The sequence below is a fragment of the Petromyzon marinus genome, chromosome 62, assembly GCF_048934315.1.
Source record: "Petromyzon marinus isolate PM22_M1 ecotype Great Lakes invasive population chromosome 62, UKy_Petmar_22M1.pri1.0, whole genome shotgun sequence".
NCBI lineage: Eukaryota > Metazoa > Chordata > Hyperoartia > Petromyzontiformes > Petromyzontidae > Petromyzon > Petromyzon marinus.
The window spans coordinates 1,150,259-1,276,681 of NC_133728.1; the positions used below are offsets into that span (position 1 = coordinate 1,150,259).

General features: G+C 50.4%; 4 protein-coding genes and 1 long non-coding RNA gene across 8 annotated transcripts; 3 read left to right on the forward strand and 2 right to left on the reverse strand.

Annotated features, from left to right (window-relative positions):
- The first annotated feature begins 6,878 nt into the window (after positions 1 to 6,878).
- On the forward strand, positions 6,879 to 7,425 carry LOC142906284 (uncharacterized). Its single transcript, XR_012930115.1, has 2 exons — positions 6,879 to 6,965; positions 7,101 to 7,425. It is a non-coding gene; the product is annotated as an uncharacterized LOC142906284 (long non-coding RNA).
- Positions 7,426 to 21,697: 14,272 nt separating this feature from the next.
- Positions 21,698 to 25,360, forward strand: LOC103091716 (Blood plasma apolipoprotein LAL1). Of its 2 annotated transcripts, none has more exons than XM_076053793.1 (4): positions 21,698 to 21,808; positions 22,968 to 23,063; positions 23,977 to 24,130; positions 24,430 to 25,360. In XM_076053793.1, exons 2-4 carry the CDS (start codon positions 23,006 to 23,008, stop codon positions 24,533 to 24,535), a joined length of 318 nt encoding a protein of 105 aa, XP_075909908.1. In that variant the 5' UTR covers positions 21,698 to 21,808; positions 22,968 to 23,005; the 3' UTR covers positions 24,536 to 25,360. The 2 variants fall into 2 exon arrangements, with proteins under 2 accessions (XP_075909908.1, XP_032833146.1); XM_032977255.2 differs by having other exon boundaries at positions 21,731 to 21,808; positions 22,971 to 23,063.
- Positions 25,361 to 26,799: 1,439 nt separating this feature from the next.
- Positions 26,800 to 72,643, reverse strand: LOC142906282 (mitochondrial import receptor subunit TOM40B-like). Of its 3 annotated transcripts, none has more exons than XM_076053791.1 (9): positions 71,452 to 72,643; positions 66,713 to 66,780; positions 64,608 to 64,695; positions 60,077 to 60,178; positions 57,052 to 57,157; positions 55,949 to 56,071; positions 55,273 to 55,349; positions 53,191 to 53,293; positions 26,800 to 52,684 (listed from the first exon to the last, which is right to left on the reverse strand). In XM_076053791.1, exons 1-9 carry the CDS (start codon positions 71,570 to 71,572, stop codon positions 52,669 to 52,671), a joined length of 804 nt encoding a protein of 267 aa, XP_075909906.1. In that variant the 5' UTR covers positions 71,573 to 72,643; the 3' UTR covers positions 26,800 to 52,668. The 3 variants fall into 3 exon arrangements, with proteins under 3 accessions (XP_075909906.1, XP_075909904.1, XP_075909905.1); XM_076053789.1 differs by having other exon boundaries at positions 64,603 to 64,695; XM_076053790.1 differs by lacking the exon at positions 26,800 to 52,684 and adding an exon at positions 52,910 to 53,147 and having other exon boundaries at positions 64,603 to 64,695.
- A 133-nt stretch (positions 72,644 to 72,776) lies between these two features.
- UFC1 (ubiquitin-fold modifier conjugating enzyme 1) lies at positions 72,777 to 83,709 on the reverse strand. The gene is made up of 6 exons (XM_076053792.1): positions 83,532 to 83,709; positions 79,511 to 79,578; positions 78,979 to 79,042; positions 77,476 to 77,552; positions 76,529 to 76,619; positions 72,777 to 74,351 (listed from the first exon to the last, which is right to left on the reverse strand). The coding sequence occupies exons 1-6, from the start codon at positions 83,652 to 83,654 to the stop codon at positions 74,265 to 74,267; spliced, it is 510 nt and encodes a 169-aa protein (XP_075909907.1). The 5' UTR covers positions 83,655 to 83,709; the 3' UTR covers positions 72,777 to 74,264.
- A 148-nt stretch (positions 83,710 to 83,857) lies between these two features.
- On the forward strand, positions 83,858 to 118,902 carry LOC142906280 (uncharacterized). The gene is made up of 2 exons (XM_076053779.1): positions 83,858 to 84,412; positions 84,972 to 118,902. Exons 1-2 carry the CDS (start codon positions 84,205 to 84,207, stop codon positions 86,447 to 86,449), a joined length of 1,686 nt encoding a protein of 561 aa, XP_075909894.1. The 5' UTR covers positions 83,858 to 84,204; the 3' UTR covers positions 86,450 to 118,902.
- The last annotated feature ends 7,521 nt before the right edge of the window (positions 118,903 to 126,423 follow it).

Sequence of the window (126,423 nt, forward strand, 5' to 3'; positions counted from 1 at the left end):
AGCAGGTACCACCACAGTCAGCATGCAATGCTGTCGTGATAACAGGTACCACCACAGTCAGCATGCAATGCTGTCGTGATAACAGGTACCACCACAATATGCACTGCTGTTATCAAAGCAGGTACCACCACAGCAGTATGGAATGCTGTAGTAAAAGCAGGTACCACCACAATATGTACTGCTGTAATCATAGCAGGTACCACCACAGTCAGTATGCACTGCTGTAATAGCAGGTACCACCACAGTCGGTTTGCACTGCTGTAGTGAAAGCAGGTACCACCACAGCAGTATGCATTGCTGTAATCATAGCAGGTACCACAATTCATATGCACTGCTGTAGTGATAGCAGGTACCACCACAGTGAGTATGCACTGGTCTAGGGAATGCATGTCCCAGCAAAAGTAGGTATGCACTGCTGTAGTCATAGCAGGATACCACCACAGTCAGCATGCAATGCGGTAGTCATAGCAGGATAACACCACAGTCAGCATGCAATGCGGTAGTCATAGCAGGATACCACCACAGTCAGCATGCAATGCGGTAGTCATAGCAGGATACCACCACAGTCAGCATGCAATGCGGTAGTCATAGCAGGATACCACCACAGTCAGCATGCAATGCGGTAGTCATAGCAGGATACCACCACAGTCAGCATGCATTGCTGCAGTCATAGCAGGTACCACCACAGTCAGCATGCAATGCTGTTGTGATAACAGGTACCACCACAACATGCACTGCTGTTATCAAAGCAGGTACCACCACAGCAGTATGCAATGCTGTAGTGAAAGCAGTTACCACCACAATATGTACTGCTGTAATCATAGCAGGTACCACCGCAGTCAGTATGCACTGCTGTAGTGATAGCAGGTACCACCACAGTGAGTATGCACTGCTGTAGTGATAGCAGGTACCACCACAGTGAGTATGCACTGGTCTAGGGAAAGCATGTCCCAGCAAAAGTAGGTATGCACTGCTGTAGTCATAGCAGGATACCACCACAGTCAGCATGCAATGCGGTAGTCATAGCAGAATACCACCACAGTCAGCATGCAATGCTGTAGTGAAAGCAGGATACCACCACAGTCAGTATGCATTGCTGCAGTCATAGCAGGTACCACCACAATATGCACTGCTGTTATCAAAGCTGGTACCACCACAGCAGTATGGAATGCTGTAATGAAAGCAGGTACCACCACTATGTACTGCTGTAATCATAGCAGGTACCACCACAGTCAGTATGCACTGCTGTAATAGCAGGTACCACCACAGTCAGTATGCACAGCTCTAGTCATAGGATACCACCACAGTCAGTATGCACTGCTGTAATCATAGCAGGTACCACCACAATTAGTATGCACTGCTGTAGTGATAGCAGGTACCACCACAGTGAGTATGCACTTATCTAGGGAAAGCATGTCCCAGTAAAAGTAGGTATGCACTGCTGTAGTCATAGCAGGATACCACCACAGTCTGCATGCAATGCGGTAGTCATAGCAGAATACCACCACAGTCAGCATGCAATGCTGTAGTCATAGCAGGAACTATCACAGTCAGCATACACTGCTGTAGTCATAGCAGGATACCACCACAGTCAGCATGCACTGCTGTAGTCATAGCAGAATACCACCACAGTCAGCATGCAATGCTGTAGTCATAGCAGGAACTATCACAGTCAGCATGCAATGCTGCAGTCATAGCAGGATACCACCACAGTCAGCATGCAATGCTGTCGTGATAACAGGTACGACCACACCATGCACTGCTGTTATCAAAGCAGGTACCACCACAGCAGTATACAATGCTGTAGTAAAAGCAGGTACCACCACAATATGTACTGCTGTAATCATAGCAGGTACCACCAGTCCGTATGCACTGCTGTAATAGCAGGTTACACCACAGTGAGTATGCACTGCTGTAGTGATAGCAGGTACCACCACAGTGAGTATGCACTGGTCTAGGGAAAGCATGTCCCAGCAAAAGTAGGTATGCACTGCTGTAGTCATAGCAGGATACCACCACAGTCAGCATGCAATGCGGTAGTCATAGCAGAATACCACCACAGTCAGCATGCAATGCTGTAGTGAAAGCAGGATACCACCACAGTCAGTATGCATTGCTGTCGTGATAACAGGTACCACCACAGTCAGCATGCAATGCTGTCGTGATAACAGGTACCACCACAATATGCACTGCTGTTATCAAAGCAGGTACCACCACAGCAGTATGGAATGCTGTAGTAAAAGCAGGTACCACCACAATATGTACTGCTGTAATCATAGCAGGTACCACCACAGTCAGTATGCACTGCTGTAATAGCAGGTACCACCACAGTCGGTTTGCACTGCTGTAGTGAAAGCAGGTACCACCACAGCAGTATGCATTGCTGTAATCATAGCAGGTACCACAATTCATATGCACTGCTGTAGTGATAGCAGGTACCACCACAGTGAGTATGCACTGGTCTAGGGAATGCATGTCCCAGCAAAAGTAGGTATGCACTGCTGTAGTCATAGCAGGATACCACCACAGTCAGCATGCAATGCGGTAGTCATAGCAGGATAACACCACAGTCAGCATGCAATGCGGTAGTCATAGCAGGATACCACCACAGTCAGCATGCAATGCGGTAGTCATAGCAGGATACCACCACAGTCAGCATGCAATGCGGTAGTCATAGCAGGATACCACCACAGTCAGCATGCAATGCGGTAGTCATAGCAGGATACCACCACAGTCAGCATGCATTGCTGCAGTCATAGCAGGTACCACCACAGTCAGCATGCAATGCTGTTGTGATAACAGGTACCACCACAACATGCACTGCTGTTATCAAAGCAGGTACCACCACAGCAGTATGCAATGCTGTAGTGAAAGCAGTTACCACCACAATATGTACTGCTGTAATCATAGCAGGTACCACCGCAGTCAGTATGTACTGCTGTAGTGATAGCAGGTACCACCACAGTGAGTATGCACTGCTGTAGTGATAGCAGGTACCACCACAGTGAGTATGCACTGGTCTAGGGAAAGCATGTCCCAGCAAAAGTAGGTATGCACTGCTGTAGTCATAGCAGGATACCACCACAGTCAGCATGCAATGCGGTAGTCATAGCAGAATACCACCACAGTCAGCATGCAATGCTGTAGTGAAAGCAGGATACCACCACAGTCAGTATGCATTGCTGCAGTCATAGCAGGTACCACCACAATATGCACTGCTGTTATCAAAGCTGGTACCACCACAGCAGTATGGAATGCTGTAATGAAAGCAGGTACCACCACTATGTACTGCTGTAATCATAGCAGGTACCACCACAGTCAGTATGCACTGCTGTAATAGCAGGTACCACCACAGTCAGTATGCACAGCTCTAGTCATAGGATACCACCACAGTCAGTATGCACTGCTGTAATCATAGCAGGTACCACCACAATTAGTATGCACTGCTGTAGTGATAGCAGGTACCACCACAGTGAGTATGCACTTATCTAGGGAAAGCATGTCCCAGTAAAAGTAGGTATGCACTGCTGTAGTCATAGCAGGATACCACCACAGTCTGCATGCAATGCGGTAGTCATAGCAGAATACCACCACAGTCAGCATGCAATGCTGTAGTCATAGCAGGAACTATCACAGTCAGCATACACTGCTGTAGTCATAGCAGGATACCACCACAGTCAGCATGCACTGCTGTAGTCATAGCAGAATACCACCACAGTCAGCATGCAATGCTGTAGTCATAGCAGGAACTATCACAGTCAGCATGCAATGCTGCAGTCATAGCAGGATACCACCACAGTCAGCATGCAATGCTGTCGTGATAACAGGTACGACCACACCATGCACTGCTGTTATCAAAGCAGGTACCACCACAGCAGTATACAATGCTGTAGTAAAAGCAGGTACCACCACAATATGTACTGCTGTAATCATAGCAGGTACCACCAGTCAGTATGCACTGCTGTAATAGCAGGTTACACCACAGCAGTATGCAATCCTGTAGTGAAAGCAGGTACCACCACAATATGTACTGCTGTAATCATAGCAGGTACCACCACAGTCAGTATGCATTGCTGTAATAGCAGGTACCACTACAGTCGGTTTGCACTGCTGTAGTGAAAGCAGGTACCACCACAGCAGTATGCACTGCTGTAATCATAGCAGGTACCACAGTTCATATGCACTGCTGTAGTGATAGCAGGTACCACCACAGTGAGTATGCACTGGTCTAGGGAAAGAATGTCCCAGCAAAAGTAGGTATGCACTGCTGTAGTCATAGCAGGATACCACCACAGTCAGCATGCAATGCGGTATTCATTGCAGAATACCACCACAGTCAGCATGCAATGCTGTAGTGAAAGCAGGATACTACCACAGTCAGCATGCAATGCTGTAGTCATAGCAGGATACCACCACAGTCAGCATGCAATGCTATAGTGAAAGCAGGATACCACCACAGTCAGCATGCAATGCTGTAGTGAAAGCAGGATACCACCACAGTCAGCATGCACTGCTGTAGTCATAGCAGGATACCACCACAGTCAGCATGCAATGCTGCAGTCATAGCAGGTACCACCAGAGTCAGCATGCAATGCTGTCGTGATAACAGGTATAACCACACCATGCACTGCTGTTATCAAAGCAGGTACCACCACAGCAGTATGCAATGCGGTAGTAAAAGCAGGTAGCACCACAATATGTACTGCTGTAATCATAGCAGGTACCACCACAGTCAGTATGCACTGCTGTAATAGGTTCCACCACAGCAGTATGCAATGCTGTAGTAAAAGCAGGTACCACCACAATATGTACTGCTGTAATCATAGCAGGTACCACCACAGTCAGTATGCACTGCTGTAATAGCAGGTACCACCACAGTCAGTATGCACAGCTGTAGTCATAGGATACCACCACAGTCAGTATCCACTGCTGTAATCATATCAGGTATCACCAGTCAGTATGCACTGCTGTAATGATAGCACGTACCACCACAGTATGCACTGCTGTAGTGAAAGCAGGTTCCACCACAGTATCCACTGCTGTAATCATAGCAGGTATCACCAGTCAGTATGCACTGGTGTAATGATGGCATGTACCACCACAGCAGTTTCCACTGCTGTAGTGAAAGCAGGTACCACCACAGTCAGTATGCACTGCTGTAATTATAGCAGGTACCACCACAATCAGTATGCACTGCTGTAGTGATAGCAGGTACCACCACAGTCAGTATGCACTGCTGTAATCATAGCAGGTACCACCACAATTAGTATGCACTGCTGTAGTGATAGCAGGTACCACCACAGTGAGTATGCACTTGTCTAGGGAAAGCATGTCCCACCAAAAGTAGGTATGCACTGCTTTAGTCATATTAGGTACCACCACAGTCAGTATGCACTGCTGCAATGATAGCAGGGCCCACCATAGTCAGTATGCACTGCTGTAATCATAGCAGGTCCCACTGCAGTCAGCATGCACTGCTGTTATAATAGGTACCACCACAGTCGGTATGCACTGCTGTAATCATAGCAGGTACCACCACAGTCAGTATGCACTGCTGTGGTCATAATAGATACTCTATTCAGTTGGTAGATCATGCTATATAGAGTTAGTAGATACTAAAACAGTATATACCACTACGGTCATTAATACTGCTACAGTCAGCAAATACGTCTACACGGTCAGTAGATACTACTACGGTCCGTAGCTACTGCTATAGAGTCAGTAGATACTTCTATACAGTCAGTAGATACTGTTATAGAGTTAGTAGTTACTACTATAGTTAATGGATACTACTATAGAGTCAGCAAATACTACTATAGAGTTAGTTGTTACTTCTATACAGTCGGTAGATACTACTGTAGGGCCATTAGGTACGACTACGATCTGTCGTCACTGCTACAGTCACTAAATACTACTACACAGTCAGTAGCTACTATACTACTGTACAGTCAGTAGATACAACTACAGAGTCAAGATACACTACTTACTCTGTTGTATGTAGGGTGTGTAGGTATAGATACCTACGTGGGGGTAAATATATATTTTTAGGGGGGGGGGGTGTCCACAATTTTCGGAAACCTTTTAGATCAACTATTTACCCCACACTTTCTATTACTTTTTGGACTTTGCAAGCCTCTTATTATTTTGTTGGTGGTGAAATGGACAAACGGCCCACCGGGCTTTCACAATATCTTGGTATCTGTGTATGTATATGTTAAGGTTTTTTAGAGTAGTTCTAAAATATTATTTTGACCCAGGCAACGCCGGGTACTCACTGCTAGTAAAACAATAAAATTCTCACGACGTTTCGACTGAACACAAGCAGTCATCATCAGGTGTGAAAACCAACGGCAAGAACATTTGAAAGAAGTGGCGGTTTGTATTTATTTTTAAACGTTAGCACCACGGATAGCGATTTGACAGTTTGTTTAGATGGACGAGTCCATCTATGTTCGGAAAAGAGGGGGGAGACGAAAAATTAATGTATGCTGTCTGAAAGCCACCGTAAACGTGAACAATCAATTAAGACCCAAAATGGTTTATCAAATCCTTCCAATGATTGCTAAGCCAGAATCCATCTTCTCGGTTGAAATTGTCTCTGTGTTTGTATATGTGGATAGCTTCATGAACGAATCTCTCATGGTAGAATTTTATTGTTTTATATATATTTTTTTATTGTTTCCCTTCAACGTGACTTTACCGAAAGAACCAAGAATATGAATCACTGCAGTCACGAAAGCTTTAAATCAAAATTTAGTAGTAATAGTATTATAGTTTGGTGTCTTTATTTATTCTTCAGCGCTTGAGACAAAAGGTCAGTCTAATTTATGCTGCTACATTATGGTAAAATAGACATTTCTCGGTGATTTTCCAGATATTGTGTCGAATTCCAATTTATTTCGACCGCAGCGAACGAAAGCCGAAGAGAATAAAGTATCGGAGCAGTGAATTTGAACAAATTGAAGGTCGGTTATATACAGTGCTACAGTGACATGCAGGCAAGTGTGTGATGACGTACTTTCGTGCAAGATTCACTGCCGTTGAATTGACAGCAGATGAAAAATGAAACTCTGCTCAACTTTTTTTCGTAAACATTACAGCGTCCATCCTCGGGCGGGCAACAGGCTCTTCGTGGTGTCGAGTCACGTGGGTTTGACGGTAGCCACCCTTCAAACTTCGGTGTGGGCGCCTTGAAGCGCTCCACGCGGAGACTCCGCAACGCATTCAGAAGGGGCACCCCCACTGGCAGCTGTCACCGTGCGGCACAGGGAGGGCTGTCACTGGGTAGCTCGCCCTGCCAGCAGGGATGGATGATGGAGGGCACGATGATTGCTGCTGCTGGTGTGGAAATCCAATGGAGATGTAATTTAGCAGAATATATTTGTGTGTGTGTATATATATTTTGATTTAAAGCTTTCGTGACTGCAGGGATTCATATTCTTGGTTCTTTCGGTAAAGTCACCACGTAGAAGGGAAACAATAAAATAATAAAAATATGAAACAATAAAATTCTCACGACGTTTCGACTGCAACACAAGCAATCATCATCAGGTGTGAAAACCACAGCAGAAAATTTTAAAAAAGTGGCGGTTTTTTTTTACGTTAAAAAAACCCGCCACTTTTAAACGTAAAAAACCGCCACTTTTTTCAAATTTTCTTGCTGTGTTTTTCATACCTGATGATTGCTTGTGTTGCAGTCGAAACGTCGTGAGAATTTTGTTTTATATTTTTTTTATTTTATTGTTTCCCTTCTACGTGACTTTACCAAGTTCGAACGGCGAAACGGCGAACGCTGCTGCTGCTGGGCCGTGTCGGTCGGAGAAGAGATGGAGTGATGGGGGTGAGTGATTGGGTGAGTGGCACGGTGCTGGAGTAGAGATGGAGTGATGGGGGTGAGTGGTTGGGTGAGTGGCACGGGCTGGAGTAGAGATGGAGTGATGGGGGTGAGTGGTTGGGTGAGTGGCACGGGCTGGAGAAGAGATGGAGTGATGGGGGAGAGTGAGTGGGTGAGTCGTTGGGTGGGTGGCACGGGCTGGAGTAGAGATGGAGTGATCGGGGTGAGTGGTTGGATGAGTGGCACGGGCTGGAGTAGAGATGGAGTGATGGGGGTGAGCGGTTGGGTGGGTGGCATAGCCTGGAGTAGAGATGGAGTGATGGGGGTGAGTGGTTGGGTGAGTGGCACGGGCTGGAGTAGAGATGGAGTGATGGGGGTGAGTGGTTGGGTGAGTGGCACGGGCTGGAGAAAAGATGGAGTGATGGGGGAGAGTGAGTGGGTGAGTGGTTGGGTGGGTGGTATGGGCTGGAGTAGAGATGGAGTGATGGGGGTGAGTGGTTGGGTGAGTGGCACGGGCTGGAGTAGAGATGGAGTGATGGGGTGAGTGGTTGGGTGGGTGGCACGGGCTGGAGTAGAGATGGAGTGATGGGTGAGTGGCACGGGCTGGAGAAGAGATGGAGTGGTGGGGGTGAGTGGTTGGGTGAGTGGCACGGGCTGGAGTTAGAGATGGATGCATGGGTGAGTGGTTGGGTGGGGGGCACGGGCTGGAGAAGAGATGGAGTGATGAGGGTGAGTGAGTGGGTGAGTGGCACGGGCTGGAGAAGAGATGGAGTGATGAGGGTGAGTGGTTGGGTGAGTGGCACGGGCTGGAGTAGAGATGGAGTGATGGGGGTGAGTGAGTGGGTGAGTGGCACGGGCTGGAGTAGAGATGGAGTGATGGGGGTGAGTGAGTGGGTGAGTGGCACGGGCTGGAGAAGAGATGGACGGAAGGGTGAGTGGTTGGGTGGGTGGCAGAGGCTGGAGAAGAGATGGAGTGATGGGGGTGAGTGAGTGGGTGAGTGGCACGGGCTAGAGAAGAGATGGAGCTGATGCGGCACAGGAGGATGTGGGGCTGTGTGGACTTGCCGATGACTGGTACCAGCGGTGTCAAGATCGGCCTCTGTGGAGGAGGCTCGTGAAGGATGCTGCTACTGGGCAGTTGGAGGCAGTCGCCCTCCAACAACAACGGAGGGCGGAGGTGCGACGCTCACAACAACGAGCGAAGCGCCGGGCGGCTAAAACGCAGCCGGTTGGCACAATGGGGACACAGGTGGTGCATCAGCCAGTCATCTCAGTCAGTCGACCCGTGGCACCTGCTGGGTCTGCCCCGTGACCTCCTGCCAGCGGGTGTTCGACACTTCACGTGGCAGCCTCAAGGTGCACGTGGCCTGGCACAGACGCCATGGCGATGGCACCACCATTATTGGCAAAGTAGCCGTGTGTGTGTGTGTGGGCCTCCTCTAAGTCGAGGGGGGGGAGGTCCCTGTGTGTCCCTGTGGGTCTCTCTGGGTCTCTGTGGGTCTCTGTGTGTACGCGCGCACATGTCCCTGACCCACAGGTTATCTGCTCCCGACCCAGCAAACAGCGGCCGCGGTCCACTCGGACCTCTCCCGCCGCTCCTCCTCCACGGTGCTCGTTACTCATTAGCCGCTGTCGCAGCAGCGGCAGCGTCTGAGCCCTCGGGCACGGGCAGCGTCGCGTTCTTTATTTATTTAGCTGGCCACGTCCCTGGGGCTGCTGCTGACTCGGATGTCCTTTCATGTAACACGCGAGATAAACACCACCCACCCAACACCCACTACCACCCACCCACCCATACCACCCAAACCACCCACCCACCACCCACCTACCCACCACCCAATCGTCACCACAACCCTCAGCGTGGAGAGGCGAGGAGTTGGGAATCCACAAACCTCCATCTGCAGTGTCACAAACCTCCATACACAGTGTCACTAACCTTCATCTGCAGTGTCACAAACCTCCACCCACCGTGTCACAAACCTCCATCCACAGTGTCACAAACCTCCATCCAGTGTCACACACCTCCATCCAGTGTCACACACCTCCATCCACAGTGTCACAAACCTCCATCCAGTGTCACACACCTCCATCCACAGTGTCACAAACCTCCATCCGCAGTGTCACAAACCTCCACCCACCGTGTCACAAACCTCCATCCAGTGTCACAAACCTCCATGCATTGTCGCAAACCTCCATCCACAGTGTCACAAACCTCCATCCGCAGTGTCACAAACCTCCATCCACAGTGTCAAAAACCTCCATCCACAGTGTCACAAACCTCCATCCAGTGTCACAAACCTCCATCCACAGTGTCACAAACCTTCATCCGCAGTGTCACAAACCTCCACCCACAGTGTCACAAACCTCCATCCACAGTGTCACGAACCTCCATCCACAGTGCCACAAACCTCCATCCGCAGTGTCACAAACCTCCATCCACAGTGTCACAAACCTCCATCAGCAGTGTCACAAACCTCCATCCACAGTGTCACAAACCTCCATCCACAGTGTCACAAACCTCCATCCACAGTGTCACAAACCTCCATCCGCAGTGTCACAAACCTCCATCCACAGTGTCACAAACCTCCATCCAGTGTCACAAACCTCCATCCACAGTGTCACAAACCTCCATCCGCAGTGTCACAAACCTCCATCCGCAGTGTCACAAACCTCCATCTGCAGTGTCACAAACCTCCACCCACAGTGTCACAAACCTCCATCCACAGTGTCACAAACCTCTACTGCCCATTGCCAAGTCCATTGCCAAGTCCATTGCCCAGCCTATTGCCCTGCCCATTGCCCAGCCCATTGCCTAGCCCATTGTCCTGTCCATTGCCCTGTCCATTGCCCAGTCCATTGCCCTGTCCATTGCCCATTTCCCTGTCCATTGCCCTGTCCATTGCCCAGTCCATTGCCCTGTCCATTGCCCATTTCCCTGTCCATTGCCCTGTCCATTGCCCAGTCCATTGCCCAGTCCATTGCCCATTGCCCAGTCCATTGCCCATTGCCCTGTCCATTGCCTTGCCCATTGCCCTGTCCATTGCCCAGCCCATTCCCCAGTCCATTGCCCATTGCCCAGTCCATTGCCCATTGCCCTGTCCATTGCCCATTGCCCAGTCCATTGCCCATTGCCCTGTCCATTGCCCTGCCCATTGCCCTGTCCATTGCCCAGCCCATTCCCCAGTCCATTGCCCATTGCCCAGTCCATTGCCCAGCCTTAACCCGTGAACTCTCTTCCCTCTTCACAAAATTCTGGATGCCCTGGCCGCCTCTTGAAGCCAGACGCGTCTCAGCCATCAAAGCCTTCCACTCTTGGCACTCGCCTCAACTGCGCGTACTTAAAACTGTGGTCCGCAAATGTGAACGTGCCCTGGGGGAAAACTAAAACGTGGTTCACCCGTGCGTTATGAAATGTTTAAAGCCTCCTGCCGTCACTTGGCACTTACACGGACGCAACGAGCCCCTCGCAAAGTCTCCCTTGCCTCGCCAAACAAATTGCTTCCGGTAAACAGAAACGCGAAAAGTTTAATTTACAACCACGATACAAACTCCGGAGCCAACTTCAAACGACGCGACCAGCCACTCTCCGTGGAAGTCACTGCCGCATTTATTCAGTGCCGCATGAAGCGAGTAGTAGCTACTACTACGCACGTAGTAGTAGCTACTACTACGCATGTAGTAGCTACATATGTAGTAGTAGCTACTTCATACGTAGCTATAGTAATCGAGCGAGTGCAGAATCTCCATATGCTCCATATGTAGTTACTTTCGCTACTGGAATCATCGGGCACTCTTGCCAATTCCCTCCCTTGCTTTGTTGGGACCCCCCGAGCCAAGCTGCTCAGCAGGCAGCAGCAGCGTCGTGCTCGCCATGCGCCCGCCACGGCGCTGACGGCTGCTCGGCCTTCAAACAAGGGATCGGAATCGCACGCGCAGTGATCCCTGTCCCTTCACCGGCTCCCTCGGCGTACCCCCCACCACCCTCCCCCCCCCGATATTGATTTTAAGATTCTCTTGGTGGCATTCAAGGCCGTCAATGGACTCGCTCCTTCCCGACACCCGTGACCACTTCAAGCCGAGACGAATATCCCATCGAGGTCGTTCAGATCCTCAGATTGCGCGTCGCCTGCTGCCCCACGGCCTCCACGATTCTTCTTCACATGCGGGGCTGACGCGGCCTTTGTCACTGCGAGGACTTCTCAGACACTTACACAGCTTCAAGTCTCGACACCATCGACTCGCACAGAGACCCATCGACTCACATAGAGACCCATCGACTCGCACAGAGATCCGTCGACTCACTCAGAGACCCATCGACTCACACAGAGACCCATCGACTCGCACAGAGACCCATAGACTCGCACAGAGGTCCATCGACTCGCACAGAGACCCATAGACTCGCACAGAGGTCCATCGACTCGCACAGAGATCCATCGACTCACACAGAGACCCATCGACTCAGAGACCCATCGACTCCTCTCCCCATCCCGGATTTTGTACCTCAATAGGTGGCAACCGGAGTCGTCACCTTGAGGTCACCTTGGGGTCACCTTGGGGTCAACTCGGCCTCGACGGGAAGGTCCTGCCCCTAGGTCGACTCGGCCATGAAAACCTCGCGAGCCAATACGGGGGGGAGGGGCAGTGAGGTGGGGGGCAGTGAGGGGGGGGGCGGTGGGCGGGGGGGGGGGTAGCGGCACGTGGCTGGGGAATTGAACATTGACCCTAAGTAGTCCACATCACGCGACTCACTCACCACTACCCCCACTCACTCACCACTACACCCCCACTCACCACACCCCCACACTCACAACTACCCCCACTCACTCACCACTACACCCCCACTCACCACACCCCCACACTCACCACTACCCCCACTCACTCACCACTACACCCCCACTCACCACACCCCCACACTTACCACTACACCCACTCACCACACCCACACTCATCACTACCCCCACTCACTCACCACTACACCCCCACTCACCACTACCCCGACTCACCACACCCACATTCACCACTACACCCCCACTCACTCACTCACCACTACCCCCACTCACCACTACCCCCACTCACCACACCCACACGCACCACTACCAGTCACTCACCACTACCCCCACTCATCACTACCCCCACTCACTCACCACTACCCCCACTCACCACACCCACACCATTCCACCCCCACTCACCACACTCACCACTACCCCCATTCACTCACCACTACCCCCCCACTCACCACTACCCCCACTCACCACACTCACCACTACACCCCCACTCACCACTACCCCCCCACTCACTCATCACTACCCCCACTCACCACTACACCCACTCACCACACCCACACTCACTCACCACTACCCCCACTCACCACACCCACACCATTCCACCCCCACTCACCACACTCACCACTACCCCCACTCACCACTACCCCCCACTCACCACTACCCCCACTCACCACACCCACACTCACCACTACACCCCCACTCACCACTACCCCCCCACTCACTCATCACTACCCCCACTCACCACTACCCCCACTCACCACTACACCCCCACTCACCACTACCCCCACTCACTCACCACTACCCCCACTCACCACACTCACCACTACACCCCCACTCACCACACCCACTCACCACACTCACCACTACCCCCACTCACCACAACCCCACTCACCACACTCACCACTGCACCCACTCACCCCTACACCCCCACTCACCACAACCCACACTCACCACTACCCCCACTCACTCACCACTGCCTCCACTCACTCACCACTACACCCCCACTCACCACACTCACCACTACCCCCACTCACCACACCCACTCACCACACTCACCACTACCCCCACTCACTCACCACTACCCCCACTCACCACTACCCCCACTCACCACTACACCCACACTCACCACTACCCCCCCACTCACTCATCACTACCCCCACTCACCACTACCCCCACTCACCACACCCACACTCACCACTACCCCCACTCACCACACCCACACCATTCCACCCCCACTCACCACACTCACCACTACCCCCACTCACTCACCACTACCCCCCACTCACCACTACCCCCACTCACCACACCCACACTCACCACTACCCCCCCCCACTCACTCATCACTACCCCCCCACTCACTCATCACTACCCGCACTCACCACTACCCCCACTCACCACTACACCCCCACTCAACACACTCACCACTACACCCCCACTCACCACACCCACTCACCACTACCCCCACTCACCACAACCCCACTCACCACACTCACCACTGCACCCACTCACCACTACCCCCACTCACTCACCACTACACCCAATCACTCACCACTAGCCCCACTCACCAAACCCACAACACTACCCCCACTCACTCACCACACTCACCACAACCCCCACTCACCACTACCCCCACTCACCACACCCACTCACCACACCACGACACCCCCACTCACCACTACCCCCACTCACCACTACCTCCACTCACTCACCACACCCACACTCACCACTACCCCCGCACTCACACTCACCACTACGCCACTCACCACACTCACCACGACCCCACACTCACCACCACCCCACACTCACCACCACCCGACACCCACTCACCACACCACTACCCCCACTCACCACCACCCCCATTCACCACACCCACACTCACCACTACCCCCACTCACCGCCGCCACACTCATCAGTACACCCACTCACCACACCACTACCCCCACTCAACACAACCCCCACTCACTCACCACACTCACCACTACACCCCCACTCACCACTACCCCCCCACTCACTCATCACTACCCCCACTCACCACTACACCCTCACTCACCACTACCCCCACTCACTCACCACTACCCCCACTCACCACACTCACCACTACACCCCCACTCACCACACCCACTCACCACACTCACCACTACCCCCACTCACCACAACCCCACTCACCACACTCACCACTGCACCCACTCACCCCTACACCCCCACTCACCACTACCCCCACTCACCACTACACCCAATCACTCACCACTAGCCCCACTCACCAAACCCACACCACTACCCCCACTCACTCACCACACTCACCACAACCCCCACTCACTCACCACTACCCCCACTCACCACATCCACTCACCACACCACGACACCCCCACTCACCACTACCCCCACTCACCACTACCTCCACTCACTCACCACACCCACACTCACCACTACCCCCCCACTCACACTCACCACTACGCCACTCACCACACTCACCACGACACCACACTCACCACCACCCCACACTCACCACCACCCGACACCCACTCACCACACTCACTCACCACTACCCCCCACTCACTCACCACTATCCCCATTCACCACACCCACACTCACCACTACCCCCACTCACCACAGCCACACTCATCAGTACACCCACTCACCACACCACTACCCCCACTCACTCACCACACTCACCACTACACCCCCACTCACTCACCACTACCCCCACTCACCACACTCACTCACCACTACCCCCGCTCGCTCACCACTACCTTCACTCACCACTACACTCCCACTCACCACACTCACTCACCACTACCCCCACTCACTCACCACACTCACCACAACCCACACTCACCACTACCCCCACTCACTCACCACTACCCCCACTCACCACTGCCTCCACTCACTCACCACTACACCCCCACTCACCACACTCACCACTACCCCCACTCACCACACCCACTCACCACACTCACCACTACCCCCACTCACTCACCACTACCCCCACTCACCACTACCCCCACTCACCACTACACCCACACTCACCACTACCCCCCCACTCACTCATCACTACACCCCCACTCACCACACTCACCACACTCACCACTACCCCCACTCACCACACCCACTCACCACACTCACCACTACCCCCACTCACTCACCACTACCCCCACTCACCACTACCCCCACTCACTCACCACTACCCCCACTCACCACTACCCCCACTCACCACACCCACACTCACCACTACCCCCACTCACCACACCCACACCATTCCACCCCCACTCACCACACTCACCACTACCCCCACTCACTCACCACTACCCCCCACTCACCACTACCCCCACTCACCACTACTCCCACTCACCACACCCACACTCACCACTACACCCCCACTCACCACTACCCCCCCACTCACTCATCACTACCCCCCACTCACCACTACCCGCACTCACCACTAACCCCACTCACCACTACACCCCCACTCAACACACTCACCACTACCCCCACTCACTCACCACTACCCCCCACTCACCACTACCCGCACTCACCACTAACCCCACTCACCACTACACCCCCACTCAACACACTCACCACTACACCCCCACTCACCACTACCCCCACTCACCACACTCACCACTGCACCCACTCACCACTACACCCACTCACTCACCACTACACCCAATCACTCACCACTAGCCCCACTCACCAAACCCACAACACTACCCCCACTCACTCACCACACTCACCACAACCCCCACTCACTCACCACACCCACTCACCACACCACGACACCCCCACTCACCACTACCCCCACTCACCACTACCTCCACTCACTCACCACACTCACCACTACCCCCCCACTCACACTCACCACTACGCCACTCACCACACTCACCACGACCCCACACTCACCACCACCCCACACTCACCACCACCCGACACCCACTCACCACACTCACCACTACCCCCCACTCACTCACCACTACCCCCATTCACCACACCCACACTCACCACTACCCCCACTCACCGCAGCCACACTCATCAGTACACCCACTCACCACACCACTACCCCCACTCACTCACCACACTCACCACTACACCCCCACTCACCACTACCCCCAGTCACTCACCACAACCACACTCACCACTACCCCCACTCACTCACCACTCACCACAAGCCCCACTCACTCACCACTACCCCCACTCACCAGTACACCCACTCACCACACTCACTCACCACTACCCCCACTCACCACTACCCCCACTCACTCACCACACCCACACTCACCACTACCCCCCCACTCACACACCACTAAACTCACCACTATGCCACTCACCACGACTTCAGACTCACCACACTCACCACTACCCCCACTCACCACACCCACACCATTCCACCCCCACTCACCACACTCACCACTACCCCCACTCACTCACCACTACCCCCCACTCACCACTACCCCCACTCACCACTACCCCCACTCACCACACCCACACTCACCACTACACCCCCACTCACCACTACCCCCCCACTCACTCATCACTACCCGCACTCACCACTAACCCCACTCACCACTACACCCCCACTCAACACACTCACCACTACACCCCCACTCACCACACCCACTCACCACTACCCCCACTCACCACAACCCCACTCACCACACTCACCACTGCACCCACTCACCACTACACCCTCACTCACCACTACCCCCACTCACTCACCACTACACCCAATCACTCACCACTAGCCCCACTCACCAAACCCACAACACTACCCCCACTCACTCACCACACTCACCACAACCCCCACTCACTCACCACTACCCCCACTCACCACACCACGACACCCCCACTCACCACTACCCCCACTCACCACTACCTCCACTCACTCACCACACCCACACTCACCACTACCCCCCCACTCACACTCACCACTACGCCACTCACCACACTCACCACGACCCCACACTCACCACCACCCGACACCCACTCACCACACTCACCACTACCCCCACTCACTCACCACACTCACCACTACACCCCCACTCACCACTACCCCCAGTCACTCACCACAACCACACTCACCACTACCCCCACTCACTCACCACTCACCACAAGCCCCACTCACTCACCACTACCCTCACTCACCAGTACACCCACTCACCACACTCACTCACCACTACCCCCACTCACTCACCACTACCTTCACTCACCACTACCCCCACTCACCACTACCCCCACTCACCACTACCCCCACTCACTCACCACACCCACACTCACCACTACCCCCCCCACTCACACACCACTACACTCACCACTATGCCACTCACCACGACTTCAGACTCACCACACTCACCACTACACCCCCACTCACCACCATCACCCCACACTCACCACCACCTCACGCTCACCACTACCCCCACACTCACCACCACCCCACTCGCCACAACCCCCACACTCACCACAACCCCCACACTCACCACCACCACTCACTCACTCACCACAACCCTACACCCACCACCACTCACTCACCACCACCCCCACTCACCACTACCCCCACTCACCACTACTCCCACTCACCACACCCACACTCACCACTACCCCCCCACTCACTCATCACTACCCCCCACTCACCACTACCCGCACTCACCACTAACCCCACTCACCACTACACCCCCACTCAACACACTCACCACTACCCCCACTCACTCACCACTACCCCCCACTCACCACTACCCGCACTCACCACTAACCCCACTCACCACTACACCCCCACTCAACACACTCACCACTACACCCCCACTCACCACTACCCCCACTCACCACTGCACCCACTCACCACTACACCCACTCACTCACCACTACACCCAATCACTCACCACTAGCCCCACTCACCAAACCAACAACACTACCCCCACTCACTCACCACACTCACCACAACCCCCACTCACTCACCACACCCACTCACCACACCACGACACCCCCACTCACCACTACCCCCACTCACCACTACCTCCACTCACTCACCACACTCACCACTACCCCCCCACTCACACTCACCACTACGCCACTCACCACACTCACCACGACCCCACACTCACCACCACCCCACACTCACCACCACCCGACACCCACTCACCACACTCACCACTACCCCCCACTCACTCACCACTACCCCCATTCACCACACCCACACTCACCACTACCCCCACTCACCGCAGCCACACTCATCAGTACACCCACTCACCACACCACTACCCCCACTCACTCACCACACTCACCACTACACCCCCACTCACCACTACCCCCAGTCACTCACCACAACCACACTCACCACTACCCCCACTCACTCACCACTCACCACAAGCCCCACTCACTCACCACTACCCCCACTCACCAGTACACCCACTCACCACACTCACTCACCACTACCCCCACTCACCACTACCCCCACTCACTCACCACACCCACACTCACCACTACCCCCCCACTCACACACCACTAAACTCACCACTATGCCACTCACCACGACTTCAGACTCACCACACTCACCACTACCCCCACTCACCACACCCACACCATTCCACCCCCACTCACCACACTCACCACTACCCCCACTCACTCACCACTACCCCCCACTCACCACTACCCCCACTCACCACACCCACACTCACCACTACACCCCCACTCACTCATCACTACCCGCACTCACCACTAACCCCACTCACCACTACACCCCCACTCAACACACTCACCACTACACCCCCACTCACCACACCCACTCACCACTACCCCCACTCACCACAACCCCACTCACCACACTCACCACTGCACCCACTCACCACTACACCCCCACTCACCACTACCCCCACTCACTCACCACTACACCCAATCACTCACCACTAGCCCCACTCACCAAACCCACAACACTACCCCCACTCACTCACCACACTCACCACAACCCCCACTCACTCACCACTACCCCCACTCACCACACCACGACACCCCCACTCACCACTACCCCCACTCACCACTATCTCCACTCACTCACCACACCCACACTCACCACTACCCCCCCACTCACACTCACCACTACGCCACTCACCACACTCACCACGACCCCACACTCACCACCACCCCACACTCACCACCACCCGACACCCACTCACCACACTCACCACTACCCCCACTCACTCACCACACTCACCACTACACCCCCACTCACCACTACCCCCAGTCACTCACCACAACCACACTCACCACTACCCCCACTCACTCACCACTCACCACAAGCCCCACTCACTCACCACTACCCCCACTCACCAGTACACCCACTCACCACACTCACTCACCACTACCCCCACTCACTCACCACTACCTTCACTCACCACTACCCCCACTCACCACTACCCCCACTCACCACTACCCCCCCACTCACACACCACTACACTCACCACTATGCCACTCACCACGACTTCAGACTCACCACACTCACCACTACACCCCCACTCACCACCATCACCCCACACTCACCACCACCTCACGCTCACCACTACCCCCACACTCACCACCACCCCACTCGCCACAACCCCCACACTCACCACAACCCCCACACTCACCACCACCACTCACTCACTCACCACAACCCTACACCCACCACCACTCACTCACCACCACCCCCACTCACCACCACCCCCACACCACCACCACCCCACACTCACCACCACACTCACTCACCACCCCACACTCACCACCACACTCACTCACCACCACCCTCACCACCACCCCACACTCACTCACCACCACCCCCACACTCATCACCACCCCCACACTCACCACCCCCACACAACCCCACACTCACTCACCACCACCACACTCACCACAACCCTACACTCACCACCACCCCCACCCTCACTCACCACCACCCCACACTCACCACAACCCCACACTCACCACCACTCACTCACCACAACGCCCACACTCACCACCACCCCCACTCACCACCACCTCCACACTCACCACCACCCCCACACTCACCACCACCACCCGACACTCACTCACCACCACCACCACACTCACCACAGCCCTACACTCACCACAACCCCCACACTCACCACCACCACCCCCACACTCACAACCCTACACTCACCACCACCCCCACACTCACCACCACCCCCATACCACCACCCCCACACTCACCACCACCACCCCACACTCACCACCCTCACCACAACCCCCACACTCACCACCACCACCCTCACCACCACCCCCACACTCACTCACCACCACCACTCCACACTCACCACCACCCCACACTCACCACCACCCTCACCACAACCCCCACTCACCACCACCCCCACCCTCACCACAACCCCCACACTCACCACCCCCACACTCACTCACCACCACCCCCACACTCACCACCACCCCACACTCACTCACCACCCCACACTCACCACCACCAATCACCACCACCCCACACTCACCACCACCCCCCCACTCACCACCACCCCACACTCACTCACCCCCACCCTCACTCACCACAACCCCCACACTCACCACCACCACACTCACTCACCACTCAACTCACTCCTCACCCATTGCAATCCCCGATTTCATCTTCGTGGGATTATCAGCGGTGCTGAAAACTCATCTATTGAGAACTGCCTCGTCTTGTTGTTAGTTTCTTGTCCTTCCCCCGCACCTCCGATGAGCACGATTGGCTACGTACGGTGCGAAGGAAGTTCTATGTACGGTGCGAAGGAAGTTCTACGTACGTGTGTAAGCTACGCCTGCCCGAGTTCGATTACAACTCACGGCCAGCACCAGTGGGCAAAGATTGAGTAGCTGGGTGGTGGCATCACTGGGGAGACAAAGGCGGCCGGGCGTGGTGCTGTGCCCCCCCCGTGTGCCATGCCGAACGTGAAAGGCGCCGCTCCTCGCTAACAGCACTTTGCCCCAACATGGGATCGTTGTCTTTGTGTGTTACAGTGTGCGTGCGTGTGTGTGCACGTGTGTGTGCGTGTGTGTGTGCACGTGTGCGTGTGTACCCGCCTTTGCACGTGTGCCAACCCCGTGTGTGCGCTCTTTGTAGGTCTGCCAGTGTGCGTGCGCGTGTGCGTGCGCGTGTGTGCCAGTGCATGTATATAAGGGTGAGCCTCCCAGAGTCGGCATCTCTCGCCTCCACTCTCTAAGCCACGTGGTGAGTGCCTCTCATACAGACAAGACTCGCACGGCTCCAACACTCACTCACACAGACACACAGCTCCAACACTCACACAGACACACTCAGACACTCACCCGGCTCCAACACTCACACACACAGACACTCACACACAGACACTCACACGGCTCCAACACTCACAGACACACTCAGACACCCGGCTCCAACACTCACACACAGACACTCAGACACTCACCCGGCTCCAACACTCACACACACAGACACACTCAGACACTCACAGACACTCACACAGCTCCAACACTCACACACACAGACACACTCAGACACTCACACGGCTCCAACACTCACACACACAGACACACTCAGACACTCGCACGGCTCCAACACTCACACACACAGACACACTCAGACACTCACCCGGCTCCAACACACACAGACACTCACACACAGACACTCACACGGCTCCAACACTCAGACACACTCAGACACTCACCCGGCTCCAACACTCAGACACACAGACACTCACTCGCACACAGACACACTCAATCACACACGGCTCCACCACCACCACTCGCTCACTCACAGTGACACGCAGTTTAAGCGGAGTCCCCTTGCCAGCTCTGCTGGCCCAGAGCGCAGCCGAAACCTTTGAGAGTGCTCTGCACAGCCTGTGGACGTGAACATTCTTGGGGCACCGCGAGACGTTAACTGCCTCGCTTGGTCGGCAGGAGGTCGTGGGTTCGATCTCAACCCTGACGATGCCTGCTGCTGTATATTTGGAGTTTGCGTCTCTCTTTCATCATTATCATCATCACGGTGGCGTGGAGATGTTAACTACCTCGCCTGATAGGCAGAAGGTCGTGGGTTCGATCCCGCCCCTGTAGTGCAGTGCTTTGGCGCGCCGCTCACGGCCAACACCGGTGACGATTATCTGAACCGGTCCGGAGCCTCCCCAAGGTCGACTCGGCCTCAAATGAGTACCCGGTGAGCGGTGCGTAGTGAACATCGCCACTGGGGAGACAAAGGCGGTCGGGCGTGGTGAGGGCCACCCACCCCCTCGTGTGCCGTGCCGGCCTTCGTAGGTGCTGCTCGCTAACAGCGCTTGCCCCATCAGTCTGTTGAGGCTACACGGGGGACCTTTGTCTTTTTTAGTTTTGTTGTTGTTTGGTGCGCTCAGCAGGTGCCTCGCTCCAGCGACCAAAGCCAAAGAAGAAGATGAAGCTCCACGTGGCTGCCCTGGCGACTCTCGCCGTCGTCTGCATCCTGGCTGCAGGTTCGCTCCCAGCTTGGCACGACGAGACCGCTTCACCAACACCCGCCGTGCCCCCAGCTCGCTCGCTGTGCTGCTGACGAGTCGCTGAAAGTGAAAGCCGCTTCCGGAGTTGCTGCCGCCGCTACACACACACACGCACGCACACAACAACCGCCATTCGCCACTAAGTGGCGGTGACGTCACCACGACGCTTGTGCCAGGCTATGTGCACCCTGAGGCCACGTGAAGTGTCAAACACCCGCTGGCAGGAGGTCACGGGGCAGACCCAGGTGCCACGGGTCGACTGACTGAGATGACTGGCTGATGCACCACCTGTGCCCCATACTGTGCCAACACACGCACACACACACGTACACACACACACACGTACACACACACACACGTACACACACATGCGAACTCGTGTGTACGTGTGTGTGGCTCTTTAAGAACCCTGCTGCTGCTGCTCTTCCGAGATACAGAGACCCACACAGACACACAGAGACCCACAGAGATACCCAGAGACCCACACAGACCCACAGAGACCCACAGCGATACCCAGAGACCCACACAGAGACCCACAGAGATACCCAGAGACCCACACAGACACAGAGACCACACAGAGACCACATAGACCCACAGCGATACCCAGAGACCCACAGAGATACCCAGAGACCTACACAGACACAGAGACCCACAGAGATACCCAGAGACCCACACAGAGACCCACAGAAATACCCAGAGACCCACAGAGATACCCAGATACCACACAGAGACCCCACAGATACCACACAGAGACCCACAGAGACCCCACAGAGATAGTGACCTGTCAACCCATACGGCACTGATAAGGGGTTGACAGGTATTGCGTACGCGCGAGGGTATGGACGTCGTCGTGATCGTCCGACGTTCCGTGCCACCCCCCCTCCCGCAGGGTCCGAGGCCGCGCCCAAGGCGATGTCCGACCCGGCCGTGGTCAAGGCCCAGCTCTTCCCCGACGCCTTCTGGGAGAGCTTCAAGAATGTGTCCATGGAGTTCAAGAAGATGGTGCACGGCCTGCAGACCTCCAACATCGGGGAGCACGCCAAGTGAGCACACACAGCGGGCGCCAGCACCACCATCATCACCACCACCATCACCACCATCACCACCACCACCAGCACCACCATCCATCACCACCATCACCAGCACCAACATCTCTGTGTGTCTCTGTCTCCACGTGCGTTTGTGTCCCCACGTGCGTCTGTCTCCACGTGCGTCTCTGTCTCCACATACGTTTCTGTGTCTCCACGTACGTCTCTGTGTCCCCACGTGCGACTGTCTCCACGTGCGTCTCCACGTCCGTCTGTCTCCACGTGCGTCTGTGTGTGTCCGTGCGTGCGCGCAGGAGCCTGTACACCGACACGGTGGCCGTGCTGACCCCGTACCTCCAGAAGATCCGCGAGAACGTCACCAAGATGTACCAGGTGTACGTGGAGTCCAAGCAGCACTAGACTCCTCACTCGCGCACACACACAGGGGGGCACACCACACGCACAGCGGCACCACACAGACGGGGTAAACTGGGCACCGAACATAGAGGCCTCGCGGCTGATCGTGAAGACAGGGACATGTGACGTGCCCTGCGGCAGCTCTCCCTACGCGGCCCCCACCCACCTGTGGATGGGCACAGAACCAGCAGGGATGATGATAAAGATGATAAAGACACACAGACACACACACAGCCCCGCAGACTCGCCACACGCGGAGAGACCCACAGACTCCCAGACACCCACAGACACCTCCCACAGACACCACCCACAGACTCCCACAGACACCACCCACAGACACCACCCACAGACTCCCACAGACACCCAGAGACTCCCACAAACACCACCCACAGATTCCCACAAACACCCACAGACACCACCCACAGACTCCCACAAACACCACCCACAGGCTCGCCACACGCGGCGGAGAGACCCACAGGTTCGGGCCGCAAGACGCCGGGCCGTATCCGTGGCGCTTTGCTTCCATACAAGTCTCACGGCGATCTCAAATCGACCACCACCCACGCTGCATCTCCACTTTCCACCGTCCCGAAGCACCCCAGCGGCAGCTGTCCCTACGCAGCCGCCGGCTGCGGTCGGGGGCCTATCTCTCTTCTCTACCGCACTCGGAGCAGCGGCGGCGACGATCGCCGTCCCACGCTGCACGCCCACGAATTGTTGGGGGGGGGGGAGGAGGAGGTGACTCGTTTGGTTTTATTCAGAAGGTGGGAATGTCGTGAATGTTAATTGAAAATGATACGACCCAAATAAACGCGTTGTGTGACGATGCTTCTTGGCGGTGGTGACGTTCAGTGCGCGCGGTGAAAGTTGTCGGGACGGGATAAATGTGTTGTCGTTGAGAGCCCTCCACCACCCGACGCAGATAGAATCGTCGCGCGGTGCTTTTTGATCAACTCGCACACTCACCGTCTCACTCACCCACTCACCCACCCACCATCTCACTCAGCCTCTGACCCAATAACCTTCTCACTCAACCTCACACCCACCCACTCACCTTCTTACTCAACCTCACACTCACCCATCCACCCACTTTCTCACCCACCCACTCACCTCATGCAGCACCTCACTCATTCACCCACCCACTCACCTCATTCACCACCTCACCCACCCACTCACCTTCTCATTCAGCACCTCACTCACCCACCCACTCAACTTCTCATTCAGCACCTCACTCATTCACCCACCCACTCATCTTCTCACTCAACCTCTCACTCATTCACCCACCCACTCACCTTCTCACTTAACCTCCCACTCACCCACCCACTCACCTTATTCAGCACCTCACTCATTCACCCACTCACCTCATTCAGCACCTCACTCATTCACCCACCCACTCACCTTCTCACTCATCCACCCACCATCTCACTCAGCCTCTCATCCAACTCACCGACTCACCTTATCACTCAGCCTCTGACCCAATAACCTTTCTCACTCAGCCTCTCACCCACTCACTCTTACTCAACCTCACACTCACCCATTCACTCAGCCTCTCACCCATCCACCCACTCTCACTCACCCACCCACCCACCTCATTCAGCACCTCACTCATTCACCCACTCACCTTCTGACTTAACCTCCCACTCACCCACCCACTCACCTCATTCAGCACCTCATTCACCCACCCACTCACCTCATTCAGCACCTCACTCATTGACCCACCCACTCACCTTATTCACCCACCCACTCACCCTCTCACTCACCCATCCACTGGTGAGTTGAATCATCCTCAGTCGGATTTAGCAGCAATGTCGCGAAGTTTCACTCGAAACTGCGTCGAACGACTTCAGGGAGAACTACACCGGAAGTCGTAAATAACACCAGAAATTGGGTGCACAGCACCGGAAGTCAGAATCACAAAACCGGAAGTCGGAATCGCAACATCGAAAGTCGGAATAGCAACACCGGAAATCGGAATCACAACACCGGAAGTGGGCCTGGCGCGTGTGAATCTCCCGTACACCACGTGTCAATTTAATTCCTTTGGCTGTGGTTGGGTGGCGGAGGGTCTGATGACACAAATCTGGCGACTCCGCTGCTGCTGCAGGTGGCTGCCTGCAACCCAGCGATGTGGAGGCAGCAGCAGTAGCAGCAGTAGCGAGGGTTGGTAAATCACACGCAGTTGAAATTTCCCCCGGTGGCTGAGGGAGTGTCAGATCCGCACCTGCGGCAGCGTCAGGGACGCCTCGTTTCGCAACGCGAGGGGCGGATTTGTTGTTTGGTCGCGTGGTTATTTTATTTCAAAACGACTTTTACAAATATCTCGGCGCCGCTCGGAAAAAAACCCCAGCAACAACAACACCACCACGAGGAAGAACGGATCGGGAAGAAAAAACCGTCCACAAGTCATCACCCAGGGGGACAACGCAGCAGTCACCGGGACCGCCTTTGTCTCCACAGTTCCAACGATTGTACGCTGAACCAGATGCTCATTTAAGGCTGAGTTGACCCTAGGGGAGGGCTCGGTTTTCGATAATTGTCACTGTTCTTCGTGAATCGAACTGGGGGATGGCGCTGGGGTTGCAGCGCTCACCCCTGCACCCCCGTATAGCCTACACAGACTGTCGGGGCGAGTGCTGTTAGCGAGCATCTATTAAGGCAGGCATAGCACACGAGGGGGTGGGTGGCCGGCACCACGCCCGGCCACCTTTGTCTCCCCCAGTGACGATGTTTGCAATAACACCGCACCAGGTACTCATTTAAGGCTGAGTCGACCTGGGGGAAGCCCAGGACCGGTTTGAATATTCGGCACTGTGTGTTTTGGTCGTGAGCGAAAATCTCACTCGGATCGCCGGGTTCGTGGCGCGGTGCCTTAACCACAGCGCCACCGCTCCCCTCGAGACACAGAGACACACACCCACACACACCACAACAACAACCGCCATTCGCCACTAAGTGGCGGTGACGTCACCACGACGCTTGTGCCAGGCCATGTGCACCTTGAGGCCACGTGAAGTGTCGAACGCCCGCTGGCAGGTCACGAGGCAGACCCAGGTGCCACGGGTCGACTGAGATGACTGAGATGACTGGCTGATGCACCACCTGTGCCCCCTACTGTGCCAACCTGCTGTGCTTTAGCCACCCGGCGCTCCGCTCGTTGTTCTGAGCGTCGCTCCTCCGCCCTCCGTTGTTGTTGGAGGGCGACTGCCTCCAACTGCCCAGTAGCGTCCTTCACGAGCCTCCTCCACAGAGGCCGATCTTGACACCGCTGGTACCCGTCATCGGCAAGTCCACTCAGCTCCACATGCTCCTGTACCACATCACTCCATCTCTTCTCTAGCCCGTGCCGCGCCCGTTTAGCCCCCTCGATCCGGCCAAACAAAAGCTGTTTCGGCATGCGGTGGCTGGGCATGCGGACTACATGACCCAGCCAACGCAGCCTTGCCCGCCGGAGGAGCTCACCGATAGGACTTTGCCCAGATCTTTCAAAGATTTGTGAGCACCTCACACAATCCAGCTTGGTTAAACACAGGATGGATCGTAGGCAGGCTAGCCTAAATGTTTCTAACCGGCGAAGATGTCCCATTAGGGGGGTCCACGTTTCGCAAGCGTAGAGAAGGGAGGGAATGACCGTGGCCGAGAAGACCTGAAGCTTAGTGCGGAGCGACAGACCAGGTAGCTTCCACACAGCGTTACGCAACCGATAAAAAGATAATGCCGCTCGACTGATTCGGAGTGAGACCTCTGCTGTTAAACTGGAGCCGGTCATAAGCACACTGCCCAGGTATGGGAAACTCTCCACTCTCCCCACACACAGACACACAGATACACACACATATACACACAGAGACACAGACACACACACAGACACTCACACAGACACAGATACACACAGAGACACAACAACAACCGCCATTCGCCACTAAGTGGCGGTGACGTCACCACGACGCTTGTGCCAGGCTATGTGCACCCTGAGGCCACGTGAAGTGTCGAACGCCCGCTGGCAGGAGGTCACGGGGCAGACCCAGGTGCCACGGGTCGACTGACTGAGATGACTGGCTGATGCACCACCTGTGCCCCCTACTGTGCCAACCTGCTGTGCTTTAGCCACCCGGCGCTCCGCTCGTTGTTGTGAGCGTCGCTCCTCCGCCCTCCGTTGTTGTTGGAGGGCGACTACCTCCAACTGCCCAGTAGCATCCTTCACGAGCCTCCTCCACAGAGGCCGATCCTGACACCGCTGGTACCAGTCATCGGCAAGTCCACTCAGCTCCACGTCCTCCTGTACCACATCACTCCATCTCCTCTCTAGCCCGTGCCGCGCCCGCTTAGCCCCCTCAATCCGGCCGAACAAAAGAGACAGACACAGACAGACACACACACAGACGCACGCATGCGCGGGAAACGGTAGGCAGAGCGAGCGATCTCATCCCGGGACGGTGGAAGCGGGAAAACGAAGGATAAATTATGTTAATGTGCAGGGCAGCCAATGGGTGATGAATTATGTTAATGTACTGGGCAGCATGAGTGACACATTATGTTAATGTTTTGAGCAGCCAACGGGCGATGAATCCGCGTAAGAACGAATGATAAATTATGTTAAAGTTGGGTCGAATAATTGATCAAATGTTAATTACCAGCACACCCAATGGGGTATGAATCCGCCGCGTAATGGGTGATAAATTATGTTAATGTTCAGAGTAAGTGGTTGCGAAGGGGCGGGCGAACAGCCGCAAGGTGTTTGAAGGAGGCAGCCTGAAGCTGCCTTCAATGGCCCATGAAAGTGGACATCACAGTGCTACTGCTGAGACCCCTTCTCCTTCAAGTGACTCTGGTTAACACAGAACGGAACCCACGGAAGTGGACATCACAGAGCTACTGCTGAGACCCCTTCTCCTTCAAGTGACTCCCTGGTCCACACAGAACAGAACCCACGGAAGTGGACATCACAGAGCTACTGCTGAGACCCCTTCTCCTTCATGTGACTCCCTGGTCCACACAGAACGGAACCCATGGAAGTGGACATCACAGAGCTACTGCTGAGACCCCTTCTCCTTCAAGTGACTCCCTGGTCCACTCAGAACGGAACCCATGGAAGTGGACATCACAGAGCTACTGCTGAGACCCCTTCTCCTTCAAGTGACTCTCTGGTTAACACAGAGCGGAACCCACGGAAGTGGATATCACAGAGCTACTGCTGAGACCCCTTCTCCTTCAAGTGCCCACTCTGTCCCTATGGGAGTAATGCTCGGCACGTGACGGTCAAACCGGTCACGTCAACTCCAAAATGTGTGCCAGACGCGTTTTGTTTGTGCAGTCATTGGTGACCAGGCTGAGACCATCAACTCAGTCTACGGGACTTCATGGGTTTCTGTGTAAGTCTCTGGGTCTCTGTGTGAAGGGGATCTCAGAGGTGTGAGTCTTTGGTTCTCCGTGTGAGTCTATGGGCCTCTGTATGTATGAGCCTCTGTGAGAGTCTATGGGTCTCTGTGTGTATATTGGTCTCTGTGTAAGTCTATGGGTCTCTGTGTGAGTCTATGGGTCTCTGTGTGTATATTGGTCTCTGTGTAAGTCTATGGGTCTCTGTGTGAGTCTATGGGTCTCTGTGTGTATATAGGTCTCTGTGTAAGTCTATGGGTCTCTGTGGGAGTCTATGGGTCTCTGTGTGTATATAGGTCTCTGTGTAAGTATATGGCTCTCTGTGAGAGTCTATGGGTATCTGTGTGTATATTGGTCTGTGTGAGTCTGTGGGTCTCTGTGTGTATATAAGTCTCTGTGTAAGTCTATGGGTCTCTGTGAGAGTCTATGGGTCTCTGTGTGTATATAGGTCTCTGTGTAAGTCTATGGCTCTCTGTGAGAGTCTATGGGTCTCTGTGTGTATATTGGTCTGTGTGAGTCTATGGGTCTCTGTGTGTATATAGGTCTATGTGTAAGTCTATGGGTCTCTGTGAGAGTCTATGGGTCTCTGTGTAAGTATATGGGTCTCTGTGAGAGTCTATGGGGTTCTGTGTGTATATTGGTCTCTGTGTGAGTCTATGGGTCTCTGTGTGTATATTGGTCTGTGTGTAAGTCTATGGGTCTCTGTGAGAGGCTATGGGTCTGTGTGTATATAGGTCTTTGTATAAATCTATGGGTCTCTGTGAGAGTCTATGGGTCTCTGTGTGTATATTGGTCTCTGTGTAAGTCTATGGGTCTCTGTGAGAGTCTATGGGTCTCTGTGTGTATATTGGTCTATGTGTAAGTCTATGGGTCTCTGTGTGTATATTGGTCTCTGTTTAAGTCTATGGGTCTCTGTGAGAGGCTATGGGTCTCTGTGAGATTCTATGGGTCTCTGTGTGTATATTTGTCTCTGTGTAAGTCTATGGGTCTCTGTGTAAGTCTATGGATCTCTGTGAGAGGCTATGGGTCTCTGTGTGTATATTTGTCTCTGTGTAAGTCTATGGGTCTCTGTGAGAGTCTATGGGTCTCTGTGTGAGTCTATGGGTCTCTGTGTAAGTCTATGGGTCTCTGTGAGAGTCTATGGGTACTCTGTGTGTATATAGGTCTCTGTGTAAGTCTATGGGTCTCTGTGGGAGTCTATGGGTCTCTGTGTGTATATAGGTCTCTGTGTAAGTATATGGCTCTCTGTGAGAGTCTATGGGTATCTGTGTGTATATTGGTCTGTGTGAGTCTGTGGGTCTCTGTGTGTATATAAGTCTCTGTGTAAGTTTATGGGTCTCTGTGAGAGTCTATGGGTCTCTGTGTGTATATAGGTCTCTGTGTAAGTCTATGGCTCTCTGTGAGAGTCTATGGGTCTCTGTGTGTATATTGGTCTGTGTGAGTCTATGGGTCTCTGTGTGTATATAGGTCTATGTGTAAGTCTATGGGTCTCTGTGAGAGTCTATGGGTCTCTGTGTAAGTATATGGGTCTCTGTGAGAGTCTATGGGTTTCTGTGTGTATATTGGTCTCTGTGTGAGTCTATGGGTCTCTGTGAGAGGCTATGGGTCTGTGTGTATATAGGTCTTTGTATAAATCTATGGGTCTCTGTGAGAGTCTATGGGTCTCTGTGTGTATATTGGTCTCTGTGTAAGTCTATGGGTCTCTGTGAGAGTCTATGGGTCTCTGTGTGTATATTGGTCTATGTGTAAGTCTATGGGTCTCTGTGTGTATATTGGTCTCTGTTTAAGTCTATGGGTCTCTGTGAGAGGCTATGGGTCTCTGTGAGATTCTATGGGTCTCTGTGTGTATATTTGTCTCTGTGTAAGTCTATGGGTCTCTGTGTAAGTCTATGGATCTCTGTGAGAGGCTATGGGTCTCTGTGTGTATATTTGTCTCTGTGTAAGTCTATGGGTCTCTGTGAGAGTCTATGGGTCTCTGTGTGAGTCTATGGGTCTCTGTGTAAGTCTATGGGTCTCTGTGAGAGTCTATGGGTACTCTGTGTGTATATTGGTCTCTGTGTAAGTCTATGGGTCTCTGTGAGAGGCTATGGGACTCTGTGTAAGTCTATGGGTCTCTGTGAGGGGCTATGAGTCTCTGTGTAAGTCTATGGGTCTCTGTGTGAGTCTATGGGTCTCTGTGTGAGTCTATGGGTCTCTGTGGGAGGCTATGGGTCGCTGTGTGAATCTATGGGTCTCTGTGTGAGTCTATGGGTCTCTGTGGGAGGCTATGGGTCTCTGTGTGAGGCTGTGGGTCTCTGTGTGTATATTGGTCTCTGTGTAAGTCTATGGGTCTCTGTGTGAGTCTATGGGTCTCTGTGTGAGCCTATGGGTCTCTGTGTGAGTCTATGGGTCTCTGTGTGAGTCTATGGGTCTCTGTGTAAGTCTATGGGTCTCTGTGAGAGTCTATGGGTACTCTGTGTGTATATTGGTCTCTGTGTAAGTCTATGGGTCTCTGTGAGAGGCTATGGGCCTCTGTGTAAGTCTATGGGTCTCTGTGAGAGGCTATGAGTCTCTGTGTAAGTATATGGGTCTCTGTGTGAGTCTATGGGTCTCTGTGTGAGTCTATGGGTCTCTGTGGGAGGCTATGGGTCTCTGTGTGAGTCTATGGGTCTCTGTGTGAGTCTATGGGTCTCTGTGTGAGTCTATGGGTCTCTGTGTAAGTCTATGGGTCTCTGTGTGAGTCTATGGGTCTCTGTGTGAGTCTATGGGTCTCTGTGTGAGTCTGTGGGTCTCTGTGGGAGGCTATGGGTCTCTGTGTAAGTCTATGGTTGTCTGTGTGAGGCTATGGGTCTCTGTGTGAGTCTGTGGGTCTCTGTGTGTATATTGGTCTCTGTGTAAGTCTATAGGTCTCTGTGTGAGTCTATGGGTCTCTGTGAGAGTCTATGGGTCTCTGTGTGAGGCTATGGGTTTCTGTGTGAGGCTATGGGTCTCTGTGTGAGTCTGTGGGTCTCTGTGTGAGGCTATGGGTCTCTGTGTGAGTCTATGGGTCTCTGTGGGAGGCTATGGGTCTCTGTGGGAGGCTATGGGTCTCTGTGGGAGGCGATGGGTCTCTGTGGGAGGCTATGGGTCTCTGTGGGAGGCTATGGGTCTCAGTGGGAGGCTATGGGTCTCTGTGTGTATATTAGTCTCTGTGTAAGTCTATACGTCTCTGTGGGAGGCTATGGGTCTCTGTGGGAGGCTATGGGTCTCTGTGTGAGGCTGTGGGTCTCTGTGTGTATATTGGTCTCTGTGTGAGTCTATGGGTCTCTGTGTGAGTCTATGGGTCTCTGTGTGAGTCTATGGGTCTCTGTGTGAGTCTATGGGTCTCTGTGTGAGTCTATGGGTCTCTGTGTGAGTCTATGGGTCTCTGTGGGAGGCTATGGGTCTCTGTGTGAGGCTGTGGGTCTCTGTGTGTATATTGGTCTCTGTGTAAGTCTATGGGTCTCTGTGTGAGTCTATGGGTCTCTGTGTGAGTCTATGGGTCTCTGTGTGAGTCTATGGGTCTCTGTGTGAGTCTATGGGTCTCTGTGTAAGTCTATGGGTCTCTGTGTGAGTCTATGGGTCTCTGTGTGAGTCTATGGGTCTCTGTGTGAGTCTGTGGGTCTCTGTGGGAGGCTATGGGTCTCTGTGTAAGTCTATGGTTGTCTGTGTGAGTCTATGGATCTCTGTGTGAGGCTATGGGTCTCTGTGTGTATATTGGTCTCTGTGTAAGTCTATAGGTCTCTGTGTGAGTCTATGGGTCTCTGTGAGAGTCTATGGGTCTCTGTGTGAGGCTATGGGTTTCTGTGTGAGGCTATGGGTCTCTGTGTGAGTCTATGGGTCTCTGTGAGAGTCTATGGGTCTCTGTGTGAGGCTATGGGTTTCTGTGTGAGGCTATGGGTCTCTGTGTGAGTCTGTGGGTCTCTGTGTGAGGCTATGGGTCTCTGTGTGAGTCTATGGGTCTCTGTGGGAGGCTATGGGTCTCTGTGGGAGGCTATGGGTCTCTGTGGGAGGCGATGGGTCTCTGTGGGAGGCTATGGGTCTCTGTGGGAGGCTATGGGTCTCAGTGGGAGGCTATGGGTCTCTGTGTGTATATTAGTCTCTGTGTAAGTCTATAGGTCTCTGTGGGAGGCTATGGGGCTCTGTGTGAGTCTATGGGTCTCTGTGTGAGTCTATGGGTCTCTGTGTGAGTCTGTGGGTCTCTGTGGGAGGCTATGGGTCTCTGTGTAAGTCTATGGGTGTCTGCGTGAGTCTATGGGTCTCTGTGTGAGTCTATGGGTCTCTGTGTGTATATTGGTCTCTGTGTAAGTCTATGGGTCTCTGTGTGAGTCTATGGGTCTCTGTGAGAGTCTATGGGTCTCTGTGTGAGGCTATGGGTTTCTGTGTGAGGCTATGGGTCTCTGTGTGAGTCTGTGGGTCTCTGTGTGAGGCTATGGGTCTCTGTGTGAGTCTATGGATCTCTGTGGGAGGCTATGGGTCTCTGTGGGAGGCTATGGGTCTCTGTGGGAGGCTATGGGTCTCTGTGTAAGTCTATGGGTCTCTGTGGGAGGCTATGGGTCTCTGTGTGTATATTAGTATCTGTGTAAGTCTATGGGTCTCTGTGGGAGGCTATGGGTCTTTGTGTGAGTCTATGGGTCTCTGTGTGAGGCTATGGGTCTCTGTGTGTATATTGGTCTCTGTGTAAGTCTATGGGTCTCTGTGGGAGGCTATGGGTCGCTGTGTGAATCTATGGGTCTCTGTGTGAGTCTATGGGTCTCTGTGGGAGGCTATGGGTCTCTGTGTGAGGCTGTGGGTCTCTGTGTGTATATTGGTCTCTGTGTAAGTCTATGGGTCTCTGTGTGAGTCTATGGGTCTCTGTGTGAGCCTATGGGTCTCTGTGTGAGTCTATGGGTCTCTGTGTGAGTCTATGGGTCTCTGTGTAAGTCTATGGGTCTCTGTGAGAGTCTATGGGTACTCTGTGTGTATATTGGTCTCTGTGTAAGTCTATGGGTCTCTGTGAGAGGCTATGGGCCTCTGTGTAAGTCTATGGGTCTCTGTGAGAGGCTATGAGTCTCTGTGTAAGTATAGGGGTCTCTGTGTGAGTCTATGGGTCTCTGTGTGAGTCTATGGGTCTCTGTGGGAGGCTATGGGTCTCTGTGTGAGTCTATGGGTCTCTGTGTGAGTCTATGGGTCTCTGTGTGAGTCTATGGGTCTCTGTGTAAGTCTATGGGTCTCTGTGTGAGTCTATGGGTCTCTGTGTGAGGCTATGGGTCTCTGTGTGTATATTGGTCTCTGTGTAAGTCTATAGGTCTCTGTGTGAGTCTATGGGTCTCTGTGAGAGTCTATGGGTCTCTGTGTGAGGCTATGGGTTTCTGTGTGAGGCTATGGGTCTCTGTGTGAGTCTATGGGTCTCTGTGAGAGTCTATGGGTCTCTGTGTGAGGCTATGGGTTTCTGTGTGAGGCTATGGGTCTCTGTGTGAGTCTGTGGGTCTCTGTGTGAGGCTATGGGTCTCTGTGTGAGTCTATGGGTCTCTGTGGGAGGCTATGGGTCTCTGTGGGAGGCTATGGGTCTCTGTGGGAGGCGATGGGTCTCTGTGGGAGGCTATGGGTCTCTGTGGGAGGCTATGGGTCTCAGTGGGAGGCTATGGGTCTCTGTGTGTATATTAGTCTCTGTGTAAGTCTATAGGTCTCTGTGGGAGGCTATGGGGCTCTGTGTGAGTCTATGGGTCTCTGTGTGAGTCTATGGGTCTCTGTGTGAGTCTGTGGGTCTCTGTGGGAGGCTATGGGTCTCTGTGTAAGTCTATGGGTGTCTGCGTGAGTCTATGGGTCTCTGTGTGAGTCTATGGGTCTCTGTGTGTATATTGGTCTCTGTGTAAGTCTATGGGTCTCTGTGTGAGTCTATGGGTCTCTGTGAGAGTCTATGGGTCTCTGTGTGAGGCTATGGGTTTCTGTGTGAGGCTATGGGTCTCTGTGTGAGTCTGTGGGTCTCTGTGTGAGGCTATGGGTCTCTGTGTGAGTCTATGGATCTCTGTGGGAGGCTATGGGTCTCTGTGGGAGGCTATGGGTCTCTGTGGGAGGCTATGGGTCTCTGTGTAAGTCTATGGGTCTCTGTGGGAGGCTATGGGTCTCTGTGTGTATATTAGTATCTGTGTAAGTCTATGGGTCTCTGTGGGAGGCTATGGGTCTTTGTGTGAGTCTATGGGTCTCTGTGTGAGGCTATGGGTCTCTGTGTGTATATTGGTCTCTGTGTAAGTCTATGGGTCTCTGTGGGAGGCTATGGGTCGCTGTGTGAATCTATGGGTCTCTGTGTGAGTCTATGGGTCTCTGTGGGAGGCTATGGGTCTCTGTGTGAGGCTGTGGGTCTCTGTGTGTATATTGGTCTCTGTGTAAGTCTATGGGTCTCTGTGTGAGTCTATGGGTCTCTGTGTGAGCCTATGGGTCTCTGTGTGAGTCTATGGGTCTCTGTGTGAGTCTATGGGTCTCTGTGTAAGTCTATGGGTCTCTGTGAGAGTCTATGGGTACTCTGTGTGTATATTGGTCTCTGTGTAAGTCTATGGGTCTCTGTGAGAGGCTATGGGCCTCTGTGTAAGTCTATGGGTCTCTGTGAGAGGCTATGAGTCTCTGTGTAAGTATAGGGGTCTCTGTGTGAGTCTATGGGTCTCTGTGTGAGTCTATGGGTCTCTGTGGGAGGCTATGGGTCTCTGTGTGAGTCTATGGGTCTCTGTGTGAGTCTATGGGTCTCTGTGTGAGTCTATGGGTCTCTGTGTAAGTCTATGGGTCTCTGTGTGAGTCTATGGGTCTCTGTGTGAGTCTATGGGTCTCTGTGTGAGTCTATGGGTCTCTGTGGGAGGCTATGGGTCTCTGTGGGAGGCTATGGGTCTCTGTGGGAGGCGATGGGTCTCTGTGGGAGGCTATGGGTCTCTGTGGGAGGCTATGGGTCTCAGTGGGAGGCTATGGGTCTCTGTGTGTATATTAGTCTCTGTGTAAGTCTATAGGTCTCTGTGGGAGGCTATGGGGCTCTGTGTGAGTCTATGGGTCTCTGTGTGAGTCTATGGGTCTCTGTGTGAGTCTGTGGGTCTCTGTGGGAGGCTATGGGTCTCTGTGTAAGTCTATGGGTGTCTGCGTGAGTCTATGGGTCTCTGTGTGAGTCTATGGGTCTCTGTGTGTATATTGGTCTCTGTGTAAGTCTATGGGTCTCTGTGTGAGTCTATGGGTCTCTGTGAGAGTCTATGGGTCTCTGTGTGAGGCTATGGGTTTCTGTGTGAGGCTATGGGTCTCTGTGTGAGTCTGTGGGTCTCTGTGTGAGGCTATGGGTCTCTGTGTGAGTCTATGGATCTCTGTGGGAGGCTATGGGTCTCTGTGGGAGGCTATGGGTCTCTGTGGGAGGCTATGGGTCTCTGTGTAAGTCTATGGGTCTCTGTGGGAGGCTATGGGTCTCTGTGTGTATATTAGTATCTGTGTAAGTCTATGGGTCTCTGTGGGAGGCTATGGGTCTTTGTGTGAGTCTATGGGTCTCTGTGTGAGGCTATGGGTCTCTGTGTGTATATTGGTCTCTGTGTAAGTCTATGGGTCTCTGTGGGAGGCTATGGGTCGCTGTGTGAATCTATGGGTCTCTGTGTGAGTCTATGGGTCTCTGTGGGAGGCTATGGGTCTCTGTGTGAGGCTGTGGGTCTCTGTGTGTATATTGGTCTCTGTGTAAGTCTATGGGTCTCTGTGTGAGTCTATGGGTCTCTGTGTGAGCCTATGGGTCTCTGTGTGAGTCTATGGGTCTCTGTGTGAGTCTATGGGTCTCTGTGTAAGTCTATGGGTCTCTGTGAGAGTCTATGGGTACTCTGTGTGTATATTGGTCTCTGTGTAAGTCTATGGGTCTCTGTGAGAGGCTATGGGCCTCTGTGTAAGTCTATGGGTCTCTGTGAGAGGCTATGAGTCTCTGTGTAAGTATAGGGGTCTCTGTGTGAGTCTATGGGTCTCTGTGTGAGTCTATGGGTCTCTGTGGGAGGCTATGGGTCTCTGTGTGAGTCTATGGGTCTCTGTGTGAGTCTATGGGTCTCTGTGTGAGTCTATGGGTCTCTGTGTAAGTCTATGGGTCTCTGTGTGAGTCTATGGGTCTCTGTGTGAGGCTATGGGTCTCTGTGTGTATATTGGTCTCTGTGTAAGTCTATAGGTCTCTGTGTGAGTCTATGGGTCTCTGTGAGAGTCTATGGGTCTCTGTGTGAGGCTATGGGTTTCTGTGTGAGGCTATGGGTCTCTGTGTGAGTCTATGGGTCTCTGTGAGAGTCTATGGGTCTCTGTGTGAGGCTATGGGTTTCTGTGTGAGGCTATGGGTCTCTGTGTGAGTCTGTGGGTCTCTGTGTGAGGCTATGGGTCTCTGTGTGAGTCTATGGGTCTCTGTGGGAGGCTATGGGTCTCTGTGGGAGGCTATGGGTCTCTGTGGGAGGCGATGGGTCTCTGTGGGAGGCTATGGGTCTCTGTGGGAGGCTATGGGTCTCAGTGGGAGGCTATGGGTCTCTGTGTGTATATTAGTCTCTGTGTAAGTCTATAGGTCTCTGTGGGAGGCTATGGGGCTCTGTGTGAGTCTATGGGTCTCTGTGTGAGTCTATGGGTCTCTGTGTGAGTCTGTGGGTCTCTGTGGGAGGCTATGGGTCTCTGTGTAAGTCTATGGGTGTCTGCGTGAGTCTATGGGTCTCTGTGTGAGTCTATGGGTCTCTGTGTGTATATTGGTCTCTGTGTAAGTCTATGGGTCTCTGTGTGAGTCTATGGGTCTCTGTGAGAGTCTATGGGTCTCTGTGTGAGGCTATGGGTTTCTGTGTGAGGCTATGGGTCTCTGTGTGAGTCTGTGGGTCTCTGTGTGAGGCTATGGGTCTCTGTGTGAGTCTATGGATCTCTGTGGGAGGCTATGGGTCTCTGTGGGAGGCTATGGGTCTCTGTGGGAGGCTATGGGTCTCTGTGTAAGTCTATGGGTCTCTGTGGGAGGCTATGGGTCTCTGTGTGTATATTAGTATCTGTGTAAGTCTATGGGTCTCTGTGGGAGGCTATGGGTCTTTGTGTGAGTCTATGGGTCTCTGTGTGAGGCTATGGGTCTCTGTGTGTATATTGGTCTCTGTGTAAGTCTATGGGTCTCTGTGGGAGGCTATGGGTCGCTGTGTGAATCTATGGGTCTCTGTGTGAGTCTATGGGTCTCTGTGGGAGGCTATGGGTCTCTGTGTGAGGCTGTGGGTCTCTGTGTGTATATTGGTCTCTGTGTAAGTCTATGGGTCTCTGTGTGAGTCTATGGGTCTCTGTGTGAGCCTATGGGTCTCTGTGTGAGTCTATGGGTCTCTGTGTGAGTCTATGGGTCTCTGTGTAAGTCTATGGGTCTCTGTGAGAGTCTATGGGTACTCTGTGTGTATATTGGTCTCTGTGTAAGTCTATGGGTCTCTGTGAGAGGCTATGGGCCTCTGTGTAAGTCTATGGGTCTCTGTGAGAGGCTATGAGTCTCTGTGTAAGTATAGGGGTCTCTGTGTGAGTCTATGGGTCTCTGTGTGAGTCTATGGGTCTCTGTGGGAGGCTATGGGTCTCTGTGTGAGTCTATGGGTCTCTGTGTGAGTCTATGGGTCTCTGTGTGAGTCTATGGGTCTCTGTGTAAGTCTATGGGTCTCTGTGTGAGTCTATGGGTCTCTGTGTGAGTCTATGGGTCTCTGTGTGAGTCTGTGGGTCTCTGTGGGAGGCTATGGGTCTCTGTGTAAGTCTATGGTTGTCTGTGTGAGTCTATGGATCTCTGTGTGAGGCTATGGGTCTCTGTGTGTATATTGGTCTCTGTGTAAGTCTATAGGTCTCTGTGTGAGTCTATGGGTCTCTGTGAGAGTCTATGGGTCTCTGTGTGAGGCTATGGGTTTCTGTGTGAGGCTATGGGTCTCTGTGTGAGTCTGTGGGTCTCTGTGTGAGGCTATGGGTCTCTGTGTGAGTCTATGGGTCTCTGTGGGAGGCTATGGGTCTCTGTGGGAGGCTATGGGTCTCTGTGGGAGGCGATGGGTCTCTGTGGGAGGCTATGGGTCTCTGTGGGAGGCTATGGGTCTCAGTGGGAGGCTATGGGTCTCTGTGTGTATATTAGTCTCTGTGTAAGTCTATACGTCTCTGTGGGAGGCTATTGGTCTCTGTGGGAGGCTATGGGTCTCTGTGTGAGGCTGTGGGTCTCTGTGTGTATATTGGTCTCTGTGTGAGTCTATGGGTCTCTGTGTGAGTCTATGGGTCTCTGTGTGAGTCTATGGGTCTCTGTGTGAGTCTATGGGTCTCTGTGTGAGTCTATGGGTCTCTGTGTAAGTCTATGGGTCTCTGTGAGAGTCTATGGGTACTCTGTGTGTATATTGGTCTCTGTGTAAGTCTATGGGTCTCTGTGAGAGGCTATGGGCCTCTGTGTAAGTCTATGGGTCTCTGTGAGAGGCTATGAGTCTCTGTGTAAGTATATGGGTCTCTGTGTGAGTCTATGGGTCTCTGTGTGAGTCTATGGGTCTCTGTGGGAGGCTATGGGTCTCTGTCTGAGTCTATGGGTCTCTGTGTGAGTCTATGGGTCTCTGTGTGAGTCTATGGGTCTCTGTGTAAGTCTATGGGTCTCTGTGGGAGGCTATGGGTCGCTGTGTGAATCTATGGGTCTCTGTGTGAGTCTATGGGTCTCTGTGGGAGGCTATGGGTCTCTGTGTGAGGCTGTGGGTCTCTGTGTGTATATTGGTCTCTGTGTAAGTCTATGGGTCTCTGTGTGAGTCTATGGGTCTCTGTGTGAGCCTATGGGTCTCTGTGTGAGTCTATGGGTCTCTGTGTGAGTCTATGGGTCTCTGTGTAAGTCTATGGGTCTCTGTGAGAGTCTATGGGTACTCTGTGTGTATATTGGTCTCTGTGTAAGTCTATGGGTCTCTGTGAGAGGCTATGGGCCTCTGTGTAAGTCTATGGGTCTCTGTGAGAGGCTATGAGTCTCTGTGTAAGTATATGGGTCTCTGTGTGAGTCTATGGGTCTCTGTGTGAGTCTATGGGTCTCTGTGGGAGGCTATGGGTCTCTGTGTGAGTCTATGGGTCTCTGTGTGAGTCTATGGGTCTCTGTGTGAGTCTATGGGTCTCTGTGTAAGTCTATGGGTCTCTGTGTGAGTCTATGGGTCTCTGTGTGAGTCTATGGGTCTCTGTGTGAGTCTGTGGGTCTCTGTGGGAGGCTATGGGTCTCTGTGTAAGTCTATGGTTGTCTGTGTGAGTCTATGGATCTCTGTGTGAGGCTATGGGTCTCTGTGTGTATATTGGTCTCTGTGTAAGTCTATAGGTCTCTGTGTGAGTCTATGGGTCTCTGTGAGAGTCTATGGGTCTCTGTGTGAGGCTATGGGTTTCTGTGTGAGGCTATGGGTCTCTGTGTGAGTCTGTGGGTCTCTGTGTGAGGCTATGGGTCTCTGTGTGAGTCTATGGGTCTCTGTGGGAGGCTATGGGTCTCTGTGGGAGGCTATGGGTCTCTGTGGGAGGCGATGGGTCTCTGTGGGAGGCTATGGGTCTCTGTGGGAGGCTATGGGTCTCAGTGGGAGGCTATGGGTCTCTGTGTGTATATTAGTCTCTGTGTAAGTCTATACGTCTCTGTGGGAGGCTATTGGTCTCTGTGGGAGGCTATGGGTCTCTGTGTGAGGCTGTGGGTCTCTGTGTGTATATTGGTCTCTGTGTGAGTCTATGGGTCTCTGTGTGAGTCTATGGGTCTCTGTGTGAGTCTATGGGTCTCTGTGTGAGTCTATGGGTCTCTGTGTGAGTCTATGGGTCTCTGTGTAAGTCTATGGGTCTCTGTGAGAGTCTATGGGTACTCTGTGTGTATATTGGTCTCTGTGTAAGTCTATGGGTCTCTGTGAGAGGCTATGGGCCTCTGTGTAAGTCTATGGGTCTCTGTGAGAGGCTATGAGTCTCTGTGTAAGTATATGGGTCTCTGTGTGAGTCTATGGGTCTCTGTGTGAGTCTATGGGTCTCTGTGGGAGGCTATGGGTCTCTGTGTGAGTCTATGGGTCTCTGTGTGAGTCTATGGGTCTCTGTGTGAGTCTATGGGTCTCTGTGTAAGTCTATGGGTCTCTGTGTGAGTCTATGGGTCTCTGTGTGAGTCTATGGGTCTCTGTGTGAGTCTGTGGGTCTCTGTGGGAGGCTATGGGTCTCTGTGTAAGTCTATGGTTGTCTGTGTGAGTCTATGGATCTCTGTGTGAGGCTATGGGTCTCTGTGTGTATATTGGTCTCTGTGTAAGTCTATAGGTCTCTGTGTGAGTCTATGGGTCTCTGTGAGAGTCTATGGGTCTCTGTGTGAGGCTATGGGTTTCTGTGTGAGGCTATGGGTCTCTGTGTGAGTCTGTGGGTCTCTGTGTGAGGCTATGGGTCTCTGTGTGAGTCTATGGGTCTCTGTGGGAGGCTATGGGTCTCTGTGGGAGGCTATGGGTCTCTGTGGGAGGCGATGGGTCTCTGTGGGAGGCTATGGGTCTCTGTGGGAGGCTATGGGTCTCAGTGGGAGGCTATGGGTCTCTGTGTGTATATTAGTCTCTGTGTAAGTCTATACGTCTCTGTGGGAGGCTATTGGTCTCTGTGGGAGGCTATGGGTCTCTGTGTGAGGCTGTGGGTCTCTGTGTGTATATTGGTCTCTGTGTGAGTCTATGGGTCTCTGTGTGAGTCTATGGGTCTCTGTGTGAGTCTATGGGTCTCTGTGTGAGTCTATGGGTCTCTGTGTGAGTCTATGGGTCTCTGTGTGAGTCTATGGGTCTCTGTGGGAGGCTATGGGTCTCTGTGTGAGGCTGTGGGTCTCTGTGTGTATATTGGTCTCTGTGTAAGTCTATGGGTCTCTGTGTGAGTCTATGGGTCTCTGTGTGAGTCTATGGGTCTCTGTGTGAGTCTATGGGTCTCTGTGTGAGTCTATGGGTCTCTGTGTAAGTCTATGGGTCTCTGTGTGAGTCTATGGGTCTCTGTGTGAGTCTATGGGTCTCTGTGTGAGTCTGTGGGTCTCTGTGGGAGGATATGGGTCTCTGTGTAAGTCTATGGTTGTCTGTGTGAGTCTATGGATCTCTGTGTGAGGCTATGGGTCTCTGTGTGTATATTGGTCTCTGTGTAAGTCTATAGGTCTCTGTGTGAGTCTATGGGTCTCTGTGAAAGTCTATGGGTCTCTGTGTGAGGCTATGGGTTTCTGTGTGAGGCTATGGGTCTCTGTGTGAGTCTATGGGTCTCTGTGAGAGTCTATGGGTCGCTGTGTGAGGCTATGGGTTTCTGTGTGAGGCTATGGGTCTCTGTGTGAGTCTGTGGGTCTCTGTGTGAGGCTATGGGTCTCTGTGTGAGTCTATGGGTCTCTGTGGGAGGCTATGGGTCTCTGTGGGAGGCTATGGGTCTCTGTGGGAGGCGATGCGTCTCTGTGGGAGGCTATGGGTCTCTGTGGGAGGCTATGGGTCTCAGTGGGAGGCTATGGGTCTCTGTGTGTATATTAGTCTCTGTGTAAGTCTATAGGTCTCTGTGGGAGGCTATGGGGCTCTGTGTGAGTCTATGGGTCTCTGTGTGAGTCTATGGGTCTCTGTGTGAGTCTGTGGGTCTCTGTGGGAGGCTATGGGTCTCTGTGTAAGTCTATGGGTGTCTGCGTGAGTCTATGGGTCTCTGTGTGAGTCTATGGGTCTCTGTGTGTATATTGGTCTCTGTGTAAGTCTATGGGTCTCTGTGTGAGTCTATGGGTCTCTGTGAGAGTCTATGGGTCTCTGTGTGAGGCTATGGGTTTCTGTGTGAGGCTATGGGTCTCTGTGTGAGTCTGTGGGTCTCTGTGTGAGGCTATGGGTCTCTGTGTGAGTCTATGGATCTCTGTGGGAGGCTATGGGTCTCTGTGGGAGGCTATGGGTCTCTGTGGGAGGCTATGGGTCTCTGTGTAAGTCTATGGGTCTCTGTGGGAGGCTATGGGTCTCTGTGTCTATATTAGTATCTTTGTAAGTCTATGGGTCTCTGTGGGAGGCTATGGGTCTTTGTGTGAGTCTATGGGTCTCTGTGTGAGGCTATGGGTCTCTGTGTGTATATTGGTCTCTGTGTAAGTCTATGGGTCTCTGTGGGAGGCTATGGGTCTTTGTGTGAGTCTATGGGTCTCTGTGTGAGTCTGTGGGTCTCTGTGGGAGGCTATGGGTCTCTGTGTAAGTCTATGGGTCTCTGTGTGAGTCTATGGGTCTCTGTGTGTATATTGGTCTCTGTGTAAGTCTATGGGTCTCTGTGGGAGTGTATGGGTCTCTGTGAGAGTCTATGGGTCTCTGTGTGAGGCTATGGGTCTCTGTGGGAGGCTATGGGTCTCTGTGGGAGGCGATGGGTCTCTGTGGGAGGCTATGGGTCTCTGTGGGAGGCTATGGGTCTCAGTGGGAGGCTATGGGTCTCTGTGTGTATATTAGTCTCTGTGTAAGTCTATAGGTCTCTGTGGGAGGCTATGGGTCTCTGTGGGAGGCTATGGGTCTCTGTGTGAGGCTGTGGGTCTCTGTGTGTATATTGGTCTCTGTGTGAGTCTATGGGTCTCTGTGTGAGTCTATGGGTCTCTGTGTGAGTCTATGGGTCTCTGTGTGAGTCTATGGGTCTCTGTGTGAGTCTATGGGTCTCTGTGTGAGTCTATGGGTCTCTGTGGGAGGCTATGGGTCTCTGTGTGAGGCTGTGGGTCTCTGTGTGTATATTGGTCTCTGTGTAAGTCTATGGGTCTCTGTGTGAGTCTATGGGTCTCTGTGTGAGTCTATGGGTCTCTGTGTGAGTCTATGGGTCTCTGTGTGAGTCTATGGGTCTCTGTGTAAGTCTATGGGTCTCTGTGTGAGTCTATGGGTCTCTGTGTGAGTCTATGGGTCTCTGTGTGAGTCTGTGGGTCTCTGTGGGAGGCTATGGGTCTCTGTGTAAGTCTATGGTTGTCTGTGTGAGTCTATGGATCTCTGTGTGAGGCTATGGGTCTCTGTGTGTATATTGGTCTCTGTGTAAGTCTATAGGTCTCTGTGTGAGTCTATGGGTCTCTGTGAGAGTCTATGGGTCTCTGTGTGAGGCTATGGGTCTCTGTGTGAGGCTATGGGTCTCTGTGTGAGTCTATGGGTCTCTGTGAGAGTCTATGGGTCTCTGTGTGAGGCTATGGGTTTCTGTGTGAGGCTATGGGTCTCTGTGTGAGTCTGTGGGTCTCTGTGTGAGGCTATGGGTCTCTGTGTGAGTCTATGGGTTTCTGTGGGAGGCTATGGGTCTCTGTGGGAGGCTATGGGTCTCTGTGGGAGGCGATGGGTCTCTGTGGGAGGCTATGGGTCTCTGTGGGAGGCTATGGGTCTCAGTGGGAGGCTATGGGTCTCTGTGTGTATATTAGTCTCTGTGTAAGTCTATAGGTCTCTGTGGGAGGCTATGGGGCTCTGTGGGAGTCTATGGGTCTCTGTGCGAGTCTATGGGTCTCTGTGTGAGGCTATGGGTCTCTGTGTGAGGCTATGGGTCTTTGTGTGAGTCTATGGGTCTCTGTGTGAGGCTATGGGTCTCTGTGTGAGTCTGTGGGACTCTGTGGGAGGCTATGGGTCTGTGTGTGAGTCTATGGGTCTCTGTGGGAGGCTATGGGTCTCTGTGTAAGTCTATGGGTCTCTGTGTGTATATTGGTCTCTGTGTAAGTCTATGGGTCTCTGTGTGAGTCTATGGGTCTCTGTGTGAGTCTGTGGGTCTCTGTGGGAGGCTATGGGTCTCTGTGTAAGTCTATGGGTGTCTGCGTGAGTCTATGGGTCTCTGTGTGAGTCTATGGGTCTCTGTGTGTATATTGGTCTCTGTGTAAGTCTATGGGTCTCTGTGTGAGTCTATGGGTCTCTGTGAGAGTCTATGGGTCTCTGTGTGAGGCTATGGGTTTCTGTGTGAGGCTATGGGTCTCTGTGTGAGTCTGTGGGTCTCTGTGTGAGGCTATGGGTCTCTGTGTGAGTCTATGGATCTCTGTGGGAGGCTATGGGTCTCTGTGGGAGGCTATGGGTCTCTGTGGGAGGCTATGGGTCTCTGTGTAAGTCGATGGGTCTCTGTGGGAGGCTATGGGTCTCTGTGTGTATATTAGTATCTGTGTAAGTCTATGGGTCTCTGTGGGAGGCTATGGGTCTTTGTGTGAGTCTATGGGTCTCTGTGTGAGGCTATGGGTCTCTGTGTGTATATTGGTCTCTGTGTAAGTCTATGGGTCTCTGTGGGAGTGTATGGGTCTCTGTGAGAGTCTATGGGTCTCTGTGTGAGGCTATGGGTTTCTGTGTGAGGCTATGGGTCTCTGTGTGAGTCTGTGGGTCTCTGTGTGAGGCTATGGGTCTCTGTGTGAGTCTATGGGTCTCTGTGGGAGGCTATGGGTCTCTGTGGGAGGCTATGGGTCTCTGTGGGAGGCTATGGGTCTCTGTGGGAGGCTATGGGTCTCTGTGTAAGTCTATGGGTCTCTGTGGGAGGCTATGGGTCTCTGTGTATATATTTAGTCTCTGTGTAAGTCTATGGGTCTCTGTGGGAGGCTATTGGTCTCTGTGTGTATATTGGTCTCTGTGTAAGTCTATGGGTCTCTGTGTGAGTCTATGGGTCTCTGTGAGAGTCTATGGGTCTCTGTGTGAGGCTATGGGTTTCTGTGTGAGGCTATGGGTCTCTGTGTGAGTCTGTGGGTCTCTGTGTGAGTCTATGGGTCTCTGTGGGAGGCTATGGGTCTCTGTGGGAGGCTATGGGTCTCTGTGGGAGGCTATGGGTCTCTGTGGGAGGCTATGGGTCTCTGTGTAAGTCTATGGGTCTCTGTGGGAGGCTATGGGTCTCTGTGGGAGGCTATGGGTCTCTGTGGGAGGCTATGGGTCTCTGTGTAAGTCTATGGGTCTCTGTGTGAGGCTATGGGTCTCTGTGTGAGGCTATGAGTCTCTGTGTGAGTCTGTGGGTCTCTGTGTGAGGCTATGGGTCTCTGTGTGAGTCTATGGATCTCTGTGGGAGGCTATGGGTCTCTGTGGGAGGCTATGGGTCTCTGTGGGAGGCTATGGGTCTCTGTGTAAGTCTATGGGTCTCTGTGGGAGGCTATGGGTCTCTGTGTCTATATTAGTATCTTTGTAAGTCTATGGGTCTCTGTGGGAGGCTATGGGTCTTTGTGTGAGTCTATGGGTCTCTGTGTGAGGCTATGGGTCTCTGTGTGTATATTGGTCTCTGTGTAAGTCTATGGGTCTCTGTGGGAGGCTATGGGTCTTTGTGTGAGTCTATGGGTCTCTGTGTGAGTCTGTGGGTCTCTGTGGGAGGCTATGGGTCTCTGTGTAAGTCTATGGGTCTCTGTGTGAGTCTATGGGTCTCTGTGTGTATATTGGTCTCTGTGTAAGTCTATGGGTCTCTGTGGGAGTGTATGGGTCTCTGTGAGAGTCTATGGGTCTCTGTGTGAGGCTATGGGTCTCTGTGGGAGGCTATGGGTCTCTGTGGGAGGCGATGGGTCTCTGTGGGAGGCTATGGGTCTCTGTGGGAGGCTATGGGTCTCAGTGGGAGGCTATGGGTCTCTGTGTGTATATTAGTCTCTGTGTAAGTCTATAGGTCTCTGTGGGAGGCTATGGGTCTCTGTGGGAGGCTATGGGTCTCTGTGTGAGGCTGTGGGTCTCTGTGTGTATATTGGTCTCTGTGTGAGTCTATGGGTCTCTGTGTGAGTCTATGGGTCTCTGTGTGAGTCTATGGGTCTCTGTGTGAGTCTATGGGTCTCTGTGTGAGTCTATGGGTCTCTGTGTGAGTCTATGGGTCTCTGTGGGAGGCTATGGGTCTCTGTGTGAGGCTGTGGGTCTCTGTGTGTATATTGGTCTCTGTGTAAGTCTATGGGTCTCTGTGTGAGTCTATGGGTCTCTGTGTGAGTCTATGGGTCTCTGTGTGAGTCTATGGGTCTCTGTGTGAGTCTATGGGTCTCTGTGTAAGTCTATGGGTCTCTGTGTGAGTCTATGGGTCTCTGTGTGAGTCTATGGGTCTCTGTGTGAGTCTGTGGGTCTCTGTGGGAGGCTATGGGTCTCTGTGTAAGTCTATGGTTGTCTGTGTGAGTCTATGGATCTCTGTGTGAGGCTATGGGTCTCTGTGTGTATATTGGTCTCTGTGTAAGTCTATAGGTCTCTGTGTGAGTCTATGGGTCTCTGTGAGAGTCTATGGGTCTCTGTGTGAGGCTATGGGTCTCTGTGTGAGGCTATGGGTCTCTGTGTGAGTCTATGGGTCTCTGTGAGAGTCTATGGGTCTCTGTGTGAGGCTATGGGTTTCTGTGTGAGGCTATGGGTCTCTGTGTGAGTCTGTGGGTCTCTGTGTGAGGCTATGGGTCTCTGTGTGAGTCTATGGGTTTCTGTGGGAGGCTATGGGTCTCTGTGGGAGGCTATGGGTCTCTGTGGGAGGCGATGGGTCTCTGTGGGAGGCTATGGGTCTCTGTGGGAGGCTATGGGTCTCAGTGGGAGGCTATGGGTCTCTGTGTGTATATTAGTCTCTGTGTAAGTCTATAGGTCTCTGTGGGAGGCTATGGGGCTCTGTGGGAGTCTATGGGTCTCTGTGCGAGTCTATGGGTCTCTGTGTGAGGCTATGGGTCTCTGTGTGAGGCTATGGGTCTTTGTGTGAGTCTATGGGTCTCTGTGTGAGGCTATGGGTCTCTGTGTGAGTCTGTGGGACTCTGTGGGAGGCTATGGGTCTGTGTGTGAGTCTATGGGTCTCTGTGGGAGGCTATGGGTCTCTGTGTAAGTCTATGGGTCTCTGTGCGAGTCTATGGGTCTCTGTGTGAGGCTATGGGTCTCTGTGTGAGTCTATGGGTCTCTGTGTGAGTCTGTGGGTCTCTGTGGGAGGCTATGGGTCTCTGTGTAAGTCTATGGGTGTCTGCGTGAGTCTATGGGTCTCTGTGTGAGTCTATGGGTCTCTGTGTGTATATTGGTCTCTGTGTAAGTCTATGGGTCTCTGTGTGAGTCTATGGGTCTCTGTGAGAGTCTATGGGTCTCTGTGTGAGGCTATGGGTTTCTGTGTGAGGCTATGGGTCTCTGTGTGAGTCTGTGGGTCTCTGTGTGAGGCTATGGGTCTCTGTGTGAGTCTATGGATCTCTGTGGGAGGCTATGGGTCTCTGTGGGAGGCTATGGGTCTCTGTGGGAGGCTATGGGTCTCTGTGTAAGTCTATGGGTCTCTGTGGGAGGCTATGGGTCTCTGTGTGTATATTAGTATCTGTGTAAGTCTATGGGTCTCTGTGGGAGGCTATGGGTCTTTGTGTGAGTCTATGGGTCTCTGTGTGAGGCTATGGGTCTCTGTGTGTATATTGGTCTCTGTGTAAGTCTATGGGTCTCTGTGGGAGTGTATGGGTCTCTGTGAGAGTCTATGGGTCTCTGTGTGAGGCTATGGGTTTCTGTGTGAGGCTATGGGTCTCTGTGTGAGTCTGTGGGTCTCTGTGTGAGGCTATGGGTCTCTGTGTGAGTCTATGGGTCTCTGTGGGAGGCTATGGGTCTCTGTGGGAGGCTATGGGTCTCTGTGGGAGGCTATGGGTCTCTGTGGGAGGCTATGGGTCTCTGTGTAAGTCTATGGGTCTCTGTGGGAGGCTATGGGTCTCTGTGTATATATTTAGTCTCTGTGTAAGTCTATGGGTCTCTGTGGGAGGCTATTGGTCTCTGTGTGTATATTGGTCTCTGTGTAAGTCTATGGGTCTCTGTGTGAGTCTATGGGTCTCTGTGAGAGTCTATGGGTCTCTGTGTGAGGCTATGGGTTTCTGTGTGAGGCTATGGGTCTCTGTGTGAGTCTGTGGGTCTCTGTGTGAGTCTATGGGTCTCTGTGGGAGGCTATGGGTCTCTGTGGGAGGCTATGGGTCTCTGTGGGAGGCTATGGGTCTCTGTGGGAGGCTATGGGTCTCTGTGTAAGTCTATGGGTCTCTGTGGGAGGCTATGGGTCTCTGTGGGAGGCTATGGGTCTCTGTGGGAGGCTATGGGTCTCTGTGTAAGTCTATGGGTCTCTGTGTGAGGCTATGGGTCTCTGTGTGAGGCTATGAGTCTTTGTGTGAGTCTATGGGTCTCTGTGTGAGGCTATGGGTCTCTGTGTGAGTCTGTGGGTCTCTGTGGGAGGCTATGGGTCTCTGTGTGAGTCTATGGGTCTCTGTGTGAGTCTATGGGTCTCTGTGTAAGTCTATGGGTCTCTGTGTGTATATTGGTCTCTGTGTAAGTCTATGTGTCTCTGTGTGAGTCTATGGGTCTCTGTGTGAGTCTATGGGTCTCGGTGTGAGTCTGTGGGTCTCTGTGGGAGGCTATGGGTCTCTGTGTAAGTCTATGGGTGTCTGTGTGAGTCTATGGGTCTCTGTGTGAGTCTATGGGTCTCTGTGTGTATATTGGTCTCTGTGTAAGTCTATGGGTCTCTGTGTGAGTCTATGGGTCTCTGTGAGAGTCTATGGGTCTCTGTGTGAGGCTATGGGTTTCTGTGTGAGGCTATGGGTCTCTGTGTGAGTCTGTGGGTCTCTGTGTGAGGCTATGGGTCTCTGTCTGAGTCTATGGGTCTCTGTGGGAGGCTATGGGTCTCTGTGGGAGGCTATGGGTCTCTGTGGGAGGCTATGGGTCTCTGTGTAAGTCTATGGGTCTCTGTGGGAGGCTATGGGTCTCTGTGTGTATATTAGTCTCTGTGTAAGTCTATGGGTCTCTGTGGGAGGCTATGGGTCTCTGTGGGAGTCTATGGGTCTCTGTGCGAGTCTTTGGGTCTCTGTGGGAGGCTATGGGTCTCTGTGGGAGGCTATGGGTCTCTGTGTGAGTCTATGGGTCTCTGTGGGAGGCTATGGGTCTCTGTGTGAGTCTATGGGTCTCTGTGTAAGTCTATGGGTCTCTGTGGGAGGCTATGGGTCTCTGTGGGAGTCTATGGGTCTCTGTGTGTATATTGGTCTCTGTGTAAGTCTATGGGTCTCTGTGTGAGTCTATGGGTCTCTGTGTGTATATTGGTCTCTGTGTAAGTCTATGGGTCTCTGGGAGGCTATGGGTCCCTGTGTGAGGCTATGGGTCTCTGTGTGTATATTGGTCTCTGTGTGAGTCTATGGGTTTCTGTGTGAGGCTATGGGTCTCTGTGTGAGTCTGTGGGTCTCTGTGTGAGGCTATGGGTCTCTGTGTGAGTCTATGGGTCTCTGTGGGAGTCTATGGGTCTCTGTGGGAGGCTATGGGTCTCTGTGTGAGGCTATCTCTGTGTGAGTCTATGGGTCTCTGTGTGAGGCTATGGGTCTCTATGTGAGCCTGTGGGTCTCTGTTGGGAGGCTATGGGTCTCGGTGTAAGTCTATGGGTCTCTGTGTGAGTCTATGGGTCTCTGTGTAAGTCTATGGGTCTCTGTGTGAGTCTATGGGTCTCTGTGTGAGTCTATGGGTCTCTGTGGGAGGCTATGGGTCTCTGTGTGAGTCTATGGGTCTCTGTGTGAGTCTGTGGGTCTCTGTGTAAGTCTATGGGTCTCTGTGTGTATATTGGTCTCTGTGTAAATCTATGGGTCTCTGTGGGAGTCTATGGGTCTCTGTGTGAGTCTGTGGGTCTCTGTGTGTATATTGGTCTCTGTCTAAGTCTATGGGTCTCTGTGTGAGTCTATGGGTCTCTGTGGGAGGCTATGGGTCTCTGTGTGAGTCTATGGGTCTCTGTGTGAGTCTGTGGGTCTCTGTGTAAGTCTATGGGTCTCTGTGTGTATATTGGTCTCTGTGTAAGTCTATGGGTCTCTGTGGGAGGCTATGGGTCTCTGTGTGGTTGTAGCTAAAACCCGCAGTGGAACCCAGGATCTCAGCAGTGCTGGCTCTGCGTCTCCGACACGGCCACTGAGCGTCCCTGGCACCTCCCACGTTTTACATTTAACTAAAAACACTCAGAGGAACCAAGCATCCCTTCATTCACCACATGGGGGCAGAGGTGGTAGTGGTTGTTGTGGCGGTGTAGGTGCTGGCGTTGATGACGGTAGTGGTGGTGGTAGTGATGACGGAGTACATGGTGGTGGTTTTGGTGGTGGTGTTGGTAGTGATGACGGTGGTGGTGGTGGTGGTAGTGATGATGGAGTACATGGTGGTGGTTTTGGTGGTGGTGTTGGTAGTGATGACGGAGTAGATGGTGGTGGTTTTGGTGGTGGTAGATTTGATAAGTGGTTGCGGTGGTAGCGGTGGTCATGGTTGTTGCGGTTGTTGTGGTTGTTGTGGTTGGTGGTGGTTGAGTTGGTTGTGATTGTTGTGGTTGTGGTTGTTGTGGTTGTTGTTGTGGTTGTCACCTTGCGGTGAGGCTGAAGCCACACTGGAAGCGGCTGTGGTGGTTGAGTTGGTTGTGGTTGTTGTGGTTGTTGTTGTGGTTGTTGTTGTGGTTGTTGTTGTGGTTGTTGTGATTGTTGTTGTGGTTGTTGTGGTTGTTGTTGTGGTTGTTGTCACCCCGTGGTGAGGCTGAAGCCGCACTGGAAGCAGCTGTGGTTGTTGTGGTTGTTGTGGTTGTTGTGGTTGTTGTCACCCCGCGGTGAGGCTTGAAGCCACACTGGAAGCGGCTGTGGTTGTTGTGGTTGTTGTGGTTGTTGTTGTCACCCCGCGGTGAGGCTGAAGCCACACTGGAAGCGGCTGTGGTTGTTGTGGTTGTTGTGGTTATTGTTGTCACCCCGTGGTGAGGCTGAAGCCACACTGGAAGTGGCTGTGGTTGTTGTGGTTGTTGTGGTTGTTGTTGTCACCCCGCGGTGAGGCTGAAGCCACACTGGAAGCAGCTGTGGTTGTTGTGGTTGTTGTGGTTGTTGTGGTTGTTGTTGTCACCCCGCGGTGAGGCTGAAGCCACACTGGAAGCGGCTGCGGCGGTGGCTCAGGAAGGCTCCGAGCGCCAGGGTGAGAGGTAGTGGCCTCAACCGTCTCTCCAGCACCGCGCCAACCACCCAGTTACTGTCGGCACACGCTGGTACCACAACCACCACAACCACCCAGTTACTGTCAGCACACGCTGGCACAACCACCACCACAACCACCACCACAACCACCACACAGTTACTGTCAGCACACGCTGGCACAACCACCACCACAACCACCACCACAACCACCACACAGTTACTGTCAGCACACGCTGGCACAACCACAACCACCACAACCACCACCACAACCACCACACAGTTACTGTCGGCACACGCTGGCACAACCACAACCACCACAATCACCACCACAACCACCACACAGTTACTGTCGGCACACGCTGGCACAACCACAACCACCACAACCACCACAACCACACAGTTACTGTCAGCACACAACCACCACAACCACCACCACAACCACACAGTTACTGTCAGCACACGCTGGCACAACCATAACCACCACAACCACCACAACCACCACCACAACCACCCAGTTACTGTCGGCACACGCTGGCACCACAACCACCACCACCACCAGCGAGCGAGCGAGCACCTCTGAACACGGTGCTGGTACGCGGCAGCGTGAGTTGGTAGGCGAACGAGCAGCTGGTCTCGCGCGTCCGCGTGCTCGCCTCGAACTCCACCCCCACCTGCACCTGCGCCCCGTCACGCACACGGAGACAAAGGTCCCCCCCGTAGCCTGCACGTGCCGTCGGGCCAAGTGCCGTGGGGCGGGCGGCACCCACGTGGTGACGCGGCGTGGTGAGTGCCGTACCCGGCGGTTGGCTCTGTGGTAGTAGCCGGCGTGGTGAGTGCGGTACCTGGCGGTTGGCTCTGTGGTAGTAGCCGGTGTGGTGAGTGCCGTACCCGGCGGTTGGCTCTGTGGTAGTAGCCGGCGTGGTGAGTGCGGTACCTGGCGGTTGGCTCTGTGGTAGTAGCCGGCGTGGTGAGTGCGGTACCCGGCGGTTGGCTCTGTGGTAGTAGCCGGCGTGGTGAGTGCCGTACCTGGCGGTTGGCTCTGTGGTAGTAGCCGGCGTGGTGAGTGCCGTACCTGGCGGTTGTCTCTGTGGTAGTAGCCGGCGTGGTGAGTGCCGTACCTGGCGGTTGGCTCTGTGGTAGTAGCTGGCGTGGTGAGTGCCGTACCTGGCGGTTGGCTCTGTGGTAGTAGCCGGTGTGGTGAGTGCGGTACCTGGCGGTTAACTCTGTGGTAGTAGCCGGTGTGGTGAGTGCCGTACCTGACGGTAGTAGCTGGCGTGGTGAGTGCCGTACCTGGCGGTTGGCTCTGTGGTAGTAGCCGGTGTGGTGAGTGCCGTACCTGGCGGTTGGCTCTGTGGTAGTAGCCGGCGTGGTGAGTGCGGTACCTGGCGGTTGGCTCTGTGGTAGTAGCCGGTGTGGTGAGTGCCGTACCCGGCGGATGTCTCTGTGGTAGTAGCTGGCGTGGTGAGTGCCGTACCTGGCGGTTGGCTCTGTGGTAGTAGCCGGTGTGGTGAGTGCCGTACCCGACGGTTGGCTCTGTGGTAGTAGCCGGTGTGGTGAGTGCCGTACCCGGCGGATGTCTCTGTGGTAGTAGCCGGCGTGGTGAGTGCGGTACCTGGCGGATGTCTCTGTGGTAGTAGCTGGTGTGGTGAGTGCCGTACCTGACGGTAGTAGCCGGTGTGGTGAGTGCCGTACCTGGCGGTTGGCTCTGTGGTAGTAGCCGGTGTGGTGAGTGCCGTACCTGGCGGTTGGCTCTGTGGTAGTAGCCGGTGTGGTGAGTGCCGTACCTGACGGTAGTAGCCGGTGTGGTGAGTGCCGTACCTGGCGGTTGGCTCTGTGGTAGTAGCCGGTGTGGTGAGTGCCGTACCTGGCGGTTGGCTCTGTGGTAGTAGCCGGTGTGGTGAGTGCGGTACCTGGCGGTTAACTCTGTGGTAGTAGCCGGTGTGGTGAGTGCCGTACCTGACGGTAGTAGCTGGCGTGGTGAGTGCCGTACCTGGCGGTTGGCTCTGTGGTAGTAGCCGGTGTGGTGAGTGCCGTACCTGGCGGTTGGCTCTGTGGTAGTAGCCGGCGTGGTGAGTGCGGTACCTGGCGGTTGGCTCTGTGGTAGTAGCCGGTGTGGTGAGTGCCGTACCCGGCGGATGTCTCTGTGGTAGTAGCTGGCGTGGTGAGTGCCGTACCTGGCGGTTGGCTCTGTGGTAGTAGCCGGTGTGGTGAGTGCCGTACCCGACGGTTGGCTCTGTGGTAGTAGCCGGTGTGGTGAGTGCCGTACCCGACGGATGTCTCTGTGGTAGTAGCCGGCGTGGTGAGTGCGGTACCTGGCGGATGTCTCTGTGGTAGTAGCTGGTGTGGTGAGTGCCGTACCTGACGGTAGTAGCCGGTGTGGTGAGTGCCGTACCTGGCGGTTGGCTCTGTGGTAGTAGCCGGTGTGGTGAGTGCCGTACCTGGCGGTTGGCTCTGTGGTAGTAGCCGGTGTGGTGAGTGCCGTACCTGGCGGTTGGCTCTGTGATAGTAGCCGGTGTGGTGAGTGCCGTACCTGACGGTAGTAGCTGGCGTGGTGAGTGCCGTACCTGGCGGTTGGCTCTGTGGTAGTAGCCGGTGTGGTGAGTGCCGTACCTGACGGTTGGCTCTGTGGTAGTAGCCGGCGTGGTGAGTGCCGTACCTGGCGGTTGGCTCTGTGGTAGTAGCTGGCGTGCGCCCCGCCCTGGCCAACGTTCAGCGTGGCCACCCAGTTCTCTCCTGCGCACACACAGACACACAGACACACACACACAGACACACAGACAGATACACACACAGACACACACACAGACACACACAGACACACACAGACACACAGACACACAGACACACAGACACACAGACACACACAGACACACAGACACACACAGACACACAGACACACACAGACACACAGACACACACAGACACACACAGGCACACACAGACACACACAGACACACGCGGTGCCCGCCAGAGAGAGACACGTGGGGGAGACGCGGTGTGTGTGCGGGTGTGTGTGGTGCGTGTGTGTGCGGTGCATGTGTCCGGTGTGTGTGTGTGGTGCGTGTGTGTGTGGTGTGTGTGTGTGGCGTGTGTGTGCGTGTGTGCGGTGCGTGTGTACGTGAGTGGTGTGTGAGCGTATGGTGTGTGTGTGTGAGTGGTGCGTGTGTGCGGTGCGTGTGTATGTGAGCGGTGTCTGTGCTGTGTGTGTGCCTTGTGCTTGTGCGGTGTCTGTGTGTGTGTGTGTGGCGTGTGTGTGAGTGTGTGCGGTGCGTGTGTACGTGAGTGGTGTGCGTGTCGTGTGCGTGCCGTGTGTGTGCCGTGAGTGCGTGTACCGGTGTAGCGCCCCGCGGCCGTGAGGATGGCCCCGTGGGTGCCGGCGTGCCGGTGCAGCACAAGCTCCCCGCCCAGCGCCAGGCCCCCCCACACGCTCTGCAGGAAGTGCGCCACTGCTACACCTGACAACGCCACCACCACCACCACCATCGTCACCACCGTCACCACCATCACCACCACTATCATCGTCACCAACGTCACTACCACCACCACCATCACCGTCATCACCGTCACCACCACCACTATCGTCACCACCACCACCGCCACCACCACCACCGCCACCACCACCACCGTCACCACCACCACCGCCACCACCATCGTCACCACCATCGTCACCACCATCGTCACCACCGTCACCACCACCGTCACCACCACCGTCACCACCGTCACCACCGTCACCACCACCACTATCGTCACCACCACCACCGCCGTCGTCACTACCGTCACTACCACCACCAGTAACACCGTCACCAACGCCGCCACCACCACCACCACCACAGTCGCCATCACCACCACCGTCACCCCACCACCAACGAGACCGCCACGACCTTCACAACCTCCACCACCTGCACCACCACCACCACCACCAGCCCTAGGAACCTGGCAGAGACCCCAGTTCGATTCCCGCTCACGGCCACCGACACCGATCACAGCGAATATCTGAACCGGTCCTGGGCCTCCACTAGGTCGACTCAGCCTTAAAGGAGTACATTGGGGCGGTTTCTAAACATCAGCAATGGGGAGACAAAGGCGGCCGGGCGTGGTGTTGGCCCCCCACCCCCTCGTGTGCCGTGCTGACCTTCATTCGTGCTCGCAAGCAGCACTTGCCCCTACAGTCTGTCAGGGCTACACGGGGGATCTTTGTCTTGTGCGATCGCATAGCAGCGAGCGTATTCGCCGATAGATCCAGTGTCACGTTGATGTTGTTAGCGTAGCGGTGCGTTAGCGTCACACCGGACGTGTTGGTGAGGTTGGGGTGTCCCAGCGTGTGACTCTAGTCGTGAGGTAGCGGTGCGTTAGCGTCACACCGGACGTGTTGGCGAGGTTGGGGTGTCCCAGCGTGTGACTCTGGTCGTGTGGTAGCGGTGCGTTAGCGTCACACCGGACGTGTTGGGGAGGTTGGGGTGTCCCAGCGTGAGCGTGGCTGTGAAGTCGTCTCCCCTGTACTCCGTGTCCAGCTGCCAATTCACGAAGCGATCTTGCTGGGTCTACGGGAACACACACGGGGAGACACACGGGGAGACACAGACACACACACGGAGACATATCGTGAGACACTGGGAGACGCTAGGGGACACACTGAGACACGAGGACACACTGAGACACGGGGACACACGGGGAGACGCACGGGGAGACACACGGGGAGATAGAGACACACACACGGAGACATATCGTGAGACACTGGGACACACGGGGAGACACACGGGGAGACACACAGGGAGACACACGGGGAGACACAGACACATACACGGAGACATATCGTGAGATACGGGGAGACACGGGGAGACACACGAGGAGACACACGGGGAGACACAGACACACACGGAGACATTCCGTGAGACACTGAGAGATGCTAGGGGACACACTGAGACACACTGAGACGCTAGGGGAGACACTGAGACACGAGGACACACTGATACACGAAGGCATCGGTGAGACGTGGAGAGACGCTAGGGGAGACACTGAGACACAGAGACACACTGAGACACGAGGACACACTGAGACACAGAGGCATGGGTGAGACGCGGAGAGACGCTAGGGGAGACACAGAGACACAGAGACACACTGAGACACGAGGACACACTGAGACACGGAGGTATGGGTGAGACGCGGAGAGACGCTAGGGGAGACACAGAGACACATAGACATACTGAGACACGAGGACACACTGAGACATGGAGGTATGGGTGAGACGCGGAGAGACGCTAGGGGAGACACAGAGACACAGAGACACACTGAGACACGAGGACACACTGAGACACGGAGGTATGGGTGAGACGTGGAGAGACGTTCTGGGGAGACACAGAGACACAGAGACATACTGAGACACGGGGACACACTGAGACACGGGGAGACGCTAGGGGACACACTGAGACACAGAGACACACTGAGACGCTAGGGGACACACTGAGACACGGAGGCATCGGTGAGACACAGAGAAACACTGAGACACGAGGACACACTGAGACACGGAGGCATGGGTGAGACACGGGGAGACGCTAGGGGACACACTGAGACACGGAGACACACTGAGACATGGAGGCATGGGTGAGACGTGGAGAGACGCTAGGTGACACACTGAGACACAGAGACACACTGAGTCACCGAGACACACTGAGACATGGAGGCATGGGTGAGACGTGGAGAGACGCAAGGGGACACACTGAGACACAGACACACTGAGACACGGAGACACACTGAGACATGGAGGCATGGGTGAGACGTGGAGAAACTCTAGGGGACACACTGAGACACGGAGGCATGGGTGAGACATGGGGACACACGGGGACAAACAGAGACACGGGGACACACAGAGACACGGGGACACACTGAGACACAGAGGCATGGGTGAGACACGGGGAGACGCTAGGGGAGACACTGAGACACGGGGACACACTGAGACACGGGGACACACTGAGATACGGAGGCATGGGTGAGACACGGGGAGACGCTAGGGGAGACACTGAGACACGGGGACACACTGAGACACAGAGACACAGATACACACTGAGACACGGGGACACATGGGGAGACACATAGACACAGAGACATGGGTGAGACACGAGGACACACTGAGACACGGGGACACACTGAGACACGGAGGCATGGGTGAGACACGGGGAGACGCTAGGGGAGACACAGAGACACAGATACACACTGAGACACGGGGACACACGGGGAGACACTGAGACGCTAGGGGACACACTGAGACACAGAGACACAGATACACACTGAGACACGGGGACACATGGGGAGACACATAGACACAGAGACATGGGTGAGACACGAGGACACACTGAGACACGGGGACACACTGAGACACGGAGGCATGGGTGAGACACGGGGAGACGCTAGGGGAGACACAGAGACACAGATACACACTGAGACACGGGGACACACGGGGAGACACTGAGACGCTAGGGGACACACTGAGACACAGAGACATGGGTGAGACACGAGGACACACTGAGACACGGGGACACACTGAGACACGGAGGCATGGGTGAGACACGGGGAGACGCTAGGGGAGACACTGAGACACAGATACACACTGAGACACGGGGACACACTGAGACACGGGGACACACTGAGACACGGAGGCATGGGTGAGACACGGGGAGACGCTAGGGGAGATGACGCGCCGATTGTTGCAGAAGTTCGCAGGGCAAATCCGGCCGGGCTCCCTGGTTAACGCTGCACCACAAGTCCACCGCGAGTCCACCGTGAGTCGTGAGTTCACTGTGAGTCCACCGTGAGTCCACCGCGAGTCCACCGCGAGTCGTGAGTCCACTGTGAGTCCACCGTGAGTCCACCGTGAGTCCACCACGAGTCGTGAGTCCACCGTGAGTCGTGAGTCCACCGTGAGTTCACCGTGAGTCCACCGTGAGTCCACCGGGAGTCCACTGTAAGTCCACCGCGAGTCCACCACGAGTCGTGAGTCCACCGCTAGTCCACCGTGAGTCCACCGTGAGTCCACCACGAGTCGTGAGTCCACCGTGAGTCCACCGTGAGTCCACCACGAGTCGTGAGTCCACCGTGAGTCCACCGTGAGTCCACCACGAGTCGTGAGTCCACCGCTAGTCCACCGTGAGTCCACCGTGAGTCCACCGTGAGTCGTGAGTCCACCGTGAGTCCACCGTGAGTCCACCGTGAGTCCACCGTGAGTCGTGAGTCCACTGCGAGTCCACCGCGAGTCCACCGTGAGTCCACCGCGAGTCCACCGCGAGAGCCGCCGTCCACCGCGTGCCGGCGTCACGGGCACAGCGTTGGCCAGATTGAGAAGACACGTGAAGCGCCGTGTGCTTCGCTCACGGCAGGCGCCGCCGCCGCCGCCGCCGCCGCCACCACCGGACCCTTCCAGGAACCTCCCGGGAGCGAGCCGTGGGGCTCGGCGCGGACGCTCGCACCTGGAAGACGGCCTTGGTGCGGATGTGCTCCGTCAGGCGGTGGGAGCATTGGGCGTTGAGGCTCCCCGAGCTGTCCATCTCTCCCAGCAGCACCGGGTAGCACTGCAGAGACAACGGTCCGCCCCAACCCCGTGTAGCCTCAACAGACTGCTGGGGCCTACGACTGCGGCACTGTGCCACACGACGGGGGTGGGTGGGCCAGCGCCACGCCCGGCCGCCTTTGTATCCCCCAGTGGTGGCGATGTTTACCACACACAGCACCAGGTACTCATTTGAGGCCGAGTCGACATAGGGGAGGCCCAGGATCGGTTCAGATAATCGTCACCGGTGTTGGTTGTGAGCGGGAATTGAACCCGGGTCGCCGGTTTTGTAGCGCAGCGTAGCGCTAACCGCTGCACTACCGCTCCCTACAACTGCACGCACACTCGCACACACACATAACAACAGCCGCCATTCGCCACTAGGTGGCGGTGACGTCACGACGGCGCTTGTGCCAGGTCATGTGTACGTTGATGCCGCATTTAGTGTTGAATGCCCGCTGGCAGGAGGTCACGGGGCAGACCCAGGTGCCACGGGTCGACTGACTGAGATGAGTGGCTGATGCACCAGCTGCGCCCCCTACTGTGCCAACTTTCTGTGCTTTATCCACCCGGCGCTCCGCTCGTTGTTGTGAGCGTCGCTCCTCCGCCCTCCGTTGTTGGAATGCGACTACCTCCAACTGCCCAGCAGCGTCCTTCACGAGCCTCCTCCACAGAGGCCGATCTTGACACCGCTAGTACCAGTCATCAGCAAGTCCACTCAGCTCCACGTCCTCCTGTACCACATCACTCCATCTCTTCTCTAGCCCATTCCGCGCCCGTTTAGCCCCCTCGATCCAGCCGAACAAAAGCAGTTTAGGCATGCGGGCTACATGACCTAGCCAACGCAGTCTTGTCTGCCAGAGGAGCTCACCGATGAGACTTTGTTTAGGTCTTTCAAGGATTTGCGAGCTCCTCACACAATCCAGCCTGGTTAAACCAGGATGGATCGTAAGCAGGCCAGCCTGAATGTTTCTAACTGGTGAAGATGTTCCATTAGGGGGGGTCCACGTTTTGCAAGCGTAGAGAAGGGAGGGCATGATCGTGGCCAAGAAGACCTGAAGCTTCGTGTGGAGCGACAGACCAGGCAGCTTCCACACATCGTTACGCAGCCGATGAAAAGATATTGCCGCTCGACTGATTCGGAGTGAGACACTGCCCAGGTATGGGAAACTCTCCACTCTCTCCACAACTGCCTCATCACCAATTTTGAGTTTTGGGGGTGGAGTGTCCGATGGTACAAAATACCCAGGCAGGTGCTTAGTTTTGGTAGGGCTGATGGTAAGGCCCCACCTCTTAGTGGCAAGCTCCAGGTTCAGCAGCAGCGCCTCCAATTTCTCCTCTGAATGAGCAGCAGATCATCGGCATAGATAACGTGGTTGACCAATAGGGAGGCATCCCTTTACCGCACCCGGGCATCGATCAGCCTCCCATTGTATCTGTATCAGATGGAAATTCCTCCGGTACAGCCATCGAAGGCGTCACGAACTACGTGGTCAAAATCGATGTTAAATCATGTGGGAGCCAGAGGACCCCAAAGTGAACAGGAAATGGCTCCGACTCCCAGCAACGTAGTTTTACCCCGGCCCGCTCACCATCATGAAGGTCCTTAATGATCGTGAGCAGAGGGTCAGGTACTCCGAAAACATGAAGAACAACCCAGAGCCCAGGCCTACTGATAGTATTATAGGCCTTGACCAGGTCAATAAAGCAGAGATGTAGGTCTTGCTGGAATTCCGTACACCTCTGCTGTAGCAGACGGACAAAAAATATGGCATCTGTGCAGGACCGCTCTTTCCTGAAACCGCATTGGGGCTCCGCAAGCCTCTCCTCTGCGTGCCTGGCAAGGCGATGTTGAATAATCCTTGCCAGGACCTTTCCCGGCACACTGAGGAGTGAGATGCCCCTGTAGTTGTTACAGTCTGTGCGGTCCCCCTTCTTAAAGAGGGGGACCACCAGGGCATCCTTCCAATCCTGCGGAACCCGTCAAGTGGTCCAGACTGTTGTTATGATGTCATATAAGGCAGTCTGTGCACAAACGCCACCCTCCCTTAGCATTTCGCTTGGGCGATCATCTCTGCCCGGTGCCTTTCCTGGTCTCAGGCTCTGGATCGCCTTCAGTACTCCCTCAACAGATGAACCTTACGGCGGTACCCCGGGATACCATAGTACCCCGGCTCTCGCATAATGTCCGTGATGCAGTAATTTTTAGTCTGTTGATGGTCGGCGATGTGGCAATCGACTCATCTTGACGAGCTGTACTCACGATGCACCGCTACGGTGCGTACGAACTTTCAGTGTTTCAGCGCAATCGTCCTCTCTGCGTTTCGACATCGCAGAGTGTGGCACCGATGTCGGATTGATTGGTAGCCCAGTCGCGGAGTTGAGTACACCCCTGGAAAAAATTGTGTCCCAGAAATAAAATATTTAATTGCCTCGGCCATTTTGTATTATTTGATACCCCGGGGTACTGCCATAAGGATCACATGGCTCAGCGAATCTGCAAACCTGTTGGATTATCGTTCTTTCCCCTAATGATGGTAATAGGTGTGGCACTGCAGATTAATTTGTTGATGGAATTAAAGAGCGATTTATGATCGCCTTCCAATCACTCCAGATGAGGTCCTCAGCAACCTGCGACCACCACCCATCCTTGCAGCGCCTCACGGCCCTCCGAACCTCCGAGCAAAGGCTGTGGTAAGCCTCCTCATTCTCTGATGTGGAATGCTGTAGACAATAAGAGTGGGCCTGTCGCTTTTTCTCAGCCAGCCTGAACACCTTTTCTGTCAGCCAGGGTCTCTGGGGAGGTCTGAACCATGTACCCAATGCAGCCATTGCAGCTTCAATTCTAAACCTCGCCCATTTCCCCTCGACATCAGGAGGAGTGGGGGACGATGCCAACCCCAGCTGCAAGCGTTGATGAAATTCTCGCTTACAACTTCATCAGCTAGCTGAGACCAGGCCACTATGAGTTTGAATGGGGTCCTGGGTGTACACCTACCACCAGAGTGGAAGAATGGCAGGCGCATCTTACAGATGATAAGTCGATGGTCAGTGGGCAGATCAGCTCCATGGTAGGTCCTGGTGTCAAGGACATGGGCCCGCATTTGCTGATCTGTCACTACGTAGTCCAGCAGATATTGTTGCTTGGACCCGACATACATCCATTATGTTGTGTGGATGCGCCGATGCTGGAACAGCGTGTTGGTAATTACAAGCCCATGGGCTACACAATAATCTAGCAGCCTCTGTTGTTATTGAGCTGATCTGGCCCATGCCCTCCAATCACTCCAGACCAGGTGCCAGCATCATGAGCAACTCGGGCATTGACGTCACCCAACAAGATGACTCTATCCCGAGGGGCCACTTTAGCCAGCACCTGTGACAGGAGGTCATAGAAGGCATCTGACTCATCGGCCTTGCCTCGATCCCTCCACGGATGTTCGTCTTCAGTGGGGGCATAAGTAACCACGACCACCACTCCTCCCCTCGAGTTGATGGGAAGGTAAGCTCAAATAGGCCTGGGGCTTACAGCTTCCCACACCTCACCACCACACTTCCACGCCCCCTTCATTCTATTTTTCAGAACAAGAGCCACTCCCTGTTGTTTGGCAGTCTCCTGCCCCGAGTAGAGGACTGTCCACCCCTCATGGTTGCAGGAGCCAGAACCGGTCCACCAGACCTGAACGCCACAGAGATCCAGGCGGTACCGGTCCAGCTCCCGACAGAGGAGTGGCAGCCTCTCCTCCACAGTGAGCGCTCGAACATTCCACGTGGCCACACACAGTGGCTTTTTGCTGTTTCTGTAGGAACCCCGAGCGTAGATATTCAATCTCCTGGCTTCGCCAGATGGGGTTTGGCCAGGAGACGTCATAGACGCCTGATGCCCTGGCACAAGCTTAATTCGATTTTCATTCCGTGGTATTTTGGTAATTTATTTGAAGGTGGAGGGGTTACCAGCCCCTCGCACCTGTCCAGAGCCCCCATTTGACCATTGTGGTGGTTACAAACGCCTTGAAGGGAAAGGGCCAATCTACATTGTCCCTCCCCCCTACGGCACTGCCCACCACAGCGTTGCCGTCCGTCACCAACGAGGAGGTGGGGGGTTGTTCTGCCCCCCCCACACACGTCCCCCCCCCCACGCCCCGCCCACGTCCCCCCCCACGTCTCCCCCCCATGCTCCCCCCAAGTCTCCCCCCCCCCAACGTCTCCCCCCCCCCAACGTCTCCCCCCCCACGTCTCCCCCCCATGCTCCCCCCACGTCACCCCCACCCCACGTCTCCCCCCACGTCTCCCCCCCCAACGTCTCCCCCCATGCTCCCCCCAAGTCTCCCCCCCCCCCACATCTCCCCCCCCCATGTCTCCCCCCCATGCTCCCCCCACGTCTCCCCCCACACCTCCCACCCCCCCGCGGTCGTGGGGGGGCTGCGCTCTCCGCTCGCCACCCACCTCACCGGGCCCCCACTCGGAGCTGCCGACGTAGGTGGTGCTGAACTGGTAACCGGGCAGCCCCAGGGCGCTCATGATCACCGTGTGGCTGGCCTGCAAACAAAGACAAAGGTCCCCCGCGTAGCCTCAGCAGATTGTTGGGGGCAAGTGTCGCAGCACCTCGGCACCCGTGAAGGCCGCCGGCACGGAGCACGCGGAGGCGGCGATGTTCACGCACCGCGCCGGGTACCCGATTGAGGTCGACAAAGTTCACCCCCCCGCACCGTACAGCCTTTACCGGGACGCCGATCCCAGTGCCGTTGGCAAGCGGCACCGGCGAAGGCCGCCCCACGGCTGTTGTTCACTTGGCGCGCGCCACTTAAGGCCGAGTCGACCTAGGGGAGGCCCAGGACCAGTTCAAACATCGCTCGCCACTGGCGTTGGCCGTGTGAGCGGGAATGGAACTCGCCTCGACGCCGGGTTCAGGGTGCGGCGCGCTAACCGCTGTGCCATCGCTCCACCCGCACGCACGCACGTACACACGTACACACGTACACACGTACACACACGTACACACGTACACACGTGCACACGCACACACACGTACACACATATACACACATATACACGCGCACACGCACACACGTACACACGCACACACGTGCACACGCACACACACGTACACACATATACACGCGCACACGCACACACGTACACACGCACACACGTGCACACGCACACACGTGCACACGCACACACACGTACACACATATACACGCGCACACGCACACACGTACACACGCACACACGTGCACACGCACACACGTGCACACGCACACACACGTACACACATATACACGTGCACACGCACACACGTACACACGTGCACACACACACACGTATACACGTACACACATGTATACACGCGCACACGCGTACACACGCACACGCGTACACACGTACACACACACGCACACGTATACACACGTGCACACGTACAAACACGCACACACACACGTACACGCGCACACGTACATACGCACACACGTACACATGCACACACGCATACACACGCACACATGTACACACGCACACACGTACACACGTACACGCACACACGTACACACGCACACATGCACACACGTACACACGTACACACGCATACACGCGCACACATGTACACACGCACATACGTACACACGCGCACACACACACACATGTACACACGCATGCATAACACACGCGTATAAGTGCACGTGCTCTCTTCACATGTCCCGCACAGACAGACCCGGTCTCACAGCTACCCCCCCCCCTCCTCAACACCAGATCTAAGCCACCGCGGTTTTCCGCTGCCCATTTGCGAGCTGAGCCGTGACCAAGCCGGGCTACCCCCACCCTCGGAAGAGGCTAAAACTGAAAACTGTATTTTTATTTTACCAGGCGAGGCTCACTGAGCTGCTGTGAGCTCTCGTTCAGAAGTGACGAGGCCGTCGCGAATGAGAGCTCGACGGAATTGGCACATCGTCATCATCGTCATCGTCGTCACGTGGAAAATTATCGCAGACAAATCACTCGAAACGCGTGACGTGGATCCTAAATGTGTGGGGAAAACCCAGAGGAGCCCCCTCCCCGCCCCTCCCCCCCCTCGAGCAAAATCCACGCAACCACGGGGAGAGAGCGATAGAGACACGCAAACTCCAAATATACAGCAGCAGCAGGCATCGTCAGGGTCGGGATCGAACCCACGACCTCCTGCATACCAGGCGAGGTAGTAAACATCTCCTAGCCACCGTGATGATGAGAGCGATAGAGACACGCAAACTCCAAATATACCGCAGCAGCAGCAGGCATCGTCAGGGCCGGGATCGAACCCACGACCTCCTGCATACCAGGCGAGGTTGTTAACATCTCGTAGCCACCGTGGCGTCCGATTCTGACTTCGGGGCCAAGCAGGGCCAGGGGCGGGGCTACCGACGCGTTCGCCGCCGTGTGACGTCGGCGGTACAGCTCAGCTCGGCTCGGCTTCTGCGGTGGAAAAAAACAAATCCGGTGCCTCCTGAGCCACGCTGGCACGGCCCTGGCACACGGCACGGTTTGTGCCAGGGGAAAAACAGATTCGAGTGACCCGTACCTTGAAGTGGCTGCTGAGCTCCTTGTTCACTGTCACCTTGACGCCTTCCATTTGCACAGGGAACACATCTGTACACACACACACAGGCACATACATAAAGACAAAGATCCCCCGTGTAGGGACAAGTGCTGTTAGCAAGCACCTATTAAGGCCGGCACGGCACACGAGGGGGTGGATGGCCAGCACCACGCCCGGCCACTTTTGTTTCCCCAGTGGCGATGTTTACGCATCTCACTAGGTACTCATTTGAGGCGGAGTCGACCTAGAGGAGGCCCAGGACCGGTGCCAGACAATCGCCGCTTTTGCTGCTGTTGGCCGTGAGCAGGGCTCCAACTTGGCCCCGCCGGGGTTCGCAACCATCCACACACCCACCCACACACCCACACACACATCCACACACACCCACACACACACCCACACACACACCCACACACACCCACACACCCACACACACACCTACACACACACCCACACACATCCACACACACACCCACACACACATCCACACACACACCCACACAACCACACACACCCACACAACCACACACAACCACACACACCCACACACACACCCACACCCACACACATCCACACACCCACACACACTCACACACCGACACAACAACAACCGCCATTCGCCATTAAGTGGCGGTGACGTCACCACGACGCTTGTGCCAGGCCATGTGCACCTTGAGGCCACGTGAAGTGTAGAACGCCCGCTGGCAGGAGGTCACGGGGCAGACCCAGGTGCCACGGGTCGACTGACTGATATGACTGGCTGATGCACCACCTGTGCCCCCTAATGTGCCAACCTGCTGTGCTTTAGCCACCCGGCGCTCCGCTCGTTGTTGTGAGCATTGCTCCTCCGCCCTCCGTTGTTGTTGGAGGGCGACTGCCTCCAACTGCCCAGTAGCGTCCTTCACGAGCCTCCTCCACAGAGGCCGATCTTGACACCGCTGGTACCAGTCATCGGCAAGTCCACTTAGCTCCACGTCCTCCTGTACCACATCACTCCATCTCCTCTCTAGCCCGTGCCGCGCCCTTTTAGCCCCCTCGATCCGGCCGAACAAAAGCTGTTTCGGCATGCGGTGGCTGGGCATGTGGGCTACATGACCCAGCCAACGCAGCCTTGCCTGCCGGAGGAGCTCACCGATGGGACCTTGACAAGATCTTTCAAGGATTTGTGAGCTCCTCACACAATCCAGCCTGGTTAAACCCAGGATGGATCGTAGGCAGGCTAGCCTAAATGTTTCTAACCAGCGAAGATGTTCCATTAGGGGGGTCCACGTTTCGTAAGCATAGAGAAGGGAGGGAATGACCGTGGCCGAGAAGACCTGAAGCTTAGTGCGGAGCGTTACGCAACCGATGAAAAGATATTTCTGCTCGACTGATTCGGAGTGAGACCTTTGCTGTTAAACTGGAGCCGGTCATAAGCACACTGCCTAGGTATGGGAAACTCTCCACTCTCTCCACAACTGCCGCATCACCGATTGGGAGTTGAACAGATCAATAAAGCAGGGATGTAGGTCTTGCTGGAATTCCCTACACCTCTGCTGTAGCAGACAGACAGAAAATATGGCATCTGTGCAGGACCGCCCTTTCCTGAAACCGCATTGGGGCTCCGCAAGCCTCTCCTCAGCGTGCCTGGCAAGGCGATGTTGAATAATCCTTGCCAGGACCTTTCCCGACACATTGAGGAATAAGATGCCCCTGTAGTTGTTACAGTCTGTGTGGTCCCCCTTCTTAAAGAGGGGGACCACCAGGGCATCCTTCCAGTCCTGCTGAACCCGTCCAGTAGTCCAGACTGTTGTTATGATGTCATATAGGGCAGTCTGTGCACCAACGCCACCTTCCCTCAGCATTTCGCTTGGGAGATCATCTCTGCCTGGTGCCTTTCATGGTCTCAGACTCCGGATCGCCTTCAGTACTTCCTCAACAGATGGCACCTCAGCCAGCCACTCACAGGGGGTGACTTCTTCCAATATTTGAGGCACCGCAGCCTCAGCAGTGTCATCCCCACTTTGTGCCATGATGTTTCCTGGCTGAGGGATTTCCTCTCCCCCAGGACCTCACAAAAATGCTCAGCAAATTTGCAAACCTGTTCCTGGGGGTAGGAGATTGGATCACCGTTTTTTCCCCTAATGATGGTAATAGGTGTGGCACTGCAGGTTATTTTTTTGATGGAGTTAAATAGAGATTTGTGATCGCGGGCCACTGAGGCAGACTCCATCTCTTCAGCAACCCGCGACCCCCACCCATCCTTGCAGCGCCTCATGGATCTCTGAACCTCCGAGCGAAGGCTGCGGTAAGCCTCCTCATTCTCTGATGTGGAATACTGTAGACAATAAGAGTGGGCCTGTCGCTTTTTCTCAGCCAGCCTGAACACCTCTTCTGTCAGCCAGGGTCTCTGGGGAGGTCTGAACCATGTACCCAACGCAGCCATTGCAGCTTCAGTTCTAAACCTCGCCCATTTCCCCTCGACATCAGGAGGAGTGGGGGACGATCCCAACCCCAGCCGCAAGCGATGATGAAATTCTCATTTGCAACTTTCATCAGCTGAGACCAGGCCACTTTAGGTAGGAATGGGGTCCTGGGTGTACACCCACCACCGGAGCAGAAGAATGGCAGGCGCATCTTACAGATGACTAGTCGATGGTCAGAGGGCAGATCAGCTCCACGGTAGGTCCTGGTGTCAAGGACATGGGCTCGCATCCGCTGGTCCGTCACTATGTAGTCCAGCAGATGTTCTTGCTTGGACCCGGCATGCATCCATGATGTTGTGTGGATGCGCCGATGCCGGAACAGCGTGTTAGTAATTACAAGCCCATGTGCTGCACAAAAATCTAGCAGCCTCCTACCCTTGTTATTGAGCTGATTTGGCCCATGCCCTCCAATCACTCCAAACCAGGTGCCAGCATCATGACCAACTCGGGCATTAAAGTCACCCAACAAGATGATTATCCCGAGGGGCCACTTTCGCCAGCACCTGTGACAGGAGGTCATAGAAGGAATCTGACTCATCGGCTTTGCCTGCATCCCTCCACGGATGTTCGTCTTCGGTGGGGGCATAAGTAACCACGACCACTACTCCTCGCCTCCGACTGATCAGAAGGCGAGCCCAAAGTAGCCTGGGGCTTACAGCTTCCCACACCTCACCGCCACGCTCCCACGCCCCCTTCATTCTTTTGTTCATAAGAGCCACACCCTGTTGTTTGACAGTCTGCTGCCCCGAGTAGAGGACTGTTCACCCCTCATGATGGCAGGAGCCAGAACCGGTCCACCGGACCTCCTGAATGCCACAGATATCCAGGCGGTACCGGTCCAGCTCCTGACAGAGGAGTGGCAGCCTCTACTCCGCAGTGAGCGTTCGAACATTCCACGTGGCCACACGTAGTGGCTTTTCGTTGTTTCTGGAGGAGCCCCGAGGGTAGAGATTCAATCTCCTGGCTCCGCCAATTGGGGTTTGGCCAGGAGACGTCATAGACGCCTGTCCCCCCGGGGCCTCCGGCACAAGCTTATTAGTTACATATTTTATACGTGGTTTAGTGGCACATTTTTGAAGGTGGAGGGGTTACCAGCCCCTCGCACCCATCCAGAGCTCCCGTTTAGCCCCTGTGGTGGACACAGATTCCATGAGGGGAGGAGCCAATCGGAATTGGCCCTCCCCCCACAGCACTGTCCACGATAGAGTTGTCCGTCCGGCATCGCGAGGAGGTAGGGGGTTGTTTTGCCGGACACGCACCCACACACACACCCACACATACACCCACACATACTCGCACACACACACCCACACACACCCCCACACACACCCCCACACTCACACACTCACACATACACACACTCACCCACACACTCACACACCCACACATACACACTCACCCACACACACACTCACCCACACACACACACCCACACACACACTCACCCACACACTCACACACCCCCACACACTCACCCCCACACACTCACACACACCCCCACACACTCACACACACCCCCACACACACTCACCCACACACTCACACACCCACACACATACCCCCACACTCACCCCCACACACTCACACACACCCCCACACACACACATACTCACCCCCACACACTCACACACACACTCACACACACACTCACACACACTCACACACACACCCCCACACCCCCACACACTCACCCCCACACCCCCACACACTCACACACACACACACCCACACACTCACACACACACCCACACATTCACACACTCACACACACTCACACACCCCCACACCCTCACACACCCACACACTCACACACACCCTCACACACACACTCACACACCCACACACTCACACCCTCACACACACACACACCCACACACTCACACACACCCTCACACACACCCACACACTCACACACCCACACACTCACACCCTCACACACACACTCACACACACACACACCCACACACTCACACACACCCTCACACACACACACACCCACACACTCACACACCCACACACTCACACACACACACCCACACCCCCACACACTCACACACACACTCACACACACACACACCCCCACAGACACACACACCCCCACACACACACACACACCCCCACACACTCACACCACCACATTGACCGGCGTGGTGAAGTATGGTCAAACAACCTCCGTGACGTGTTGGGGGGGCAGCAGTCGGCATCCCTATCCAGCAGTGGAGTGACTCGATCCAGCAGTGGATAGAGCCTCGTCACCTTTGCACTGGCGGTGGAGGGAGTCGAAGGAGCCGGGGTTGGGCAGGTTCGACGTTCCGCGGCCCCGACCCGGCGCGGGAGGAGGAGGAGGGCGGCGAGGGTCCAGGGAGCCATGCCGCATCGCTTAACACGCAGCTAAATTACCTACAGCGGATAGGCACGGCGGATTACATTTCCTAGTCTCGATGAGCACGTATAATTGCATTTCCCACTGCGGATTGGAGCGGCGCGTTGGATTTGATAACGGGTGGGGGTGTGTGCGATTGGATCGCCTAAACATTGATGACGTTTGCAAGTGGAATTATATTTAGATTTAAAGCTTTCGTGACTGCAGTGATTCATATTATTGGTTCTTTCGGTAAAGTCACGTTGAAGGGAAACAATAAAATATATATAAAACAATAAAATTCTCACGACGTTTCGACTGTAACACATCATCAGGTGTGAAAACCAACGGCAAGAACATTTGTGTTACAGTCGAAACGTCGTGAGAATTTTTTATAGTTTTATATATAATTTATTATTTTATTGTTTCCCTTCAACGTGACTTTACCGAAAGAACCAAGAATATAAGTGGAATTATATTTACTACAGTTGATACGAATGGGTAAATGGATATCGCATTGTGGATAGGCATTGGGGTTTGGATATCGCAGTGCGGATAGGCATTCGGGGTTTGGATATCGCAATGCGGATGGGTATGGGGGATAGATATCGCAGTGCGGATAGGCATCGGGGTTTGAATATCGTAGTGCGATAGGCATCGGGGTTTGAATATCGCAATGCGGATAGACATCGGGGCGTTGGATATCGCAGTGCGGATAGGCATCAGGGTATTGGATATCGCAGTGCGGATGGGTATCGGGGTTTGGATATCGCAGTGCGGATAGGAATGGCCCATTGCAATACCGAATATGGATGGGAAAGAAACTCCACGCATTCGGAGTAGCCTTTAAAAGGCTAAATACACAATAGGCGACGTTTTGGGCAATGGCCCTTCGCAGCACAATTCAATTAGGTGACCACTGCGTTAGCAGCGGTTGTGCTTGACGTCACTGCAACAGGTTACCCAGAATGCAACGTGCCAGCAAAGTGTTATAATTTATCGTTTAATTGGCTTGCGTGGCAACAATCGCCGACCTGTTGAATGGATCGTTTCGTCTCTCGAGAGCTAGATAATTATTATTCACACGCCTGGTGAAGTTTTTCATCGGAACAAGTTTCAAATGTCCTTCTCATCAGGCCCCACGGTGTACAGCAGCAGCCATCCAAACTCAGTCACGGACTCACGGCTGTGGCCAGGAAGGAATGGGCCAGGCAGCAGGGAATGTTGCGAGGTTTTATTCGCACGTGGGTACGAGACAGCGACTGGCGGTGCTGGCTGTGAAGAGCCCTGGGCACCTGCTGGGTCTGCCCCGTGACCTCCTCCTGCCGGCGGGCGTTCGACACTTCACGTGGCCTCAACGTGCACCTTGCATGGCACAAGCGTCGTAGTGACGTCACCGCCACTTGGTGGCGAATGGCGGTTGTTGTGCAGACCGCGAGGTTTGGTGGGTCACAGATCCCCCTGTCTATAGCCCTAACAGACTGTAGGGGCAAGTGCTGTTAGCGACCACCTATGGGTGTGGGGGTCTGTGTGTGGTGTATCACAGACACACCACACACAGACATATACACACACGGGTGTGTGGGTCTGTGTGTGCTGTATCATAGACACACATGGGTGTGTGGGTCTGTGTGTGCTGTATCACAGACACACATGGGTGTGTGGGTCTGTGTGTGCTGTATCACAGACACACCACACACAGACCCACACACCCGTGTGGGTCTGTGTGTGTGTGGTGTATCACAGACACACCACACACAAGACACACACACACAGACCCACACGGGTGTGTGGGTCTGTGTGTGGTGTATCACAGACACACCACACACATACACACACACGTGGGTCTGTGTGTGCGTGGTGTATCACAGACACATACACACACGTGTGTGTCTGTGTGTGTGGTGTATCACAGACACACCACACAGACACACCACACAGACACACCACACAGACACACATACGGATGCCTCCCTCCCCACCCATCGTGGTCGCCATCTCCCGGCTTGCTGCCGGGGTACGGTGGCAGTACAGCAAGCGGGTTGATTCCCACCTCTATTCCATCTGTACAGGGATTGAGCGTTGCCCCCCTCGCCGCATGCCCCAGTTGTCTGGGGCACGCCCCTCTCCTCCCACGTGAGCGTCAGCGTGTCGCTCGTTCTCCACAGCAACAGGGGGCTGGGTTCCATTGCTGACTCGAGCGCCTTTCTGCGTGGAGTTTGTGTGTGTGTGCTGTGTATGTGTGTGTATGTACTGGCTGTGTGTGTGTGCTGTGTATGTGTGTGTATGTACTGGCTGTGTGTGTGTGCTGTGTGTATGTACTGGCTGTGTGTGTGTGCTGTGTGTGTGTGTACTGGCTGTGTGTGTGTGCTGTGTGTGTGTGTGTGTATGCTGTGTACTGGCTCTGTGTGTATGCACGTGCTGTGTGTGTATGCTGTGTACTGGCTGCGTGCGTGCTGTCTCTTATGCTGTGTACTGGCTGTGTATGTGCTGTGTGTATTGGCTGTGTGTGCTGTGTGTGCTGTGTATATTGGCTGTGTACTGGCTGTGTATGCTGTGTGTGTGCTGTGTGAGTGCTGTGTGTGTGCTGTGTGTGTGCTGTGTGTGTGCTGTGTGTATTGGCTGTGTATGTGCTGTGTACTGGCTGTGTGTGCGCTGTATGTGTGCTGTGTGTGTGCTGCGTGTGTGCTGTGTGTGTGTGCGCTGGCTATGATGGTGCCGGCTGCTTCTCCTTGTAAACCACCGCTCCCTTCTGCACCAAATCCGGCACCTCCACAGCTAGCCAGGGCCCCAGCTACAACAACATCAACATCACCATCAGCATCAATATCATCATCACCATCATCAGCATCAATATCATTATCAGCATCAATATCATTATCAGCATCAATATCATTATCAGCATCAATATCATTATCAGAATCATCATCAGCATCATCATCACCATCAGCATCAGAAGCAGGATCAGCAAAAGCAGTAGAATAATTTGTTCCCGTGTGTGTGCGTGTATATATGAGTGTGTACGTGTGAGTGTGGGAGTACGCGGATGTGTACGCGATTGAGTACGTGATTGAGTGTATACCCGTGTGTATACATGACTGAGTGTGTACACGACTGTGACAGTGTGTATGCGAGTGTGTGTAGGTGTGAGTGCGTGAGTACGTGAGTGTGTATTTGGGCGTGCGTACATGAGTACACGAGTGATTGAGTACGGTCTGTGTATACCTGAGTGTGTACACTAGTGAGTATGTGAGTGAGTACGCGAGTGAGTGAGTGAGTACACTAGTGAGATAGTGTGTGAGTGACTACGCAAGTATGTGAGTGAGTGAATGAGTAAGCAAGTGAGCATACTAGGGAATACATGAGTGAGTGAGCGAGTGAATACTTGAGTGAGCGAGTGAATACGTGAGTGAGTGAGCGAGTGAATACGTGAGTGAGTGAGCGAGTGAATACGTGAGTGAATACGTGAGTGAGTGAGCGAGTGAATACGTGAGTGAATACGTGAGTGAGTGAGCGAGTGAATAGGTGAGTGAGTGAGCAAGTGAATACGCGAGTGAGTACTGAGTGAGTGAGTACGTGAGTGAGCGAGTGAGTACGTGAGTGAGCGAGTGAGTACGTGAGTACGTGAGTATGTGAGTGAGTGAGTACTGAGTGAGTGAGTACGTGAGTGAGTGAGTACACTAGTGAGATAGTGTGTGAGTGACTACGCAAGTATGTGAGTGAGTGAGTGAATGAGTAAGCAAGTGAGCATACTAGGGAATACATGAGTGAGTGAGCGAGTGAATACGTGAGTGAGCGAGTTAATACTTGAGTGAGCGAGTGAATACGTGAGTGAGTGAGCGAGTGAATACGTGAGTGAGTGAGCGAGTGAATACGTGAGTGAGTGAATACGTGAGTGAGCGAGTGAATAGGTGAGTGAGTGAGCAAGTGAATACGCGAGTGAGTGAGTACTGAGTGAGTGAGTACGTGAGTGAGCGAGTGAGTACGTGAGTGAGTACGTGAGTATGTGAGTGAGTACTGAGTGAGTGAGTGAATACGTGAGTGAGTGAATAAGTGAGTGAGCGAGTGAATACGTGAGTGAGTGAGTGAGCGAGTGAATACGCAAGTGAGTGAGTACGTGAGTGAGTACTGAGTGAGTACGCTAGTGAGCGAGTGTGTGAGTGAGTACGTGAGTAAGTACGTGAGTGAGTACGTGAGTGAGTAAGTGAGTACGTGAGTGAGTACTGAGTGAGTGAGTGAGTACGTGAGTGAGTACGCTTGTAAGTGAGTGAGTACGTGAGTACGCTAGTGAGTACTGAGTGAGTACGTGAGTGAGTAAGTGAGTACGTGAGTGAGTACGTTGAGTGAGTACGTGAGTACGTGAGTGAGTACTGAGTGAGTGAGTACGTGAGTACGTGAGTGAGTACGTGAGTACGCTAGTGAGTACGTGAATGAGTACGTGAGTGAGTACGCTAGTGAGCGAGTACGTGAGTGAGTACGTGAGTGAGTACGTGAGTACGTGAGTGAGTGAGTGAGTACGCCAGTGAGTGAGTACGTGAGTACTGAGTGAGTGAGTACTGAGTGAGTACGTGAGTGAGTACTGAGTGAGTACGTGAGTGAGTACTGAGTGAGTGAGTACTGAGTGAGTGAGTACTGAGTGAATGAGTGAGTACGTGAGTGAGTACTACGTGAGAGTGAGTACGTGAGTGAGTACTACGTGAGTGAGTACTGAGTGAGTACTGAGTGAGTACTGAGTGAGCGAGTACTGAGTGAGTACGCTAGTGAGTGAGTACGCTAGTGAGTGACTGAGTGAGTACTGAGTGAGTGAGTACTGAGTGAGTACTGAGTGAGTGAGTACTGAGTGAGTACTACGTGAGTGAGTACTGAGTGAGTGAGTACTGAGTGAGTACTACGTGAGTGAGTACGCTAGTGAGTGAGTACTGAGTGAGTACTGAGTACTGAGTACGTGAGTGAGTACTGAGTAAGTCTCACTCCGAGCGCCATGGCGTGGGCGATGCCAAACTTGGGCGCGTTTCTCGCCCACAGCGGCTTGAAGTGCTCCGTGAGGCAGATCTTGCCTCCCCTGGAACCACAACAACAGCACCACAACATCACAACAACAACACAACAACAATACCACAACAACATCACAACAACACCACAACAACCATCACAACAACACCACAACAACCATCACAACAACACCACCACAACAACCATCACAACACCACAACAACCATCACAACAACACCACCACAACAACCATCACAACAACAGCACAGCAAACATCACAACAATCATCACAACAACACCACAGCAAACATCACAACAACAAAACCACCACAACAACCATCACAACAACCATCACAACAACCATCACAACACCACAACAACCATCACAACAACAACACCACAACAACCATCACAACAACAACACCACAACAACCATCACAACAACAACACCACAGCAACCATCGCAACAACACTTCAACAACACCACAACAACACCACCACCACAACAATCATCACAACAACCATCACAACAACAACCATCACAACACCAATAATTACAACATCATAACAATATCACAACAACAACACCACGACAACCATCACAACAACCATCACAACAACCATCACAACATCATAACATCACAACAACAATCATCACAACCAACACCACAACAACCATCACAACAACACCACAGCAACCATCGCAACAACACCATACACCACAACAACACCATAACAACACCACAACAATCACCACAACAACCATCACAACATCATAACATCACAACAACAATCATCACAACACCAACAACCACAACACCATAACAACAATATCACAACAACATTCAACCCCCCCCCATGCCGTGCTGGGCCCACACTGACTTGGGTCGTGTGCGGTGGCGGTGGGGGGAGGGGCGGACACTCACCGGTACATTTTTGCCGTTTTCCCATCCAGCTCCGGCACTGCGATCTCGGGCGCCGTCGCCGGATACGTCACCGGAATCTACAACCACCACACACGCACACAACAGCAACAACAACAACCGCCATTCGCCACCAAGTGGCGGTGACGTCACCACGACGCTTGTGCCAGGCTGCGCGAACGTTGAGGCCGCGTGGAGTGCCGAACGCCCGCCGGCAGGAGGTCACGGGCCAGACCCAGCAGGTGCCACGGGTCGGCTGACCGAGACGAGTGGCCGATGCACCGCCTGTGCCCCCCACTGTGCCAACCTGCTGTGCTTCAGCCACCCGGCGCTCCGCTCATTGTTGTGAGCGTCGCTCCTGATGACGACCGCTTGTGTCGCGATCGAAACGTCGGAGTTGTTTGTTATTTTTGTTAGTTTCTTTGAACCTATTGACGTGACTTTACCGGAAGACCCAAAGAATATGAATTACTGCAGTCGCAAAAGCTTTCGGTCGAGGGATTCTAGATGAATACCCACCACCGGAGTGGAAGAATGGCAGGCGCATTTTACAGATGACAAGCCGATGGTAAGTGGGCAGATCAGCTTCACGGTAGGTCCTGCTGTCAAAGACATGGGCCTGCATCTGCTACTCCGTCACTACGTAGTCCAGCAGATGTTCTTGCTTGGACCCGACATGAATCCATGCTGTGTGGATGTGCCAATGCCAGAATAGCGTGTTGGTAATTACAAGCCCATGGGCTGCACAGAAGTGTAGCAGCCTCCTACCAATGTTATTGAACTGATCTGGCCCATGCCTTTCAATCACTCCAGACCAGGTGATTCATCGGCCTTGGCTGCATTCCTCCACTGATGTTCATCTTCAGTGGGGGCATAAGTAATTAGCCTACAGTAGCCTGGGGCTTACAGCTTCCCACACCTGACCGCCACGCTCCCACGCCCCCTTCATTCTTTTGTTCAAAAGACGAGCCACACCCTGTTGTTTGGCAGTCTGCTGCCCCGAGTAGAGGACTGTCCACCCCTCATGGTGACTGGAGCGAGAGCCGGTCCACCAGACCTCCTGAATACCGCATAGATCCAGGCGGTACTGGCCAGGCTCCCGACAGAGAACTGGGAGCCTCTCATCCACAGTGAGCATTCGAACATTCCACGTGGCCACACACAGTGGCTTTTCGTTCTTTCTGGAGGAGCCCCGAGGGTAGAGATTCGATCTCCTGGCTCTGCCAATTGGGGTTTGGCCAGGAAACGTCATAGACGCCTTTCCCCCCCCCGCCCCGAGGCCTCCGGCACAAGCTTAGTTAGATTATTTCCATGCAGTTCCGTGGTACTTAGGTTGAAGGTGAAGGGATTACCAGCCCTCTCACGTTGAGAGCCCCCTTTGGCCACACACGCAACCATGTATGCACACACACGCACCTAGAGGCAAAGGTAAAGCTCCCCCGTGTATCCCACGCCTGTCTAGGCGAGTGCTGTGTGTGAGCTGCTGCTGCTGTGCACAACACTCACGTCAAACTCCACGTCAAACTCATAGCGCAGCAGCTCATGCACGTACCAGCACTTCCCAAACCACCTGCACCACCACCACAACAACAACACAAGCCACAACGACAATAACAACACATGAACAATCAATGCATTAATTACAAAATAGTATCGACGTCATTATAATGGTGGCAATGTTAGTGATTAAATAATGATATTTATAGCGGTGACGATGTTGATTAAGTGATGGTAGTGACGATGATGTTGATGTGATGGTAGTCATGACGATAGTGATGGTGAAGTTGTGGAGGATGATGGTGGTGATGATGATGATGATGAATGTTGACAATGGTAGTTATGGTGAAGATGGAGATGGTGATGATGGCGATGACGGCGATGGTGGTGATGATGGTGGTGATGATGGTGGTGATGATGGTGGTGATGGTGGTGATGGCGATGATGGCGATGGTGGTGATGGTGGTGATGATGGTGGTGATGATGGTGGTGATGATGATGATGATGGTGGTGATGGTGGTGATGGTGGCGATGTGTGCACCTCGTGCCATCCTGGTTGGACTCCAACCTAAACCAGTCGTTATCCGAGTCCTTGTTATTCTGCACATACTGAGACAAGGGAGACAAAGGTAGAGATCCCCCAGGTAGCCGTCGCAGGCTGTCGGGGCAAGTGCTGATCACGAGCACCACTACCAACAGCAGCCGTCATTGGCCACCGAGTGGTGGTGATGTCACCACAGCGCTCGTGCCAGGCTAGGTGCACTTTGAGTGAATGCGTAGGTGAGTTTAGTCAGCGAGTGGGTAAGCGCATCCGTAGGTGAGTGACTAGGTGAGTGACTAGCTGGGTGAGTGACTAGGTGATTGACTAGGCGGGTGAGTGACTAGGTGAGTGACTAGGCAGGTGAGTGACTAGGTGAGTGACTAGGCGAGTGACTAGGCGAGTGACTAGGCGAGTGTGTATGTGAATAAGTGAGTGTGTGAGTGACTAGGCGAGTGACTAGGTGAGTAACCAGGTGAGTGACTAGGCGAGTGACTAGACGAGTGACTATGTAAGTAACCAGTTGAGTGACTAGGTGAGTGACTAGGTGAGTGTGTGAGTGACTAGGCGAGTGACTAGACGAGTGACTAGGCGAGTTACTAGGCGAGTGACTAGGCGAGTGTGTGACTAAGTGAGTGTGTGACTGAGTGTTTGAGTGACTAGGCGAATGACTAGGCGAGTGACTAGGCGAGTGTGTGACTAAGTGAGTGTGTGACTGAGTGTTTGAGTGACTAGGCGAATAACTAGGCGAGTGACTAGCCGAGTGACTAGGCGAGTGTGTGACTAAGTGAGTGTGTGACTAAGTGAGTGTGTGAATGACTAGGCGAGTGTCTAGGTGAGTGTGTAGGTGAGTAGGTGAGTGTGTAGGTGAGTGTGTAGGTATGTAGGTGTCCGGCAAAACAACCCCCTACCTCCTCGCGGTGCCGGACGGGCAACTCTGTCGTAGACAGTGCTGTGGGGGGAGATCCAATTTTGATTGGCTCCTCCTCTCATGGCGTCTGTGACCACCACAGTGGCTAAACGGGGCACTGGACGGGTGCGAGGGGCTGGTAACCCCTCCACCTTCAATTAATTACCACAAAACCACAAATTAAATATGTAACTAATAAGCTTATGCCGGAGGCCCCGGGGGGACAGGCGTTCATGACATCTCCTGGCCAAACTCCAATTGGCGGAGCCAGGAGATTGAATCTCTACCCTCGGGGCTCCTCCAGAAACGCCGAAAAGCCAAATTTCGATTTAAAGCTTTCGTGACTGCAAGGATTCATCTTCTTTGGTTCTTTCGGTAAAGTCACGTAGAATGAGAATAAAATAATAAAATAAAACAATAAAATTCTCACGACGTTTCAGCCACAACACAAGCGGCCTTCTTCAGGTGAAGGAACAAAAAACTGTCGGGACGACAGAGCTCCAATGAACGCTGCTAAGATTCGTAGCGTCTTTTAAGCTGGTTGAGAGAAGAGAGGCACCTTGACAAAGGGGTTAACGTATCAAACAGGAGAATTTATCATTGAAATAGCTGAGGGATTTAGCTTGTGACTGGTCACAGAAATAGATGTTAAAGTCAAAGCCTACACATCTACAGAGGCACCTAGTACAAATCAAACGGGATAATTTAGCATTGAATTGATGAGAGATTAGCTTGTGACTGGTCACAGAAATAGCTATGTTAAAGTCAAAGCCTACACATCCACAGAGGCACCTAGTACAAATCAAACAGGAGAATTTATCATTGAATAGCTGAGGGATTTAGCTTGTGACTGGTCACAGAAATAGCTATGTTAAAGTCAAAGCCTACACATCCGCAGAGGCACCTAGTACAAATCAAACGGGATAATTTATCATTGAATTGCTGAGGGATTAGCTTGTGACTGGTCATAGAAATAGCTATGTTAAAGTCAAAGCCTACACATCCACAGAGGCACCTCGTACAAGGATGTCAAAAGGTGGCTAAAGCACAGCAGGTTGGCACAGTAGGGGGCACAGGTGGTGCATAAGCCAGTCATCTCAGTCAGTCGACCCGTGGCACCTGGATCTGCCCCGTGACCTCCTGCCAGCGGGCGTTCGATACTTCACGTGGCCTCAAGGTGCACATAGCCTGGCACAAGCGTCGTGGTGACGTCACCCCCACTTAGTGGCGAATGGCGGTTGTTGTTGTGCAAGTGACTAGGCGAGTGACTAGACGAGTGTGTGAGTGACTAAGTGAGTGTGTGAGTGACTAGCCGAGTGACTAGGTGAGTGACTAGGCAAATGACGAGGTGCGTGACTAGGTGAGTGACTAGGCGAGTGGCTAGGCGAGTGGCTAGGCGAGTGGCTAGGCGAGTGGCTAGGTGAGTGACTAGACGAGTGACTAGGTAAGTGACTAGACGAGTGTGAGTGACTAGGCGAGTGACTAGGCGAGTGACTAACTAGGCGAGTGACTAACTAGGCGAGTGACTAGGCGAGTGACTAGGCGAGTGACTAGGCGAGTGACTAACTAGGCGAGGTAAGTGACTAGGCGAGTGACTAGGCGAGTGACGAGACGAGTGTGTGTGTGACTAAGTGAGTGTGTGAGTGATTAGGGGAGTGTGTGAGTGACTAGGCGAGTGACTAGGCGAGTGACTAGGCGAGTGACTAGGCGAGTGTGTGAGTGACTAAGTGAGTGTGTGAGTGATTAGGGGAGTGTGTGAGTGACTAGGCGAGTGACTAGGCGAGTGACTAGGCGAGTGTGTGAGTGACTAAGTGAGTGTGTGAGTGACTAGGTGAGTGTGTGAGTGATTAGGGGAGTGTGTGAGTGACTAGGCGAGTGACTAGGCGAGTGACTAGGCGAGTGTGTGAGTGACTAAGTGAGTGTGTGAGTGATTAGGGGAGTGTGTGAGTGATTAGGGGAGTGTGTGAGTGACTAGGCGAGTGACTAGGCGAGTGGCTAGGCGAGTGTGTGAGTGACAAAGTGAGTGTGTAAGTAACTAGGCGAGGGTGTGAGTGACTAGGCGAGTGGCTAGGCGAGTGGCTAGGCGAGTGACTAGGCGAGTGACTAGACGAGTGACTAGGTAAGTGACTAAGCGAGTGACGAGACAAGTGTGAGTGACTAGGCGAGTGACTAGGCGAGTGACTAGACGTGTGTGTGTGACTAAGTGAGTATTAAGTGACTAGGCGAGTGACTAGGCGAATGACTAGGCGAGTGACTAGGTGAGTGACTAGACGAGTGACTAGGTAAGTGACTAAGCGAGTGACTAGACGAGTGTGAGTGACTAGGCGAGTGACTAGGCGAGTGACTAGGTGAGTGACTAACTAGGCGAGTGACTAGGCGAGTGACTAGGCGAGTGTGTGAGTGACTAGACGAGTGACTAGGCGAGTGACTAGGCGAGTGACTAGGCGAGTGACTAGGCGAGTGACTAACTAGGCGAGTGACTAGGCGAGTGTGTGAGTGACTAGGCGAGTGACTAGGCGAGTGGCTAGGCGAGTGGCTAGGCGAGTGACTAGGCGAGTGGCTAGGCGAGTGGCTAGGCGAGTGGCTAGGCGAGTGACTAGGCGAGTGACTAGGCGAGTGACTAGGCGAGTGACTAGGCGAGTGGCTAGACGAGTGGCTAGGCGAGTGTGTGACTAAGTGAGTGTGTAAGTGACTAGGCGAGTGTGTGAGTGACTAGGCGAGTGTGTGAGTGACTAGGCGAGTGTGTGAGTGACTAGGCGAGTGACTAGGCGAGTGACTCGGCGAGTGGCTAGACGAGTGGCTAGGCGAGTGTGTGTGTGACTAAGTGAGTGTGTAAGTGACTAGGCGAGTGTGTGAGTGACTAGGCGAGTGACTAGGCGAGTGACTAGGCGAGTGACTAGGCGAGTGTGTGAGTGACTAGGCGAGTGACTAGGCGAGTGACTAGGCGAGTGACTAGGCGAGTGTGTGAGTGACTAGGCGAGTGACTAGGCGAGTGGCTAGACGAGTGGCTAGGCGAGTGTGTGTGTGACTAAGTGAGTGTGTAAGTGACTAGGCGAGTGTGTGAGTGACTAGGCGAGTGACTAGGTGAGTGACTAGGCGAGTGGCTAGGCGTACCTGTATGAGTGCGCGGTATTCCTCCCGTAGGCGCGCGCCCCACGCGTCTCGCTGCCGCGGTCCCGCGTCCGTGGCCAGGAGCGGAATGCGGCTGAGACTGCGTCTGGTAGCCTCGTCCACCATGACGCCGGATCGATCCAGGGGGAAGAAATGGACACCGCGCGACTCCTCGCCACGTTTAACAATGGGCGGCAGCGATTCTCGGAAGTCGCGAACAAAACGATTCCTCGTGACGTTCAGTAGCGAAGCAATGGGCGGCAGCGATTCTCGGAAGTCGCGAACAAAACGATTCCTCGTGACGTTCGGTAGCGACCCAATGGGCGGTAGCGATTCTCGTAGTCGCGAGCAAAACGATTCCTAGTGACGTTCAGTAGCTTATTAATGGAGCGAATCGATTTCATGTTTAATCAATGCCGAGGAAACGATTCCCTGTATTGGTGGCAATGTGCAACAATTATTTTTGATTGCTTTTGTGACCCAGGGCAGTGATATTGTGAAATTCACCCATTTTTCCATCGAACATTCCAGATCGATTCAGTGCTGAGCAAACTTGAGTAACTTCTAGAACTTTCCAGTAATATAAATAATAGTATATATACCGGGGCCTCTAAGCCCACCAGTTGAGTTCAGATCCAGCCGACTTAGTGGATACATATCTGCATTTTTTTCTGAGATGGCATCAAGAGGCTGCAAGCATCCGGCAGACGCATTTTGCTACGTCTGCGGCCAATTTATCAAGACGAGAGCGAGAAAGTACTCCGTGGAAGCGTCTGCTAAGATGTGCGAGGCCTACAAGGCATATTTCGGGGTGCCTGCCGGAGATCAAGACAAACCCTGGGCACCTCATTTCACCTGCGAGAAATGCAAGAAAACTCTGGAAGGTAGCGGTGGGCAATTGTTGCTCGGGATTTTGTGTGCACGAAGTTTGTTTTAGCAAAAAAAAAATAATTGTAAAATCTTCTTTGGTTCTTTCGGTAAAGTCACCACGTAGAATGAGAATCAAATAATAAATTAATAAAATAACACAAATTCTCACGGCGTTTCGGCCACAACACAAGTGGCCACTTGTCACGTAGAATGAGAATATAGAATGAGAATAAAATAATAAATCAATAAAATAACACAATAAAATTCTCACGACGTTTCGGCCACAACACAAGTGGCCACTTGTGGCCGAAACGTCGTGAGAATTTTATTGTGTTATTTTATTAATTTATTATTTTATTCTCATTCTACGTGGTGACTTTACCGAAAGAACCAAAGAAGATGAATCCTTGAAGTCACGAAAGCTTTAAATCGAAATTTAATTGTAAAAGTTCTTACTTAATTTTAAAATGTTTTACAATTTTCAGTGCTATTGAAAAGCGATATCGTGCATGAGAAATGTTTGCGAGAATCTCTCACAAATTAATCATGGGTGAAATAAATGTGTTTCTGTAGGATGGTACAGAGGAGAAAAGAGAGCCATGAAGTTCGCTATCCCAAGAATTTGGCGGGAACCCACTGACCACTCAATCGACTGTTACTTCTGCACGGTGGACCCTTCCAAACGTCGGACTGGCAAGAATGCACCTGCCATCACGTATCCGGACCTTCCTTCATCCATTGCCCCGGTGCCACACTGCCTTGAGCTCCCCGTACCCGCTCCTCCGGAGAGAGGGCAGCCGTCTTTAGAAGAGAGCGGCAAGTCAGAGAGCGAGGAAGACGTAGAATCAGATGACAATTTCAAAGGTGAAGCCGAGGAGAGAAACCCATACTACCCCAACCAAAAAGACCTCAACGACTTGATCAGAGATCTTGGTCTCGCCAAGTCCAGTGCCGAGCTTTTGACGTCGAGGCTCAAGCAGTGGAACTTGTTGGATGAAAGTGTGCAAGTCGCAGATCGAAGGAAGCGTCACCAACCGTTTTGCAGCTTCTTCACCCGTCAAGATGGGCTCTGCTTCTGCCACAATGTGACCAGTCTGTTCGAGGCAATCGGAATCCCCTGTAACCAGAATGAGTGGCGCCTCTTCATTGACAGCTCATCCAGGAGCCTCAAAGCCTTGCTGCTCCATAATGGTAACAAGTACCCGTCTCTTCCCCTGGCTCACTCGGTGCACCTCAAAGAGGATTACAACAGCATCAAGACCTTGCTGGACGCCTTGAAGTATGATGAGTACGGCTGGGAGGTCATCGGAGACTTGAAAATGGTGGCATTCCTGATGGGTCTCCAAGGCGGTTTCACCAAGTTTCCCTGCTATCTTTGCCTTTGGGACAGCAGGGACACCAAGGCGCACTACCACAGGCGGGACTGGCCACAGCGGACCGAGTTCTCTGTGGGGAGGAACAACGTCAAGTGGGAGCCACTGGTGGACCCCCGGAAGGTGCTGATGTCACCACTGCACATCGAATTGGGCCTTATGAAACAATTTGTCAGAGCTGTAGATAAGGAGTCGGCAGCCTTCAAATACCTTCAAGACTTCTTCCCTAAGCTGTCTGAGGCAAAGGTCAAAGCTGGTGTCTTTGTCGGACCACAGATAAAGAAGATCCTGGAGTGCAATGAATTCCCCAAGAAGCTCACTAGTAAGGAGAAAGCAGCTTGGAACAGCTTTGTCTCAGTGGTTAGTGGCTTCCTGGGCATTCACAAGGTCGAAAACTACGTGGAGCTGGTTGAGGCTCTGGTGAAGAACTACGGCACAATGGGTTGTAGGATGTCCCTCAAAGTCCATATCCTTGATGCTCATCTTGATAAATTCAAGGAGAACATGGGAGCGTACTCGGAGGAGCAAGGCGAGCGTTTCCACCAGGATATACTGGACTTTGAACGCCGCTACCACGGACAGTATAACGAGAACATGATGGGAGACTACATTTGGGGGGTGATTCGTGAAAGTAATTTACAGTATAATCGTAAATCTCGAAAAACGACTCGCTTCTAAATCTTTTGTAGTAATTTTTGTATTACTTTAGTATAAATACATGTTAATTTTGATTAATGTTTTATCTCACTTTATGTGAACGAAAAGACACAAATTCGACCGTTTTCTCATTGAAAATAGGTAAATTTGAAAATATCACTGTCCTGGTCACAAAATCAAAGTTTGTGGGGAATAACACATTCCTGCGGAGGGAGCTGGTAGGAACGTTGGGTTGCTCGGTCAATGGCCAGGGTCAACGGCGGCACCACCACGTGGTGTATTCCGCACAATATGCCCGACTGTGAGGGCGGACACAAGCCGGCGTGAGTAGGTTAAACGTTGAGTTTTATAAGGGCACCACGGGGTGACCAGCCCCTTCCCACCCAGCCCCACCCCTCCCACCCCCCACACAGCCCCACCCTCCCCACCCAGCCCCTCCCCACCCTCCCCACCTAGCCCCTCCCCACCCTCCCCTCTCCCCCCAGCTCCACCCCTCCCATTTTTGGATGCACGACGGACGGACACAATAATCCCCTGTGGGCTGGTGTAACCAGGAGGTTCCTACCAGTAATAGCCATTTTCTATACTTCATAGACATAAGCAATTACGAAATAACACTACCCAGGATCAAAAATTGTGTTACATAGTGTTCATCTTCTTTGGTTCTTTCGGTAAAGTCACGTAGAATGAGAATACAATAATAAATTGATAAAATAAAATAACCCAATAAAATTCTCAGGACGTTTCGGCCACAACACAAGCAGCCTTCATCAGGTGAAGGGACGAGACTGTCTGGAGGACAGCGCTGGAGCGAAAAAAGCCAAGCTCAGATCGCGACCTTTAAGCTGTGTGAGAAGAAACAGAGCACCTTGACAAAGGAATTAGCATATAATTTAACATTGAAGTAGCTGAGTGATTAGCTTGTGACTGGTCACAGAAATGGCTATGTTAAAGTCAAAGCCTACACATCTGAGCTATTCACAGTAACTGGGTATACACTACAATATATAATGAATACTATATAGTAAACCAATAAAAAACTAAAATATTAATTACCTCAATGTTATCAATAAACTCTATATTCTCCAATCAGCTAAGCTACCAACAATAAGTCGTTATATATCACAATGCTATATGGCGACATTCGATTCAATCCAGTCCGGTTACATTTAATATGAAGGCAGAGGGTGGGAATCGAAAGTAACGATCCGTGTAGCATCTCGATTCCCTTTTTAACAACATGGAATCGTTAATGATGATTAAAGTGAATCGATTCTTCCCAAGCTGGCCATTGTCGAGTGCGGAAGTAGCCTTGAGCGAGCTGCAGTTTAACTATACTTTATGTACAGTATGTTGAACTTCTTTCGCACCGCACGTAGCCAATCGCGCTAATAGGAGGTGCGGGGGAAGGACAACAAACAACAAACCTATGGGAGATTTTAACATTGAAGCCTATGGGAGACTTTAACATTGACGCCTATGGGAGACTTTAACGTTGAAGCCTATGGGAGACTTTAACATTGAAGCCTATGGGATACTTTAACATTGAAGTCTATGAGAGACTGTAACATTGGAGTCTATGGGAGACTTTAACATTGAAGTCTATGGGAGACTTTAACATTGGAGTCTATGGGAGACTTTAACATTGGAGTCTTTGGGAGACTTTAACATTGGAGTCTATGGGAGACTGTAACATTGGAGTCTATGGGAGACTTTAACATTGAAGCCTATGGGAGATTTTAACATTGAAGCCTATGGGAGACTAACATTGAAGCCTATGGGAGACTTTAACGTTGAAGCCTATGGGAGACTTTAACATTGAAGCCTATGGGATACTTTAACATTGGAGTCTATGGGAGACTTTAACATTGGAGTCTATGAGAGACTTTAACATTGGAGTCTATGAGAGACTGTAACATTGGAGTCTATGGGAGACTTTAACATTGAAGTCTATGGAAGACTTTAACATTGGAGTCTATGGGAGACTTTAACATTGGAGTCTATGGGAGACTTTAACATTGGAGTCTTTGGGAGACTGTAACATTGGAGTCTATGGGAGACTTTAACATTGAAGTATATGGGAGACTTTAACATTGGAGTCTATGGGAGACTTTAACATTGGAGTCTATGGGAGACTTTAACATTGGAGTCTTTGGGAGACTTTAACATTGGAGTCTATGGGAGACTGTAACATTGGAGTCTATGGGAGACCTTAACATTGGAGTCTATGGGAGACCTTAACATTGGAGTCTATGGGAGACTTTAACATTGGAGTCTATGGGAGACTTTAACGTTAGAGTCTATGAGAGACTGTAACATTGGAGTCTATGGGAGACTTTAACATTGGAGTCTATGGGAGACTTTAACATGGAAGTCTATGGGAGACTTTAACATTGGAGTCTATGGGAGACTTTAACATTGGAGTCTATGGGAGACTTTAACATTGGAGTCTATGGGAGACTTTAACAATGGAGTCTATGAGAGACTGTAACATTGGAGTCTATGGGAGACTGTAACATTGGAGTCTATGGGAGACTTTAACATTGGAGTCTATGGGAGACTGTAACATTGGAGTCTATGGGAGACCGTAACATTGGAGTCTATGTGAGACTGTAACATTGGAGTCTATGGGAGACTTTAACATTGGAGTCTATGGGAGACTTTAACAATGGAGTCTATGGGAGGCTTTGACATTGGAGTCTATGGGAGACTTTAACATTGCAGTCTGTGGGAGACTTTAACATTGGAGTCTATGGGAGACTTTAACATTGAAGTCTATGGGAGACTTTAACATTGGAGTCTATGGGAGACTTTAACATTGGAGTCTATGGGAGACTTTAACATGGAAGTCTATGGGAGACTTTAACATTGGAGTCTTTGGGAGACCGTAACATTGGAGTCTATGGGAGACCTTAACATTGGAGTCTATGGGAGACCTTAACATTGGAGTCTATGGGAGACTTTAACATTGGAGTCTATGGGAGACTTTAACATTGGAGTCTATGGGAGACTTTAACATTGGAGTCTATGGGCGACTTTAACATTGGAGTCTATGAGAGACTGTAACATTGGAGTCTATGGGAGACATTAACATTGGAGTCTATGGGAGACTTTAACATTGGAGTCTTTGGGAGACTTTAACATTGGAGTCTATGGGAGACTGTAACATTGGAGTCTATGGGAGACCTTAACATTGGAGTCTATGGGAGACTTTAACATTGAAGTCTATGGGAGACTGTAACAATGGAGTCTATGGGAGACTTTAACATTGCAGTCTATGGGAGACTTTAACATTGGAGTCTATGGGAAACTTTAACATTGGAGTCTATGGGAGACTGTAACATTGGAGTCTATGGGAGACTTTAACATTGGAGTCTATGGGAGACTGTAACATTGGAGTCTATGTGAGACTGTAACATTGGAGTCTATGGGAGACTTTAACATTGGAGTCTATGACAGACTGTAACATTGGAGTCTATGGGAGACTTTAACATTGAAGTCTATGGGAGACTTTAACATTGGAGTCTTTGGGAGACTTTAACATTGGAGTCTATAGGAGACCGTAACATTGGAGTCTATGGGAGACCTTAACATTGGAGTCTATGGGAGACCTTAACATTGGAGTCTATGGGAGACTTTAACATTGGAGTCTATGGGAGACTTTAACATTGGAGTCTATGGGAGACTTTAACATTGGAGTCTATGGGAGACTTTAACATTGGAGTCTATGAGAGACTGTAACATTGGAGTCTATGGGAGACATTAACATTGGAGTCTATGGGAGACTTTAACATTGGAGTCTATGGGAGACTTTAACATTGGAGTCTATGGGAGACTTTAACATTGGAGTCTATGGGAGACTGTAACATTGGAGTCTATGGGAGACCTTAACATTGGAGTCTATGGGAGACTTTAACATTGAAGTCTATGGGAGACTGTAACATTGGAGTCTATGGGAGACTTTAACATTGGAGTCTATGGGAGACTTTGACATTGGAGTCTATGGGATACTTTAACATTGCAGTCTATGGGAGACTTTCACATTGGAGTCTATGGGAGACTTTAACATTGAAGTCTATGGGAGACTTTAACATTGGAGTCTATGGGAGGCTTTAACATTGGAGTCTATGGGAGACTTTAACATTGGAGTCTATGGGAGACTGTAACATTGGAGTCTATGGGAGACCGTAACATTGGAGTCTATGTGAGACTGTAACATTGGAGTCTATGGGAGACTTTAACATTGAAGTCTATGGGAGACTGTAACATTGGAGTCTATGGGAGACTTTAACATTGGAGTCTATGGGAGACTTTAACAATGGAGTCTATGGGAGGCTTTGACATTGGAGTCTATGGGAGACTTTAACATTGCAGTCTATGGGAGACTTTAACATTGGAGTCTATGGGAGACTTTAACATTGAAGTCTATGGGAGACTTTAACATTGGAGTCTATGGGAGACTTTAACATTGGAGTCTATGGGAGACTTTAACATTGGAGTCTATGGGAGACTGTAACATTGGAGTCTATGGGAGACTTTAACATTGGAGTCTTTGGGAGACTTTAACATTGGAGTCTATGGGAGACTGTAACATTGGAGTCTATGGGAGACCTTAACATTGGAGTCTATGGGAGACTTTAACATTGAAGTCTATGGGAGACTGTAACAATGGAGTCTATGGGAGACTTTAACATTGCAGTCTATGGGAGACTTTAACATTGGAGTCTATGGGAAACTTTAACATTGGAGTCTATGGGAGACTGTAACATTGGAGTCTATGGGAGACTTTAACATTGGAGTCTATGGGAGACTTTAACATTGGAGTCTATGGGAGACTTTAACATTGGAGTCTATGGGAGACTGTAACATTGGAGTCTATGTGAGACTGTAACATTGGAGTCTATGGGAGACTTTAACATTGGAGTCTATGACAGACTGTAACATTGGAGTCTATGGGAGACTTTAACATTGAAGTCTATGGGAGACTTTAACATTGGAGTATTTGGGAGACTTTAACATTGGAGTCTATGGGAGACCGTAACATTGGAGTCTATGGGAGACCTTAACATTGGAGTCTATGGGAGACCTTAACATTGGAGTCTATGGGAGACTTTAACATTGGAGTCTATGGGAGACTTTAACATTGGAGTCTATGGGAGACTTTAACATTGGAGTCTATGGGAGACTTTAACATTGGAGTCTATGAGAGACTGTAACATTGGAGTCTATGGGAGACATTAACATTGGAGTCTATGGGAGACTTTAACATTGGAGTCTATGGGAGACTTTAACATTGGAGTCTATGGGAGACTTTAACATTGGAGTCTATGGGAGACTGTAACATTGGAGTCTATGGGAGACCTTAACATTGGAGTCTATGGGAGACTTTAACATTGAAGTCTATGGGAGACTGTAACATTGGAGTCTATGGGAGACTTTAACATTGGAGTCTATGGGAGACTTTGACATTGGAGTCTATGGGAGACTTTAACATTGCAGTCTATGGGAGACTTTAACATTGGAGTCTATGGGAGACTTTAACATTGAAGTCTATGGGAGACTTTAACATTGGAGTCTATGGGAGGCTTTAACATTGGAGTATATGGGAGACTTTAACATTGGAGTCTATGGGAGAATGTAACATTGGAGTCTATGGGAGACTTTAACATTGAAGTCTATGGGAGACTGTAACATTGGAGTCTATGGGAGACTTTAACATTGGAGTCTATGGGAGACTTTAACAATGGAGTCTATGGGAGGCTTTGACATTGGAGTCTATGGGAGACTTTAACATTGCAGTCTATGGGAGACTTTAACATTGGAGTCTATGGGAGACTTTAACATTGAAGTCTATGGGAGACTTTAACATTGGAGTCTATGAGAGACTTTAACATTGGAGTCTATGGGAGACTTTAACATTGGAGTCTATGGGAGACTGTAACATTGGAGTCTATGGGAGACTTTAACATTGGAGTCTATGGGAGACTTTAACATTGGAGTCTTTGGGAGACTTTAACATTGGAGTCTATGGGAGACTGTAACATTGGAGTCTATGGGAGACCTTAACATTGGAGTCTATGGGAGACTTTAACATTGAAGTCTATGGGAGACTGTAACAATGGAGTCTATGGGAGACTTTAACATTGCAGTCTATGGGAGACTTTAACATTGGAGTCTATGGGAAACTTTAACATTGGAGTCTATGGGAGACTGTAACATTGGAGTCTATGGGAGACTTTAACATTGGAGTCTATGGGAGACTTTAACATTGGAGTCTATGGGAGACTTTAACATTGGAGTCTATGGGAGACTGTAACATTGGAGTCTATGTGAGACTGTAACATTGGAGTCTATGGGAGACTTTAACATTGGAGTCTATGACAGACTGTAACATTGGAGTCTATGGGAGACTTTAACATTGAAGTCTATGGGAGACTTTAACATTGGAGTCTTTGGGAGACTTTAACATTGGAGTCTATGGGAGACCGTAACATTGGAGTCTATGGGAGACCTTAACATTGGAGTCTATGGGAGACCTTAACATTGGAGTCTATGGGAGACTTTAACATTGGAGTCTATGGGAGACTTTAACATTGGAGTCTATGGGAGACTTTAACATTGGAGTCTATGGGAGACTTTAACATTGGAGTGTATGAGAGACTGTAACATTGGAGTCTATGGGAGACATTAACATTGGAGTCTATGGGAGACTTTAACATTGGAGTCTATGGGAGACTTTAACATTGGAGTCTATGGGAGACTTTAACATTGGAGTCTATGGGAGACTGTAACATTGGAGTCTATGGGAGACCTTAACATTGGAGTCTATGGGAGACTTTAACATTGAAGTCTATGGGAGACTGTAACATTGGAGTCTATGGGAGACTTTAACATTGGAGTCTATGGGAGACTTTGACATTGGAGTCTATGGGAGACTTTAACATTGCAGTCTATGGGAGACTTTAACATTGGAGTCTATGGGAGACTTTAACATTGAAGTCTATGGGAGACTTTAACATTGGAGTCTATCGGAGGCTTTAACATTGGAGTCTATGAGAGACTTTAACATTGGAGTCTATGGGAGAATGTAACATTGGAGTCTATGGGAGACCGTAACATTGGAGTCTATGTGAGACTGTAACATTGGAGTCTATGGGAGACTTTAACATTGAAGTCTATGGGAGACTGTAACATTGGAGTCTATGGGAGACTTTAACATTGGAGTCTATGGGAGACTTTAACAATGGAGTCTATGGGAGGCTTTGACATTGGAGTCTATGGGAGACTTTAACATTGCAGTCTATGGGAGACTTTAACATTGGAGTCTATGGGAGACTGTAACATTGGAGTCTTTGGGAGACTTTAACATTGGAGTCTATGGGAGACTTTAACATTGGAGTCTATGGGAGACTTTAACATTGGAGTCTATGGGAGACTTTAACATTGGAGTCTATGGGAGACTGTAACATTGGAGTCTTTGGGAGACTTTAACATTGGAGTCTGTGGGAGACTTTAACATTGGAGTCTATGGGAGACTTTAACATTGAAGTCTATGGGAGACTTTAACATTGGAGTCTATGGGAGACTTTAACATGGAAGTCTATGGGAGACTTTAACATTGGAGTCTTTGGGAGACCGTAACATTGGAGTCTATGGGAGACCTTAACATTGGAGTCTATGGGAGACCTTAACATTGGAGTCTATGGGAGACTTTAACATTGGAGTCTATGGGAGACTTTAACATTGGAGTCTATGGGAGACTTTAACATTGGAGTCTATGGGCGACTTTAACATTGGAGTCTATGGGAGACATTAACATTGGAGTCTATGGGAGACTTTAACATTGGAGTCTATGGGAGACTTTAACATTGCAGTCTATGGGAGACTTTAACATTGGAGTCTATGGGAGACTTTAACATTGAAGTCTATGGGAGACTTTAACATTGGAGTCTATGGGAGACTTTATCATTGGAGTCTATGGGAGACTTTAACATTGAAGTCTATGGGAGACTTTAACATTGGGGTCTATGGGAGACTTTATCATTGGAGTCTATGGGAGACTTTAACATTGGAGTCTATGGGAGACTGTAACATTGGAGACTTTGGGAGACTTTAACATTGGAGTCTATGGGAGACTTTAACATTGGAGTCTATGGGAGACTTTAACATTGGAGTCTATGGGAGACTTTAACATTGGAGTCTATTGGAGACTTTAACATTGGAGTCTATGGGAGACCTTAACACTGGAGTCTATGGGAGACCTTAACATTAGAGTCTATGGGAGACTGTAACATTGGTGTCTGTGGGAGACTTTAACATTGGAGTCTATGGGAGACTTTAACATTGGAGTCTATGGGAGACTGTAACATTGGAGTCTATGGGAGACTTTAACATCGGAGTCTATGGGAGACTTTAACATTGGAGTCTATGGGAGACTTTAACATTGGAGTCTATGGGAGACTTTAACATTGCAGTCTATGGGAGACTTTAACATTGTAGTCTATGGGAGACTTTAACATAGAAGTCTATGGCAGACTTTAATATTGGAGTCTATGGGAGACCTTAACATTGGAGTCTATGGGAGACCTTAACATCGGAGTCTATGGGAGACTTTAACATTGAAGTCTATGGGAGACTTTAACATTGGAGTCTATGGGAGACTTTAACATTGGAGTCTATTGGAGACTTTAACATTGGAGTCTATGGGAGACTGTAACATTGGAGTCTATGGGAGACCTTAACATTGGAGTCTATGGGAGACTTTAACATTGGAGTCTATGGGAGACTTTAACATTGGAGTCTATGGGAAACTTTAACATTGTAGTCTATGGGAGACTTTAACATAGGAGTCTATGAGAGACTGTAACATTAGAGTCTATGGGAGACTTTAACATTGGAGTCTATGGGAGACTTTAACATTGGAGTCTATGGGAGACTTTAACATTGGAGTCTATGGGAGACTGTAACATTGGAGTCTATGTGAGACTGTAACATTGGAGTCTATGGGAGACTTTAACATTGGAGTCTATAACAGATTGTAACATTGGAGTCTATGGGAGACTTTAACATTGAAGTCTATGGGTGACTTTAACATTGGAGTCTTTGGGAGACTTTAACATTGGAGTCTATGGGAGACCGTAACATTGGAGTCTATGGGAGACCTTAACATTGGAGTCTATGGGAGACCTTAACATTGGAGTCTATGGGAGACTTTAACATTGGAGTCTATGGGAGACTTTAACATTGGAGTCTATGGGAGACATTAACATTGGAGTCTGTGGGAGACTTTAACATTGGAGTCTATGACAGACTGTAACATTGGAGTCTATGGGAGACTTTAACATTGAAGTCTATGGGAGACTTTAACATTGGAGTCTATGGGAGACTTTAACATGGAAGTCTATGGGAGACTTTAACATTGGAGTCTTTGGGAGACTTTAACATTGGAGTCTATGGGAGACCGTAACATTGGAGTCTATGGGAGACCTTAACATTGGAGTCTATGGGAGACCTTAACATTGGAGTCTATGGGAGACTTTAACATTGGAGTCTATGGGAGACTTTAACATTGGAGTCTATGGGAGACTTTAACATTGGAGTCTATGGGAGATTTTAACATTGGAGTCTATGAGAGACTGTAACATTGGAGTCTATGGGAGACATTAACATTGGAGTCTATGGGAGACTTTAACATTGGAGTCTATGGGAGACTTTAACATTGGAGTCTATGGGAGACTTTAACATTGGAGTCTATGGGAGACTGTAACATTGGAGTCTATGGGAGACTTTAACATTGGAGTCTATGGGAGACTTTAACATTGGAGTCTATGGGAGACTTTAACATTGGAGTCTATGGGAGACTGTAACATTGGAGTCTATGGGAGACTTTAACATTGGAGTCTATGGGAGACTTTAACATTGAAGTCTATGGGAGACTGTAACATTGGAGTCTATGGGAGACTTTAACAATGGAGTCTATGGGAGACTTTAACATTGAAGTCTATGGGAGACTTTAACATTGGAGTCTATGGGAGACTTTAACATTGAAGTCTATGGGAGACTTTAACATTGGAGTCTATGGGAGACTTTATCATTGGAGTCTATGGGAGACTTTAACATTGGAGTCTATGGGAGACTTTAACATTGGAGTCTATGGGAGACTTTAACATTGGAGTCTATGGGAGACTTTAACAATGAAGTCTATGGGAGACTTTAACATTGGAGTCTCTGGGAGACTTTAACATTGGAGTCTATGGGAGATTTTAACATTGGAGTTTATGGGAGACTGTAACATTGGAGTCTTTGGGAGACTTTAACATTGGAGTCTATGGGAGACTTTAACATTGGAGTCTATGGGAGACTTTAACATTGGAGTCTATGGGAGACTTTAACATTGGAGTCTATGGGAGACTTTAACATTGCAGTCTATGGGAGACTTTAACATTGGAGTCTATGGGAGACTTTAACATTGAAGTCTATGGGAGACTTTAACATTGGAGTCTATGGGAGACTTTAACATTGGAGTCTATGGGAGACTGTAACATTGGAGTCTATGGGAGACTTTAACATTGGAGTCTATGGGAGACTTTAACATTGGAGTCTATGGGAGACTTTAACATTGGAGTCTATGGGAGACTTTAACAATGCAGTCTATGGGAGACTTTAACATTGTAGTCTATGGGAGACTTTAACATAGAAGTCTATGGCAGACTTTAATATTGGAGTCTATGGGAGACCTTAACATTGGAGTCTATGGGAGACCTTAACATCGGAGTCTATGGGAGACTTTAACATTGAAGTCTATGGGAGACTTTAACATTGGAGTCTATGGGAGACTTTAACATTGGAGTCTATTGGAGACTTTAACATTGGAGTCTATGGGAGACTGTAACATTGGAGTCTATGGGAGACCTTAACATTGGAGTCTATGTGAGACCTTAACATTGGAGTCTATGGGAGACTTTAACATTGGAGTCTATGGGAGACTTTAACATTGGAGTCTATGGGAAACTTTAACATTGTAGTCTATGGGAGACTTTAACATTGGAGTCTATGAGAGACTGTAACATTAGAGTCTATGGGAGACTTTAACATTGGAGTCTATGGGAGACTTTAACATTGGAGTCTATGGGAGACTGTAACATTGGAGTCTATGGGAGACCTTAACATTGGAGTCTATGGGAGACTTTAACATTGAAGTCTATGGGAGACTGTAACATTGGAGTCTATGGGAGACTTTAACATTGGAGTCTATGGGAGACTTTGACATTGGAGTCTATGGGATACTTTAACATTGCAGTCTATGGGAGACTTTCACATTGGAGTCTATGGGAGACTTTAACATTGAAGTCTATGGGAGACTTTAACATTGGAGTCTATGGGAGGCTTTAACATTGGAGTCTATGGGAGACTTTAACATTGGAGTCTATGGGAGACTGTAACATTGGAGTCTATGGGAGACCGTAACATTGGAGTCTATGTGAGACTGTAACATTGGAGTCTATGGGAGACTTTAACATTGAAGTCTATGGGAGACTGTAACATTGGAGTCTATGGGAGACTTTAACATTGGAGTCTATGGGAGACTTTAACAATGGAGTCTATGGGAGGCTTTGACATTGGAGTCTATGGGAGACTTTAACATTGCAGTCTATGGGAGACTTTAACATTGGAGTCTATGGGAGACTTTAACATTGAAGTCTATGGGAGACTTTAACATTGGAGTCTATGGGAGACTGTAACATTGGAGTCTATGGGAGACTTTAACATTGGAGTCTATGGGAGACTTTAACATTGGAGTCTTTGGGAGACTTTAACATTGGAGTCTATGGGAGACTGTAACATTGGAGTCTATGGGAGACCTTAACATTGCAGTCTATGGGAGACTTTAACATTGGAGTCTATGGGAAACTTTAACATTGGAGTCTATGGGAGACTGTAACATTGGAGTCTATGGGAGACTTTAACATTGGAGTCTATGGGAGACTTTAACATTGGAGTCTATGGGAGACTTTAACATTGGAGTCTATGGGAGACTGTAACATTGGAGTCTATGTGAGACTGTAACATTGGAGTCTATGGGAGACTTTAACATTGGAGTCTATGACAGACTGTAACATTGGAGTCTATGGGAGACTTTAACATTGGAGTCTATGGGAGACCTTAACATTGGAGTCTATGGGAGACCTTAACATTGGAGTCTATGGGAGACTTTAACATTGGAGTCTATGGGAGACTTTAACATTGGAGTCTATGGGAGACTTTAACATTGGAGTCTATGGGAGACTTTAACATTGGAGTCTATGAGAGACTGTAACATTGGAGTCTATGGGAGACATTAACATTGGAGTCTATGGGAGACTTTAACATTGGAGTCTATGGGAGACTTTAACATTGGAGTCTATGGGAGACTTTAACATTGGAGTCTATGGGAGACTTTAACATTGGAGTCTATGGGAGACTTTAACATTGGAGTCTATGGGAGACTTTAACATTGGAGTCTATGGGAGACTGTAACATTGGAGTCTATGTGAGACTGTAACATTGGAGTCTATGGGAGACTTTAACATTGGAGTCTATGACAGACTGTAACATTGGAGTCTATGGGAGACCTTAACATTGGAGTCTATGGGAGACCTTAACATTGGAGTCTATGGGAGACTTTAACATTGGAGTCTATGGGAGACTTTAACATTGGAGTCTATGGGAGACATTAACATTGGAGTCTGTGGGAGACTTTAACATTGGAGTCTATGACAGACTGTAACATTGGAGTCTATGGGAGACTTTAACATTGAAGTCTATGGGAGACTTTAACATTGGAGTCTATGGGAGACTTTAACATGGAAGTCTATGGGAGACTTTAACATTGGAGTCTTTGGGAGACTTTAACATTGGAGTCTATGGGAGACCGTAACATTGGAGTCTATGGGAGACCTTAACATTGGAGTCTATGGGAGACCTTAACATTGGAGTCTATGGGAGACTTTAACATTGGAGTCTATGGGAGACTTTAACATTGGAGTCTATGGGAGACTTTAACATTGGAGTCTATGGGAGATTTTAACATTGGAGTCTATGAGAGACTGTAACATTGGAGTCTATGGGAGACATTAACATTGGAGTCTATGGGAGACTTTAACATTGGAGTCTATGGGAGACTTTAACATTGGAGTCTATGGGAGACTTTAACATTGGAGTCTATGGGAGACTGTAACATTGGAGTCTATGGGAGACTTTAACATTGGAGTCTATGGGAGACTTTAACATTGGAGTCTATGGGAGACTTTAACATTGGAGTCTATGGGAGACTGTAACATTGGAGTCTATGGGAGACTTTAACATTGGAGTCTATGGGAGACTTTAACATTGAAGTCTATGGGAGACTGTAACATTGGAGTCTATGGGAGACTTTAACAATGGAGTCTATGGGAGACTTTAACATTGAAGTCTATGGGAGACTTTAACATTGGAGTCTATGGGAGACTTTAACATTGGAGTCTATGGGAGACTTTAACATTGAAGTCTATGGGAGACTTTAACATTGGAGTCTATGGGAGACTTTATCATTGGAGTCTATGGGAGACTTTAACATTGGAGTCTATGGGAGACTTTAACATTGGAGTCTATGGGAGACTTTAACATTGGAGTCTATGGGAGACTTTAACAATGAAGTCTATGGGAGACTTTAACATTGGAGTCTCTGGGAGACTTTAACATTGGAGTCTATGGGAGATTTTAACATTGGAGTTTATGGGAGACTGTAACATTGGAGTCTTTGGGAGACTTTAACATTGGAGTCTATGGGAGACTTTAACATTGGAGTCTATGGGAGACTTTAACATTGGAGTCTATGGGAGACTTTAACATTGGAGTCTATGGGAGACTTTAACATTGCAGTCTATGGGAGACTTTAACATTGGAGTCTATGGGAGACTTTAACATTGAAGTCTATGGGAGACTTTAACATTGGAGTCTATGGGAGACTTTAACATTGGAGTCTATGGGAGACTGTAACATTGGAGTCTATGGGAGACTTTAACATTGGAGTCTATGGGAGACTTTAACATTGGAGTCTATGGGAGACTTTAACATTGGAGTCTATGGGAGACTTTAACAATGCAGTCTATGGGAGACTTTAACATTGTAGTCTATGGGAGACTTTAACATAGAAGTCTATGGCAGACTTTAATATTGGAGTCTATGGGAGACCTTAACATTGGAGTCTATGGGAGACCTTAACATCGGAGTCTATGGGAGACTTTAACATTGAAGTCTATGGGAGACTTTAACATTGGAGTCTATGGGAGACTTTAACATTGGAGTCTATTGGAGACTTTAACATTGGAGTCTATGGGAGACTGTAACATTGGAGTCTATGGGAGACCTTAACATTGGAGTCTATGTGAGACCTTAACATTGGAGTCTATGGGAGACTTTAACATTGGAGTCTATGGGAGACTTTAACATTGGAGTCTATGGGAAACTTTAACATTGTAGTCTATGGGAGACTTTAACATTGGAGTCTATGAGAGACTGTAACATTAGAGTCTATGGGAGACTTTAACATTGGAGTCTATGGGAGACTTTAACATTGGAGTCTATGGGAGACTGTAACATTGGAGTCTATGGGAGACCTTAACATTGGAGTCTATGGGAGACTTTAACATTGGAGTCTATGGGATACTTTAACATTGCAGTCTATGGGAGACTTTCACATTGGAGTCTATGGGAGACTTTAACATTGAAGTCTATGGGAGACTTTAACATTGGAGTCTATGGGAGGCTTTAACATTGGAGTCTATGGGAGACTTTAACATTGGAGCCTATGGGAGACTGTAACATTAGAGTCTATGGGAGACCGTAACATTGGAGTCTATGTGAGACTGTAACATTGGAGTCTATGGGAGACTTTAACATTGAAGTCTATGGGAGACTGTAACATTGGAGTCTATGGGAGACTTTAACATTGGAGTCTATGGGAGACTTTAACAATGGAGTCTATGGGAGGCTTTGACATTGGAGTCTATGGGAGACTTTAACATTGCAGTCTATGGGAGACTTTAACATTGGAGTCTATGGGAGACTTTAACATTGAAGTCTATGGGAGACTTTAACATTGGAGTCTATGGGAGACTTTAACATTGGAGTCTATGGGAGACTTTAACATTGGAGTCTATGGGAGACTGTAACATTGGAGTCTATGGGAGACTTTAACATTGGAGTCTATGGGAGACTTTAACATTGGAGTCTTTGGGAGACTTTAACATTGGAGTCTATGGGAGACTGTAACATTGGAGTCTATGGGAGACCTTAACATTGCAGTCTATGGGAGACTTTAACATTGGAGTCTATGGGAAACTTTAACATTGGAGTCTATGGGAGACTGTAACATTGGAGTCTATGGGAGACTTTAACATTGGAGTCTATGGGAGACTTTAACATTGGAGTCTATGGGAGACTTTAACATTGGAGTCTATGGGAGACTTTAACAATGAAGTCTATGGGAGACTTTAACATTGGAGTCTCTGGGAGACTTTAACATTGGAGTCTATGGGAGATTTTAACATTGGAGTTTATGGGAGACTGTAACATTGGAGTCTTTGGGAGACTTTAACATTGGAGTCTATGGGAGACTTTAACATTGGAGTCTATGGGAGACTTTAACATTGGAGTCTATGGGAGACTTTAACATTGGAGTCTATGGGAGACTGTAACATTGGAGTCTATGTGAGACTGTAACATTGGAGTCTATGGGAGACTTTAACATTGGAGTCTATGACAGACTGTAACATTGGAGTCTATGGGAGACTTTAACATTGAAGTCTATGGGAGACTTTAACATTGGAGTATTTGGGAGACTTTAACATTGGAGTCTATGGGAGACCGTAACATTGGAGTCTATGGGAGACCTTAACATTGGAGTCTATGGGAGACCTTAACATTGGAGTCTATGGGAGACTTTAACATTGGAGTCTATGGGAGACTGTAACATTGGAGTCTATGGGAGACCTTAACATTGGAGTCTATGGGAGACTTTAACATTGGAGTCTATGGGATACTTTAACATTGCAGTCTATGGGAGACTTTCACATTGGAGTCTATGGGAGACTTTAACATTGAAGTCTATGGGAGACTTTAACATTGGAGTCTATGGGAGGCTTTAACATTGGAGTCTATGGGAGACTTTAACATTGGAGTCTATGGGAGACTGTAACATTGGAGTCTATGGGAGACCGTAACATTGGAGTCTATGTGAGACTGTAACATTGGAGTCTATGGGAGACTTTAACATTGAAGTCTATGGGAGACTGTAACATTGGAGTCTATGGGAGACTTTAACATTGGAGTCTATGGGAGACTTTAACAATGGAGTCTATGGGAGGCTTTGACATTGGAGTCTATGGGAGACTTTAACATTGCAGTCTATGGGAGACTTTAACATTGGAGTCTATGGGAGACTTTAACATTGAAGTCTATGGGAGACTTTAACATTGGAGTCTATGGGAGACTTTAACATTGGAGTCTATGGGAGACTTTAACATTGGAGTCTATGGGAGACTGTAACATTGGAGTCTATGGGAGACTTTAACATTGGAGTCTATGGGAGACTTTAACATTGGAGTCTTTGGGAGACTTTAACATTGGAGTCTATGGGAGACTGTAACATTGGAGTCTATGGGAGACCTTAACATTGCAGTCTATGGGAGACTTTAACATTGGAGTCTATGGGAAACTTTAACATTGGAGTCTATGGGAGACTGTAACATTGGAGTCTATGGGAGACTTTAACATTGGAGTCTATGGGAGACTTTAACATTGGAGTCTATGGGAGACTTTAACATTGGAGTCTATGGGAGACTGTAACATTGGAGTCTATGTGAGACTGTAACATTGGAGTCTATGGGAGACTTTAACATGGAGTCTATGACAGACTGTAACATTGGAGTCTATGGGAGACTTTAACATTGAAGTCTATGGGAGACTTTAACATTGGAGTATTTGGGAGACTTTAACATTGGAGTCTATGGGAGACCGTAACATTGGAGTCTATGGGAGACCTTAACATTGGAGTCTATGGGAGACCTTAACATTGGAGTCTATGGGAGACTTTAACATTGGAGTCTATGGGAGACTTTAACATTGGAGTCTATGGGAGACTTTAACATTGGAGTCTATGGGAGACTTTAACATTGGAGTCTATGAGAGACTGTAACATTGGAGTCTATGGGAGACATTAACATTGGAGTCTATGGGAGACTTTAACATTGGAGTCTATGGGAGAATGTAACATTGGAGTCTATGGGAGACTTTAACATTGAAGTCTATGGGAGACTGTAACATTGGAGTCTATGGGAGACTTTAACATTGGAGTCTATGGGAGACTTTAACAATGGAGTCTATGGGAGGCTTTGACATTGGAGTCTATGGGAGACTTTAACATTGCAGTCTATGGGAGACTTTAACATTGGAGTCTATGGGAGACTTTAACATTGAAGTCTATGGGAGACTTTAACATTGGAGTCTATGAGAGACTTTAACATTGGAGTCTATGGGAGACTTTAACATTGGAGTCTATGGGAGACTGTAACATTGGAGTCTATGGGAGATTTTAACATTGGAGTCTATGGGAGACTTTAACATTGGAGTCTTTGGGAGACTTTAACATTGGAGTCTATGGGAGACTGTAACATTGGAGTCTATGGGAGACCTTAACATTGGAGTCTATGGGAGACTTTAACATTGAAGTCTATGGGAGACTGTAACAATGGAGTCTATGGGAGACTTTAACATTGCAGTCTATGGGAGACTTTAACATTGGAGTCTATGGGAAACTTTAACATTGGAGTCTATGGGAGACTGTAACATTGGAGTCTATGGGAGACTTTAACATTGGAGTCTATGGGAGACTTTAACATTGGAGTCTATGGGAGACTTTAACATTGGAGTCTATGGGAGACTGTAACATTGGAGTCTATGTGAGACTGTAACATTGGAGTCTATGGGAGACTTTAACATTGGAGTCTATGACAGACTGTAACATTGGAGTCTATGGGAGACTTTAACATTGAAGTCTATGGGAGACTTTAACATTGGAGTCTTTGGGAGACTTTAACATTGGAGTCTATGGGAGACCGTAACATTGGAGTCTATGGGAGACCTTAACATTGGAGTCTATGGGAGACCTTAACATTGGAGTCTATGGGAGACTTTAACATTGGAGTCTATGGGAGACTTTAACATTGGAGTCTATGGGAGACTTTAACATTGGAGTCTATGGGAGACTTTAACATTGGAGTCTATGAGAGACTGTAACATTGGAGTCTATGGGAGACATTAACATTGGAGTCTATGGGAGACTTTAACATTGGAGTCTATGGGAGACTTTAACATTGGAGTCTATGGGAGACTTTAACATTGGAGTCTATGGGAGACTGTAACATTGGAGTCTATGGGAGACCTTAACATTGGAGTCTATGGGAGACTTTAACATTGAAGTCTATGGGAGACTGTAACATTGGAGTCTATGGGAGACTTTAACATTGGAGTCTATGGGAGACTTTGACATTGGAGTCTATGGGAGACTTTAACATTGCAGTCTATGGGAGACTTTAACATTGGAGTCTATGGGAGACTTTAACATTGAAGTCTATGGGAGACTTTAACATTGGAGTCTATCGGAGGCTTTAACATTGGAGTCTATGAGAGACTTTAACATTGGAGTCTATGGGAGAATGTAACATTGGAGTCTATGGGAGACCGTAACATTGGAGTCTATGTGAGACTGTAACATTGGAGTCTATGGGAGACTTTAACATTGAAGTCTATGGGAGACTGTAACATTGGAGTCTATGGGAGACTTTAACATTGGAGTCTATGGGACACTTTAACAATGGAGTCTATGGGAGGCTTTGACATTGGAGTCTATGGGAGACTTTAACATTGCAGTCTATGGGAGACTTTAACATTGGAGTCTATGGGAGACTTTAACATTGAAGTCTATGGGAGACTTTAACATTGGAGTCTATGGGAGACTTTAACATTGGAGTCTATGGGAGACTTTAACATTGGAGTCTATGGGAGACTGTAACATTGGAGTCTTTGGGAGACTTTAACATTGGAGTCTATGGGAGACTTTAACATTGGAGTCTATGGGAGACTTTAACATTGGAGTCTATGGGAGACTTTAACATTGGAGTCTATGGGAGACTGTAACATTGGAGTCTTTGGGAGACTTTAACATTGGAGTCTGTGGGAGACTTTAACATTGGAGTCTATGGGAGACTTTAACATTGAAGTCTATGGGAGACTTTAACATTGGAGTCTATGGGAGACTTTAACATGGAAGTCTATGGGAGACTTTAACATTGGAGTCTTTGGGAGACCGTAACATTGGAGTCTATGGGAGACCTTAACATTGGAGTCTATGGGAGACCTTAACATTGGAGTCTATGGGAGACTTTAACATTGGAGTCTATGGGAGACTTTAACATTGGAGTCTATGGGAGACTTTAACATTGGAGTCTATGGGCGACTTTAACATTGGAGTCTATGAGAGACTGTAACATTGGAGTCTATGGGAGACATTAACATTGGAGTCTATGGGAGACTTTAACATTGGAGTCTATGGGAGACTTTAACATTGCAGTCTATGGGAGACTTTAACATTGGAGTCTATGGGAGACTTTAACATTGAAGTCTATGGGAGACTTTAACATTGGAGTCTATGGGAGATTTTATCATTGGAGTCTATGGGAGACTTTAACATTGAAGTCTATGGGAGACTTTAACATTGGGGTCTATGGGAGACTTTATCATTGGAGTCTATGGGAGACTTTAACATTGGAGTCTATGGGAGACTGTAACATTGGAGACTTTGGGAGACTTTAACATTGGAGTCTATGGGAGACTTTAACATTGGAGTCTATGGGAGACTTTAACATTGGAGTCTATGGGAGACTTTAACATTGGAGTCTATTGGATACTTTAACATTGGAGTCTATGGGAGACCTTAACACTGGAGTCTATGGGAGACCTTAACATTAGAGTCTATGGGAGACTGTAACATTGGTGTCTGTGGGAGACTTTATCTTTGGAGTCTATGGGAGACTTTAACATTGGAGTCTATGGGAGACTGTAACATTGGAGTCTATGGGAGACTTTAACATCGGAGTCTATGGGAGACTTTAACATTGGAGTCTATGGGAGACTTTAACATTGGAGTCTATGGGAGACTTTAACATTGCAGTCTATGGGAGACTTTAACATTGTAGTCTATGGGAGACTTTAACATAGAAGTCTATGGCAGACTTTAATATTGGAGTCTATGGGAGACCTTAACATTGGAGTCTATGGGAGACCTTAACATCGGAGTCTATGGGAGACTTTAACATTGAAGTCTATGGGAGACTTTAACATTGGAGTCTATGGGAGACTTTAACATTGGAGTCTATTGGAGACTTTAACATTGGAGTCTATGGGAGACTGTAACATTGGAGTCTATGGGAGACCTTAACATTGGAGTCTATGGGAGACTTTAACATTGGAGTCTATGGGAGACTTTAACATTGGAGTCTATGGGAAACTTTAACATTGTAGTCTATGGGAGACTTTAACATTGGAGTCTATGGGAGACTTTAACATTGGAGTCTATGGGAGACTTTAACATTGGAGTCTATGGGAGACTGTAACATTGGAGTCTATGTGAGACTGTAACATTGGAGTCTATGGGAGACTTTAACATTGGAGTCTATAACAGATTGTAACATTGGAGTCTATGGGAGACTTTAACATTGAAGTCTATGGGTGACTTTAACATTGGAGTCTTTGGGAGACTTTAACATTGGAGTCTATGGGAGACCGTAACATTGGAGTCTATGGGAGACCTTAACATTGGAGTCTATGGGAGACCTTAACATTGGAGTCTATGGGAGACTTTAACATTGGAGTCTATGGGAGACTTTAACATTGGAGTCTATGGGAGACATTAACATTGGAGTCTGTGGGAGACTTTAACATTGGAGTCTATGACAGACTGTAACATTGGAGTCTATGGGAGACTTTAACATTGGAGTCTATGACAGACTGTAACATTGGAGTCTATGGGAGACTTTAACATTGAAGTCTATGGGAGACTTTAACATTGGAGTCTATGGGAGACTTTAACATGGAAGTCTATGGGAGACTTTAACATTGGAGTCTTTGGGAGACTTTAACATTGGAGTCTATGGGAGACCGTAACATTGGAGTCTATGGGAGACCTTAACATTGGAGTCTATGGGAGACCTTAACATTGGAGTCTATGGGAGACTTTAACATTGGAGTCTATGGGAGACTTTAACATTGGAGTCTATGGGAGACTTTAACATTGGAGTCTATGGGAGACTTTAACATTGGAGTCTATGAGAGACTGTAACATTGGAGTCTATGGGAGACATTAACATTGGAGTCTATGGGAGACTTTAACATTGGAGTCTATGGGAGACTTTAACATTGGAGTCTATGGGAGACTTTAACATTGGAGTCTATGGGAGACTGTAACATTGGAGTCTATGGGAGACTTTAACATTGGAGTCTATGGGAGACTTTAACATTGGAGTCTATGGGAGACTTTAACATTGGAGTCTATGGGAGACTGTAACATTGGAGTCTATGGGAGACTTTAACATTGGAGTCTATGGGAGACTTTAACATTGAAGTCTATGGGAGACTGTAACATTGCAGTCTATGGGAGACTTTAACAATGGAGTCTATGGGAGACTTTAACATTGAAGTCTATGGGAGACTTTAACATTGGAGTCTATGGGAGACTTTAACATTGGAGTCTATGGGAGACTTTAACATTGAAGTCTATGGGAGACTTTAACATTGGAGTCTATGGGAGACTTTATCATTGGAGTCTATGGGAGACTTTAACATTGGAGTCTATGGGAGACTTTAACATTGGAGTCTATGGGAGACTTTAACATTGGAGTCTATGGGAGACTTTAACAATGAAGTCTATGGGAGACTTTAACATTGGAGTCTCTGGGAGACTTTAACATTGGAGTCTATGGGAGATTTTAACATTGGAGTTTATGGGAGACTGTAACATTGGAGTCTTTGGGAGACTTTAACATTGGAGTCTATGGGAGACTTTAACATTGGAGTCTATGGGAGACTTTAACATTGGAGTCTATGGGAGACTTTAACATTGGAGTCTATGGGAGACTTTAACATTGCAGTCTATGGGAGACTTTAACATTGGAGTCTATGGGAGACTTTAACATTGAAGTCTATGGGAGACTTTAACATTGGAGTCTATGGGAGACTTTAACATTGGAGTCTATGGGAGACTGTAACATTGGAGTCTATGGGAGACTTTAACATTGGAGTCTATGGGAGACTTTAACATTGGAGTCTATGGGAGACTTTAACATTGGAGTCTATGGGAGACTTTAACAATGCAGTCTATGGGAGACTTTAACATTGTAGTCTATGGGAGACTTTAACATAGAAGTCTATGGCAGACTTTAATATTGGAGTCTATGGGAGACTTTAACATTGAAGTCTATGGGAGACTTTAACATTGGAGTCTATGGGAGACTTTAACATTGGAGTCTATTGGAGACTTTAACATTGGAGTCTATGGGAGACTGTAACATTGGAGTCTATGGGAGACCTTAACATTGGAGTCTATGTGAGACCTTAACATTGGAGTCTATGGGAGACTTTAACATTGGAGTCTATGGGAGACTTTAACATTGGAGTCTATGGGAAACTTTAACATTGTAGTCTATGGGAGACTTTAACATTGGAGTCTATGAGAGACTGTAACATTAGAGTCTATGGGAGACTTTAACATTGGAGTCTATGGGAGACTTTAACATTGGAGTCTATGGGAGACTTTAACATTGGAGTCTATGGGAGACTGTAACATTGGAGTCTATGTGAGACTGTAACATTGGAGTCTATGTGAGACTTTAACATTGGAGTCTATGGGAGACTGTAACATTGGAGTCTATGTGAGACTTTAACATTGAAGTCTATGGGAGACTTTAACATTGGAGTCTTTGGGAGACTTTAACATTGGAGTCTATGGGAGACCGTAACATTGGAGTCTATGGGAGACCTTAACATTGGAGTCTATGGGAGACCTTAACATTGGAGTCTATGGGAGACTTTAACATTGGAGTCTATGGGAGACTTTAACATTGGAGTCTATGGGAGACTTTAACATTGGAGTCTATGAGAGACCGTAACATTGGAGTCTATGGGAGACCTTAACATTGGAGTCTATGGGAGACTTTAACATTGGAGTCTATGAGAGACTGTAACATTGGAGTCTATGGGAGACATTAACATTGGAGTCTATGGGAGACTTTAACATTGGAGTCTATGGGAGACTTTAACATTGGAGTCTATGGGAGACTTTGACATTGGAGTCTATGGGAGACTTTAACATTGCAGTCTATGGGAGACTTTAACATTGGAGTCTATGGGAGACTTTAACATTGGAGTCTATGGGAGACTTTAACATTGGAGTCTATGGGAGACTGTAACATTGGAGTCTATGGGAGACCTTAACATTGGAGTCTATGGGAGACCTTAACATTGGAGTCTATGTGAGACTGTAACATTGGAGTCTATGGGAGACTTTAACATTGAAGTCTATGGGAGACTGTAACATTGGAGTCTATGGGAGACTTTAACATTGGAGTCTATGGGAGACTTTAACATTGGAGTCTATGGGAGACTTTAACATTGGAGTCTATGGGAGACTTTAACATTGGAGTCTATGGGAGACTTTAACATTGGAGTCTATGGGAGACTGTAACATTGGAGTCTATGGGAGACTTTAACATTGGAGTCTATGGGAGACTTTAACATTGGAGTCTATGGGAGACTTTAACATTGGAGTCTATGGGAGACTGTAACATTGGAGTCTATGGGAGACTTTAACATTGGAGTCTATGGGAGACTTTAACATTGAAGTCTATGGGAGACTGTAACATTGGAGTCTATGGGAGACTTTAACAATGGAGTCTATGGGAGACTTTAACATTGAAGTCTATGGGAGACTTTAACATTGGAGTCTATGGGAGACTTTAACATTGGAGTCTATGGGAGACTTTAACATTGAAGTCTATGGGAGACTTTAACATTGGAGTCTATGGGAGACTTTATCATTGGAGTCTATGGGAGACTTTAACATTGGAGTCTATGGGAGACTTTAACATTGGAGTCTATGGGAGACTTTAACATTGGAGTCTATGGGAGACTTTAACAATGAAGTCTATGGGAGACTTTAACATTGGAGTCTCTGGGAGACTTTAACATTGGAGTCTATGGGAGATTTTAACATTGGAGTTTATGGGAGACTGTAACATTGGAGTCTTTGGGAGACTTTAACATTGGAGTCTATGGGAGACTTTAACATTGGAGTCTATGGGAGACTTTAACATTGGAGTCTATGGGAGACTTTAACATTGGAGTCTATGGGAGACTTTAACATTGCAGTCTATGGGAGACTTTAACATTGGAGTCTATGGGAGACTTTAACATTGAAGTCTATGGGAGACTTTAACATTGGAGTCTATGGGAGACTTTAACATTGGAGTCTATGGGAGACTGTAACATTGGAGTCTATGGGAGACTTTAACATTGGAGTCTATGGGAGACTTTAACATTGGAGTCTATGGGAGACTTTAACATTGGAGTCTATGGGAGACTTTAACAATGCAGTCTATGGGAGACTTTAACATTGTAGTCTATGGGAGACTTTAACATAGAAGTCTATGGCAGACTTTAATATTGGAGTCTATGGGAGACTTTAACATTGAAGTCTATGGGAGACTTTAACATTGGAGTCTATGGGAGACTTTAACATTGGAGTCTATTGGAGACTTTAACATTGGAGTCTATGGGAGACTGTAACATTGGAGTCTATGGGAGACCTTAACATTGGAGTCTATGTGAGACCTTAACATTGGAGTCTATGGGAGACTTTAACATTGGAGTCTATGGGAGACTTTAACATTGGAGTCTATGGGAAACTTTAACATTGTAGTCTATGGGAGACTTTAACATTGGAGTCTATGAGAGACTGTAACATTAGAGTCTATGGGAGACTTTAACATTGGAGTCTATGGGAGACTTTAACATTGGAGTCTATGGGAGACTTTAACATTGGAGTCTATGGGAGACTGTAACATTGGAGTCTATGTGAGACTGTAACATTGGAGTCTATGTGAGACTTTAACATTGGAGTCTATGGGAGACTGTAACATTGGAGTCTATGTGAGACTTTAACATTGAAGTCTATGGGAGACTTTAACATTGGAGTCTTTGGGAGACTTTAACATTGGAGTCTATGGGAGACCGTAACATTGGAGTCTATGGGAGACCTTAACATTGGAGTCTATGGGAGACCTTAACATTGGAGTCTATGGGAGACTTTAACATTGGAGTCTATGGGAGACTTTAACATTGGAGTCTATGGGAGACCTTAACATTGGAGTCTATGTGAGACTGTAACATTGGAGTCTATGGGAGACTTTAACATTGAAGTCTATGGGAGACTGTAACATTGGAGTCTATGGGAGACTTTAACATTGGAGTCTATGGGAGACTTTAACATTGGAGTCTATGGGAGACTTTAACAATGGAGTCTATGGGAGACTTTGACATTGGAGTCTATGGGAGACTTTAACATTGCAGTCTATGGGAGACTTTAACATTGGAGTCTATGGGAGACTTTAACATTGAAGTCTATGGGAGACTTTAACATTGGAGTCTATGGGAGACTTTAACATTGGAGTCTATGGGAGACTTTAACATTGGAGTCTATGGGAGACTTTAACATTGGAGTCTATGGGAGACTGTAACATTGGAGTCTTTGGGAGACTTTAACATTGGAGTCTATGGGAGACTTTGACATTGGAGTCTATGGGAGACTTTAACATTGCAGTCTATGGGAGACTTTAACATTGGAGTCTATGGGAGACTTTAACATTGGAGTCTATGGGAGACTTTAACATTGGAGTCTATGGGAGACTGTAACATTGGAGTCTATGGGAGACCTTAACATTGGAGTCTATGGGAGACCTTAACCTTGGAGTCTATGTGAGACTGTAACATTGGAGTCTATGGGAGACTTTAACATTGAAGTCTATGGGAGACTTTAACATTGGAGTCTATGGGAGACTTTAACATGGAAGTCTATGGGAGACTTTAACATTGGAGTCTTTGGGAGACTTTAACATTGGAGTCTATGGGAGACCGTAACATTGGAGTCTATGAGAGACCTTAACATTGGAGTCTATGGGAGACATTAACATTGGAGTCTATGGGAGACTTTAACATTGGAGTCTATGGGAGACTTTAACATTGGAGTCTTCGGGATACTTTAACATTGGAGTCTATGGGAGACCGTAACATTGGAGTCTATGGGAGACCTTAACATTGGAGTCTATGGGAGACCTTAACATTGGAGTCTATGGGAGACTTTAACATTGGAGTCTATGGGAGACTTTAACATTGGAGTCTATGGGAGACATTAACATTGGAGTCTATGGGAGACTTTAACATTGGAGTCTATGGGAGACTTTAACATTGGAGTCTATGGGAGACTTTAACATTGGAGTCTATGGGAGACTGTAACATTGGAGTCTATGGGAGACTTTAACATTGGAGTCTATGGGAGACTTTAACATTGGAGTCTATGGGAGACTTTAACAATGGAGTCTATGGGAGACTGTAACATTGGAGTCTATGGGAGACTTTAACATTGGAGTCTATGGGAGACTTTAACATTGAAGTCTATGGGAGACTGTAACATTGGAGTCTATGGGAGACTTTAACAATGGAGTCTATGGGAGACTTTAACATTGAAGTCTATGGGAGACTTTAACATTGGAGTCTATGGGAGACTTTAACATTGGAGTCTATGGGAGACTTTAACATTGAAGTCTATGGGAGACTTTAACATTGGAGTCTATGGGAGACTTTATCATTGGAGTCTATGGGAGACTTTAACATTGGAGTCTATGGGAGACTTTAACATTGGAGTCTATGGGAGACTTTAACATTGGAGTCTATGGGAGACTTTAACATTGAAGTCTATGGGAGACTTTAACATTGGAGTTTATGGGAGACTGTAACATTGGAGTCTTTGGGAGACTTTAGCATTGGAGTCTATGGGAGACTTTAACATTGGAGTCTATGGGAGACTTTAACATTGGAGTCTATGGGAGACTTTAACATTGGAGTCTATGGGAGACTTTAACATTGCAGTCTATGGGAGACTTTAACATTGGAGTCTATGGGAGACTTTAACATTGAAGTCTATGGGAGGCTTTAACATTGAAGTCTATGGGAGACTTTAACATTGGAGTCTATGAGAGACTGTAACATTGGAGTCTATGGGAGACATTAACATTGGAGTCTATGGGAGACTTTAACATTGGAGTCTATGGGAGACTTTAACATTGGAGTCTATGGGAGACTTTAACATTGAAGTCTATGGGAGGCTTTAACATTGAAGTCTATGGGAGACTTTAACATTGGAGTCTATGAGAGACTGTAACATTGGAGTCTATGGGAGACATTAACATTGGAGTCTATGGGAGACTTTAACATTGGAGTCTATGGGAGACTTTAACATTGCAGTCTATGGGAGACTTTAACATTGGAGTCTATGGGAGACTTTAACATTGGAGTCTATGGGAGACTTTAACATTGGAGTCTATGGGAGACTGTAACATTGGAGTCTATGGGAGACCTTAACATTGGAGTCTATGGGAGACCTTAACATTGGAGTCTATGTGAGACTGTAACATTGGAGTCTATGGGAGACTTTAACATTGGAGTCTATGGGAGACTTTAACATGGAAGTCTATGGGAGACTTTAACATTGGAGTCTTTGGGAGACTTTAACATTGGAGTCTATGGGAGACCGTAACATTGGAGTCTATGGGAGACCTTAACATTGGAGTCTATGGGAGACCTTAACATTGGAGTCTATGGGAGACTTTAACATTGGAGTCTATGGGAGACTTTAACAATGGAGTCTATGGGAGACTTTAACATTGGAGTCTATGGGAGACATTAACATTGGAGTCTATGGGAGACTTTAACATTGGAGTCTATGGGAGACTTTAACATTGGAGTCTATGGGAGACTTTAACATTGGAGTCTATGGGAGACTGTAACATTGGAGTCTATGGGAGACTGTAACATTGGAGTCTATGGGAGACTTTAACATTGCAGTCTATGGGAGACTTTAACATTGGTATCTATGGGAGACTTTAACATTGAAATCTATGGGAGACTTTAACATTGGAGTCTATGGGAGACTTTAACATTGGAGTCTATGGGAGACTTTAACATTGGAGTCTATGGGAGACTGTAACATTGGAGTCTTTGGGAGACTTTAACATTGGAGTCTATGGGAGACTTTAACATTGGAGTCTATGGTAGACTTTAACATTGGAGTCTATGGGAGACTTTAACATTGGAGTCTATGGGAGACTTTAACATTGGAGTCTATGGGAGACATTAACATTGGAGTCTGTGGGAGACTTTAACATTGGAGTCTATGACAGACTGTAACATTGGAGTCTATGGGAGACTTTAACATTGAAGTCTATGGGAGACTTTAACATTGGAGTCTATGGGAGACTTTAACATGGAAGTCTATGGGAGACTTTAACATTGGAGTCTTCGGGAGACTTTAACATTGGAGTCTATGGGAGACCGTAACATTGGAGTCTATGGGAGACCTTAACATTGGAGTCTATGGGAGACCTTAACATTGGAGTCTATGGAAGACTTTAACATTGGAGTCTATGCGAGACTTTAACATTGGAGTCTATGGGAGACTTTAACATTGGAGTCTATGGGAGACATTAACATTGGAGTCTATGGGAGACTTTAACATTGGAGTCTATGGGAGACTTTAACATTGGAGTCTATGGGAGACTTTAACATTGGAGTCTATGGGAGACTTTAACATTGGAGTCTATGGGAGACTGTAACATTGGAGTCTATGGGAGACTTTAACATTGCAGTCTATGGGAGACTTTAACATTGGAGTCTATGGGAGACTTTAACATTGAAGTCTATGGGAGACTTTAACATTGGAGTCTATGGGAGACTTTAACATTGGAGTCTATGGGAGACTTTAACATTGGAGTCTATGGGAGACTGTAACATTGGAGTCTTTGGGAGACTTTAACATTGGAGTCTATGGGAGACGTTAACATTGGAGTCTATGGGAGACTTTAACATTGGAGTCTATGGGAGACTTTAACATTGGAGTCTATGGAAGACTTTAACATTGGAGTCTATGGGAGACATTAACATTGGAGTCTGTGGGAGACTTTAACATTGGAGTCTATGACAGACTGTAACATTGGAGTCTATGGGAGACTTTAACATTGAAGTCTATGGGAGACTTTAACATTGGAGTCTATGGGAGACTTTAACATGGAAGTCTATGGGAGACTTTAACATTGGAGTCTTCGGGAGACTTTAACATTGGAGTCTATGGGAGACCGTAACATTGGAGTCTATGGGAGACCTTAACATTGGAGTCTATGGGAGACCTTAACATTGGAGTCTATGGGAGACTTTAACATTGGAGTCTATGGGAGACTTTAACATTGGAGTCTATGGGAGACTTTAACATTGGAGTCTATGGGAGACATTAACATTGGAGTCTATGGGAGACTTTAACATTGGAGTCTATGGGAGACTTTAACATTGGAGTCTATGGGAGACTTTAACATTGGAGTCTATGGGAGACTGTAACATTGGAGTCTATGGGAGACTTTAACATTGGAGTCTATGGGAGACTTTAACATTGGAGTCTATGGGAGACTTTAACATTGGAGTCTATGGGAGACTTTAACATTGGAGTCTATGGGAGACTTTAACATTGAAGTCTATGGGAGACTGTAACATTGGAGTCTATGGGAGACTTTAACAATGGAGTCTATGGGAGACTTTAACATTGAAGTCTATGGGAGACTTTAACATTGGAGTCTATGGGAGACTTTAACATTGGAGTCTATGGGAGACTTTAACATTGAAGTCTATGGGAGACTTTAACATTGGAGTCTATGGGAGACTTTATCATTGGAGTCTATGGGAGACTTTAACATTGGAGTCTATGGGAGACTTTAACATTGGAGTCTATGGGAGACTTTAACATTGGAGTCTATGGGAGACTTTAACATTGAAGTCTATGGGAGACTTTAACATTGGAGTCTCTGGGAGACTTTAACATTGGAGTCTATGGGAGACTTTAACATTGGAGTTTATGGGAGACTGTAACATTGGAGTCTTTGGGAGACTTTAACATTGGAGTCTATGGGAGACTTTAACATTGGAGTCTATGGGAGACTTTAACATTGGAGTCTATGGGAGACTTTAACATTGGAGTCTATGGGAGACTTTAACATTGCAGTCTATGGGAGACTTTAACATTGGAGTCTATGGGAGACTTTAACATTGAAGTCTATGGGAGGCTTTAACATTGGAGTCTATGGGAGACTTTAACATTGGAGTCTATGGGAGACTTTAACATTGGAGTCCATGGGTAGAGACTTTAACATTGGAGTCTATGGGAGACTTTAACATTGGAGTCTATGGGAGACTTTAACATTGGAGTCTTTGGAAGACTTTAACATTGGAGTCTATGGGAGACTTTAATATTGGAGTCTATGGGAGACTTTAACATTGGAGTCCATGGGTAGAGACTTTAACATTAGAGTCTATGGGAGACTTTAACATTGGAATCTATGGCAGACTTTAACATTGGAGTCTATGGGAGATTTTAACATTGGAGTCTATGGGAGACTAACATTGCAGTCTATGGGAGACTTTAACATTGGAGTCCATGGGTAGAGACTTTAGCATTTGAGTCTATGAGAGACCTTAACATTGGAGTCTATGGGAAACTTTAACATTGGCGTCCTCTGGTCTAACACCGTTTGAGATGAGGCTCAAAAGAAAGCTGTCTCTGGCGTGGGCCAATCAGTTTCAAGGATAATGCCACATATCCTATCAGAGTGTGATTTATGTTTGTATTCTGACTACAAGTATTGTGGTTAATGCAGACATGATTCCTCGTAAAAGATTTCAGTTTGGTGTTTTAACATCTGAACACAGCGGTTTTGTTTGCCAGAAAAAGGGGCAAACCTCTTCTCATATATTGGTAGTGGCCAAGGAGGTCCCGTGATGTAACTGTCGGTTTAACACGAAGACTTTCGCGTCCAATATCCACAGTGAAGGTTTTTTTTTGGTTGGGTTAGATCGCGTAAATATATGCATGTGGTGTCGTTAAAGCCGCCACCACCCGACAGCCAATTAGCAAAGGGTTGTCACGTAAACAGAACGTGCCATTTCGTTTCTAGTACAGCACTAGCAGGTTGTGCGTTAGAGAGTAAATCCACGAGTTTGTAAGTGAGGTGGACGAACCCAAATCAACTCCCCCTGTATTATGGACCCTACGTATTTATGACCATTGTACGCAATTGTCTTGTGTTTTCAAACGAGTGAGAACCGCAGGGCTGCAATGCTGCGGCAAAGGTTAAGGGAGCCCCGCTTGATCGTGACGACGACGATGTTTTAACCCCAACCCAACATAAAAAATTAACAAGAAAATCTCAACTTTTACGATGTCACAGGGCAGGAGGGAGTTGAACAGCAGAGGGCAGTAATGGGACTGTGTCCACTGTGGGGTCCCGTCTACATCTGGGTTTCCGTGAGCCCGCGCCGAGATGATCTTCGATGATGTCCGCTGCAATGTGAGTGTCCCAAACGACGCGGGCCACACTTTGTTGAGCGGCTGCCATTTGCGGTGGCCCAGGCCGCTTCTGAACGAGAAGTTGCCGGCTTCAGTGGGAGGGAGGGGTGGCTTTGGGCGTTGTATTTGTGGTGTTGTATTTGCCGGCGGAACGTCGTACTCGGAGTGTACATCTTGTGCCTTTGCTTTCCAACACACAACGCGGTGGTGCTGTACCTGAATGGGCACGTTCTGTTTACGCGACACACCTCGCTAATTCGCTGTGTCGGGTGGTGGTGGGTTCAACGACACAGTTATATGTTGTAACGCGATCTAACACAACAAAACCTGTATTATGGATGATATTGGTTGCGAAAGCCTACGACGTGGTAAACTTTGTATGTATGCTGGGTGATTTATTTACCTAACTTGTACTTTGCACTAATGTCGTGTGTTTGTTGTTGTAACGGTCTGACCCCATGGCCCCAAACTGGACGTCTGTGAGTAAAGAGCTTTGTTGCTCATCGGATTCCTCTAAATACAAGGTTACGATTCCGTGCGTGTGTGCCGGTGCCGCTGTAGGTTTCCACCTGATGATGCTCGGCCACCAGCGTGTTGTGTTGGCCAGATGGCTCCTGAGAAATCACAACTTGATAGCTCAGTTGGGGGGCTGTACCTGGTGAGTTAAATACAAAGTTTAGTTTTATTGGTGTGTACATTTTGTAAAACTTATTTGTTCACCTTTCCCTACTCTCTGCACTCGTTTTGTGTATTTAAAAAAAACAAGAATAGTTTTTTTTACCCTTTCTGGCAATAAAACAGCTGGGTTAAGATGTTCAAACAATAAATAGTAAAAAAAAAACAATGCATATATTGTTGGGGCATGTTTTGTTTGCATGTTTCACCACAAGGGCCGTGTGTGGTTAAAGCAGTCACGTTATTCTTTGCAAAAGGTATCTATTTAGTGTTTGAAAATCTTACACCACACTGCTGTTTATTGCCAAAAAGGGTAAAACCCTCTTATATTTTCACTTCGACACACTCATCTACACACTCACCTAGACACTCACCTACACACCTAGACACTCACACACTCACCTAGACACTCATCTAGACACTCACCTACACACTCACCTACACACTCACCTACACACTCACGTACACACTCACCTACACACTCACCTACACACTCAGCTAGACACTCACCTAGACACTCACCTACACACTCACCTAGACACTCACCTAGACACTCACCTAGACACTCACCTACACACGTAGACACTCACCTAGACACTCACCTACACACTCACCTACACACTCACCTACACAACAACCGCCATTCGCCATTAAGTGGTGGTGACGTCACCACGACGCTTGTGCCAGGCCATGTGCACCTTGAGGCCACGTGAAGTGTCCAACGCCCGCTGGCAGGAGGTCACGGGGCAGATCCAGGTGCCACGGGTCGACTGACTGAGATGACTGGCTGATGCACCACCTGTGCCCCCTACTGTGCCAACGTGCTGTGCTTTAGCCACCCGGTGCTCCGCTCGCTGTTGTGAGCGTCGCTCCTCCGCCCTCCGTTGTTGTTGGAGGGCGACTGCCTCCAACTGCCCAGTAGCGTCCTTCACGAGCCTCCTCCACAGAGGCCGATCTTGACACCGCTGGTACAAGTCATCGGCAAGTCCACTCAGCTCCACGTCCTCCTGTACCACATCACTCCATCTCCTCTCTTGCCCGTGCCGCGCCCGTCTAGCCCCCTCGATCCCGCCGAACAAAAGCTGTTTCGGCATGCGGTGGCTGGGCATGCGGGCTACATGACCCAGCCAACGCAGGAGGAGCTCACCGATGGGACCCTGCCCAGATCTTTCAAGGATTTGTGAGCTCCTCACACAATCCAGCCTGGTTAACCCCACGATGGATCGTAGGCAGGCTAGCCTAAATGTTTCTAACTGGCGAAGATGTTCCATTAAGGGGGCCCACGTTTCGCAAGCGTAGAGAAGGGAGGGAATGACCGTGGCCAAGAAGACCTGAAGCTTAGTGCGGAGCGACAGACCAGGTAGCTTCCACACAGCGTTACGCAACCGATGAAAAGATATTGCCGCTCGGCTGATTTGGAGTGAGACCTCTGCTGTTAAACTGGAGCGGGTCATAAGCACACTGCCCAGGTTTGGGAACTCTCCACTCTCTCCACAACTGCCCCATCACCGATTAGGAGTTGTGGGGGTGGAGTGTCTGATGGTACAAAATATTTAGGCAGGTGCTTAGTTTTGGTGGGGCTGATGGTAAGGCCCCATCTCTTAGTGGCACGCTCCAGTCTCAGCAGCAGCGTCTCCAACTCCTCTGAATGAGCAGCTATTACCAAATCATCGGCATACATAACGTGGTTGAGCAATAGGGAGCCATCCCTTGACCGTACCCGGGCACCGATCAGCCTCCCATTATATCTGTAACAAATGGAGATTCCCCCGGTACAGCTATTGAAGGCTTCACGAACTACGTGGTCAAAATAGATGTTAAATAATGTGAGAGCCAGAGGACATCCCTGTCGCACCCCAAGGTGTACAGGGAATGACTGACTCCCGGCCACGTAGTTTTACCCGGGCCCGCTCACCATCATGAAGGTCCTTAATTATCGTGAGCAGAGGGTCAGGGACTCCAAAAGCACGAAGAACAACCCAGAGCCCAGGCCTCCTGATGGTATCATAGGCCTTGACCAGGTCAATAAAGCAGAGATGTAGGTCTTGTTGGAATTCCCTACACCTTACCTACACACTCACCTACACACCTACATACTCGCCTACACACTCACCTAGACACTCACCTAGCCACGCACCTCCACACTCACCTCCACACTCACCTACACACTCACCAAGACACTCACCTAGCTACTCACCTACATACTCACCTCCACACTCACCTACACACTCACCAAGACACTCACCTAGCCACTCACCTACACACTCACCTCCACACTCACCTAGACACCTACACACTCACCTATACACTCACCTACACACTCACTAACACACTCACCTACATACACACCTACACACTCGCCTACACACTCACCTACACACTCACCAACTCACCTACACACTCACCTAGACACCTAGACACTCACCTAGACACTCACCTACACACTCACCTACACACTCACCTCCACACTCACCTAGACACTCACCTACACACTCACCTCCACACTCACTTAGACACTCATTTACACACTCACCTACACACCTACTCACCTACACACTCACCTACACACTCACCTACTCACCTACTCACCTACACACTCACCTACACACTCACCTACACACTCATCTACACACTCACCTACTCACCTACACACTCACCTAGACACTCACCTCCACACTCACCTAGACACTCACCTACACACTCACCTAGACACCTACACACTCACCTACACACTCACCTACTCACCTACACACTCACTTAGACACTCAGCTCGACACTCACCTGCATACTCACCTACATACTCACCTACACACTCACCTACACACTCACCTACTCACCTACACACTCACCTCCACACTCACCTAGACACTCACCTACACACTCACCTCCACACTCACCTAGCCCCTCATTTACACACTCACCTACACACTCACCTACTCACCTACACACTCACCTACACACTCACCTACTCACTCACCTACACACTCACCTAGACACTCACCTACACACTCACCTACACACTCACCTAGACACTCACCTACACACTCACCAACACACTCACCTACATACACACCTACACACTCACCTACACACTCACCTACTCATCTAGACAACAACCGCCATTCGCCACTAAGTGGTGGTGACGTCACCACGACGCTTGTGCCAGGCTATGTGCACCCTGAGGCCACGTGAAGTGTCGAACGCCCGCTGGCAGGAGGTCACGGGGCAGACCCAGGTGCCACGGGTCGACTGACTGAGATGACTGGCTGCATGACCCAGCCATCGCAGCCTTGCCCGCCGGAGGAGCTCACCGACGGGACCTTGCCCAGATCTTTCAAGGATTTGTGAGCTCACACAATCCAGTCTGGTTAAACCCAGGATGGATCGTAGGCAGGCCAGCCTAAATGTTTCTAACCGGCGAAGATGTTCCATTAGGGGGGTCCACGTTTCGCAAGCGTAGAGAAGGGAGGGAATGACCGTGGCCGAGAAGACCTGAAGCTTAGTGCGGAGCGACAGACCAGGTAGCTTCCACACAGCGTTAAGCAACCGATGAAAAGATATTGCCGCTCGACTGATTCGGAGTGAGACCTCTGCTGTTAAACTGGAGCCAGTCATAAGCACACTGCCCAGGTATGGGAAACTCTCCACTCTCTCCACAACCGCCCTATCACTGATTGGGAGCTGTGGGGGTGGAGTGTCCGATGGTACAAAATACCCAGGCAGGTGCTTAGTTTTCGTGGGGCTGATGGTAAGGCCCCACCTCTTAGTGGCACACTCCAGTCTCAGCAGCAGCGTCTCCAACTCCTCCTCTGACTGTGCAGCTATTAACAAATCATCAGCATACATAACGTGGTTGACCAATAGGGAGCCATCCCTTGACCGCACCCGGGCATCGATCAGCCTCCCATTATATCTGTACCATATGGAGATTCCCCCGGTACAGCAATTGAAGGCTTCACGAACTACGTGGTCAAAATAGATGTTAAATAATGTGGGAGCCAGAGGACATCCCTGTCGCACCCCAAGGTGTACAGGGAATGGCTCTGACTCCCGGCCACGTAGTTTTACCCGGGCCCGCTCACCATCATGAAGGTCCTTAATGATCGTGAGCAGAGGGTCAGGTACTCCAAAAGCACGAAGAACGACCCAGAGCCCAGGCCTACTGATGGTATCATAGGCCTTGACCAGGTCAATAAAGCAGAGATGTAGGTCTTGTGGGAATTCCCTACACCTCTGCTGTAGCAGACGGACAGAAAATATGGCATCTGTGCAGGACCGCCCTTTCCTGAAACCGCATTGGGGCTCCGCAAGCCTCTCCTCAGCGTGCCTGGCAAGGCGATGCTGAATAATCCTTGCCAGGACCTTTCCCGGCACACTGAGGAGTGAGATGCCCCTGTAGTTGTTACAGTCTGTGCGGTCCCCCTTCTTAAAGAGGCGGACCACCAGGGCATCCTTCCAATCCTGCGGAACCCGTCCAGTGGCCCAGACCATTGTTATGATGTCATATAGGGCAGTCTGTGCACAACGCCACCCTCCCTCAGCATTTCGCTTGTGAGATCATCTCTGCCCGCTGCCTTTCCCGGTCTCAGACTCCGGATCGCCTTCAGTACTTCCTCAACAGATGGCACCTCAGCCAGCCACTCACAGGGGGTGACTTATTCCAATATTTGAGGCACCGCAGCCTCAGCAGGGTCATCCTCACTTTGTGCCACGATGTTTTCCTGGCTGAGGGATTTTCCCTCCCCCAGGACCTCACAGAAATGCTCAGCAAATCTGCAAACCTGTTCCTGGGGGTCGGAGATTGGATCACCGTTTTTTCCCCTAATGATGGTAATAGGTGTGGCGCTGCAGGTTACTTTTTTGATAGAGTTAAATAGAGATTTGTGATCACGGGCCACTGAGGCAGACTCCATCTCCTCAGCAACCCGCGACCACCACCCATCCTTGCAGCGCCTCACGGCTCTCCGAACCTCCGAGCGAAGGCTGCGGTAAGCCTCCTCATTCTCTGACGTGGGATTCTGTAGCCGATGACAGTGGGCCTGTTGCTTTTTCTCAACCATCCTGTACACCTTCTCTGTCAGCCAGGGTATCTGGGGAGGTCTGGACCGCGTACCCAAAGCAGCCATTGCAGCTGCATGAGTCACAGTCCTAAACCTTGCCCATTTACCCTCGACATCAGGAGGAGTCAGGGACGATGCCAATCCCAGCCGCAAGCGATGATGAAATTCTCGCTTGCAACTTTCATCAGATAACTGAGACCACGCCACTTTAGGTCGGAATGTAGTCCTCGGTGTACACCCACCACCGGAGTGGAAGAATGGCAGGCGCATCTTACAGATAACTAGTCGATGGTCAGAGGGCAGATCAGCTCCACGGTAGGTCCTGGTGTCAAGGACATGGGCTCGCATCCGCTGGTCCGTCACTATGTAGTCCAGCAGATGTTCTTGCTTGGACCCGGCATGCATCCATGATGTTGTGTGGATGCGCCGATGCCGGAACAGCGTGTTGGTAATTACAAGCCCATGGGCTGCACAAAAATCTAGCAGCCTCCTACCGTTGTTATTGAGCTGATCTGGCCCATGCCCTCCAATCACTCCAGACAAGGTGCCAGTATCATGACCAACTCGGGCATTAAAGTCACCCAACATGATGACTCTTTCCCGAGGGGCCACTTTAGCCAGCACCTGTGACAAGAGGTCATAGAAGGCATCTGACTCATCGGCTTTGCCTGCATCCCTCCACGGATGTTCATCTTCGGTGGGGGCATAAATAACCACGACCACCATTCCTCGCCTCCGGTTGATGGGAAGGCGAGCCCAAAGTAGCCTGGGGTTTACAGCTTCCCACACCTTACCGCCACGCTCCCACGCCCCCTTCATTATTTTGTTCAAAAGAAGAGCCACACCCTGTTGTTTGGCAGTCTGCTGCCCCGAGTAGAGGACTGTCCACCCCTCATGGTGGCAGGAGCCAGAGCCAGTCCACCGGACCTCCTGAATGCCGCATAGATCCAGGCGGTACCGGTCCAGCTCCCGACAGAGGAGTGGCAGCCTCTCCTCCGCAGTGAGCATTCGAACATTCCACGTGGCCACCCGTAGTGGCTTTTCGTTGTTTCTGGAGGAGCCCCGAGGGTGGATATTCAATCTCCTGGCTCCACCAATTGGGGTTTGGCCAGGAGACGTCATAGACGCCTGGCCCCCCGGGGCCTCCGGCACAAGCTTATTAGTTACATATTTGAGTTTAACTCGTGGTTTCGTGGTAATTAATTGAAGGTGGAGGGGTTACCAGCCCCTCGCACCCGTCCAGAGCCCCCGTTTAGCCCCTGTGGTGGACACATATGCCATGAGGGGAGGAGCCAATCAAAATTGGATCTCCCCCCACAGCACTGTCCACGACAGAGTTGCCCGTCCGGCACCGCGAGGAGGTAGGGGGTTGTTTTGCCGGACACCTACATACCTACACACTCACCTACACACTCACCTACTCACCTACACACTCACCTAGACACTCACCTCCACACTCACCTAGAAACTCACCTACACACTCACCTACACACCTAGACACTCATTTACACACTCACCTACACACCTACACACTCACCTACACACTCACCTACACACTCACCTACACACTCACCTACACACCTACACACTCACCAAGACACTCACCTACACACCCACGTCCACACTCACCTACACACTCACCTATACACTCACCTAAACACTCACCTACACACTCACCTAGACACTCACCTACACACTCACCTACGGACTCACCTAAACACTCACCTACACACTCACCTACACACTCAATTAGACACCCACTCATCGACACACTCATCTAAACATCCACTCATCTACATACCAACTCGCCTACAAACTCACCTACATACCAACTCACACACAAACTCACATACATATCCAATCGTCTACCCTCTCGATGTTTACACACCGCAACAGCGGGGAAGCCCAGGACCGGTGTCGATGATCATCTGCGGTGTTGGTAGCCGTGAGCGGGAATCGATCCCGGGTCGTACATCATCAGCATCACCTGCATCCCTCCACCGATGTTCATCTTCGGTGGGGTTCTACTCCACCACCGCAATTCCTCGCCCCGTGTTGATGGGCAGGCGAGCCCACATCGTATTTAGAGAAAATCCGATAAGCCACACGGCTCTTTTTCTCACAGATCACTCGCGGCTCCCCACACACCTCGCTGCCACGCGTCAACACTTTTGTGTTCAAAATTGGAGCCACTCCCTGTTGTGAGACGCTCGATTGTACGTGTGTCTGTGTGTGTACCGCTTGCGGAACGTGGACCCTCCTAATGGAACATCTCCGCCGGTTGGAACATTGAGGCTGGCCTGCCTACGATCAATCCTGGGTTTAACCAGGCTGGATTGTGTGAGGAGCTCAGAAATCCTTGAAAGATCTGGGCAAGGTCCCATCGGTGAGCTCCTCCGGCAGGCAAGGCTGCGTTGGCTGGGCACCGCATGCCGAAACAGCTTTTGTTCGGCCGGATCGAGGGGGCTAAA

Bases quoted from the DNA above. Each gene is read 5' to 3' on its own strand.
- LOC103091716 (XM_076053793.1), top strand. From the start codon at position 23,006: ATGAAGCTCCACGTGGCTGCCCTGGCGACTCTCGCCGTCGTCTGCATC. The intron at 23,064-23,976 runs GTTCGCTCCCAG...CCCCTCCCGCAG, and splicing joins CGTCTGCATCCTGGCTGCAG to GGTCCGAGGCCGCGCCCAAG. The intron at 24,131-24,429 runs GTGAGCACACAC...GCGTGCGCGCAG, and splicing joins AACATCGGGGAGCACGCCAA to GAGCCTGTACACCGACACGG.
- LOC142906282 (XM_076053789.1), bottom strand. From the start codon at position 71,572: ATGCGGCATGGCTCCCTGGACCCTCGCCGCCCTCCTCCTCCTCCCGCG. The intron at 57,158-60,076 runs GTGCGAGCGTCC...GTGTTCCCGTAG, and splicing joins GCACCAAGGCCGTCTTCCAG to ACCCAGCAAGATCGCTTCGT. The intron at 56,072-57,051 runs GTGTGACGCTAA...TGGCGTTGTCAG, and splicing joins CAACCTCCCCAACACGTCCG to GTGTAGCAGTGGCGCACTTC.
- UFC1 (XM_076053792.1), bottom strand. From the start codon at position 83,654: ATGGTGGACGAGGCTACCAGACGCAGTCTCAGCCGCATTCCGCTCCTG. The intron at 79,579-83,531 runs GTACGCCTAGCC...CCCTTGTCTCAG, and splicing joins AATACCGCGCACTCATACAG to TATGTGCAGAATAACAAGGA. The intron at 74,352-76,528 runs GTGAGACTTACT...ATGTTGTTGTAG, and splicing joins CCCACGCCATGGCGCTCGGA to CTGGGGCCCTGGCTAGCTGT.
- LOC142906280 (XM_076053779.1), top strand. From the start codon at position 84,205: ATGGCATCAAGAGGCTGCAAGCATCCGGCAGACGCATTTTGCTACGTC. The intron at 84,413-84,971 runs GTAGCGGTGGGC...GTGTTTCTGTAG, and splicing joins ATGCAAGAAAACTCTGGAAG to GATGGTACAGAGGAGAAAAG.